This window comes from Panthera onca, chromosome B2 (genome assembly GCF_046562875.1).
Source record: "Panthera onca isolate mPanOnc1 chromosome B2, mPanOnc1 haplotype 2, whole genome shotgun sequence".
NCBI classification, from domain to species: domain Eukaryota; kingdom Metazoa; phylum Chordata; class Mammalia; order Carnivora; family Felidae; genus Panthera; species Panthera onca.
In genome coordinates this window covers 104,342,355-104,486,533 of record NC_138343.1, presented here as the reverse complement: position 1 = coordinate 104,486,533, position 144,179 = coordinate 104,342,355, and the positions used below count along the sequence as shown (strand labels likewise).

The 144,179-nt window shown below is 39.8% G+C and overlaps 3 protein-coding genes, 3 long non-coding RNA genes and 1 pseudogene across 12 annotated transcripts; 5 read left to right on the top strand and 2 right to left on the bottom strand.

Moving 5' to 3' along the window:
* The first annotated feature begins 14,036 nt into the window (after positions 1-14,036).
* LOC132667547 (uncharacterized) lies at positions 14,037-37,052 on the top strand. Of its 3 annotated transcripts, XR_013555737.2 has the most exons (5): positions 23,798-24,299; positions 27,151-27,406; positions 27,863-27,947; positions 29,190-29,376; positions 32,862-37,052. It is a non-coding gene; the product is annotated as an uncharacterized LOC132667547 (long non-coding RNA). The 3 variants fall into 3 exon arrangements; XR_013555738.2 differs by lacking the exons at positions 23,798-24,299; positions 27,151-27,406 and adding an exon at positions 14,037-15,024; XR_013555736.2 differs by lacking the exon at positions 27,151-27,406.
* Positions 19,334-23,786, bottom strand: CALHM6 (calcium homeostasis modulator family member 6). The gene is made up of 2 exons (XM_060616461.3): positions 23,040-23,786; positions 19,334-22,409 (listed from the first exon to the last, which is right to left on the bottom strand). The coding sequence occupies exons 1-2, from the start codon at positions 23,568-23,570 to the stop codon at positions 21,987-21,989; spliced, it is 954 nt and encodes a 317-aa protein (XP_060472444.3). The 5' UTR covers positions 23,571-23,786; the 3' UTR covers positions 19,334-21,986.
* Positions 37,053-37,696: 644 nt separating the features above from the next.
* On the top strand, positions 37,697-39,165 carry LOC132668004 (DNA repair nuclease/redox regulator APEX1 pseudogene; annotated as a pseudogene).
* Positions 39,166-50,651: 11,486 nt separating this feature from the next.
* Positions 50,652-131,811, bottom strand: DSE (dermatan sulfate epimerase). Of its 5 annotated transcripts, none has more exons than XM_060616457.3 (6): positions 131,698-131,811; positions 103,011-103,479; positions 63,002-63,255; positions 58,258-58,497; positions 55,676-55,883; positions 50,652-53,327 (listed from the first exon to the last, which is right to left on the bottom strand). In XM_060616457.3, the coding sequence occupies exons 2-6, from the start codon at positions 103,424-103,426 to the stop codon at positions 51,575-51,577; spliced, it is 2,871 nt and encodes a 956-aa protein (XP_060472440.2). In that variant the 5' UTR covers positions 103,427-103,479; positions 131,698-131,811; the 3' UTR covers positions 50,652-51,574. The 5 variants fall into 5 exon arrangements, with proteins under 5 accessions (XP_060472440.2, XP_060472441.2, XP_060472439.2 ...); XM_060616458.3 differs by lacking the exon at positions 131,698-131,811 and adding an exon at positions 131,349-131,438; XM_060616456.3 differs by lacking the exon at positions 131,698-131,811 and adding an exon at positions 130,459-130,645.
* LOC132667542 (uncharacterized) lies at positions 90,038-91,882 on the top strand. The gene is made up of 2 exons (XR_009605223.3): positions 90,038-90,393; positions 91,730-91,882. It is a non-coding gene; the product is annotated as an uncharacterized LOC132667542 (long non-coding RNA).
* Positions 130,464-143,478, top strand: LOC132668003 (uncharacterized). Its single transcript, XM_060617220.2, has 4 exons — positions 130,464-131,307; positions 141,556-141,696; positions 142,463-142,522; positions 142,861-143,478. The coding sequence occupies exon 1, from the start codon at positions 130,779-130,781 to the stop codon at positions 131,229-131,231; it is 453 nt and encodes a 150-aa protein (XP_060473203.2). The 5' UTR covers positions 130,464-130,778; the 3' UTR covers positions 131,232-131,307; positions 141,556-141,696; positions 142,463-142,522; positions 142,861-143,478.
* LOC144616412 (uncharacterized) lies at positions 130,599-133,904 on the top strand. Its single transcript, XR_013555735.1, has 3 exons — positions 130,599-130,669; positions 131,867-131,944; positions 132,724-133,904. It is a non-coding gene; the product is annotated as an uncharacterized LOC144616412 (long non-coding RNA).
* Positions 143,479-144,179: the final 701 nt, after the last annotated feature.

Sequence of the window (144,179 nt, the reverse complement as noted above, 5' to 3'; positions counted from 1 at the left end):
TCCTGTCTCTCCTGGGAGGCTGAGGGACCACAAGGAGGCAGCTTAGAAAAGAAGCTAATAAGCTTTGAATATTTTGAGTTTGAGGTGCCTTTGAAGCATCCAAACAACATCAGATGTTCAGAAGAGAGGCCTGAACTGAAGACAGGCTGTGGAGTCATCAGTACACGGATAATAGTAGAAGCAGTGGATGTGGATGGCAACATCTGGGGAGAGCATGGACCTCAGGAAATATAAGGAACAAAGAATCTGTAGAAATACCACCATTCAAGAGGCCCCAGGGAACGAAGAGCACAGGTGAGACCGAACTTTCCATTCACAGACGGAGATGGAAGAAACTGGTTACGTGAAAGCTAAGAGTCTCAAGGAGAGCAGAGTGGGCAGAGACATTAGATGCCACAGAAAAGCCAAGAAAGGCCAGAAAAGGGACATTGGGTTTGATTAGGAGAATGTCTCTGCCTCAGAGCAATTTCAGGGCAAGATGGAGGCAGCAGATTTGTTGTAGTGGATTGAGGAGTCAGCAGGAGGTGAGTCACCATGTGATTATTCCAAGATGGTTCTTGGAATTTGACTGTGAATGGAAAGAAACAAAAAATACTTGGTGTAAAGTTGGGTGGCTGTTGCTCTTTTATTTTTCTTTTTTTAAGAATGCAGGCATTTGAAGCTATAGGAGACAGGAAATGACTGAGGAAGCAAGGCTCTGAGGAGGTAGAAGGGGTTGGGATCCAGATCAAAACAGTCCGACTCTGAACTGCACAAAAACTACCCTATCCCCTGAGAAGAGAGTAACGAAAGCGAGAGGGCTCATGGTTGGGGATGGGATTGGACACGTTAGGGGAAGACCTTGACAGAGCTCATGAACTGTGGCCTCAAACTTCCCTGTGAAGCAAGATTCAGAGTGTTGGTGGAGGTGGAGGTGGAGGTGGAGGGAAGCCAGATGAGAGTACCTTCTGCTCTAAGCCATGGCCCATCCTCTCCCATTCACACCCAGAAATAGAAAATAGCCCAGCCTTCGGGTTGAATGATCATACACATGCCAGGGGAGAAAATACAGATCACCTTGATCTCTGTGCTCTAGTGAACAATTCTCTACCCTCCCACCAACACAAGGGGGATAACATCCTGAGTGGAGGCACTTACCTGAGACTCCACCTGGATCATAAACAGGATTTCCTATGTCTCGGGAGGAAAGAGAGACATTTGGTTCCAGGCCTTTTAGAGAGCTCTATCATGCAGCCAATAGATGTGTGTCCACAAAGTTGCCTCAGCTACTCCAGCATTCGGCAACACAGAAATGACCTTTTAGGAAAGCCACAGAAAGCCCCAAAACCAGACTACCAAGACTTGTAAGGTGATTTTCCCAAAGATGTAAAAGAAATGACATTGTTTCCCTTTGGAAAAGATTTTCCAAGGGTTCGTAGAGAATCTTGTGAAAAGCTAACATAAATGGCACTGTTGGGAGGAAAAACACCCCAGGGAAAGAAGCACAAAAACTGAACCTAATAAGTAAAAGTGTCCACTGACATAATTTTTATTGCTGCAGAGACACTTAAAACCGACAGGAAGAAGAAAATGCCCTCCCCCACCGTCAGCAGTTCCTGAAAACTGTAACCTGTGACTATTCTGTGGCTGCCTAAGGAATTTCAGATGGTCAGGAAAACCTCCAGGTCTAAACAATACACTTTTCAACCCCCTTTCTTTTAAGCTTTCTGAACACCTGCTGGGTTGAGTCCCTCATGAGGATGTCAAATCTAAATGAATGAATGGGGGGGGGGGGGGTGGGAGGGGAAGGAACTGCAAAACTAGTTACTTGAGTTTAGACAGATCAAGAGGCAATTCTTTGCCAAGAATTCAACCACTCCAGGCCCAGTAGTTGATTAAGATGGTGTTTCTGTGCATGGATTGGGCCAGCTGTCTCTTGGCAAGGATTTGTACTCTAATCTAAAGTTAAATATAGTTGAACATAGTTGAACTACAATAATATGTCTGGTGGCTCCTTCCAAGGAAAGAAGTATTTGCAGTAGATTTGGCTTGGAAGCAGGGAGAAATCCATGCAACAACTCAGAAAGTTCTTTTCAGTTCTGGGATAGTGGACTTCATAGAAAAAGCTATAAAGATAAAAGTTTAGGACCAAACATGGTCTTGGAGATATCTAAAGTATCCTACTTTTTACATTCATAAGTTTACTGAGACCTGAAAGGTTGATAATGTCATGAAAAAGACCCCAGGGAAGGGCAAATTGAATACATAAATACTAGCATATGGAATTGCTTATTCTGATACAGACACAGGCATGTTCTAGTTCCCACTACCTCATCAGGGACCTTATTCTTATCACTTATCCACCTTCACCCTCCACTTGGCTCCTCCTCATAAGCCTAAAAATATATTCAAGACTCTCCCATCCTAGGAAAAACATTCTCTTAACACTGCTTCCCTTCTTCTACTGGCAAACTTTGAGAAAGCATGATGTAGCGGGAAAATGTTCTATGGCCTGAATGTTTGCCTCCCTCTAAATTTCATATGTTAAAGACCTAATCCCCAGTGTGATGGTATTTGGAGGTGGGACCTTTGGGATGTGACTGGGGTTAGATTAGGTCTTGAGAGTAGGGCCCTCATGATGGGGTTAGTGCTCTTAGAAAAAGAGAAAGACACCCAAGATCTCTTTCCTCCCCTTCCATGTGAGGATATAACAAGGCAGCCATCAACAAACCAAAGAGAGGGTCCTCGCCAGACACGGGATTTGCTGGCATCTTGATCTTGAATATCCCAGCCTCCAGAACTGTGAGAAATAAATGTTTGTTGTTATTTAAGCCACCAAGTCTGTGGAATTTTGTTCCAGCAGCCCTAATTGTCTAAGAAAGAGAGCCAGTTTTGAAAGCATATAATTCTATGTTGAAATGCTTGCCAGTGCTTACCTAAATCTCTCGATTCTGACTCTTCTATTGTGTTTCAGCTGACTATTGATCATAAGTCTCTTTCATTCCTCTCTAGCTCCTCTTCTTTCCCCAAATTCTGATAGATGCAGGCTCTGTGGTTTGCACTTCTCTTGAGGCCGATGTTTCCCCTGTGTTGAACAGTCTGACACAGAAAATGTCACCTCTCTACCCTTTCACCAATCTGCTCCTATTCCCTACTCTACTTATATGTCCCAGAAGCATATATTTGGTGTGTTCAAAAAGCCAGCTCATTATTTCCTCTCACTCCCTGTAAAACCTCTTTTTCCTCCAACATTCCTAAATCCTAGTTAATGGTCCCATTGTTAAAACTAAAAGCCTCCTGTTAATTTCTGACTCCTCCCTCCCTTTTACTTCTCACATTGAATCTGTCACCAAATTCCTATAATCCTACATCCTAAACTCCTCTTGATCTTTCTTTTGCCCTCAGTCCAGGGCCTCATCTGTTCTCCTTAAGTTGCTTCCTGATGTGATTTTTAATTTCTATTTCACTCTCCACTCTGGAATCAAGTGATCTCTATAATATACAATACAGCCACACTGCAAACTTCTCAGTTTTCCTGTTGGCAAGATAGAGCTTCTAGTACGTACTATACTCCTTACCCATCCAGTGAAGTCCAACTCAATCTCTCCTACTTGGTGAAGACTATCCTAAGTGACCCATCTCCCCACCCCACCACTGGACCAAATGAGTTGCCCACTAATTTCTGGTCTCTTTAGTACCTTTTACATGTCTCTACACTATACGCTGAGTATTTGCCTACATGTCTTTCTTCCCAACTAGCCTGTGAGTTCTTCTTTGGCAAAGAGCACATCTTTTTTACCTTTGTATTCCCAGCACCTGGCACAGTTCCTGACAATCAATACTTCTTAATATTTTTTGAGTGGCAAATATAGAGTGAATGAGTGAATGAATGAATGAATGAAATGGTAATTTATAGGTCTTATTGGCCCATTTTGGAAGATTGTTCTCCATTTTATTTTCATGTGACCTTCTGTTGCTAACGTCAAGCTTTTAGGGGAAAGTTCTCTGAAATACTGTATAAAACACAAGGAATGCATCTGTGATACAGACTCCTTTGACCCTGAGGATACCTAGGGTGCCTTGACTCATCAAGCTAGGAACTGTGGACTCTGCTTTGCTCAAGAAGGTGAGATTAGGCTGGAGACCATAACGTCACTGCACCTTTGCTCTGCCCCTTAATTTTCTGGTGTAACCAGAGTCTCCATGACAAAAGGGTAAATAAATGTTGGTTATTCTACTTGTCCTTTGGCTCCCTCCAGGGCTCATTGTCCTCAAGGCATATGCTCTAAAATTAAAAACCATACGGGCTATAATAGAATGAATGTGCACACATTATCCAAAGAGATTTTATTCACCCTCATAGGTAAATTGAAATAATCTTAAAAGAGGCACAGTAAAAGTGCTCGTTGTATTACCAAGTCGTGCTAAATAATACCTCCACCTGTTCTCTATATATCTCTTGAATCAAGTTCGCTTCCCTATACACTGCCACTGCCTTTGCTTTCATCCTTATCACCACAGCAGTGATTTTCTCATCCTGCAATCCCTGGAAACCAACCACTATTTTCTTCATTATGTTATGTGTGAGAGTAGTATTGTAGTTATTCAGGATATTATCATCTCTTGACAGATATATGGTAAAAATTTTTGGAAAAAGATGACATATTTGTGTTTTTCTTTAATTCACAAAAGCATTAATCAAATGGCAAAATATTAATTGTAGATGTCTGCACAGGCTATTCATTTGTAATAACTAAAAAATAAAAACAATCAAATGTCTACCTGTAGAGGGCTGATTGAATGAACTATTTCCACATAAGGGAGTACTATACTACCATAAAAAAGAAATGAGTAATATCTTATTTATTGTATGGCATGATGACTTCTAGAATATATTGTCAAGTAATAAAAAGGAAAGTAGAAAAAAGTGTACATATATATTTTTTTAATAGGCTAAATCAAAAACATTTTTTAAAAGGGTACCACCGAGAGAGAAGAGTATGAAAACAATAAGGATAAAAGCTAGATTTCTCAAAATATACTTTTTGGGGTGATTTAGTTTTGTTACCATGTAATCACTTTACATAATAATTAAACATTTGAAATTAAAAGCAGTTCTTAACAAATGAAAGCAAAATTAAATAAATGAATGTAACTACATATCGAATTAGTGGCATAGAGAGAACTAATTCAGGCGACTTTAAACACAGTAATTTGATTGTACAACCTTAAAGGATATACCTTAAGGACAAAAAGGAGCAGAAAAACAATAAAAATAAAAATCCTAAACTTCTCTCAGAAATCAAATTGTCTATGGCAGTGTTGGTGTCGTTATTTTGAGTCTTTTGGGTACGTATTGTGGTATAAAGAAATGGAGAGGCACCTGGGTGGCTCAGTCGGTTAAGCATCCAACTCTTGATTTTGGCTCAGGTCATGACCTCACAGTTCGTGAGTTCGAGCCACACATCAGGCTCTGAGCTAACAGCACAGACCTGCTTAGGATTCTCTCTCTTTCCCTCTCTCTGCCCCTTCCCCACTCATGTGTGCTCTCTCTCTCTAAAAACAAAAACAAACAAAAAAACTTAAAAGAAATGTAGTAACAGTGTGGTTATTAGGACTTGGGGTTTTGGAAATGAGGAAAAAGAGACAAAAGGTCAGTTAGATAGAGTTAAATTTAATTTTTAAAAAGCCCTGTAGTCCAGAATTTGAATAGAAAACTATCAGTATATTTTTATTTAAAAAAATCCAGATATGATACCAAAAACACAGGCAATAAAAAATAATAAATTGTAGTACATCAAAATTAAAAACTATGTGCATCAAAGGACACAACAGGGGTACCTGGGTGGCTCAGTTGGTTAAGCGTCCGACTCTTGATTTCAGCTCAGGTCGTGATCTCACAGTTCGTGAGTTCAAGCCCCAACTCGGGCTCTGTGCTAACAGTGTGGAGCCTGCCTGGGATTCTTTCTCTCCCTCTCTCTCTGCTCCCAACCCCCCCCCCCCCCAAATGAATATATAAACTTTAAAAATATGTATTTAAAAAGGACACAACAGAATGAAAAGGCACCCTATAGAATAGTACAAAATATTTGCAAATAATATATCTGATAAGGGGTTAACATCCAGAATATATGAAGAACTCCTACAGTTCAACACCAAAAAATAAACAACTCAATGAAAAAAGGAGGCAAATAACTTGAACATTTTTCCACAAAGGATATACAAATGGCCACATGAAAAGATGCTCAACATCAAACCATTAGGGAAATGCAAATTAAAACTGCAATGAGATAACCACCTCACACTCATTAGGATGGCTATTACAAAACAAAAACAAAAACAAAAACAAAAAAGCAAAAAACAAAACAAAACAGAAAATAACAAGTATGTTGAAGAGTCAAGAAATTAGAATCCTTGTGCACGCACTGTTAGTGGGACTATGAAATGGTGCAGCCCCATGGAAAACAGTGTGGTGATTCTTCAAAAAGTTAAAAATTGAACTAAAAATATGATTTAGCAACTCCATTTCTGGGTTCACACCCAAAAGAATCAAAAGCAGGACTTCAAAAAGATATATCTGTACATCCATGTTCACAGCAGCATTCCTCACAATAACCAAAAAGTAGAAACAGCCTAAGTGTTCATCAAAGGATAAATGAATAAACAAAATGTGACATATACTTATAATGGAATATTATTCAGCCTTAAAAAGGAAGGAAATTCTGACAGAAGCTACAACATGGATGAACCTTCCATGAGGTACCTGGGGTAGTCAAATGCATAGAAACAGAAAATAGAATGGCAGTTGCCAGGGGCTGGGGAAAGGGGGTTTGGGGAGTCATTGTTTAATGAGTATGGAGTTTTGGTTCTGCAAGATGCTGAAAGTTCTGGAGATGGATGGTGGTGATGGTTACACAACATTGTGAAATACTTAGTACTACTAAGTACACTTAGTAATGGTTAAGACAGTAATTTTAACCACAATTAAAATTTTTCTAAGCAACGAATCAAATGACTAAAATAAAGAACTGATATTTTATTTTTTAATGTTTATTTATTTATGTTGAGAGAGAGAAAGAGAGAGAGAGAGAGGGAGAGAGTGAGCATGGGGGAGGGAAAGAGAGAGAGAGGGAGAGAATGCCAAGCAGGCTCTGCACCACCAGCACAGAGCCTGATGAGGGACTTGAACTCATGAACCATGAGATCATGACCTGAGCCAAAATCAAGAGCCAGACACTCAACTGACTGAGCCACCCAGGTGCCCTGAGAATTTATATTTTAAAAAGACATTTAAGGGGCACACCAATTTTATAGTACATGAACCTTATTTGAATCCCAATTCAAACAAGTAATACTTTTATGAGGCAAGTAGGAACTTAAATACTGACTGGATACTTGATGATATTAAGAAATTATTGTTGTTTTTTAAGTGTGATAATGATATTGAGGACTTTGCTTTTTGGAGTCGTTTTTGTTTTAATTGAGACTTTGGTTTTATAGAGCAGTTTTAGGTTCACAGCAAAATTGGGGGAGAAGGTACAGAACTTTTCCCTTTATCCCTTGCCCCTACACATGCACAGCTTTCCCCATTACCAACATTCTCCACCAGAGCGGTATATGTTACAACTCACAAAGCTATACTGACACATCATAATCACACGGAGTCTGTAGTTCACATAATGGTTCACTCTTGGTGGTGTACCTTCTGTGGATGTTTTACGTATTCTTTTCTAAAATATATACTTTACAGAAGGAATTGTATGACATTTGGGATGTGTCTCAACATAATCTGGGAATGGAGGGAAGTGTGTTGGAGAGTAGATAAGATTGGTAATGAGTTGATAATTGTTGAAACTGACTTAGAGGTACAAGAGGCTTCCTTATGTTATTTTCTCTACTTATGTTTATTCTTGAAATTTCCCATAATTAACACTTTCTTAAAATGTTTACAGTTCTGAAATCTATGTTTATAGTGGTTCATTACACAGAGAAACACATTTCTCTGTGTTTATATAATTTATATAATTTTCATAATATCTACTTTAAAAATCCTTCACCAGAATGATCCATCTATATCCAGTGGTATCACCAATTTCCTTACTACCTCTCCATTGTCTACAGGGCTAAGTGTAAGTTCCCTATGATGACAAATGAAGCCCTCGGTGAGCGGCCCTCTGCTTTGCTGTCCAGCCTGCATTCAGGGCAATGCGAAAGTAATTCGGTTCCTAAATACACAATGCTGTTTGTGCCTCTGTGCCTTTTCACATGGTCTTCCTTGTTCCTGGAATGTTCTTCCCTGCTTGTACACCTGACAAACAATTCATCTTCCAAAAACCTCTTCAGGGCTCATGTTCTCTAAAACCTTCCTTTATCATCTCTCACAACTCTTTAGTCAGTTTATATCTTGCTTTATTCCATAAATATCCGATGCAGCTCCCAGAAAAATTATCACTCTACTATTTCTCGGACATGTATAAACATTAATAATCTTCACACAAATTTCATTGCATTATAGTTATTTGATTATCGGGTTGCCCCCCTCACTAGACTATGATATTCTAATGGATGCTTGATAAATATTTATTAAATCAAACTGGCTCCTGCTTCAAAAACTTTTGGGTGACATTGCAAAGAGAAGGCAAGGCTAAAATGAACAAAACCTATTCAATAATTAGAATATTGCTTTTCATACTCTACATCAATAGAGAAAACAAAATAGTCACAAGAACTGATTAAATAGGTAACAAAAGATCTTGTTTCATCTCAGAACACAAAAAAAATTCTTCGCAAAGAGCAAATCACTAAGAGTCCAGTCATATTTTTAATGATTATTTAAGTGATTATTTTTAATCACTTCAGAAAACACGGAAAAATCTTAAGCAGAAGTTAATAAGTAGATATTCCTCTCTGTAGATGTGAGAACCTTATTTGGAGGACACCTGAAAGAGAATTTGGCACTCCAAAAGATGTAAAGCACCAATAGTAACATTGGTAACATTTGCAGATTCTCACCATACATTTTAATGATTATTTTAGTAATTCTCCTGTTTCTCTTTTCTTGTTAAGTTTTACTTTTTAAAAATGTATTCACACAAACAATTTAAAGAGCCAGATAAGAATATAAATCATTTCCTACCACCCCTTGACCTTCACCAGTGCTGCTTTCCACCATTTCCTGCTTCATATCAGCACCTCCTTTCTACTCTTGTCAACCGGTTCTTCTGGAATCTACTTCATTTTTGTCCATAATATGCTTATATAAGCACTTTCTTGATTTTTCAGTTTGAGGCACCATTTTTTTAAATTTCCACATAGGAACACAAGGCTTTCTCACACCCAGCCTTCATCCTAACCACACACATATACAAACTTCCTGACCCTCTTCCCTCTTATTATGTGGAATTGGACTTAGACCAGTATTCTGAGGTTCCACTACCATGACTGTGTAAACACTATAGACCACTGGACCATGTAGCATACCAAGACTAGATTTCCCTGGAGTTAACAATAGAATCATTTTCACATTTTCTGAGCTTTCTCTATTCTTATCACTAATCTTCAAACTCTTCTCCCATTTGAATATATCTTCTCTCAATATTATTCAGTACATTAACTTTTCTATCAATGTATCTTCTTAAAGAAGTCTCAAGCCTTCGATGTTGTCTCCCTACTTAGCTGTTGCAGTGGGGAAAAAAAGCTGACTCAAAATTTAAACTGAGATTTTAATATTGCTGAGAACTGCACACAGGAAGGAAGGAGAGGTTCTCCCTAGCCAGTGGCTGGGCATATTCAAATTCCATTTCCTTAACCCATCAAAGTTATAGCTCTTTTTACTCATGAGTACATTCTAAAACGCTCTTGAAAAATTGCCTCATGGCCAGCAGCAGAAGAGGAGCCTATGATGCTCAGGTGGAGAAAATGAGATGTAATGTCACTTAGGAACATTAGGGAGGGTGGACCTTAGAGTAGTCGAGTTACCAAATTTCAGTAGGCTATGTATTAGTTACTTTTTGCTGTGTAACCAATATCCTCAAAACTCAGCGACTTGTGACAATTTATTATCTCACAGTCTCTGTGGGCCATGAATTCAGGAACAGCTCGGCTGGGTGGTTCTGGTTCAGGGTTTCCCTCAAGGCTGCAATCGGGACATCACTGAAGTCTGCAGCCGTATGAAGACTTGAGGATTTTACTCTAAGACAGTCCACACCCGTGGCTGTGGGCAGGAGGTTTTAGTTTCTCCCCACAGGGGCCTCTCCAGGGGCTGCTTCATCATCCTCACAGCCTGGCAGTGAATTCCATCAAAAGGGCAGTCCAGGAGAGAGTGAGAGAAAGGAGGCTGCAACACCTTTTACGGTCCATTCTCTGAAGGCACATATCATCCTTTCCACTTTTTTTCTATTCTTCAGAAGTGAGTCAGTAAGTCCAGCATACAACCAAAGGAGAGAATTCATCTCTACCTCTTGATGGTAGGCATGTCACAGAATCTGGGGATCCATTGTAAAGCCACCACACATTATTTGAAAGAGGTTGCAGTGATTTTTTTTTTTTTTAGCGAAATATTAAAAACTCATAATTTTGTCAAAAATTTGACTTTCTTCCTGTCTAACCCTTGACTAACCCACCCGGGGCTAATCTTGTTATGGAGGGCTGAATTGCCATCATATTTTTTTTTTTTTGTCTATTTATTTATTTTGAGGCAGGGGGAGGGACAGAGAGGGAGAGAGAGAATCCCACGCAGGCTCCGTGTGGTCAGCACAGAGCCCAATCTCACAAGGCATAGCACAATCTCACAAGGACACCTGAACCCAGTGTTCCAAAATTGCACCATGATGCACTTCATTGTGGGTCTGTATCCTTCCACTGTACTGATCACTCGATGGAACTCTTCAATCTGGAAATCCGTGTCCTTTCATCTGGGGAAAACATATCGAGTTATTTCTTTGGTGATATCTTATTCTATCCTACCTCTTTCTCCTGTTTCTCCTAGAATCTTATTAGTAGGATGACAGATATCTTAGACTAGTTTTCTAATTTTTTTCTTACTTTTCTCTCTTGTCCATCTCTTTATCTCCATCCATACTTCCTGTGAGATTTCCTCCAAGTCTATCTTCCAATCCTTCTACTGAATTTTTAATTTCTGCTGTCATGTTAATCTCCAAGAACTCTTTTGTTCTCCAGTTGTTTTCTTAATACCATTCTATTCTCATTTCATATATGTAATGTCTCCTCTTATATCTCTAAAATCATTATGGTAAGGTTTTTTTTAAGTTTTCTAAAAAATATAATTTCTGCTTCTTCTAAGTAGCCTTTTTCTTTGTTTTGACTTCTGTCTTTCATACTTTTTTCAAATCTCTGCAGATCCTTGGTTAGCCTCTCAAATTGGATAAAATATGAACTTTGGTAGAGTTTGGAGGTTATGGACTACAACATAGGATAATAACTGGGGAGGGGGCACTTAAATGTGAATCTTAAAATGTGTTGTTTTATTGAAATGTCTTTTCTTGGGCAGTAAGATTTGCTAGATATAGATCCTCTGACCTACTGCCCAGAGAATAAAGGCCTGAATGCCAGTATTCTGGAAACCAGGTTAGGTAAGAAGGCTAGGGGGAAAAAAAATTCGGTATGTACATTTTAGCTTAATTCCCATTTGCTCAATATACTGACTCTGCCTTCAACTAGCCTAGTGTTCCCCAGTTCAGAAATCTCTTCTAGGGGCATCTGGGTAGCTCAGTTGGTTGAGCATCTGAATCTTGATTTCAACTCTCCTGGTTTGTGGGTTTGAGCCCTGTATCAGGCTCTGGGCCGGCAACAGAGCCTACTTCAGATCCTCTGTCTCCCTCTTTCTCTGGCTCTCCCCAGCTCAAACTTTCTCTCTCCCAAAAGTAAATAAACATTTTCTTAAATAAATAAATAAACATAGAAATTAATAGAAAAAAATCTGCTCAAAAAACTGTATCTAGAGATTGAAATTGCCATCTTTCTCTAGGTTACAGAGAAGCAGTTGTCCAGCCACTTGGAATGGGGACAGAGATCTGAGGGACCAATTCTTAAAGAAGCTTTCAACCAATGCTGTTTTTTGCCCCCACCACCAGAGGTGACTGGTGCTGCTAATTCCTGAGCTTTTTTTTTTTTTTTTTTTGACAAATTCCATGGTAAAAATCATTTCATTTCTTTTTTTTTTTTTATTTTTAAAAAATGTTTATTTTCAAGAGAGAGACAGAGCGCAATCATGGGAGGGGCAGAGAGAAAGGGAGACAGAATCTGAAGCAGACTCCAGACTCTGGGCTGTTAACACAGAGCCCAATGCGGGGCTTGAACTCATGAACTGTGAGATCATGACCTGAGCCGAAGTCAGACACTTAACCAACTGAGCCACCCAGGCACCCCAAAATCATTTCATTTCTTATCTTTCTCAAGTTCTGGCTTGGGATTTAGATTTTTCAGGTCCATTAGGAAAATTGCCATTTACCATCTGCTTTCTAACTTCTAAAAATTGTGTTACTTTCTTCTCTCCTGTTCCCTATTTGCTTTCTGATGTAAAAAAAGATCTCTATACTTTTGTTTTATTGTGGTGGAACACGTACTTTCAAACCAACAATTTTAACCAGAAGTACCTCTTTCAGTTGTCTTTCACTGCCAACAATCATCTTTACCAAGCACTGATTTTAATAAGTGTAAATTGTTCAACCTCAAGTTGGAGTGAGAACATAGAGGACCTGTAATAAAGGCTTAGATTTTAGGAAAATAAAAAACTTTGATAGAAGAGGTTCCTTGTGTACCTGCAGGGAGAGATAGGCAGTTTCTAGCTGGGATAGATGTGATCATGAGGCTGGAAAATTGTGGAATTCTGTTGGTATTAACAGTGGCAAACAGATTTAAAGTTAAAGAATGTGAACTCATTTAATGTTAGTCTTCTTAGGGGCACCTGGGTGACTCAGTTGGTTAAGCATCCGACTTCAGCTCAGGTCATGATCTCAAGGTTTGTGAATTTGAGCCCCACATTGGACTTTGTGCTGACAGCTCAGAGCCTAAAGCCTGCTTCTGATTCTGTGTCTCCCTCTCTGTCTGCCCCTCTCCCACTCACACTCTGTCTATCTCTCTCACTCTCTCTCAAAAGTAAACAAACATAAAAAAATAAAAAATAAATAAAGTTAGTCTTCTTGGATTGCATATGAACTGAATAGGAACAATCATCTCATCAAGAAATCTTGAGCAGAGCTGGGACCTGAGAAAGGATTTAAGATTATTTTGATTTTTGAGAGGAAAAACATCTGGTTTTGATTTTATGCACTGCCCTCTCTCCAAGCGTTTTTAAGTACCTTTAAAGATGCCTAGACAGATGACGATCTTGTCTCTGTGAAATAAAGCGTCATTTAATGAATCCAGAATGTATCCATCTACTTGTTTGGCCACTGAAATAAGTTGCCCTACAGCTTGACCATGTCTCAGACTTGAGTTTATTCAAGCTGCTATTTTTGGATAGACCATGTGATTTAAGAATACTATGAAGTAAGCCAAACAACAGTTGATTTTCCATCTGCCTCTCATTATCTAAGGTAATGTTTCCCAAACTGTGTTCTGTAGAACATCAGAAACCCAAATTGTTGATGCATACTCCTTGGAAAAAAATAAACAAACAAACAAACTTTTGTCTATTAAGTTTTGTTTCTTTACTATATGTAAGTAAAATATTAAATATATTTATACAATTATTTTTCTTACTCTATAATCAGCCTTTAAGAAATGCAGTGCCAGAGTGCCTGGGTGCCTCAGTCAGTTAAGCTTCCAACTCTTGATTTCAGCTCAGGTTATGATCTCATGGTTCCTGAGATCAACCCCACGTCAGGCTCTGCCCTGACAGCGTGGAGCTTGCTTGGGATTCTCTCTCTCTCTCAATGTCTCTTTGCTCCTCCCCTGCTCATTCTCTCTCTCTCTCTCTCTCTCTCCATATATATATATATATATATATATATATATATATATACATTAAAAAATAAAATGTTTTATCTCAATAAATTTTAAAAATATTTGGTCTTTCTCAGTTGTTTTTATCAGTTGTGTTGCTGTATTGTGACATTTGTAAGACAATCGGTTTTTTTTTTAAGTCTTCATAAGGCATAAAATTCATGCTGAGGAGAGAAAACACAGTTCATATGACACAAAGAGGTATGTGACCACGTGCTACAGTGAGTTTCAGAGGTGAAGTCATTAAGAGTTCAGGGAAAGAAGTTATGTGGACGGATGTCATCGGGGAATGTTTTGAATAGAAAGCGTGATTTGAAAGAGGGCTTGAGGGCGCCTGGTGGCTCAGTTGGTTAAGCGTCTGACTCTTGGTTTCAGCTCAGGTCATGATCTCATGGTTTGTGAGTCTGAGCTCCATGTCAGGTTCTGGACTGCCAGTGCGGAGCCTGCTTGGGATTCTCTCTCTCTCCCTTTCTCTGCCCCTACTCTGAACTCTCTCCCCCCCTCCCAAAATAAATAAACCTAAAAAAAAAAAAAAAGAAAGGGGGCTTGAAAGACAGAAAATTATGTGCACGTTCCTACATGTCTCACTAGTATGCCAAGAATGCAAGGCTATGATTGCTTTTTACCCAGGCCATTTCTCAGAGTGTGTTTGCAGCAAGCAACATTGAGAGGTGAAATAGTTTCCCTCTTGGACAAAGAGCAGGCTTGATTACTATTTGTTATACGATGGTGGTACCTCAAGCTCTGTGTTCTCTCAAGTAACATAATCCACTCAGTGTGATGGAATTTGGAGGTGATTAGGTCATAAGGGCAGAGAACTCATTAATGGGATTAGTGCCCTTATATAAGAGACTCCAGAGAGCTCCCTTGTGCCCTCTACCATGTGAGAAGACCCCTATCTATGAAACAGGAAATGGGCACCCACCCGACACGGAATTTGATGATATCTTAATCTTGGACTTCCCAGCCTCCAGAACTGTGAGAAATAAGTTTCTATTGCTCATAAGCCACCCAGTCTACAGTACTTTGTCTCCAGTGACTAAGCTGTTAATCATGGTATTATGAAGACTCCCACACACAGTAGGTATCCTCAATATATGTTTGGATGTTTCTTGAATGACTGAAAATGAATATATTAAGAAGATGATGGTGACCATGAGGGGATTGGTTAATGAGGCCCAAAACTTGACAAGGAGAATTACTTTAAAGTGATTTGCAGAGTTTTAAAAGCAATTTGTAATTATACAATTTATTTTGAGTATATAAGCTCATTTATCCCTATTAATAATCTTATCAAACCAAGTTTTCTTAAATTAATATTCTCCTAGCAAAAAGAAACAAAAAAAAAACTATCAAAAACGTACTAAAGGCACCATAAAAGAACTCATGTACATACTCACACACACACACATACACATATACTTTTCACCTGACTTTAATTCCACAGTAACATATGCTATTAAGTCTTGGGCATCATTTTTCTAATTCCAGGGCATCTATAGTCTTTTTTTTAAATGTTTTTTAACGTTTTTATTTATTTTTGAGACAGAGACAGAGCATGAGCAGGGGAGGGGCAGAGAGAGAGGGAGACACAGAATCTGAAGCAGGCTCCAGGCTTTGAGCTGTCAGCCCAGAGCCGGATGCGGGGCTCGACGCGGGGCTCGACGCGGGGCTCGACGCGGGGCTCGACGCGGGGCTCGACGCGGGGCTCGACGCGGGGCTCGACGCGGGGCTCGACGCGGGGCTCGAACTCATGGACTGTGAGATCCTGACCTGAGCCAAAGTCAGACGCTTAACCAACTGAGCCACCCAGGCGCCCCCAGGCCATCTATAGTCTAAAAGGGAGTATCACTTCCTCTTTTTGGAATCAGCATGTTCTTGCCTTCCATTGATTACCCCGGTGTATCCAATGGTCTTGCTCAGTAATCAGTTGATTTAGGCTTTGTAGGGAATGTGTGAGGTGGTTATTCAGTTCATTTAGGGTAAAACCCAAAGCCCTTATTATGGCCCAAATGCTTTTTATGATCTACTGGCTAACTTCTCACCCCTTCCAGTCTCTGCCCAAAGGTGACTTCTCAGTGAGGACAACAACTCTCTAAATTCCAGCATTTCTAATGCCTCTTAGAGTGTTCTCCTTTTTCTTCTTTTCCTCACGGTATTCTTCTCTTCCTTACCTTCAATTATTTGCTTATTTATTATCGTTACTGTTTGTTATCTCTCTCTCCCCTTAGAATGTAAGCCTCACAAAGTCAGGGTCTTTGCTGTTGGTTCATTGATGTATCCCAAGTACCTAGTACATGCTGGAAGCAAAGCAGGCACTAAATAAATATTTGTTAGTCTAAATGAGTGAATAATAATGAAATCATGGAAATCAATAGGAAATATTTGCCCAAATCAATCAATATTTGGGCAAATCAATCAATCAATATTGGGCAAATCAATCAATATTTGCCCAAATATTAAAAAATGGGCAAAAGGCTTAAATAGGCATTTCATAAAAGAGGATATCCAAATGACTAGTAAACCTAGGAAAAGATGCCGAAAACCTTTAATGGTTAGGGAGATGACAATTAAACACACAATGAGAAATACCATTACATACTCACTAGAGTGACAAACAATAAATAATTGGAAATACCAAGTGTGGCAGAGGTGAGAAGCAGTGGGAACCCTCATAGTAGCGTACATTGGTATAACGCTTATGGCAAACATTTGATATTATCTAGCAAACTGGAATATATACATGACCTCATGCTTTCATCTATTCTAGGAACACACCTTGAAGCAACACTTGCACATACCTACCAGAATTCAAATACAGGAACGGTCACTCCAGCATTGCTCACAAGCGCCGGAAATTGGGAGCAAACCAAATGTCCATCAGCAGTTAAATGGATAACCAGATTGTGGTATATTCAGGTAGTAGAATACTATCCAGCAATCAAGACAAATAAGTTGTTCCAGGCATACTATGGATGAATCTATCAAATAAAAGCAAAAAAGATGATAAAACAATTCGTAGAGAACCAATTAGAAAGTGATTTCATTCATACAAAGTTCCAAAACAGACAAAAATAAACATTAATAATTTAGGAACGCGCACATAGGTGGTAAAACTATAAATAAAAATAAGGTAATGAGGGCGCCAGGGTGGCTTAGTTAAGCATCTGACTTCAGTTCAGGTAATGATCTCACAGTTCATGAATTCAAGTCCCACATCGGGCTCTCTGCCATCAGCACAGAGCTTGCTTCAGGTCCTCTGTCCCCCTCTCTCTCTGCCCCTCCTCTGCTTGTTCTCTTTTCTCTCTCAAAACTAAATAAACTTAAAAAAAAAAAAAAGTAAGGGAATGATCTCCCCCTGCGCCCCCGACCGCCTGCCTCCCACATTTAGGCAGAGAGAGTTCACCCTGTGAAGTGACACTCGGGCAGGTGTTTTCTGTGTTGCTGGAGATGTCCTCTCTCTTTCCCCTCTGTGGCGGTTACGTAGATGTTTACTGTGTAATTATTTTTTTAAATGTACACAAATGTTTCATATACTCTTCTCTATGTTTGATAACACACAATTTTTAAAATGACAATAAATTGCCCAATTTTATAGAGATTTCTTTCATTCAGAAGTTTTTCATGTTTTATTCCTTGTGGCAAAGGATCTTGATAGACAATACCCCTTTTTTGATACAGGTCTCTTTCTTTCGATAAGAATATAATATAATCACTTCCACAGCCCTTATATTGCAATTCACAGGAGATATTTCGTAAGGCGGCAATGAGGAGGAAGGGACAAAATAAGATCAACTACAGGCTTAGCTTTCAGGGCAGACCCAGTTTTGGACACATGGTAAGCACCCAATGGAAGCTTGCTGCTGACTAAATAGGCAGTGGCGGCTGGGGCTGACTCAGACAGGGAGTATTTCTCAATCTTTGTTTTAGGAAGAATTCTTTACAATAGGCCACCTGGTAGGTAAGATGTTGTGAAACTTAGGGTTCCCAGATGTTTTCCAGCCAGAGACATTTGTGGGGACACTGTGTAGACATCTGTCTACAAATGTAGACAGTTGTATATAATTCTGTTTGCAGATGCTCCCTCAGGACTTGCTTCTTTAGTTTGTAGAGCATTGATATTTTGATCTATGGCTTTGGATGGAGCAAAGAGATCATGCCTAATCTTATGAGGCTCTGTAAACTGTATCGTCTTGCCTAACTCAATGCAGTGTGGAGTCATCTCTTAGAACAATATGGTTGTTTTGCAGCAAATATTATTAGCAGATGCTGTGTCTGAATCTCTTCTAAGCTGAAGCCTTTAGGGCAGCATAAAGCCAGGGTGATCATAAAGAATCAGTTGGTGAGCCAGCAAATAAATACAGTTGACCCGTGGACAACACAAATATGAACTGCACAGCTCCACTTGTACACAGATTTTTTCAATACAGTATAATACAGTAAATGTATTTTCTCTTCCTTATGATTTTCTCACTTTATGATTTTCTTTAGATACAGTAAATAATACATATAACATATAAAATGTGTGTTAATCAACTGTTTATGTTATCATGAATGCTTCCAGTCAACACTAGGCTATTCGTACTTAAGTTTTAGGGGAGTCAAGGGTTATACATGGATTTTCGACTGTACGAGGGTCAGCACTTTGAAGCCCCAATTGTTCAAGGATCAACTGTATACACCCAGTGGAGAAATGCTTCGTAAGCCCATGATGTGGCCTGTTTGTGGCTGGACTCCAAGGAGTAGTGTGTCCTACCAAATAGTGGTGACCATGTTCCCACCATGAAATAACTTCTGTGTCCTGATTCCCTATGTTTATTCAAAGTGGTCTCAGGTATCAAGAGTTGCCAAGTTCCTGGATGAGATGAAAAATAGTAGGGGTCACTAAGGACATCTGCATCTTTTCTGCTCACAAGGGCACATGGGCTAAAAAGGGACAAAACTGGCCCAGTAATAAGGACAACAGGTGGCCACTCTGAACCATACTATCCAGACAGGCTCAGTCCACTAACTTTAGTTCTGCCTGCCATTGACTGTATGACCTTGGTCTAGTAATGTAACAACTCCAACCTTCAATTCCTCACTTGTACGTGTGAGTGATGTGTTTTGTGGGTACCCTACAACGTTGTAAAAATGAACTGAACAGAAAGATATAAAGCTTCCTGTTGACTGCAAAGCCCTACACCATTGTAAGGGTTCTTTTTAATCTTTTCTAACTACACAGTTAACATTTATTATTCATTACAAAAAACATCCAAAGATCAAAAACACATGAGGTTTTTGTTTGTTTGTTCTGGAGCGGGTTGTTTTTTTGTTTTTGTTTTTGTTTTTTGGTTTTATGTGGGTTTTTTTGTTTTTTTGTTTTTGTTTTTGTTTTGAGAGAGAGAGAGAGAGAGAGCGGGGGAGAGGGGCATAGAAAGAGAGAGAAAGAGAGAGAAAGAGAGAGAGAGAGAGAGAGAGAGATCCCAAGTAGGCTCCACACTCAGCATGGAGCCCAATGGGGGCTCAATCCATGACCCTGGAATCATGACTTAAGCCAAAATCAAGAATCAGACGCTCAACTGACTGAGCCACCCAGGTGCCCCCAAAACACATAAGACTTAAAGAAAAACTCCTCTGCCTTATTATTAGTCTTTTGCTTATCTTTATATACTTTATGAATGCATGTGTTTATATATATGTAGGTGTATTTTTTTTAACAAAAAAGGAAGCGTAACTCTTTTCTAATTCTAAAAATTCTAATTGGCGGACTTTTTTATGAGAGAAACTGTTATATAGAGACATGGAACAATGATATTTAATGTGAAAAAGTTGCAGAACCACATTTATAATACGATAATATTTGTGTAGACACAGAGCCTATGGCTTCCTCTGGTAAAACTATATTGCAAAGGAATGAGGTAAGAGTACGTTTTACTTCACATAGTTCTCTATTGTTATCATTTTTTTCTTAAGCATACATACTTGAACAATTAATAAAGACTGTGCAAGAGGAAGTAAACAAAATGGAGACAATATACTATAAGATGTAAGTGCCCATGTTAGACCAGAGGGGGGGGAAAGCACTGAAAGAGAAGAATATACAAAAGAAATGGGAAGATGAAATAAAGGAAGCAAAAATAAAGTAAGGATGATACGATTTTCAAAATTATTCATTAGGGAATAGAAAATAAAACTGATCATGTAGTTTCTGCCACTAACCTTCTTATAATATAGACTCACTAACAGGATATTCAGTTCTGCTGACAAGTTCTTTTAAACGATCCTGTGCAACAAAGGGCAAATAGAGCCCAAGACAGAGATCTGTTCAGAGAGGAAGAAGGGCTAAATAGGCCCAGTGCTCAATTCCTTTACAGTTTAAAGTTTTCATATTTTATTTTTTTTTAATGCACAAAACAGCCATAAATTTGGGAGATGTGCAGGAATGACAAGCTAATGTCCCCTGATATTGTCAAGCACCCGACTCTTGATTTCAGCTCAGGTCATGATCTCACAGTTCATGAGTTCGAGCCCCGTATTGTGCAGAGCCTGCTTGGGATCCCCTCTTTCTCCCTCTCTCTCTGCCCTTTCCCCCCACCTCTCTTTCTTTCTCTCTCTCTCTCTCAAAAAGAAATAAACTTAAAAAAAATAATTTTGTGGGGTGCCTGGGTGGCTCAGTCAGTTAAGCGTCCGACTTCGGCTCAGGTCGTGATGTTACCGCTTGTGGGTTTGAGCCCCGCGTCGGGCTCTGTGCCGATGGCTCAGAGCCTGGAGCCTGCTTCGGATTCTGTGTCTCCCCCTTTCTCTCTGCCCCTCCCCCGCTCACACGCTCTCTGTCTCTCAAAAAATAAATAAACATTAAAAAATAAATAATTTTGTCTACAGATACTGTGGCTTTCAATAAATGTTTCCCTTCTCTCCATTAACAAATCCTGTCATGTCTATGTTCAAAATTTACCTTGACTCTATCCACTTTTGCTATCTTCATCACCATCAACCCCCTTCAAATTCACTCCTACCTATTTTCACTGCAGTGGCCTCCTGACGAATCTTTCTGTTTCCGTGTTGGCTCTGTCTCTTCCCCCATGCCATTCCTTTTTCCACAAGAAAATCAGAACAGTCTTCCTAAAATGCTCATGGGATGAAAACCAAAACCCTTCGCATGAAATCGAGGACCCGCACCAGCTGTCCCTTGCTCCTTTTTTCCAGTCACCTCTAACTAAGGCTTTCAGCTGCGCTCGGATCTTTCTCACCTTAGTCTTTGCCATGCTGTTCCGCAAACTGAAATGCTCTTCCGTTCCTCAGGTTTCAGTTTCTCACAGAGTTCCCAGCCCCCTCCTGTACTCTAAATCAGGCCACAATTGGTATTTCTATATTTACTTGCATGCTATGGGTTTCATCTGACTTCCCTACACTGTCAAAACTGTATAATGACTATACAGGGGCTCAGAACATGATCCTTTCTACTTTTGTGCATATTTGAAATTTACCAAAATAAAGTTTTAAAATCTGCCCTCTGACCCTACAAACTCAAACCAACCGTTAGGCTTGCAATTATCGTTTTCCATATTTTGTATTTTTAAAAAATTGACTTTCCTGTTCATGATAATTTTTTGTTTGTTTAGTACCCACATTAGAGCCGTCAGAGGCGGTATTTTAAAGTTTGAAACGATGTATTATCTTCAAGAAAGTGAATTTGAAACTAACATCAGATAACCTAACAGAAAGGTCAAAAGTTCAATCATTCTTCCGCTGTTTCTGCTACTGTCTCTGCTACTAAAGTCTTTTATTTGACAGCATTCTTATTCAGTAAAAAGGACCCTAAACCAGGGGTGTAAAACTTTTGATCTAGTTCCAGTTTGCCCCTTGGACAAAGTCATTTGACTTTGCTTCCTTTTTCATAACTAATATAATAAATAGGTAAAGTTCTCAATTTTTTATTTGATTTAAAATTGTTTCCACAATTTGAAAAATCGGGAAAAAAAGTCACAAAAATACCAAAGTTTATTTTTTAAAAACGAAGCGATAACTCAAAAGAACTTTCCTCATCTCCATTAATAAGGTCATAAGTCAGCAGTAGTGTGCATACCAGGTGTATCCACAAAGCCAAGAATGGGAATCACTGTATCTCCTTCTTTAGATTTGATGCTCTCACTCTTCTCTGTTCTATGAACATACTTGTGCAACATGCTATAGTACTGCTCCTTTGGATTGAAAGTATATAGTGATGAAATTTGCTGCCAGTCTCTAATGCTTGGGGTATTGTACTCCTTCGGATGTGAGCACTCAAAGAAACATTTAACATTCTCTTTGGCCAATTCTGTCGCATGCTCTGTGGCTTGACTCTTAAGGATCTGCTGCTCCTGTTCCAAATAGATTTTCCAAAATTTCAGCTGCAGAAAACTAACTGGAGATAGGCATCGGATGATAGATGTAAAAATCAAAAGGAAGATGATAACAACTGCGATTAGGATCCAGCCCAGCACCTGAGGAAAACACAACAAAACAGCAACTTAGTGACATTTTTTCATAACAAAATTTTAAATCCTTACATAAAGGTTGAACTACTCACAGTTATGCTGATGAACAAGCAACCGTTTTAGGTCTTAGTCTCTTAAGAAAAAGAAGAGACAACCTCCCAAACGCCTCAACCACTTCACAGGTCATTTTCCAAGTCCCGTCGAGGGCCCAGGGAAAAGCCTACTTACTCGTCACTCGGCTAGAATTCAACACGTGGAATTTCGGCAAATCCAATGAAACAAGCATTCATTTTCAAGAGTCTCCGGGCTTTATATGCCCAGAAGCAGTGTGGGGCGGGGGCTTTAGAGCCAGGGAGGCCCATTTTATTGTAACAATTCTGCCTTCTTCTGGCCGGACAAACAACTTGATCTGGACTTGGTGTACTGGCTAAAAAGAGAGTAAGTAAGGTAGGACGGGAGCTGAACGGCCAGGCGCGGTATCCGGCACAGAGCAGGTGCCTTCCCTCCTTTTCGTTCGTTTTACTGAAATTGTCGCCGTTCCAGCTTGTCGCCCGGGGTCCCGTGTCTGGGGCGAGGGCACCGGCCCAGCCGGCCCCGCTCCCATCCTCCCAACAGCGTCCAGCGCCCGCGCCTGACCTGAGACTGGGCCTTGAGCTCCTTGAGGAGGTCCTGCGCGTCGGGCGCCGGGGCCTGGTGGCAGGGCGCCAGCGGCAGCTGGGCCTCGCAGGCGGCGTCGCGGCCCCGGCACAGCAGCCGCGCCAGTGGGGCGCTCCCGCTGGCCGCGCACTCGTAGAAGGCGCCCCCGAGCAGCGCCACGGCCACCCAGGTGAGCGGCGCGACGGCGGCGGTGGCGCTGAGCTGCACGCACACCAGGGCGGCCCGCAGCCGCGGCCCGCAGCCCCCGGGGCGGGCGCCGCGCGCGCAGCAGCCGGTCAGCAGGCGCCAGGTGCGCGCGCTCAGCACGTAGCCCAGCAGGAAGAGCGCCAGCGCGGGCACCAGCAAGAAGACCAGGCCGTACGGCAGGTTCCAGGCGGCGCTGCAGGGGCACTGGAACACCGCGACGGAGAACAGGCGCTCCCCGCCCGCCGTCAGGAGCGTCACCAGGCCGTAGCCCAGCGCGCGGGGATGCTGCAGGTGCAAGTTTAGCACCGCCTGAAACTTATCCATGGGCCTCGTGCCGTGGACGGGGCGCCCTGGCCGGGCCCGGATGCTTCTGCCTCTTCACCGCCCTGCACTTTTCACTGCCCTGCGCTTGCAGTGGTTTGGGTGGACTGAGGTCTAGGGCTTCCCACTCTGCGAAGCAGCAGCTTCCGGACAGGGGGAAAGGTCCTCTCCAGGCTCCGTCAGCTTTCGCTTTCTTATTTCAGGCAGAGCAGCTGTGGCCAACACACACCCTTGACGTCCGCAGGACCCCTGGTGACTTCTCTCTCGCAGTTCAGGAACCTGACTGAGGATAGACCCCATTCCATTGTTACCTTTGTTTCCCCCCAACTTATAAGAAACTAGGGGGCTTTCCTTGGCATCCTGATTCAATGCAGCTACCCAAATGAAAAGAATACACTTTATTTGGGCAGACAGGAAAACACTCCACCTTCCCTTATTGCAGCCACCCTACTTAGTTCCTAAGCCAACTCCAACTCAGATCAAATGATTACGAAAAAACCTGGTCATTTACAGGAAACATTACTCAAGGACAAATTTTCTAGTTTCTCTTTCATAAGCGAAATCACCACAAAGCCCAGCTCAAGTTCGAGTACCTCCGTGATCTTCTGTTCCCCTCCTGTTCTCCTTCTGGACAGAATCACCAGCATAATTCACACGGACTTCTCCTCTCATCTCCCACAGGTCGTTAGACTGGATATATTGTATTGACTTCTGCCTCCATTATTCCCCCAGGTATGTGCTAGCATTGGCAGTACTTTGACAAATGTCCAATTTTTGCTCAGTGACCACCAAGTTGATCAGAAGTGGGTGGTGAGGCAGCAGAGACATGGTTATTCAAAAAACACGGATTGAACCCCCAAAATTCCAACTGCTGCCACATCCAACTAACATGTTTCCTCCACCTTTCTCAAAAAGCAGCATTGCTCTGACTCAAACTGTCACCATTTCGGTGAAATTGAGCCATTTTGGTGTGTGGCTCCAGAGTGAGGTGAGAGGTGCTTGAAAGAACATAGGCTTTGGGTCGGGTGCATCGTGTCTGTGCGTGTATTTAATAAGTGCGCCCCTCTGAGACTCTGCATCCCCATTTGTAAAAGCAGAATAGTCCTCACCTTTCAAGATTGTTGAGACAAGTAAATTGAGTAGCATATGTAAAACACCTTTATATATAAGGTGTGCACATTAAATGAATTTTTTTAAATTTTTTTAATGTTTATTTATTTTTGAGAGAGAGAGAGAGATAAAGCATGAGTGGGGGGAGGGTCAGGGAGAGAGGGAGACACAGAATCCGAAGCAGGCTCCAGGCTCTGAGCTGTCAGCACAGAGCCCATCGCGGGGCTCGAACTCACGAACCGTGAGATCATGACCTGAGCTGAAGTTGGACGCTTAACCTACTGAGCCACCCAGGCGCCCCGAATGAATGTTTAATGTGAGGGATTGCCTCTTATATCGCAACGCTGGGAAGAGACAACAAATAACTGTGTTGTACATGATTTAAGAATGCGTATTAATGCTCAGTTTTAGACCAAGGATTGTATTCAGTGAGTTGATGATCTTCTCTTGCCTTAGGAGAATTGGTGTGCCCTTTGAGGTCCACCTCACTACAAGGAGGGTATTTGGTTATGGAGTCTGGGTGGACAGGTCATAGTGAACTGGTTACTGTCAGCACCCATCCACCAGGTTTGCCTTATTCACCTGGGAAGAGTAAGTAGGCTAAGGAACCATGTGGACTGTTAGAGAACAGAAAAGAAATGTATTATTCTTTTCTTAGTCCAGCGTGCCTTCTTAGCAACCTCCCAGTACCAGTGCCTGGCCCCAAATCACCATTCCCTAGCATTTTGATGAAAAGCTGTTCTCTCTGTGTGAGTCTTAAGAAGCTACCCCCCGATCACAGTCTAAACTGTCATGCAGGACAGTTGGGGACCATTTCTCTGAGATTAAACCAGGCACTGCTGGGCTCCCTGTAAACTTGCAGCTAAAGTCCGTATTTGAGGCACATCACTTCTTCTATGACTATCATCTCTTTATTCCTACATCTCAAAAATTTTTTTTTTCTCTCCCGTTGTCCTTCAGGTGATTCTTCCCTTTTTCTGCTAGACTCTTCTTCACTCCCACCACATGTCTCCTAAAGACGTTGCCTTCCCCCTCCTCGCTTTCCATATATCACCATGAACAAATTCTTTTATATCCACCTTTATGCAGATGGCTTTATCCAAATCTCCCTTAACTGTAACCAAACTAAAATGTGCCCCCTCTGTCCTCTTGAGTGAGGTTTATTCTCCCACATTTCTCAAAACAAGGAGGAGGGTTGGCTGGCATTCTCCCATTACAATGTCCAAACCCAGGCTTTTCTGTCATCTTCTAATACTTTATTCTCCACCGAGAGTCAAGCTATTCAGCACAACTTCCTCCCCCCACTTCACTCCTGCCACCCGTGCTCATTCCCTGCATTTATCAAGACTTTCGCATCTGGTGACAGCCTTCCTCGTCTCCCTAGCTCCTGTTATTTAGTCAAGGATTTGGTTTCATATCTTTTTAGTTATGGAAACTTTCATTTTGCCAGTACCCTATCCGTCTAATTTGTTTATTAACAGTTTATTTGTTCATTTGTTCATTCAGTCGCTCATCTAAAATGTGTAATAAGCCCCCATGATATGATAGGAACTTATAAAAGTGCCTGGTATTATTGGGTACCACAAGGAATAACACAAATAGATACCCTCCTTTCATTGAGCTTATATTAGTGAGGAGATAGATAGAGGAGGCAAGTCTCAAGGGTATGCAAATAATTAAAATGGAATCATGTAGTAGAGAGTCTCCTGAAAAAGCCTTTGTAACGGGAGGACATTTAAGGGTCCATCTGAATGACCAAGGCTCTGGGGTTCAAGGGATCTTGGCATTCTGTGGTTGGAAAGAAAGCCAGAGTGATGGGACATTAAAGGTGAAAAGGAAGTTGGCACATTTTGAGGGCAGAGGTGCAGGTGAATGGTTGTTTACGGGCTTTATAGACCAGAGTATGTGGTTGAGAACCCTGCCCCTGAAACTCATTACAGACTGAGCTGCTTCCTGACCGATTATCCTATCAGCTTGTGTCTCCAAACACTACCTCCTGGGGTTGCCACCACCGTACTCCCCAACTCTGCACTTATTACAGGTTACCGTAATTGTGAGTCTGGGTTCTGCCTGCCAGTCTGAATTTTCTCCCAGAACCAGCAGATGAGTCTAGTACCCTGATATCTATCCCTGCCATCTCTGGAGCAGCGGGTGGTTCTAGTTCTGAGTCTATTGAAGATGGTTCAGCCCTTTATACCCAGTTCCGTTTGGAGAAAATATTGCTGAGAAGTTCAGTGTTTAGTGGAAATAGAGTAACATCCTAATGGTGTGGAGAGGATTCAAGAATTTTCTCTTGAGAGTAGACTAAATAATATTTGAAAGACCTTTACACTTTGGAAAATCTGTAATTTAACACCAATTTACTTTAGCTTTTAAAAAAATGCATGAGAGATTCTCATGGTAAGCATGTTGGAAAACCAATGGTTATGGGGTTTGTTTTGTCTTGTTTTAACTGTCATACTTTCTTTCTCAGCACTTTCATTACCACTGTCAGGAATGGGTTTCAGAAACCACAAAAAATTTCATGGAAGAGACAGGAAAAGAAACTCCTGAAAGAATTTCACACTGAATGGAAAAGTCCCTTCTAGTTGTCTTCGAGTGAGCTAGTTCACAAACATTATTCTCTGTAGTCTTCCTGAGAACTCAGACTACTGGTGTGACCCTGCTTGGAATATGACTGCTGGATTCTAGCAATGTGTTGATCCTGGCCCCAAGACCCGCCCACGAAAGTAAAGTCAAATCAAAATTTGTCTATATTTTAAGTATCTACCATGTACAAGACAAAACTTTAGATGCCAAAAATAACAAGTAAATTTAGAAAAATCTGACAATCTTAGAGACTACCTTTCTGTGCGCCGTAATTTATGGATTTATTATTTATGTTATGTATTTGAAAATCTTAACCTGATATTATCTGAAGATTTTTGAATGTTTATAAAAGTTCTTCCAGTGGAAGTTTAAAGCAGAAGGAGGGAAAGATCATACCCTTCCCCAGACACAGGATGTCGTTTGTTAAATGGCAATCCCATGACGTTTCAAGTAACCTTTTTACAGATTCTCTTTTTCTTAGCATGAATTTTCTAAACCTGTTACAAAATTTTAAATATTCACAAAATTTTAAATATTCACTGATTCACACACTAAGAATACTTTTTTTTTTTTTTTTTTTTTTTTTTTTACAAAAGATGATTATTTTAACCCTGAGGACCTAGATGTGGCCAGTCTTTGTTGGGACCACTGTTGTCATCGTCATCGTCACCATCTAACACCGTAAGTCTATTAAAAGTTCTAGTTTTCCCGCCGTGGTTCTTAGAACCTATGTCTATTAAGGATTTTGGTAAATTAAATTATGTTTTTCCTTTGACTCAAATTATTTCACAGGTGATTTTAATGTGTGCTAGAGTTTCATTGTCAATGGCCACTTACTTACACTTTGCTTCATCCCAAGCCTCAGTTCCCCTGCCATGCCGATTTGGTTTACCAGTTTGCAAACTATGATCAAAGGTTTGGATTTCCAAAGATAATAATGGTGAATCGCAAATAAGATTAAAGGACAAGAATAAAGAAGAAAAGTAATTTAATAGGAGGAAACTTGAGTTTCTTCAAATTATAAATAACATTATCGCAAAGTCTCAAAAAAATTTACGTTAACGGAGAACTTAAAAAGTGTTGTGGAAGGTCTTTCCTAAAAGAATATATCACATGAGGGGCACCTGGCTGGCTCAATTGGTAGAGCATGCTACTCTTGATCTGAGGGTCATGAGTTTAAGCCCCACATTGGGTATAGAGATTACTTAAAAATAATAAGATAGATAAGATAAAAAATAAGTCACATGAAATATGCCACATACTGAAAACACTCACATGTATGCAAATGGAATACCAAGTAAGTGCACATGATTGAGGTAGATCTGTATGTGCTAGTATGGTGAAAAGGCAGAGTTGACATGTTAATTGGGAAAGGTAAACCAAAATTCTGCCTGTCATACATTTGTGTAAAAAAAGGAAAGAAAAAGAAAATGTATATATGTCCCTTTCAGATGTGTACGCTATTCTGCAAGATTAAAAAAATACTGTCAAGGGATGCCTTGATGCCTCAGTTAGTTAAGCATCTGACTGGGGCTCAGGTCATGATCTCACGGTTCGTGGGTTTGAGCCTCACATGGGGCTCTGGGCGATCAGCACAGAGCTCGCTTCAGACCCTCTGTCCCCCTCTCTCTCTGCCCCTCCCCACATCTCTCTCTCTCTCTCAAAAATAAATAAACATTAAAAAAATACTGTCAAATGTTTACCTCTGAGAAGTAATGGAGAGGGTTGGGAATGAATGCAGGGAGAGAGATTGGTTGGATATCTTTCTTCACTGTTTGCCTTTTTTAAAACATGCATATGTTTCTTCTACAATTAAAAAACACTAACATGAAATGTCTTGATCTAATGGAGAATCTCTGAGGAACAAGTCTGGAAAGAGGCTTTTTCACAGGCTCTTCTTTGTCCTTCCTTCTCTGTATACAGGGCTTTTATCAAGGGTTGCTCCCTGAGCCTGGATGCCAATCATTCACCTCTCCTTGGCAAAAGTAATAAATCATAGCGAGAAACTGACTGCTTTTGAAGAATATAGAAGATAAAGAAACTGAGTGTTTGAGAACTGGAAGGTGGCAAAAAGCAGCAGGAGGCGAAGAGGAAAAAATCAAGTGGAAAGGTTGGGATTGGGTGACATTTGTCCAAATTCTGAGGGAAACAAGATGGAAAGACCCATCTGTCTCCTTCAGAGAGGGCTTCAGCTCTACTCTGTAGAGTCTCCTATGTATCCATTACTGTCACAGAAACAAGGCAGAGAGGAAAGCCAGGTGGTAAAGAAAGGAGGTGGGTGAGAGTTTAGATTGTGGAGCTTTTGAAGGGCAATAGGGAGTTCAGCTTCCAGCAGTTTAGAAACCACTATTGCTTCTTTTAAATGTTGATCCAGACAAGTTTTTCCTGGGTTTCCAGGAGCTACCTGTTTTGCTCTAGCTTCCTTAAAAACCATGTATGTACGGGGGAGAATCCAGAAAACGAATAGTGTTTGGTGAGTTAAGATATTGTTTAATGGAGGCTGGGGACTGCTCCTAACTGAGCAACAGATTTAAGGAAAGAGAAGTGATTCCTAGTAAAAAGAATTCCAATTTATCCCAGGATCTCTTTCCTGGGGGGCTATTATCAAGTTGCAAGAACAGTAAGAAAAGAAATACCATTAAAGCACTACTCTCTTTCCATGGAAGGAGGAGGAAGTTGGGGCAGATATTAGAAAGCAATCTGGGAATTCATTACTGAATTGAAATGGCTTCTCATCTGTACACACTGACAGATAATCTTCAGGGATACTAGAAAACCAGGTTGGAGGGACACCACTGTCTTCTAGATGGAGTCTTGGCTTCTTCCCAGGAACCCCACACTCTCCTTGCTCCAGCTCTGGGAGCTGCATACTCTGCTCCTTTAGGAAGCAACTCTCTCCTCTTTAGGTATTGCTTTTCAACGTTTTTTTTTTTTTTTTTTTTTTTTTTTATTTTTGGGACAGAGAGAGACAGAGCATGAACGGGGGAGGGGCAGAGAGAGAGGGAGACACAGAATCGGAAACAGGCTCCAGGCTCCGAGCCATCAGCCCAGAGCCTGATGCGGGGCTCGAACTCACGGACCGCGAGATCGTGACCTGGCTGAAGTCGGACGCTTAACCGACTGCTCCACCCAGGCGCCCCTAGGTATTGCTTTTCAATGATGAACATATAGATCATCTTCTCTGTGTCTACATTCTTCTACTAGGCAGCATTTGCATCTTGGGAAATTTGGGTAATACCATAATATCCTGTCTCCAAGACATTTTCTGTTCCTTCGTCCTGTTCATTATAGACAGTGATGTGATCAGAATATGTCCCCCAAAATTCATACATTGAAACCCTAACCCCCAAAAGTGATGGTATTAGTAAGTAGGGCCATTCTGAGGTGTTTAAGTCATGAGAGTTTTTAAGAGTAGGATTAGTGCTCTTATAAAAGAGGCTCCAGAAAGATCCCTAGCTCCTGGGGGGTGGGGATCTCCCAATAGCTATTAAATACTTCAGTGAATTCTTGTGGTTCACTTTACTGTACGGGGACAAGTACATGTAATCTTTCCATTTGCCAGAAGGAAAGGAATGATCATTAGTTCTACTATAGGCTACTCTTTTGTTTCACTCCTCTTCCCACTCCAGAACTCACTAACCTTCTTTCCACCCCTTCTAACCACCCCCCCCCCCCCACCGCCACAATAAAAACACAAAGAACAAAAAAGCAGAAGTCCAAACATGGAGCTCACAGTCCAGAGTTTGGGTAGTGCATGGTAGTCTCTACATTAGGTCTTCATGTGGCCCCTCTTGGGCTACAGACCCATGAACTCACAGTAATAGATTAATCTGTCCCTCCACAGACAATGTAGAGTGGAGGAACAGGGCCAAAACGAGAAATACTCCATTCTGAAAGGGAAAAATGGAAGCCAGAAGCAGGCACTGATTGACCTCTTATGTTTCTGGGCAAATACCAGAAAGGCCTCTACCCGAAACAAGGCTGTTGAAAAATGTTCCTTGAATCTCGACTCTACCCTCTGGAGAGTCTTCTTATGTTACTGTCCTTGGCCACATACTCAATGAGTATATGCTCTTCTGGGAACAGACTAGTGTTCTTAGTTCATGTGCTACTTGTACAATGTTGGAAGACCACAAGTCCAGTTGGGTTTATGATTCCTTTGACTGTAAATGTCTCCCCAAATTATTTAGTAAGCTTCTTGTCTCTGATTTCAGTAAAATATGCTTGCCAATACTGTTACAGTTCTTTTCAAAACATAGTTCTCAGATATACTATATGCTTTTGCTTTCTTGCCCCATTCTCTCTCTTCTTCCCTCTGCCCCCACTAATTTGTACATACCTGTCTTTATCTCTTGCCAGTACAGGTACTCTGAGTAAACATGAGACTATAGTTTTCTGTGGGAAAGCTACACCTTTATTTTGATCTTTCTGTGGCTCTTTGCCAATTGAATACCTTAATTTTATCTTTGCGCCAAAGTTCTGAACTTATTGAGAGGTATTGCCAATAGGTGTAGAAGCCACACTTAATTTGGCCTTTCCATGAGTTTATTTTAATGGACTTGGTCTTCCAAGGCTTCCCCAAATTCTCTCTTTGAGTTTGGCGTCTAAAACCTGTCAGGTTTTCCGGTTTTGCAAGTCCTCATTTTTCTGAAATATTTCTATTCCTTGTTATTTCTTCTTACAAATCAACCAGTTCTTTCTTAAGGTCATAAAGTCTTGCCAAAATGTAGCCAGCAGCAATCAACACACACTAGAAACATTGTTTTCTAATTTTTTCTCCTAGAGCCACATTTTCTTTAGCTATATATATATATATATATATATATATATATATATATATAATCTTTCCAAATTAATGCAGAAGTTCATTTTATCAGCAACCAAATAAGAACTGTGGCCTCACTAGCCTCCATTATCAGCTTCTATGCTGTTCACCACTGGCTTGCTAAACTAACACCACCAATTTTAGGAAGGGAAGTGAAACTTTTTCAAGCAATCTAACAATAAGACATAGAAAAAGTTATTTCCTTTTGGTTGTTGTCTACAGCTGAAGTAAAAAAGAAAAATGCCTCCCTTATTTCATCCTCTTCTGTTTGGGTTTGGGAAGACAGGGGAACAATGGGGCAGATAGTGAGGACGATGACAAATGATTTTTATCATGGAAGTGCCCCACGTCAGATACCAATATTTGGTCCAAACTGGTCATAAGGCTCCACCAAACTGCAAGGGAAAGGGGGAGTATGGTCCTCTCCTGTGCCTTAAAGGTGAACAGAACTGCACAAACATGAATGCGTGAGGTCTACCGTGTGTTACACGATCAGTTTTTCTAAATTCCCCCATCCACCCCTGAATCTTATTACATATGACAGTTTTATCATCTTTTATTTGCTGCTTACGATTTTTTCCATCTCCCCAACTGGATTATAGGTTTCGTGACGGCGAGATCTAACTCCTCTTTGGTTACACAAGTCTTAGCACAGTACCCAGGACATTATAGGTGTTCAATAAATATCTGTGGGTATAAGGAGTGAATCAATGGATGAATGAATGAATGAATGGGAAGCAGACTTGGATTTTTCTCTTCTCTTACTGCAGACTCAGCACCATGTATACTTTGCTCAGCTCGGAACTTGAACCCTTCTACAGAGATCACGTCTGTCTGAGCCTCTTGAATTGCCAACCTTGTGATAAACAATAGGTAAACGTATCCAGGGAGAAACAGGGCAACATCAAGGAGACAACAGGGCCATAGGACAGGTTCCAGGTACAGCTGAAGGGCCATCTGGACACCCACTCCCACCCACTTTTGTCAGAGTCACCAAGCACAGTGGGGGGTCGGGGTGGAGCCACAGGCGCTGACAGAGTAGTGACTCCCCCACAACTTCCTCCTTCCTGCCCAGCTCAGCCTGTTTACTCAGCAGACTTGTCTGGTGTAAAGCTCTCATCTTCCCCACAACCGGCCCCATTTCTCCACCACCTTCCCATACCACACATAGCTGTATTTCTTAAGGGAGAGATTTTTCTTTTTACGTTAGCTGTAGACAGCAACCAAAGGTAAATAACAATTTGTCTATATTTTATTATTTGATTCCTTAAAGAGGTTTCACTTCCTTTCTTGGGAGCAATAAGCCAAGCATGAATAGGTTTTGTGGACACTAAGTCTCAAGTTTGACTGTGACTCCACTTTGGCACTCTACCTGACCTTCTCCGGTAGTGCCGGGCACCTGACTTACCTTATTAAGTTAATTAAAGTTTGGCTACTAATGACACTCTTCTGGTTCTCCTCCTAACTTGGTGGCTGTCCATCTAAGTGTCCTTCCCAGGCTCCTCCTCCAATCATTAATATTGGTAGTCACTAGAATTCAATCCTTTCCACATACACTTCCCGAATAATCTCCTTTTGGTGCACCACTAGCTAGATGTGTGACCTGGGGCAAGTTATTGGCCTCTGTGTGCCTCAGTTCTTTCATCTGTGAAATGAAAATAATAGTATTATGTGCCTCCTTGGGTTGTTGTGAAGATTACATGGGTTGATATAAGTAACATTCTTGTTTTGAATTTTACTAAGTTTTTAATTTTAATTCCAGTGTAGTTAACATACAGTGTTCTATTAGTTTCAGTTGTATGACACAGTAATTTAGTAATTCTATACACTACTCAATACTTATCGTGATAAGGGTACTCTTAATCCTCATCACCTATTTCACTCATCTCCCCACCCACCTCCCATCTGGTAACCATCTGTTTGTTCCCTATAGTTAAGGGTCTGTTTCTTGGGGTACCTGGGTGGCTCAGTTGATTAAGTGTCTCACTCTTGGTTTTAGCTCAGGTCATGATCTCATGACTCGTGAATTCAAGTCCCACATTGGGCTCTGCGCTGACAGCACAGAGCCTGCTTGGGATTCTCTGTCTCCCTCTCTCCCTGCCCCTCCTACCCCCCTCACAGTCTCTCTCTGTCTCAAAAATAAATAAACATTTTTTAAAAACTAAGTCTGTTTCTCGGTTTGTCTCTCTCCCTTTTTCCTTTGTTCATTTGTTTTGTTTCTTAAATTTCATGAGTGAAATCATAGGGTATTTGTCTTTCTCTGACTGACTTATTTCTCTTAGTATAATACTCTTTAACTCCATCCATGTCATTGCAAATGGCAAGATTTCATTCTTTTTTTATGGCTGAATAATATATATTCTATTGTATATAAATATATCACCTCTTCTTTATCCATTCATCTATCAGTGGACACTCGGGCCACTTCCATAATTTGGTTATGGTAAATAATGCTGCAGTAAACATAGGGGTGTATGTATCCTTTCAAATTAGGTTTTCATATTCTTTGGGTAAATACTTAGTAGCGTGATTACTGGATCACAGTGTAGTCCTATTTTTAAATTTTTGAGGAAACTCCATACTGCTTTCCACAGTGGCTGTACCAGTTTGCATTCCCACCAATGTGCACAAGGGTTTCTTTTTCTCCACATCCTCACCAACACTTGTTGTTTCTTGAGATACATGTAACGTTCTCAGACTAGTGCCAGCCACATGGTAAATGCTCAGAACGTGCTGTCAATTACTTGTTACTCTCTTTTCCCATGGCTTTGACAACCAACTGTATGTTACCATTGCCAAATCCCCATCTCCAGTCCTCCCCTTTCCTAAGTTCTCTATGGGTATTTCTGATTTCCTATAGCAGACATTTTTGCTTATGTCCAGCAATCATCTCAAACCCAAAATAGAACTCATTTTCCCCCAAAACTTACTTTTCCTCCAGAATTCTGATGTCACTTAAGGATACCAGTCTTTCAAGCTGGAAAACTGAGGGTCACCTGTAAGTGCCACTCCACTTCCTGTGCAGCTCGGTGCTGCCCCAGGACCGTCCCTCATATTGGACCTCTTCTCCACCCTCACTGAAAGTGGACAAGGCCCTTATTCCCTCACTCCACTCTAGCTGATGCCACACGGTCCTATCAGACAGAGTTAGCTTCCTGAAAGAAATCTGATTTAGGCTGGAGAAACTGTTGTGCACATGTGAAAAGTACAAAGTACAAAAGCTCATAGCACTATTGTTTGTATTAGGAAAAAACTGGTTTAAAAAAAGTCAATAAGTATCCAACAGCGTCACACAGGAGAAATTGCAAAATATTCGAACAGGAGAATGCTATACAGCAGTGTAAATAAATAAACGCTGACACAGCGACAACCAACAAGGATGCATGTTAAAAACATTATGTTGTTGGGCTGTCTGGGTGGCTCAGTCAGTCAGTTAAACATCTGAGTTCAGTTCAGGTCATGATCTCGCAGATCGTGAGTTCAAGCCCCATGTCTGCCTCTGTGCTGACAGCTCAGAGCCTGGAGATTGCTTCAGGTTCTGTGTCTCCCTCTCTCTCTCTCTGCCCCTCCTCCCCCCTCTCAAGAAGTAAATATTAACAAAAAATATTTTTAAAAAAACATTATGTTGAGCAAGAAAAATCAAACACAAAGAAAAATTTAAGTATGACTCCATTTATAAAAAGTTCACAAACAGTTAAAATAAAATTTTATTTTCTGAGGATGTTTATAAAAGTCATGAAACAGTAAAGAAAAAGAAAGTGTTGAGGAAGAATCACAGACACAATGATTACTGTCTTTGGGGCTTGAACGGGATTATGACTGGGATAGAAAGAAGGGGGAGTGTTCACAAAGTTATATTTCTATACCAGGGTGAGGGGCACAGAAGTATTTGCTTTATAACTATGCTTTATACAGTATATTTGTTTTACTAGTTTTCTGACTGTGGCTTATGTTTTCTTAACTTATCAGGCAGAAAAAGAAAGAAATACAGTCACATTATTTTCTGGTTGAATATCCTCAATATTCCCATTGTCAAGAGGACAAGTTCTGTATTCCCAGCTATATGGAATCTCTTCCCAGTCCTGTTCCAGACACCTCTGTCCCCTCCATCCCTTGCACCCCAGTTTCCCACAGCGCTGCCCCCTACATTACCTGTACTGACTTATCACAGTGTTCCTCAGTTGTGTCTTTTCATTAGCTCTGCTTGCTACTTGGAATGCCGTTTCTCTGTTCTTCACCTGGCAAACAACTCTCCTCCTTTAATACTTCGTCCAATGTCATGTTTTCATTGAGGCTATCCTTAAGACCCCCAAGTGGAGCTAGTGGTTCTGTTTCCTTGCTCCACACTATTAAATAAATAAATAAGTCTGCAACAGTCCTTACGGTGCCTACTGCAGCAATCCTTTCCAGAATTCTGTCTCCCCTACTAATCTGGGAGCTCCCAGAGGGCCAGGGCCTCTTCGTATTCATCACTGTGTCACTGAGCAAAGTCAGTCATTGCCTGTCCAGCGCTCTTCTCACTCCTGAGGGAGCTCTCACCACATATTAGCTGCCTCTCTTACTTGGTTGTCTCCATTGATCATACAATTTTTGTGAGAATTGAAGTGAGATAGTGGAAAGAACCCAGCACAGTACTTAGGTCATTTTGGTTTTACAGTTAGATTTTATAAGATTTTTTTTAGCAGTGGTGACTCAGAAATGTGCTAGAGGGCGCTAGTTCACTGCCATAATAGGCTCTTAGGCTCTATGGGGTGTTAACGTTTGACTTGATCATCTAACAGAGAATCAAAGACAGTTTAGTAAACAAATTATCAGCTATCTTTATTCAGGGAAATAAATGAATACAGTTCAAAAATTTAAGTCTGCAACTTGCTTGAAATTATTTGGGGGAAGAACAATCCAACAGCTGGATTGATGGCATCATAAACTTGTTTTCATCCCTGTTTTGTTTATTCTCCCCAACCAAGGGATGGTCTGACTTACAGTTGGAAATGTCAAAGCAGGCAATGTTGGTTTTGGTGACGCCTTCACCTGCACCAAAGTGAAGAAATGCCAAGCAAGGTGACTCCTTAACTGTGAAATGAAAGGATTGGGCTAGATCATCTGCAGAGTCCCTTTCAACTCTAACATTTTGTAATCCACAATTCTGGTTCTGGAAGGAAACAGGCATAATCTCCAGAAATTACAAACATTCAACCAAAAAGTGCCAAAATTCAATCAAAAGTGAAAAAACAAATAATTCTTTAAGTCTTCCAAAACAGGAAGATAAAACAAAACAAAACAAAAAACAGTTTCATTCTTTCCTTCCATTGAATGCTGGAGTTTAAAAAGCAATGTGAGTAACAAGTGATTGGCTGTCTCAAAGATGTATTGATTGTGAAGTATTTTCTAGCTTCTTTTATATCTCCACACCTGTTAATAATTATTTCAGACAAATATTTGTCTTTAAGAGAGGGAGATGAGGTAGACTTCTTTTATATAAAGTATTAGCCAGCCAATATAAGCCAGCATTATAGTTTTACAATGACTTCATTCATTTCAAACAACCTGAAAAACCCACAAACATTTATGAGTAAGAGCAAAATCCAGATAACAATATTAAGGGATGAATATGAAGAAATCAGTAAATAATGTGTTTTTATGTTTATGAAGCATTGCTACTTCATAAGAATCAAAGTGACTCACAGTTTGGGTGTTAAGATGAGACCAGAAACAAAAAGCAGAAGTCTGATTCTGCACTGATGATATATCTGATGCCCTGTGTAAGCTGTGCTGCAGAATCTTAAACTACGACAAATAGTTGTAATTTCTAGAATATGGGGTTGTCTTTTAGAGGACAAGCCAGGCTGGGATCCGAGAACGTAACGGGGTAAAAATACTGCTCTGGTGGGCAGCGAGGTGCAGGTTCAGAAGGGCATTCGTTACAGTGTTGCTGAAGCATGGGGAAAATCGAACTGTGGCAGAAGATGGGAAAGAGCCCAAGACTGAGCCAGAAGTCAAGAAGAGTAAGGCAGGAGCAAAGGAAAATGGAAAAAAGGCAGCAGGAGAGGGGGAGTGTATACGAGGACCCCCATCCCCACAGATGGGAAAACCTTGCCCAGTGGCAAATCGGACACGTTCAAGATCTGCACCTGGAATGTGGGTGGGCTTCAAGTCTGGATTAAGAAGAAAGGTTGAGACTGGGTAAAGGAAGAAGCCCCAGATATCCTGTGCCTCCACCAGACCAAATGTTCAGAGAACAAACTACCAGCTGAACTTCAAGAGCTGCCTGAGCTATCCCATCAGTACTGGTCAGCGGCGTGAGACAAGGAAGGTACGGTGGCGTGGTCCTGCCCTCCCACCAGTGCCCACTAAAAGTCTCCAAGGGCATCGGTGGAGGAGCATGATCAGGAAGGCTGAGTGACTGGCTGAATTGGACACCTCTGTGCTGGTAACAGCCTAGGTACCTAACCCAGGCAAGGTCTAATGCATCTGGAGTACCAGCCACGCAGGGGGGAAGCCTTTCACAACTTCCTGAAGGGCTTGGCTGCCCGTGAGCCCCTTGGGCTATGTGCGGCCTCACTGTGGCTCAGGAAGAAATGGACCTTTAAAACCCCAGGAGAAACAAAAAGAATGCTGGCTTCTCTCCACAAGAGCATCAAGACTTTGGGGGAATTGCTACAGGCCGTACCACTGACTGACAGTTGGGGGCACCTCTGGACCTACGTGATGAATGCCTACCAAAATGTTGGTTGGCAATCTTGATTACATTTTTTGTTGTGTCACTGTTACTTGCACTGTGTGACAGCACGTTCTGTTCCACAATCCTGGGCTGTGACCAGTGTCCCATCACCCTATACCTAGCACTTTGACACCTTCCCTAAATTAAGCCTGGGAAGTAAGTTCCCCAAGCTAGCCTTAAAACTTAACACCCATCCCCAACTTCTTTAAAAACTGCTCTCTGAAGAGGGGTGCCTGCGTGGCTCAGTCGGTTAAGCACCGGGCTCTTGATTTCCACTCAGGTCATGATCTAGTTTGTGAGTTTTAGCCCCGTGTGGGGCTCTGTGCTGACAGTGGGGAGCCTGCTTGGGATTCTCTCTCGTGCACATGCTCTCTCTCTCTCTCTCTAAATAAACTTAAAAAAAAAAACAACAAAAAACCTGCTCTCTGGAGAAACCTGCACTGTATTTCCCTTCTAAAAATGTGAATCCTTCAACCAGGCTCTTAGAGATACTCAGGTTTCCTTTAAACCCAAAATTTCTCTCTATTTTGGTGGGTTTTTTCTCCTTCTCCTTCTCTTTTTTCTCCTCCCCCTACTCCTCCTCCTTCTTCTTCTCCTCCTCCTCCTCCTTCCCCTCCTCTCCCTTCTCCTTCTCCTCCTTCTCCTCCTCCTCCTCCTTCTTCTACTTCTCCTTCTTCTTCTTTTTGCATTAAACAAAAGCTACTGATGACTTCCTCTGAATTGTCCACTTGAAAATAAAGAGCCATAGTTTAAAAAAATAAGTAAATAAAATACGGGGGTGTCTTTTAGTCTTTTTTTTTTTAATGTTTATTTATTTTTGAGAGAGAGCAAGCAGTGGAGGGACAGAGAGAGGGGGAGACAGAGGATCCAAAATGGGCTCTGCGCTGACAGCAGAGAGCCCGGTGCGGGGGCTCAAACTCTAGAACCTGTGAGATCATGACTTGAGCTGAAGTCACTTAACCTACTGAGCCATCCAGGTGCCCCAAGTCTATCTTATTTTTTAAAGTCTACTTTGACAAAAACAAAAACAAAAACAAACAAACAAAAAAAAACCCTTTTGTTGCTGTTTTCAGTTTCACAAGATTAAAGGTAGAAACTGCAGTGACACTTTAGTAGTTTTCACATAATTATGCTCATAACTCAATTAATAGTTTAAATTGTTACAATGAGGCATTTTGAACATTTCAAGTATTAGAAGCAAATATTAAAATATTGTTTTACCTTTTTGATTTATTTTGAGAGAGAGAGACAGAGAGAGAGGGAGAGAGAGAGAGAGAGAGAGAGAGAGAGAGAGAATGAATCCCAAGCAGGCTCCTCACTGTCAGCACAGAGCCCCATATGGGGCCTGAACTCACGAACCGCACAAGATCATGACCTGAGCCAAAATCAAGAGTTGCCATTTAAATGATGAGCCACCCAGGTGCCCCAAAACATTGTTGTATTTTGAGGTTCATAAAATAGTCCATAATGATTTCTGTGCATCTCTAGTCCCATTTCTTAACTTTGCTGAGCCTAGCTTCCTAATTTATAAGATGGGGCTATAGCTTATATCTTCCTTACATCCTTACCGAAGTGGTGTGCAGATGTCTGCAAAATTCCTGCTCTACAGGTCTCAGTAAGATGGCTATTATTATCACTGCTCGCCCATATGCTTTAACATAGTAATGGTGTAAACATGGAGAGGACAGTGTTTTCATGAATTGTGGGCTCTTTATATCCTATTTAAAAATTTTTTTTTCAAATGATTATTTATTTGAGAGAGAGCGAGAGAGAGAGCAGAGGAGGGGCAGAGAGGGAGACACAGAATCCAAAGCGGGCTCCAGGCTCTGAGCTGTCAGCACAGAGCCCGACATGGGGCTCAAAACCACGAACCGTGAGATCATGACCTGAGCCGAAGGCGGACACTGAACCGACTGAGCCACCCAGGCGCCCCTCTTTATATCTTATTTTAAAAACAAGACTTATTTTACAGAATTATCAAATGCCCTTTCATTCCCTATTTCTTCCCCTGGCATCCAAATTATTTTTTTAAATAAAAAAATGACCTCTCCTAAGCAGTAAATTCACAAAGGTCCTCTCATCATCTATAAGACTTTTAAAACATCCACTAAGCAACACAGAAACTCTATTTAGAAGTAGAGAAAACATGCAGTAACTTATATGAGCTCCTCCGCTTGCCAGTTTTCTCCAGGAAGTCCGATGTTCTCCTAGGTGCCCTGGCGTGACTCTCCACGCGTGTAGGTGTGGCTGCAAAGCCAGCTGAATAATCAACCCTCCTGGCCACACTGCCTGCCCACATCCCCTGCACCCACACCACATTGTCCTGTGTTCTCTAGGAAGTCAGCTGTGCTGGCGTCGCCTTGCTTGCTGCATTGCACAATGTCGTGAACTCAAAAGGCATTCTCCTGGGCAATTCCTGAAGCTTAGCAACACTCTGTTGATTACTGGTGGTTTACAACATCCCACACAAATGGTGTGTTATTTTAAGTCGTGCTTTGGCATCTGGGCTTTCTATCCCACTTGGGACCACCACATGTATTACAGCCATAGCGCAGCAGTTCACATCTGTCTTTCTCATGTGGCTTGTCCTGGAGATTGCATTTTAGAACCACCGCATAACCCAGAGATTTCAACGCTGAAACAGCTCTAGGATCTAGCTGGAGCATCTCTCAGGGCCAAAGTTCACCGCGATGTGGGAGGTTAGTGACATTAGCTCATTGTACCAGCTGGAGTTCTACATGTTAAGGTCTTCTGAGACTACGTTCCATTCATGTATTCCGTCAGTCAGTTCGTCAGATATTGTTTGAATACCATGGATGTGCCAGGCACTGTGTAAGAATCATGCATATACAATGAGCAGGAGGGGCACCTGGGTGGCTCAGCTGGTTGAACATCTGCTTCTTGATTTCAGCTCAGGTCATGATCCCAGGGTCGTGGGATTGAGCCCTGTGTTGGGCTCCCTGCTCAGCATGGGGCCCACTTGAGATTCTTTCTCTCTCTCCTTCTCTCTTTCCCTCTGCCCCTCTCCCCTGCCCCTCCTCTCTCTCTCTCTTTCAAAATAAAAAATAAATAAAAATTAAAAAATAAAAACCACAATGAGCAGGAGACCTAATCGCTGCCCTCAAGGTTTGTAGTATAGTGGGGAAGTCAGAGTAGTGATTTTCATGTTCTCTTTATGTCTTCTAAGTGTGAGGTACCCAAGGGCAATTTTCAGTAATAGTGATGTTTTCAGTTGTTATTTCAATTTATAGTTCAACTTTGATAAAAAGTTCTATGAATTCATCTTTCAAAATAATCACATTTTCCTTCCTTCAGTCCTTTTTGTATAAGGAACAGAGCTTTAAATATATACAGTGCTCCAAGAATTATCCTCAGAACTCGAATAAATGGCATGGATACGCTTTGTCACTAAAACAGATTCCTTAGAGAGTGGGGCGAGGGAACTAAGGAATCAAGATTATCTGCATAGGAAGGCAATAAATGAGAATTTCCTGTATTTTACCTGTGGTCTCTTACCCTGGACAAAATTAAAAAGTGGTAAACAACAAATGCTAAAAAGTGAAAAGGAGAAAAGACTGCTAGTATGTCCCCTTCACAGAGAAGGGTAATTCCAATATCCTGTTCTTACACTTTCTTTGAAAGGAAAAGAAGGTGCCTAAACCATTGGAAACTTTTTTTATTCAGAAAATAATTCCTAAATATATACTAAAATCACTTCTCCTTGTTTAATTTGGAAAGTGTGAGCTGACTGAAATGTTTTTAGAAGCTCTTGCCTTAAGAAAATCCACCTTGGGGCGCCTGGGTGGCTCAGTCAGTTAAGCAACCGACTTCGGCTCAGGTCATGATCTCGCAGTCCGTGAGTTCGAGCCCGGCGTCGGGCTCTGTGCTGACAGCTCAGAGCCTGGAGCCTGTTTCAGATTCTGTGTCTCCCTCTTTCTGACCCTCCCCCATTCATGCTCTGTCTCTCTCTGTCTCAAAAATAAATAAACGTTAAAAAAAAAAATCCACCTTAAACCAAAGCTTCAAAAGCCCACCCCCAATCATTCGTGTTTCCTTTGGGGCTCACCATTAAAGTCACATGATCCTTCCATGACAAAGTTGCCCTATAACTTCCAGAGACAGCAGGAGGAGGAAGGGGCACCTCTAGTTTTCCCATTTAGAAGGTATTTCAACTGCCTACATTAATCCAAATGCCCATACAATTGGTACTATTTAAAAAATTAAGGGGAGAAATTTAAAAATTAAGGGGAGAGAAGGGGCATCTCCTCTACCCCACTGTCTAATGTTTTTAAATTTTTTTAATGTTTATTTATTTTTGAAAGAGAGAGAGAGAGCAAGCAGGGGAGGGGCAGAGAGAGGGAGACACCGAATCCAAAGCAGGCTTCAGGCTCTGAGCTGTCAGCACAGAGCCCGACGCGGGGCTCGAACTCACAAGCTGTGAGATCATGACCTGAGCCAAGGTTGGAAGCTTAACCGGCTGAGCCACCCAGGCACCCATCACTGTCTAATTTTTTAGTCTTGTTTTCCACTACCCTCCATCGTACACCCTCTACCCCAGCCACATCAATCTATGTGGAGTCACTGAAACAGGCAGGCTGAAAATAGAGGTGGCAGGAAGACTTGGACAATTTCCGAAGCTTATTAAGGGACAGTCAAGAGGATCGGAGCAGAGGTGTGCCAGGCAACTGCGCTCTTCTACAGTAAATGGGACGCAGAGACACATACATCCTGAGGGCCCCTGGACTTATCATCTTTTGACCTATCCTTCCACAAAATATATATCCCTTTGGTCACATGTTTTGCCTGTGAGCTGGATCTTAAATATTCCCTCTCTAGACTTAAAGAGCAAATTATCTCCTACCTATGGAAGGACTGCAAAAAACTTCCTATCTCTTCCCTATTGGGTCCATCCCGTGTTGAAGCTAAAGCTGTCTTTCTAAAATGCAAATCTGTGAGGTGTCTGGGTGGCTCAGTCGGTTGAGTGTACAACTTCAGCTCAGGTCATGATCTCACAGTCCGTGGGTTCAAGCCCTGCATTGGGCTCTGTGCTGACAGTTCAGAGCCTACAGCCTGCTTCTGATTCTGTCTCCTTCTTTCTCTGCCCCTCTCCTGCCCATGCTCTGTCTCTTTCTGTCTCTCAAAAAATAATAAATAAATGCTCAAAAAATTTAATGAAAATAAAATGCAAATCTGTCTATTTAAAAAGAAAATCTTTCAATGGTTCTCCATTGCTTGCAGTGATTTCCAACTAGAGGGAAAACTTCCACTAGAGGGAACGGATGGGAAATGGGGCATATGAGCACCACTTCAAGGATTTTTCAAAACCTCACACACACACACATGCATGGATGTGTGCTATCATTACCTCCCTTCCTTCAAGTCCCCTTAGTCACCCTATCCACACATCCCACCTGGTGAAAATTACTGCCATGTTGGTTCAGTAATAGGCATTGTTTGTATCCCTCAGTTATGCTGAAGCATAAGAAAGGTTGAGGAGCCCTCACTGCAGAATGAAGTCCAAATTCCTTAACATGCCATACAAAGTCCTCTTTACTTCTTTATTTTTTCAAAGTCCACTTTAATATTCTCCCGGCTTTCCATTCCAGTCTCATCTTCAACCACTCCCCATTTCATGCCCTATGAGCCAACCACATCAATCTGGGTCAATTCTTGAAGAAGTCTTGGTTTTTCATACATCTGTTTATGCTATTCCACTTACCAAGAATGCGTTTCTCCCCTTATACAGCTAGGGATTTTCCATTTAACCTTCAAAAAGATATCAACAACTGAGGCGCCTGAGCGGCTTAGTCAGTTAGGCGTCTGACTCGTGATTTTGGCTCAGGTCGTGATCTCATGGTTCATGGGATCAAGCCCCACGTCTGGCTCTGTGCTGACAGCATGGAGCCGGCTTGGGATTCTCTCTCTCTCCCTCTCTCTCTGACCCTCCCCCACTCTCTCTCTCTCTCTCAAAATAAATAAACTTAAAAAAAAAAGGCACCAACAACTCTATCTACAGCCACAGCCTCTTCCTGGATTCTAGGACCATTTGGGTGTCTAGAAAATACACAAGCTCCTGGACTCACCTCTCCCTGGTTATTTCTCCTGCAGCTGGCCACATATCCCACTGACTTCTCCCCCTCAAAATCCAAGGCTTTGCTACAATCCATGAGGGAATGTATAATCAGATCTTGCTTCCCAATATTCTCCCCTTTCCCATTCTGCTCCAGCCACACTGGCCTCCTGTTCTTGAAACACATCAAACACATAGTGACCTCAGGGCCTTTGTAACTTCTGTGCCATCTGGAACACACTTCTCCTAGAAATCTTCCTTTCTTTCAAGTGTCTGCTCATATGTATCACACATGAAACCACTTTTTATAGAATAGTACTAGCTCACCATCACTTTACATCCCTTCCCATTATTCTCCATAATGCTTACCCTACTTGACATATTATATTTTTATTGTGGTTGTTACTTGCCTCTCCCACTCACCCACTCATATCAGAACATAAACTACCCAAGGACCAGGTTCTATTTTGTTGTTCTCTACCAAATTTCTAGCTCCTAAAACAGTACCTGGAACATAGTAGGTGCTCAGTAAAAGTGTGCTGTTGTCATTCTTACTTACCAACTCTCTTAAAAAGTGATATGGTGCTTCCAGTTAAACATACTGGGTTCAATATCAATTTATATCTGTTTCTTCCTGAGACTCCACTAAACTGACAGTAAAAGGATTTTAAAAATGAAAAGGAGAACGGGAGTGGGGACATCAATGGAGCCTACCCTGACCACCCTATTTAAAATTACACCCTTCCCTTCTCAGTCTCAATTACATCCTCCAGCACCTATCATCCTTTAATAGGCTATGTAATTCACTTATAAATTATGCTAATTTGTCAGACCTATCCCTAGAACATAAGCAACAAGAAGGCAGAATCTTTGTTTCACTAATGTAATATTCTAAGTAATAGAACAGTGCCTTGCACTAAGTGGGTTCTCAAAAAAATAAATAAAAAATAAAAAATAATATATATATATATATATATATATATATATATATATATATTTGTAGAATGAATGAATGAAAAATGGAATAAGACTGTGGAAGCTGAGAGAAGATGGATGGATGGTAACTAAAGAGGAGGCTGGAATCCAAGCAAGCAAGAGAATGAGGTTGTCAACAGAAATAAGCCAGTTTGCTCTGCAGCACTGCAAGGAGGCTCAGGAATTGGCAGGAGGCACCCCTGATTGGGGGGGTGGGGGGGAGAAATGCAGTTGGAAGTGGAAAATCCAACCACAGAGCAGGCAGAGGCACGCTTGGACTCCAGCGGAAGATGAGGCTTTGCCTCTCCAGAGAGACTGAGAAGAGGGATTCTGAATTAAAGACACAACACAGCTGAGAGTGGAGATGCTGAGCTTAATCAGAGAATAAGTGAGACTTCTAGCTCCCTTCCTCCATGACCTTGAGAACACAGGCAGTTAGGTTTATTAAGCGCTTCCTCCCCCCAGCATCCCTCCGCTCAGCATCCCTCCGCTGAAGTAACCAGGGAGGAGAGTGGAGACTTTGCTGAAAATTGCTCTGTCGAGGAGAAAACTCAGTAACATTTGGGAAGTCATGGAGCTACGCCATCACAATTTTGAGGAAAAGTTATTTCCAACCTACAGTAGTTGTTGGCCAAGTGATTGATCAAAAGGAGAGAATAAAAATTTTTTTCAGATATGCAAAGGGGCAAGATATTTACCACTCACGTGTTCTTCCTCAGAAATCTCAGGGAGGAGGGGCAACTGGGTGGCTCAGTCAGTTAAGCATCAACTTCAGCTCAGGTCATGATCTTGTGGTCCTTGGGTTCGAGCCCCACACCAGGCTCTGTGCTGACAGCTCAGAGCCTGGACCCTGCTTCTGATTCTGTGTCTCCCTCTCTCTCTGTCCCATCCCCACTTATGCTCTGGCTTTTGCTCTATCTCTCAATTCTCAAAAATGAATGTTAAAAAAAGATATTAATGAAGAAAAAGGAAGCATGAAGTTCAAGCAGCAGAAGATCTACACAGAAAAAGGCACACAGAATCCTCAGAATGATGGAGAAAAGAGATCTGAGCACAACTAACATGTAAGGAGGGCTGGTCCCAAGAACACAAAGGGCTATCCGATTACATAGAGGTGACTGAACATTGAGGGAGGAGAGTCCCACTCCTATTGGAAAAACTGGGAGATGAAATGAAATTGCTTGACAACTAAGCAAATGGAAAAAAGAAATAGTCATTAACCTTGGGGAAACCAAAGTTCTACATGGAAAGAAGCAAGATAGTGCTCTACATGGCTAACCCGCAGGTCCTACTTATCATGGTGGTAAGTATGGAAATGCTGAATGGTGACTTAACCAAAAATTATGATAGCTCTGTTAGAAGGTTGGGGGTGAATGAAACAAGTGTGAAGAGAGAGGAGATGGACAAGGGAGCTAAATCCTCTTCTTCACTGGTAAGAAGTTTTAGACCTTATCATAAACAAGGACATAACGGACACAACAGCTAAGACAATCAGAAATTAGTTACTTCTGGAAAGCATGAACCTAGAGTGAAAAACGAGTGGGCAGGATGTGTTTAAAATTACATGCCTTTTGAGGCACCTGGATGGCTCAGCTGATTAAGAGTCTGCCTTTTTTTTTTTTTTTAATTTTTAAAAAATGTTTATTTATTTAGGGAGAGAGAGAACACGTGTGGGGGAGGGGCAGAGACAGAAAGGAGAGATTCCCAAGCAGGCTCCTTACTGTCAGTGCAGAAGAGCCTGACACAGGGCTGGATCTCACGAACTGTAAGATCATGACTTGAGCTGAAATCAAGAGTCAGACGCTTAACCGATTGAGCCACCCAGGCTCCCCTAAGTGTCCAAGTCTTGATTTCAGCTCAGATCATGGTCTCATGATTCATGAGATCAAGCTCTGTGTTGGGCTCTACACTGACAGTTTGGAGCCTGCTTGGGATTCTTCCTCTCCATCTCTCCCTGCCCCTCCCCCTCTTGTGCTTTTCTGCACTCTCTCAAAATAAACATTTAAAAATAAATAAAAATGCAAGCCTCTTAGTACTATTTTACCTTTTTAATCATGTATGTTTATAACTTGGGGAAAAAATCTAAAACTGAAAAAGAAACCCCCAAAAACCTCTTTCCCCAAAAGAGAGGGAAACTATACAGCCCAGAAGAACAAGAAAGTCACAGTGCAACTTCGACCTTTGTTCTTCAAGTGGTGATGTGTCTGAACCTGTTAAAATAGAGGACCGAAAATTAACTATTTAGACTATGGAGTGGATTGCATGATTCCTTGCAGTCATTTCCTGAGAAATGTCAGCAGTTCATCTGTGTTACAGCATAAAGCAAATAGCTGAAACACTGCTGGGAAAGTATTTATCTTTGCCAGTAAGCTAAACAAGCTGCAGAAACTGACCTCTTCTCAATGTGATCCTAAAGACGGGAGAATCAAGCCAATGGACTTTGCCAACGGAAATGGAATGAGCGCAGGAATAAGCATGACAGGAAGTGAGAGAGAGGAAAGCCCCTTTGCTGAAGACTGTTTCCCCACCTGTAGAATTTGGAGGCACAATCAGATCATCTCAAGTCCCTTTTTTAGCACTGAAGTACAAGTGAGACCTTTGCATGCACCTCCCTAACCTCTTTCATTTCCTGAATTAACTAATTGTCTATGGCATAGATGACCATATGTCCTAGTGTTCCCAGAACAGTCTTGGTTTATATCTGTAGTTTGCTCTTCCTTTAACTCTCCAAAGTGCCTAGTTCAGATGATAAATTACATGGGCCTATTCCCCATCATCATATCCATTTTAATCTTGTTTATATTTCTAAGGAAAAACATGAATGTAGTTTTTAACTTACAAATACAACATTTCACAACTTGCTTTCTCTGAAAAATTTGGAGAAATCTCAAATTCCTTTGTGGGCAGTTTTGTAAACTATCAAGATTTTTTTTTTAACAGATTAAATCATAATGTAAATTTTTCTTTCAAAAAAGCATTCAGTGTGCATGATATTCTGTTAAAACTATCAAACTTAGGACATTTGCTACTTCTTTAAAATCATGACTAAATATTCGTGGAAGAATTAATTCAATATTCTAGGCAATACAATAAGTTTTAATCATTAAAACAGTTCCAGAACAAGGCCTGCCACCGACTTTATTAACAATTATAACAATGATCTCAAAAGAATGTTCTTAGTAGATACGTCTCATCCATCTTCATGGCTGTTTGTAAGCTAATCAGTTAACAACCAGGGAATATGCATGTCCCTTCCACTGCACAAAATGTGTATGCTATTAATTCCCAAACTTTTTTTAAGGTTAAGGCTAGAGTCCTGCCAATCCCCTGAAAAACAGCTTATATTATTCAGTGAACTTGAAATACTCCTTTCAGTGAGCAGCCCTGAAACAGATTCCATAATTGATTACTCTGTTACAAGGGAGATTTAACATTGCTTGGTTTTCTGGGACAAAGAGTTGCTTAGTTTTATTCAAATATGCACCATCCCTGATATAAAACATGTCTCACTATAAAGAGCTGTGATTTGTTTCAGCATTTTCTTTTTTACTTAACCACTTAAGACACTGCCTCTGGAAGTTTCTTTTAAGTGAAATATGAGGTCCAATTAGAAGGGGAAAAAAACCCAGTTAATGAATTTTGCTTCAAGGATGCATGATTACCATATTTTAAAAAATTGCTTAAAAAATGAGCTAATGTGTTAGACTGGGCCATGCTATGATGACTAATTCACTGTCTGCCCTAACCTAACGAAAACAAAAGGAGAGCTGAATCTGGCACTCACTTGTGCTTTTAATCGGTATTAGAAAGTATGCCTTGAGTTTTTGGATCTGAGATCAGGTTTGCTTGGTAGCCTCAAAGAGCAATTTTCCCTTTTTTTTTTCTTCCTAAATTTGCTTTTGATCATTTCAGACAATTCATCCTTTTGAATGAAAAACAGAAGAGAGGAATCTTGAATGAGGTTAAGTAAACGGAGAAACTGTCACATAAAGCAAGTTTAAATCCCAGTAACAGCATCCATGCAGGACAAACGGAAGCATTATTCTTTTGAAAACATTATTCTTTTAAACAGTGTGTAATGACATCCTCCCTAGAGACTTCTTCCATGAAAGAAGGAAAAATACTTCCTCAGAAGTCATTTTCTAATTCCAAGTGTAATGAGTGAAGCACAGTTAAAAGTTAAAACCTGGGTTTACTTTACGTAAGAAGGCTCAAAATTGAACCGCAAAAAAGGTGATTCTAAGAGTTTCTCCATTTCCTTGTTTTCTGTTACTTACTGATATGTCCATGAACAAAAGGGACAAGTAAAAAGACTGCCATTACTATTTTAAACCTACAAATCAGTGCATGCGTTCTTACTGTAAACTTTGAGCTAAGCATATTTTCTGTTTTCAAGGAGGAAATCTGCAAGACTCAACTATGTGGAACGTCAGATAATTTACTCTTAACTTCCCTGGAAGTAGATAATTTTCTTATGCTGAAATATAAACTGTGGAATATGTTTCAAGTACTCTGTGCTCCTGTTACCACCTGAGAACTTAACTAAAATAACTATAGCAAGTTTATGTTTTTAAGTTTGGTATTTAAGTATCAGAAGTTGGCTTTTGTTCCAAATGTTTAAAATAGGATTAGACAACAAAAAAGGTACGTAGCAGAGAAAGTACTTCTTTCAATTCAAACACTACTTTATAAGTTTAAGTGATGCATGGTCCAAATAAACAGCTCTCTTCAAAGATTTCAAAACTGTTGCACACACATTTAATGTAATCCAACAATGAAGAAAGACACTATAGATAAATCATAATTATGATGTTTATTTAGCAAAATAAACTTAAAGTTTTCTATTAAAAAAACATAAGAATCATATCCAAACTTTAGCTTCCCCCATCTTCTTTGGTATTGAAATCAATGTTCGGTGTATAAAATATTTTATTCTGAAGTTGAGTCACTGGGTCTATAACAGTTTTCCATATAAGGAAAATAGAAAATTAAATTGCCTGTAACTGTCTTATTTATTGAACAACCAATGGATGCATTATGTGTGTGCAGAGACCAACATCAAGGAAACATTCATTCACTGATGTGTTTTCTACAGAAAAACATATTTCAATTTTTTAATGATCATCTGTCATCATTTTATTATGCTGTCCGAATAGTAATCCGATATGCAGATCCTGCTGTCACTTCACTGATGAACTACCCTCCAAGGAAGTGAACACTGCCATCCCAGGACTTAGCAATACTTATTTTTCAACATGATTCCACCATTAAAATTTTTCTGAATTTCTCATTATTGTGGGCTTCCGCCTTTGCCATAAAATAGTATGTGGAAACTGCTAAACATCATTAAATTAATATTAATAAAACCCAACTCTATCTAAATCTTTTTATCTCAAGAAAAAATATTACTTAAAATCAGACTTGTTGTTTCTTCTAAGGGTAGTATTATATGCATTGCTAAATTAGCCAAGCCAGTTACTTCCAGAAACACCATGGGACAACCAAGCTACTCTTCTTCCTCTGATAAACCTTTGCCTTTCCAATTCCGATTTCTCCATATCCCTGCTTTCTTGTATGAAAAAATCTTCCCCTTAATTTGTTAAAATGAATCTGAGATAAAAAGTCCAGTAACAAACTAGGGCAATTTTTATTTTATTTTTTTTTTTTGCATAGACTCTTGTCACCACACAACGATCTGACAACGCATGGCTTTAGCGCTAACACTGTGACTGGGAACAGGACGAGTACAACCACAGTAAAATACAGCTGTCTATGAGAAGGACTGCGTAAAGGCATCTTTGGCCATGCAGGCTCTGGGCCCTCTGGAAATAAGTCAGCTGCATTGCCAACATGACAAAGAAAATAGCGATGTTCAGGATCAGGAATAGTTTGGTGTACGAAGCGGAAGGGGCTCTGCTGCGAGTTGTCATCATCCGCGTCTGTCCAAACCGGCCTTTCATCAAGCCCCCGTTTTTGTGTTTCTCATACGTTACATCTGCAAAATCTAAAAGGTCTTTCATCTCTTCATCTTCATCTATGGGCAGTTCTTTCTGTGCTAGAATCTGAGCTTTCTGTCGAATCTTTTTTTCATTGACCTCAATCTGTGCAAAAATATCAGGGACCGCGTCCACAAATTTGTAGCGTTTGCCTGCCCTTCGGTTTTTCTTTGACTTGCTCTGCTGCTGCTGCTGCTGCTGTGATATGGCAAAAATCCTATCAATGGCCTCCTCCGTCTGCCTCTTGTCTGAAAATCTCAGCAGGCGCTCAGCGGTCTTCCTAAAGCTAGCTGTGTTCCGGACTCGGGACAGGATCTGCTTCTCCAGCTGCTGGAACACTGGCTTAAAATGCTGCAGGTTCTGTTCCACAATAGCAGCGTAGTCCTTCACCTCGGGCACAGTGGTGCTCTTGCTGGCTGAACTCCGGTCGAACAGAATTTTCTGACGATCTGCAATGACCTGTGCAAAGGCAGACTGTCCCGTGGTCTCTCCTGTCCAAAGGTAAGTGGCGTAGGCATGCTGGCTGGTGGCTACGAACACATCCAGTTGCTGGGAGTCCCCGTGGATGCTGAAACTCTGAACATCTACAGACGGCCCTATAAAGAGGTAAGCGGTCCTGGTGATGGGACTCCGGAGGTGCATGGTGACATTCACGTAGTTTGTCCCGTTGTAGGGATAGCCCCGAGGGTATGTCACTGAAGCAAAGGTTGCTTTCTCACTGTAGCCGGTATCATCCATCCAGTACATTTTGTACAGACCATCCCGTTGCCTGATAAAAGCCCCGTGGACCCCATCTACCACTGTTTCCTCAAAGGGAACATCCACATTGTGGAAGAAGCTTGCAGCGGTCTCCAAGGGGCTGTCCTCTCCCAGGTGTATTTGGTCCACGAGGAGAAGGAGCTGTGGATGAAGGAGGATCAGATTCCTCTGCACGCTCCTCAGATTAAGCTGGGGGTTATAAGCTCCCACACCTTCCCCTCGGATGAAAACCACTCCATTTTTCTCCACTGCTGCAACCACTCTCCCCTGGCAGCTGGCGGCCAGGTCATGCTTGTATTTAGACCATTTTGATGAGCAGTCTTCCGTGACCTGACCCTCCCAGGGAGAAAAGCAGCTCTTTGACACAGCTGGGGAAAACATCAAAACATTGTTGAAGAAGGTGTACTTTGGCCCATAGAGAGCCTCAGTGATGAAAGGCACACCATTGGGAGCAAAAGTAAATGAGTTTTGATCAGGATGCTCGTGCCCGGCATTAAAATTTCTCCATCCTTTGATCCAATCTTTGTATTTGTTTCTGTGGACAATGTCATATATTGCACGGCCCCCCAGTTTTCCTGACTTGAAGGAAAGAAACGATCTATTGATTTCTGCAGGCAGGGCACTTCCGTAAGTCACAACACCCCAGTCTTCAAAATAATGCAACGTAGGGGTGCCAAAATCCGGAGGAGGAACAGATTTCAAGCTGGCATCATACCTGAAAGGATTCATTTTTAAACAATGAAATGGGTTTCTGGTGGAAGTTAAAATAACACATCAGGACTGTGATGCCACTTTGTGACGTGGCTCGAGGAAACAACACAACGCTCCCCAGAGGGCCGGCAGTGTATTCTGTATTCGGGACATTTCCGGAAACACCCGTGGATAAGCATGCACAGGGGAGCACCCTTGCTGAATGGGAGAGGAGTACTTCACACCGTGGGATCCTCGGGTTTGAGCCTGAAATGGCTGCTGCTGTTCATACTACAGGGACGTTCTTCACGTAACGATTTCAGAACCGCCATCCAAATGACCAGGGCTCACAGAATTAAGTTCCCATCTAAACAAGTCCAGGGGTGCCTATTCTAGAGAACCCCGTGTTAGGATCTAGACTCTAACAAGCCTCAAGTTGTTAGGAAGTACTGTTCTGTCATGGCTGATATTACTGAAAGTTTGGTAGAGTACTTTCACCCTCTAAAAAAATAGATTTAAATAGAATTGAATTTCACACACTAGATAAAATTTACTACCAATACCACACGTAAGAATGTAAGTGGATGACAGGCGCCTGGGTGGCGCAGCAGGTTAAGTATCTGACTCTGGATCTCAGCTCAGGTCATGATCTTGTGGTTCACGAGTTCGATCCCCACATCGGGCTCTGTGCTGATGGGGTGGAGCCTGCTTAGGATTCTGTCTTTCCTTCTCTCTGCCCCTCCTCCGCTTCTGTGTACTCTCTCTCAAAATAAATAAATAAACTTAAAAAAAAAAAAAAACGAATGCAAGTGGATGAAATTCAAGAAACTATTAATACCAGGAGATTTATAATTGTGGCTACTAGTGCCTACCTGGACCCACAGGTTTTGTTTTAATCTGCAGATGATGTCATGCATTTTGGACAATAAATGGCCTCTCGTTTTTTTATTTATGACAATGCTTATTGTCAAATTTATACAATAATTAACATTAAACTTTCACAGTGATTAAGAACACAGGTTTGTGGCTCAGAGAGGTCCCCAAAGTAATCATAAACAAGACTGTTTGCTTTTGATGATTTGAGATAACATTTCTGACAGGTCTGGATGATTTACTGCTCAAGGGAAGAAAGGCAGGCCTAGATTATTAGCTCTTAGATATTTTTCTCTGAAATGAATCAATCACCAATGGTAGAGTTAATCTTACTGGCGTTTGGTTTTGGCCGTTTTGTCTCTTGTTCTAGAATCTCAGGCCATCAGAAATTGTGTCTCTTTTTAGGTCTAGTTAATAATGTTGACTTAATTATTGTGATTTAAAAAATCCAGATACAAGGCAAACTGGTAATACTTCTCTGACTTTGGTCACTTTGCATATTCCTATAAATGGCAGAATTTGAACCAAGTGAGATTTAGCATTAATCTGACTCCTAGAGTCAGCTTTATAGGGCTCTCCTGGTCATATATTTAGGGTAAGTGAAATCACATCAAATTACTATTTTATCTGTGACAACAGTCTTTTAAAATGCTGGTTAAAGGATAACCAGTTTTAACTTTATTAATGTCTTTGTCCTCTCTTAATTTTTTAAATTAAAAAAAAAATAATGAAGAGAAGTAGAGCAAACCACAGAAGCTTATCTTGGAGTTGAAAACACATTTCAATAGCTCGAAAAGACATCAAGGATTAATGATTAACCAGTTCCCTGTAATTTTTATTTTAACTTATTGGATGCCAACAATATACTTGGCAGAACTTTAAACAGGAGGCCCTGGCTTCTCTTTCTGGGCTTAAAAGATTAAGGCAAAAAAAATTACATGGTTCTTTTATTATCAAAGTGAAACTGTCAAATACTGTCAAACACTTTTAAATAGTTTTGAAAATTTAGTAACAGCTTTGCTATTAGAAGATTATAATGCTCCATTTACTAAAACAAAACATTTTACTACCTTTATTTATTTATTTCTTTGGTGTGATTGTCGGAGTAAATCCCAGTCTAAATTTTGTACTTTTCTCTTTATATGATTTCAAAAATGATGGAAATCAAAACATGCACATCTATTAAATATGTGAGCCTAAGACATCTCCCAGTGTGAGAAAATCAAAAACCGCAAACAGTGATGAGATCTTACATGTAAGGAACTGTTTCTAAATGTTTCTAGCAGTGTCAAAGGCTGTGATATGAATTGAAGCTGCAAGGCGGGAGGGGGCATGGAGAAAGGGTTACAAAGTACTTTAGACAGTTGTTCTTTTTAATTGCAATAAACTAGCACCCTGTATCCCCAGGGCCCAATTCCCCCCTCCCGGCCCCCGTAGACAGCCCCACGTGTCATAGCACAATCCCCCCCCTCCCCGCCCCCCTAGACCCACGTGTCATACCAGAGAAATTCTGTGTGAAGAGTGCACCAACGCTGGCCTTTGGATGGTGTTCCTGGACCTTCCACCACACGGTTCCTCCTGATTTGGTCAGCCAGCCAGTTACCACTGCCATTACGCATGACAAATTTATCCAGGAACACTAATTGGCTTTCTGGACCATAAAACCAGTTGTAATTGGAGTCTGCAATAGCCACAGTTCTTTGAAACCCTGGGGTAAGAGGTTTGACAGAATTAAGATAAATGTAAAACTGCATACTCCCATGAAGATCTAAACAATGATTTTTCAATCCTGGTTGCAAATTAGAATCAATTCTGTATCCCGGATTAAAAAACCAAAAACACAATGTCCAGGCTTTACTCCAGCCCAGTTAATCAGAATCCCTCTGAAGCCCTTCCACAAATCCTGTGTACAAGTTTGTGTCTGTTATGTGGCAGCTTATTATTGGTAACAGAAGTGCCATAGTTCCTAATGCGTATGTATACGGCCCCCTTCCTCATTTTCCAAGTCCATGCTACGTGTAATTATATTTGCGTAGACACACAGGCTATCTATCCTCTGGTGCATGGTGAGCTCCAGAACCTGGAATGAACATCAGCCCTCCTACCAACTCAACCCACGTTCTATGCCAAGATAATGACAGAAGGTGCTTCAATCTTGCATCCAATAAAGTGGAAGTGATAAGGTTTAAGGGAGAAACTCCATTTCTATAGGAAGAAAACAATTCCCATAGAAGAGCCTGCTAATACATACTGCTGGAAGTTAGAAAATGCAAAGATCATACAGGAATAGGTCAGCAAAACAAAAGCAGGTAAGACTGGATATGATCCAGGTGTTCCTGAAGAATGGGAGGCAACTCTGAGCCAGACAGGAATAATCGGTACTAGAACAGACATTGTAGAGGGAACAAAAAGAGAAATGCTGTTGAGAACAGACTGACTTTTAACACACAATCCCTTCTAAAAAGATGCCATGACTGTATTTACATAATTTACAGCTAGTGTTTTCACTTCTACCAGCTTTGTAGATGCTACTGCAAATAAGTCTTATGATAAAATGTGACTTCTGAATCTTCTATTAATCTGTGAATTCCCTGCAAGCAGATGATATGCTTTATTTCTCTTTGAATCCCCTGCCTTGTACAATGCCTGGCATGTAGATGTTTAATAAAGATTTGCTGGATTAATTGGCACAAATACATTAATCTTTCTCTTAGAGGTATTTATACTGTCTTCCAGTTTAGGATGCAGTCAGGGACACAGCTCACAGCAGTGATGTGGCTGGCTGTTAGATCTCAGCTCAAATTACAAAGCAGTGAGACCTCTTCAAGATCCCTTGCTTTAGATGGCCTTTGTTTATCAAGATAAACTACAAAACAGACCTCTCCTCCATCTAAGAATATGCAGTGAAACAATAGGGTTCTGAATGTTAAGTCTCAACTAAACTTTAAGAATCTTAGGGTTCTTTTGCTCTGTAGTGTTTTCTAGATGACTAATCCAATAATGGAAGTACTATTCAGTTCATGTGTAAACAACCAGAGCAAAAGATTTAAAGACTGGATTATTTACTAGAGGTCTAGAATCACCATCTAAAAATTGCATTTCACTGGGGTAAAAAAAATCCCCATCCTGATGAAAATCTACATCCTAAACTTTTTCAAACATCTTAGTCTTGTTTAGAAATGAGAGTTATAAGGCTGTCCTAGAAATGAATGCGTTCTTGAATCAAATACATCTGTTTTTAGAGCCAGTTCTCTTAGAAGCCTAAGCTACATAGCAACACAGAATTTAGAAGTTTTATAGCAATTCATTTTTTTTTTACTTTTCAAATGTTTATTTATTTTTGAGTCACACAGAGAGAGAGAGAGACACAGCATGAGCAGGGGAAGGGCAGAAAGAGAGAGAGAGAGAGAGCGAGAGAGAGACAGAATGCAAAGCAGGCTCTAGGCTCTGAGCTGTCAGCACAGAGTCCAACGTGAGGCTCGAACTCACAGACCGTGAGATCATGACCTGAGCCGAAGTCAGACCTGACTGAGTCACCCAGGTGCCCTTACAGCAATTCATTTTTTTATTTTTTATGTAATTTTTTTCAATAAACTGTTTAAAGAAAACACCAAAGCTCCAGCAAATACATAGGTGTAATCTTTCATTTTGAATATATATATAGTTCGGAAATAAAAAACTAAAAACTAAAAAATGAAAGAGACTCAAGTTATGATCATTCGTCAAGGAAAATTACCATGTAATCATAAATGTTTATATTTTGTGAAGATTCATGAAAAGTAATTTGTATACGTACCCAAGTTTTACATCTACAAAAATAAAAGTACTATGGGGGCTATGAATTGTATCTGATCCATTATGCTCCAAGTTTTAGAGTATGTAAATCACAAATCCTCGCATTAATTCCCCGAATGTTCTGGTGATACATAACTCTTGAATTCTTTATTTTTTTGACAAAAAGTCTAACCTCAGTATGACTCAAACCTCACATTTCTTCTCCTCATCTAGCCCATTTTCATAATCAGAAACAAACATAATTGCTAATGCTTTCCCACTTTCCCACTTCTGATTCCTCACTGTACCTGGTAGGATAGTTCTATACATAAACGCAAAGTGTTGTTTCAGCCATGGGTGGCCAAAGTGGTTGATATCAAAGTGCCTCTGAACGAGAAACATATACTGGAAGAGGGATCGAGTGGTGTAGCTGCCATAGGCAACTCCTTCATAGAGGGAGCCATCCGTCACCTCTCGGAGCAGGACCAGAGACTTCTCCATGATGGTCAGAACTTGTTTGGTCCATAAGTATGCTTCTTGGAGATACCCTGAAGAATGAAAACACACGGATACAATCACTATGGCTCTAATAAAGCATAAACAAAATTTGGCAAAACGATAGCCAAATAAAACCCTCTGAGTCATCTGGCTAGTTTATATTACAAATGGCATTTTGCAAAACTCATTTATCAACATTACAAACAGCATTCTGCTAATCTAGGTTTGGGTCAGGTCCATGATGTGGGTTAAAAAGTTCTTGAATACAAGTCCCTTATTAAATGAAGATAAACCTTGAAATGAGTACTGCTGTTAAATAAACTGAAACCTCATCACATCTAAGATAACTTTATGTCTATATGTAAAGATCTTGTATATTGAGATTTAATTCAATTTTTCTAAATTAAAAAAAAATTTTTTATTTGTTTTTGAGAGAGACAGAGCGTGAGCAGGGGAGGGGCAGAGAGAGAGGGAGACACAGAGTCCGAAGCAGGCTCCAGGCCCTGAGCTGTCAGCACAGAGCCTGACGTGGGGCTCGAACTCACTAAGTGAGAGATCATGACCTGAGTCGAAGTCGGACATTCAACGGACTGAGCCCCTCGGACACTCCTTCAAGTTTTTTAAAAACTACTACTTGAAAATATTTTTGAAGCTTAATACTTCATACAACTTGCACCATTATTTTATAGGATTTTTAATAAGCTGCAAATACGATAAAGCCTAAGCAGATAGTCTTCAGTTTGTCCTGTCATTAAAGACAGTTTCTCATTCTTCATGTGCTTTTAGATTCCAGAGGATCTCAAAAGGCAGCACAGCGGGGTAGAGAGACCATTGGAGTGACAATCTAATGGTAAAAATAATCAACTTGGAGTTCTGAACCTACCTAAAATGAGGTCCAAAATTTGGTTCAAGCACTCAAGCTGTCACATTTTTCAATTTCTGCAACTGAAAATTAAAGGCCTACAAACTTTATAAAATTCTTTTGACTCAAAAATGCTAGTTTTCTATAATTCTTGCAAGGCTAGCATTTTGGTAACAGTAACAACTCACATTTCTAAAACATTTATAATCTCCACAGCACTGAACACAATCTTACTTAATCCTTTTAACAATTCAATTAGGCATTGTTACTCCAAAATTACAGAAAGCTTGCCTTGTGCAAGACCTCTGACACATGACTAAAAGTGAACAGGACTTTGATCTGAACCTAGGTCTTTAGATTTCAGGTTTGTTTTGTTTGCTTATATTTAAAACATAGAACCAGTGAGGATAAAATTAAGCTCATTGCCTCCTGATGTGGATGGAGTTTTGTGGCTTTACCCCCACAGACATGTGTGTGATCACCAGTGCCAAACACTGCCACAGCTTACTACATGTGCTGGGGGTGAGGGCTTCCAGGGGCCCCGGGACCACAGACCCCAGCCTAAATCCAAGGTCCCAGGCTATGCAGGACCGGGCTCCCATCTCATGAGGGCAGCACTGTTCTCAGGCTCAGCTTTGCAGAGGTGACTGTTAATTGTACATTGACACCTCCTATCCAGCTCTATACCTGACATGCCAGTCTTCTGGAGAGTTTTCAGTTTCCATTCTCTAATCATTAGGGTTTAAAATTCCAGGGGTGTCCGGGTGGCTCAGTCAGTTGAGCATCCAACTTCGGCTCAGGTCATGATCTCACAGTTCGAGGACTGCTGGAGCCCCACATCAGGGGCAAAACACGACAGCACGGAGCCTGCTTCGGATTCTCTGTCTCCCTCTCTCTCTGCCCCTCCCCTGCTTGCGTGGTCTCTCTCAAAAATAAATACACATTAAAAAAATAAAAATTCCAGTCATCATCTTTTTCTTCTCCATATCTACCATCTCCAAGTGATGCTTAAAATCAGGCCTGCTAACTGATATCGCATTACCTAGCTTTTCCTCATTTTTTCCTTACAACAACCTTGTTCAGGAGACATGAGGCAATGTCTACCTTTGTAAACTTCAAATCTGTCAATATGAGGCGCTGGGATTGTTATTGATGCTATGCTCTGTGTTTATCTACCATCCATATAGACCTTGCCTGGAATGTACTTCATTATTTTCATTATCCATACACCCTGTCAATCTTTCAAAGTGCTATGAACCTTCTCTAACCCACCTAAAGAAGACTGTTTTCCTGAATTCAAACTTAATACACTCAATTGATATTTAACCATAGCTTCATGGTACCTCTTATTTTATTCTCTGTTGCTATTATAACTATTGCATAATCATTTAAACATTTCACATCTATCTTCTTTGCAACTGATGTGTAAACTGCTTATGTGTGAGCTTGCGGTCCCTGTGCACCGAGTTCAAATTCTCCCACTTTTGAGATTTTATGTGAGTCTGCTGAGAACTACCGATACACTAAGCTACCTAGTCAGTATCTACGAGGCTGGTCTGGAGAACGCGGGATTGTTGAAACAGCCTGTGAGGCAGCCCCTAAAGGTAGTGGGTATGCCAACAAAGCCAGGACTGTAAGCCTGATTATTAACTGAGATGTGCAGGGCCAGAGATTTCACCTCTTCGTCTGTCCAATCATCTCATAAATGTGTACACTGCTGGGGCACCTGAAAGGCTCAGTCGGTTAAGCTTCCGACTTCGGCTCAAGTCACGATCTCACAGTTTGTGAGTTCAAGCCCCGCATCGGGCTCTCTACTATCAGCACAGAGCCCACTTCAGATCCTCTGTCCCCTTCTCCTCTGCCCCTCCCCAGCTGTCTCTCTCTCAAAAATAAACTTAAAAAAAAAAAAAAAAGCGTACACTGCCTATGTGGGGGTTCTGTAAGACTGTATCCCATAGTTCTGAGCAACCAGAACTGTAATCACAAAATAAATGCACAATGAAAACTCCTGCCAGGGGAGAACTACACATTTTGATCCAATCTGAACCAGTATTTTCGATGCCTGCATACTTTCTGGAACAATTTTATCTACCACAAAGAATGAAGAAGTAAGCTCTCTTCCTGCTACTAAAGAACTAAACATTTATATAAAGAAATAACACTATATTGGGCTAAAACCAAGGACCCGGGCTGAGACCTAGCTCATCTTGGGTTCCTTCCACCATTTCATGATGATGTCATTCCACAGGCATTGGGATTTATAAATACTTTGAAGGTTTGCATTTTAATCTTTCATTTTTTAATTAATTAATTAATTTATTTATTTATTTGCATTTTCATCTTTTAAATCTTGTTTGTTTTTGTAAGAGTAGGGGACAAAGGGAGCTAGGATGAAACTCTACCCTCTTAAAGCTTTCCTTAAATTATTATAAATTGAATCTCTATTCCAAGAGAGGCAACAAAATGTAATGGAAAGAGAGTAAACTTTGAGTTTGGCCAGAACTAGGTCCAAATCCCAGCTACCTTATATGGCTAGTGCGATAATTAAATAAAACAGGGAAAAGGATTAGCACGTGTCATATGCTTAGGTAATGTTAGTTTCTTTTCCTCTAAGACTAATTAAAAGTGATGGCTGGTTGGTAAGACAAGGGAGAAAGCTAGACTTGAGGAAATCTGATGTTGGATAATCTACAAAATGCATACTAAATCTCATGGGGAAGTAGTCAAGAGTTCTGTTAGATTTGCCTATTCCAAGTATATATTTAGTATCCTAATAATTCACTGTGATCTTAGGGCTGCTTTTCTTAAATACAGTCTTATTTAATCATTTGTAGACTTTCACAGGTGTTGTAATTAAGTCAGAATTATACAAGCAGAGAAAATATAATAGCAGCAATTACATAATACATTAATGCAAAGTAGCTATGTGATCCACAAAAGTCACTTCCAAATTTGAGCTAAATGATCTAGATTGGTTGTTTGCAGTCTTTAGAGAAAAAAAGTAGTGTTGTAATGATAGACATCTATTTGCAAAGAACAGTCATTTCAAATAATAAACCACCCACTTAGGTTTTAAAAAGATGAACATATGGGAAGGGAGAAAAATAAAAAGGGAGAGAGAGAAGGAAATCACAAGAGACTCTTAAAGACAGGGAACAAACTGAGGGTTGAAGGAGAGACGTATGTGGGAGACAGATAAGATGGGTGACGGGTATTATGGAAGACAGCACTGGGTGTTATGTTTAAGTGCTGAATCACTAGGTTCTACTCCTGAAACCAATATTATACTGCATGTTAACTAACTACAATTTAAATACAAATTTGAATGAATGAATGAATGAATGAATGAATGAATAAAACAAAAAACTCCATTTATCCAGGATGGCTGTCTTCACTGTCAAAATTCTCTGGGAAAATGAATTTTCACCACTGACGGTGTGCTGTAAGGATATGGTTTGGCACAATCAGAAGCCTTACTTAAATAACCTGCAGGCTAATATAACTAGCAGAAATGAGGAAAGAGATGTGTCTCAATTCTCTAAGGGATGTCCTAGGTATTACTTCATCTCATGAACTTAGTTGGGATCTGACCATGAACATATATACTAAGGCTAGATACAAAAATGCTCTGCTCTCAAGGCAACTGTGACTGATATTGGCTTGGGCATCCCCTCGATTGTGTCCACACGCACCTTGATTCATCAGAACTAGGCTTCCCGTGAGCAAGGCCATGCAGTTGGTGGGTTGGTGATTGTGGAGGTACTGAAATCCCCATCCTCTTCGGTATGAAGTTTCATACATATATCCCGAGACATTGGCAATCACTTCAAGAAACTTCTCCTGCTGTGTCTTACTCAAGTAGTTGTACAAGAAGTCATAGGCAGTGGCAAAACCAACCAGGGAGTGAGCAAGCGGGACTTCATCCCAAGGAGCGTCTTTCACCAGCCTGCAGAGGAAAATCAACCACGTGACTGAGTGCAAGGGTCTTATAGCGTTCATCCCACTTTTCGAGTATCTGTTTCTTAGAAGGAAAGGGCACCACTGAAGACACAATCCAAGAGGTTTAGTGCCTCACAATTAGCTTCCTTCCACCGTAGACACAAGCATAAGGTTCATCTCATGGGAAAATTACAGAACAAATGATTTTTTTTCTCTCAGATTTCTGGCAACATCAAGATGTTGAGAATTTTTACTTTTGACTTTTTACTTTCGACGAGAGGTAGAAGGATATGGTCAAAGAGATCTAAAGCATATAACATGTAGTGGCAGGGCAAAATTCTCAGGAGTACCCATTTCACCAATACTCACCCTCCCCTTTTTACCTGTGTAAGAGGTTCTCAGTTTTATTCTTAGGGCTTCCTTGCCAAACCAGTGGAACATGTACATCCCATCTTATTTCCCATAGGCAGGTCAAGGTGAAGGTATCATAGCCTATGAAATCTAGTTAAAGTGAGTGAAATGAACTGATTCTAACTCAGATTTCTACATCTTGTTCTTTCTCTTAAGATGAACTGCACTGCCTTTAGGTCCTTTGAGTAATAACTTCCAGAGAAATGTAAAAGCTGACCTGTGAAATATGAAACCGTCACTTTCTAGGAAGCCAACTTTCTGCTTAACTTGCTACATTATTCTGCAAGTGTTTTAATACTGTGTGGCCTGCATTACAGAGGAAGCTTTTTAAAAGGGATCTTTCACAATCACAATTCTACAGAACTATCCAGAAAGCCCAAACCATCTCAAGATGTATGTGACTAATCTCTAGGAGAAGGACACAAGTGAAGGAAGTGCTGTACGGTTGGAAGGTTGAAGAAAATTCTTGATTGGGGATTAAATGAAAGCTTAATATTTCTATGCCAGGAACCTCCTGACCTCTTGGCAATCTGGTGAAGCCTCAGCCTCTTAACGCTCTAAAATTCATAAGATAGATTACGTAGGGATATAAGGAAAACTATTACTTTGACATCTAACTATTAATACAGAGTTTTTAAAAATTGTGATCTCTGTGCTTCTTTATTACGGCACTAAAAACCAAGATTTAACAGTAGAGATAGGAACTACCATAATTTATAAGTCGTGACAAGCATAAGCAAGAGTGTCTATAATACCTATAATGGGACACGAAAATATCTCTCTGCAACAAAGTTACAAGTTCTCCCAATATTACTATAGCGGTTACCTATGTACATCATTTGGAAGAAATGCTAAATTTCAGTCAGAGTCCGTGAAAACTAAGATGCAGTATTTCTCCCATGCAAACCGCAGAGATCCCAGGACAAGGATACTTAAAAATGTTCTGAAAGGGGCACCTGAGCAGCTCCGTCAGCTGAGCGGCCAACTCTTGATTTCGGCTCAGGTCATGATCCCAAGATGATGGGTTCAAGCCTCACATCAGGCTCTGGGCTGACCATGGAGTCTGCTTAAGATTCTCTCTCTCTTCACACACACACAAATGTCCTGAGAGACCACTTCCTCTAGACTATAGCCTTCTTTTAGGAGTTTGTATGAAAGACATGATCTTAATGTTGCCTTCTATGGTCACCCTGCAGAATTCCAACTAACAGTATCTCATTTCCCTTTGTCACTTTTTCTGTCCTCTTTGCATTTGTGTATGTATATATGTATGTATGTGTGATTGCGTATGTACATGTACATGTATATGTATGTATACATATACATATGTACATGTATCCTCTACCAGGTGTTAAGTTCTACAAGTGCAGGGTTTTATTTTTGCCTCTGTTGTATTCACTATAGGATCCCTAACCCTACAACAGTGTCTGACACACCGCAGATACTCAGTAAACATTTTTGGAAAAAAAGGAAAAAAGAAGGAATAGGCCTATAAGACCAGGCCACACTGTTAACAGTGAATATGCAATCATCATGAAATCAGGCATCCGGAGAAATCTCTTGGCATTTGATAATTTCAGTGTTTAGTTAGCTGTGGTGATATAGCCTGGTGCTAAACTAACTAAGGTTGATGAGTTTTTTAATCGTTTGGTCACAGACAAAGCAACTAGCATGTACTGGTTGTAAACACACTATGAAGAGTATGAATGAACCCTCCACTTCCAGGGAAAACAACTCATCCTGCAAGCTCACTGTTAGGGAGTTAGGAACACAGTCTTCACTGACTCCTGGTGGTTGCTAAGCAAGCCAGGCAGAGAGTCCAGGCCATTTGTTTCCCAGCCCCTGTCTCTGCACCATGTCACGATGCATCTATAAACGACAGCATACGTACCTGGCCTTGGGAGAGCTGACATCAGTGAACCGCTACCATCGCCCCAATCCTGACACATCTGATTGACCAGGGAACTTATTTTCGTAGATCAAAGAACACTTATTATTATAATTCTCATCCTTCAGGAAGTATTATTATGCAATTTATGAAATTAGGCGAACTATGAAATCTCCAAGATGCCCCCATATACTTGCTTATTCCAGGCAGTTCCCAACTCAACAAAATGCTAGTATACTGACTTTGAAAAAAAGCTGATACCATCCGGCTCATCACTGTATCATTATGAAATCTGACCTGTAAGATTATATTTCTAAAAGGCTGTCTAAATACTTTACCAATACAATTTGACCCAGCCACAGATTCAAAGTGCAATGATGGGAGAGAGCATATTTTACTGTCATGGAAACCAAAGGAAATTTGCTTCTAGCACATGGATAGCAGCAAAGTAACTATCTGATTCAATGTGACTCTCACTACTGGTCAGTAAATCTACTGGAAAAGTTGGTTAAGTGGTGAATCATTAAAAAAAAAAAGATACAGGTATTAACTTATGAATTTTACTTCAGCTTAACATATCCGTATGTACATACATTCATTAATCTTTTGAAGGTGAGATAAAAGCCTTTTTTAAAAAAACTGTGAGTCTAAAGATTGGTTTCATTGTTCTTTCCTGCAAAGAACACACACAACACATCATCACAATTGCAAGCTTTAGTTTCTTTATAATATAGAAATTAAAGATATTAGTGAAGGAATGCAGAATCCTTCCAGATTTGCATATTTTTCCCTAACCTTTTACAAATCTCATCCACAGTAAATTATATGATAGCAATCTTTTACAGTAAGTCATTCCAAAGCATTTAAGTTAGTTTTAGAAACACTAAGTTTTTTCTTTTTGAACTCCTACTTACTCACATAATATTAAAATTGTATAACTACAAGTATTGATGGCATTGGCATAAAGTCATTTGAGAATACAACTGGTATTTGCAAAAACACTTCACTCTGCTGGTGGGAACAGAGATGAATGGACATAGCAGAGGACAGCTGACCAACCTTGACATTCAGCATTTTGTGAGAGTTGCTGCCAGATGACACAAGGAATGGAGGCTAATTTCACTGGCGAGTCAGTTAAGAGGAGGGTTTGAAAAATGTTTACTGTAGCCCTCTTGTTATAAACTATACCTTCTTCCCTTACGGGCCAATCTTAAAGTAAGGTCCATGGATCTCCAGGGCCTTAGAGACTCTTTGAGGGAATCCTCAAGTAAAAATTAGTTTCCTGATAATACAAATACGTTATATGCTGACATTTGCACTGATGGTGCCACAGCACTTACAGGTTAAAAACACTGGCACCTTAAGCAAGAGTCCAGCAGAGGTACCAAACTGCTCTAGCAATCCTTGCCTGATTCTGCATACTGTCATGAACTCTAAGCTACACACACAGACACACACACAAGCCAGTTTCAATTAAGAATATTCTTGATAAAGGGGGCACCTGGGTGGCTCAATCGGTTAAGAATATTCTTGATAAAGGGGGCACCTGGGTGGCTCAGTCAGTTAAGTGTTTGACTTAGGCTCAGGTCACGATCCCACAGTTTGCAAGTTTGAGCCCTGCTTTGGGCTCTGTGCTGACGGCTTGGAGCCTGCTTGGGATTCTCTGTCTCCCCCGCTTTCTGCCTCTCCCCTGCTTGTGCTCTCTCTCTCCCTCAAAAATAAATAAACATTAAAAAAAAATTTTAAAAAGAATATCCTTGATAAAGTGTGAAGATTATTAATTTTATCAAATCTCAAATCTTTGCGTATATCTCTTTTCCATATTCTGTGTGATGAAATGAAAACTATGTAAAAAGCACAGTGGACACCAAAGTGCAGTAACTATCACAATGAAAAGAAACTATGCATTAAGAGCTGAAGTAGCTCCTTTTTTTTTTTCCATGAAACATCATTTTTATGTGAGAAAATGACAAACTGACAAACTGCAATTATTTAGACTTAGGTATTTAAGTGGAAGTTTTCTTGAAGATGGAGAAGTCTGCCGGCTCAAAGAAAATTGAAAGCCTTTGCTGCCAATGACTAAATTTGAGCTTCCAAGAGAAAATAAGAATTTTAGAAAATGTGTATCTACTACCATGTGCTTAAGAGTTTACCAACACATAAAAGTTTTTCTGATGAGGTCAGTAATAACAAATGTGAATTATTTTTATACTGTGTAACTAAATACATCAACACTTGGAAGACTGGAATAACTCAGCAAGCAAACATTCAAAATACAAAAGGCAAGATATTATAAAACCATGCACAGATGAAAGATCTACCAATGGATTATTCTACTAATTAAAAGATGGGAGCTCATTAACATGGCTTCAGATCCCGTACTTTTATGAATCAGAGTCCATTTAAAACCAACTTTTATGCAACGACTACTTGTCAAGTTCTAGTATAGAATCAAAGAATATCCATAATTTTCTGAAAAGATTCTTAAAAACTCTGTCCTTTTCAAGCACATATTGATATGAAGCGGTTGTATTTTCTTCATATATAGAAACCAAAACACCACACTGCGACAGACTGAATACAGTAGGCGTGCAAAATCTGCAAGAATGAGCAACAAAGATCTCTTGTGCTAAATGCTTTGTTTTTAAAAAGTATAGTTATTTCTTCCTAAAAATATGTTAATGTTAATACAAAATGGACCTCTCACCCTAAAAAGAAAAAAAAATGAACCTTTAAAATGAATGCATACATGTTTTAAATATCTTTCAGCTTTAATTTTTAACATAGTAAATATCAATAGGTATAGTCTTCACAAAGCTCTTTGATGTTTTCATTAATTTTTAAGAGTGTAAAAGAGTTCTGACTCTAAAAAGTTTTTAAAAAGCTGCCTAGACCACTTTCAGAGATAAGTTTAAGAGAATTTATGTGAAACAGAAGGATATGAACACAAAAATGAACTATTAATGGCCTAGGTTGGGGGTATGGTGTTGGTGAGGAGAGGAATAGAGGTTATCAAGATGTGCTGCTTCCATGAATCAAGATGGCTACAAAAGGAAGAAAAGTGGCAAAAAAATCTTTCCAAAATGCAATAGCTTCATTGATCCAAATTTTTATAATAGTTTTATATGAACAGACTGCCTCCATTATCATAAACGCCTTTTGAACCATCTATTATGTACAGAGTACAGTGGGCATCCTTAGAAGTCATACTTAAAATTGGACAGTTTACTTGATAAAACGAGTAAAAAGAAGCTTAACAATAATATTGGCATCTATTTTTATTTGTATAGATTTATGATCAAATGACTGTATTTAAATTTTTTTCTTATAGCTCTAATAGATACATAGTCTTTCAAAATAACCATCTGTGAAAAGATTAACATTTAGTATTACAAGGTTTACAGAATACTTTTATGCTATTTCATTTACACAAACACTGTTAAGGTAAATGCTTGGAATAACAGAAGTTTGGTGTTTAAAATCTAAGAGGGGTCGGGGCGCCTGGGTGGCTCAGTCGGTTGAGCGTCCGACTTCGGCTCAGGTCACGATCTCGCGGTCCGTGAGTTCGAGCCCCGCATCGGGCTCTGGGCTGATGGCTCAGAGCCTGGAGCCTGCTTCCGATTCTGTGTCTCCCTCTCTCTCTGCCCCTCCCCCGTTCATGCTCTGTCTCTCTCTGTCTCAAAAATAAATAAACGTTAAAAAAAAAATTTTTAAATCTAAGAGGGGTCAAAAAATCACTGATATTTATTTAAATGAATTAATAGTATAGAAAAAATAAATACTAGAAACAATGGGACAACTCGTAACTCCCTTTACAATGTTATTATGGTTATTAGTCCTGTTTTCTAGCACATTTTACAGCCTAACAATTTTATGTCATACTTTTCCATATGTAACTATATCTTGAAGGTCATGATTTGATCCATGGTATAGGCAAATTTATACATTTTTATAAGCATGTTTAAATGAAGCTCTACTGCTTGTTTAGCTTTTACAAAAAGCAGAACTCAAAAACAATCCTTTTTCTCTGAGGTAACATTTAGTTTTATTAACCTATAAAATATTTAGTAAATTCATACAGAAGATTCATGTTAAAAAATCTGGCTTTAGGGGCTTTCGGGTGACTCAGTCGGTTAAGCATCCAACCTCGGCTCAGGTCACGATCTCACAGTTCACGAGTTCAAGCCCCATGTCAGGCTCTGTGCTGACCCCTCAGAGCCTGGAGCCTGCTTTAGATTCTTTGCCCCTCCCCCGCTCCTGCTCTGTCTGTCTGTCTCTCTCTCAAAAATAAACATTAAAAAAATGTTCTTTTTATGTTAACAAAATCTGGTTTTAGACACTTGATATTTATAGCAATATAAATTTAAGAAAAATGAAAGAAGCTTTAAAATAATTAGGAATTTAAATGTAGAACATAGCAATGAACACTTCAGAAATTATTCCCAAGGGTAAACTTTACAGGCTGGAGCAGTACCAACTTCACTTTTACCAGCTTCACGGCTGTTGTGTCTACTGTATATTAGCCACACCTCTGCCTACTGTGTGCCCTGGGTCACACCACCCAAATATGCCAAAATAAGGTCAATTCTACCTTAAGATGTAAATTGGTCTATTCACTCTAAAAGCACCCTCAAGACAGTAATCTGATAGAAAGTCATTCAATTTTCAATCAATTGCCTTTGTGTGCTTAGAAACAGCTTCCAATAAGTTAGGAGAGTCATGTAGTACCACTGTTTTTAAAACATGACTAATGGCAGCTGTGATTCATCTTTTTTCCTTCCGTAAGTTAAACATGAAAACTAACTATGAATGTTAAATGTCAGTAATACATTAAATATCGTAAGTTATTCCTATAAAATTAAGCCAAAGGAAGTGGATTTCTAAGCTGTGTGGCCTTGCCTGTGAAGCACATTGGGGCCTCGACAGTGACTTTCCAAGGAGAGCAGAATAAACCTGGAATTTAGAGAGACTTGATGTGGGGGCCTCTGAGTGGGTGGCCAGGTATCCAAGGGGCATATTCAGCTAAATTCTGGCCTGCCTTGGTGTCCATATTCTAAGTGTTTGATCAGGTGGCTAAGAGTGGCATTTGCATCATCAAGCAAAATTCACTATTTATAACTGGGAGGAAACAGAGATGTTGTACTTCATATTAAGCGCATAGCATGTGCCAAGCCCTTTATGTACTTTATTTCATCTAATCTTCAAAACTCACATTAGGTATTACATGTCCATTTTATAAGCTGTAAAAGTAGTATTTAGAGACAGGAAAATTACATGCTTAAGATCACACAGTTAAGTTAAATGGTGGAGCCAAGAATGGCATCCAAGATCATCTGAATCTAGAATCATTTTACTTCTTTGTGAGGAAAAGCACAGTGCTTTCAAAGAAAGTCACCAAGTTTGCAATAAGAACCCGGCCAGTAGAAAGTGCTAGCGTTAACACACCTACCAAGAGCCAGACAGAAGGGCACTTAGGCTGAAACACATTACAGGGTTCCAAGTCCTGCCATTTTCATGACACCAAGGCAGATACAAGGTAAGAAATGTAGGGAAAAAAGGCAGACATTGGAAGAGATACCATGATTCTGTGTCCATATGGTTGCTCAACACCCACCCAAGGAACATGAGATACCAATCATGAAGAATGCCTGAAGCAACTCTTTCTCTCTCCACAGACATCCACTGAGCCTGGGGCTCCCAATATTCTACTCTAGGTACGGTTGGTGAAGGGGATAGTGGGCCTGAACTTGCATGCTCAGAACCTTTAGCCCCTTAAGCAGGACAGGGCTACAATAAACAGAAATGGTCAGTGAGCTTCCTTTTTAACATCTACTTTATTCCCTACTTGGTAAAAAGTATTGCTGGAAGGAATATATATACATTAAGAGATCTTCAGGAAAAATATCTTATCACCCCTAAAAAATAAAAGACATTTTCTCCCACTATCTGTATTTCTATATTCATTAAATTACTAGATTCAGTACAGCAAAACATTACCACTTAATTTCATTTTAAAGATGAGAATTCAGTATCCCAAATTTTAAAATCTAAAATACAAAAATTTAGTTTAGGTTGGCTTCACTCAAGCAGAATATTGAGGAATCACTTATGTGAAAGCAGAAATTAAAGAGAATATTCTTTTTTACTTAAAAAAATATTCTAAATAATGTGTAGAGAAAATTAATTAATTTGAATGTCAAAATATACTAAGCTAAATGAGTAGTGTTGTTAAATGGGAAAAGGCACTGCTATGCCATTATTCCAATGTTTAGTTCACTGACACAAGTCTTAACCAAACATCCAAGTGTGCCATCCAAGCATAATCTATTTAAATAGAATCAAATAGCTTTTATGATTGTAATCCCTTTTAGCTGACCAGTGGGCTAGTGTCCAGCCTGGGCTAGTGTCCAGCCTGAAAAGATAAGGGGGAGAAACATGATAGGCAAGATGATTCGAATTTGATAACAAGACCTCTGTTTCATTGGAATGGCAGAGCTCAAAGGACCCTAGTCCTTACCTATCAAATTCTAATGAAAAACTATCAAAGAATCCATTATAATGGAAAAATTGGGAAACCTACAAAGACTAGGAGAGAATAACACAGACTTGCCTATATTGTTCACAAAGTTTATTCGAATGATTTTTGCACATTTAAAAAAGTATCTTTGTATTTTATAAGTAGAAACACACTTATATGTTACATACACATTTATACGTTAACAATGTAAAATATGTTTCAAAGGGTTCAGCAGGACAGCTTATTGCGTCATTGCTTCGGTCAATGACTATGCAAGCATACAATGATCATGTAAGAAACAATGCCTTAAAATTGTCAATTTGATTACAAAAATTAAGCATGCAAGAATAGCCAAGGAGGTCAATTAAAAGAACAATGATGGAGGGTAACTAGCTCTGCAGAGAAGAAAACATGCTCTAAAGCTTCACTAATCAAAACAGAGTGGTGCTGACATATGAACAGAAAGACACACAAATGAAGCAAAACAGAAATGTGGAAATTTGGCACATGATAAAGGTGGCATCAAAAATCAACAGGAAAAAGAAGTATCTTTAAACAAGTTTTTTGGAACAACTGGACTGTCATTTGAAAAAAGATAAAACTGAATCCAAACCTCATGGAATACAACAAAATAAACTCTAAATAAATTAGGCATCTAAATGTAAAATATGAAATCACAGTACTCTTAGAAGAAAAATGGATGAATTCCTTTGTGACCTAAGGAAGGAAAACCTTTCCAACCATGACTCAAAAACAGAAAGCACAGAAAAATAAAGTGATCGTTTTGGCCATATAAAACTTTAAAAAGAACTTTTGCATAGGGGAAAAAAATACCACAAGCAAAGTCAAACACAAATGACAAATTGGGAAAAAATACCTGCATCATATACCTTGAATACAACTACACTTATCCAAACATACAAAAAACTCTTAAAATTAAAAAAAAAAATCATGTCATTAGAAAAATGAACAGAAGACAAGACAGTTAACAAAAAAGAAAGGTAAATATATCTCCCCTCCCAAATTCTCATCTCATAATAAAAGAAATGTAAATGAAATCAACAATAAGGTAACATCCAGATTAGTAAAATATCAAACTATGACAAACACTCTAGTAAAAGCTGTAGAGAAATGAGGTCACTGTCAAAATGCTGTTAGAGGTGCAAAATAGTACAAATCCTATAGGATAAAGTTTAGCAATAATTTAACAAAATTATACAAACATTTTATCTTTTGACCTACTTCTATTACTTACAGAAATACAGCTCCACAAAGACAAAAGCACATATGTATAAGGTTGTTTTCTCAAGGATCGTATGTAATAGGATTCTGATATGGCACATTGTGAACTATGTAAATGTTTCAAATATTTCAAATTAAATATATGTCAAATAAATACTAAAGTGAAATGAATGTTTGGGATTTGATTCAAAACGAAATGAACAAACAGGGCAATATGTTCCCCAAAAGAATGAGATAAATCTCTAGGAAGCAATCTTAATGAAATACAGATGAATGCTTGCCTGATAGAGAGTTTAAAATAATAGTCATAAAGATGTTTACCAAAGTCAGGAGGGCAATGTATGAAATAAGTAAGCATTTCAACAAAAAGAAAATATTAAAAGTACCAAACGGAAATCACAGGGCTGAAAAATATAACAATGAAACTGAAAAATTTGATAGAAGGATTCATCACCAGACTAGCTCAAGTGGAAAAAAGGAACAGTAAACTTAGAGACAGGGTAGTGGAATTCATCCAGCCAGAGAAGAAAAAAAAGAAAAAAAGGAAAGATAGCTTAAGGGACTTAAAGGATACTATGAAGAGGACCAATAGAAACATTATAGGGGTATCAGAAAGAAAAAAGGGAGAAAGGGACAGAAGTTTATTCAAAGAAATAATGGCTAAATTGGGGGAGAAATGAACAGACATCCAGATACAGATAGCTCAAAGGGTTAAAAATGATGAATCTAAAGAGACCCACAAGATACATTTAAATTGTCAAAAATAAAAGATAAAGAAAGAATCATAAAGCAGCAATAGAAAAGTAAGTCGTTAACATACTTAGGAACCCCCCTAAGACTATGAGCAGATTTATCTGCAGAAACCTTTCAGGTCAGAAGGGAGTGGGATGACATAGTCAAAATGTTTTAATAATAATACTAACAACAACAACAACAACAACAACAAAGACCCTGCCAATCAAAAAATACTCTACCCAGCAAAGTCATCCTTCAGAAATGAAGAGATAAAGCTGACTAAAACAAAAGCTGAAGGAGCTCATCACCACTAACCAGCCTTACAGGAAGTATTAAAGGGAATTCTTCAAGTTGAAACGAATGGATGCTAATTACTAACACGAAGACATAGGAAAGTATAAAACTCACAGGTAAAATAAATGTACACCCAAATTCAGAATACTCTAATGTTGTAATGGTTGTGAGTAAATCACTTAGAACTTTAGTATGAATTTTAAAAGAACATAAAAAATAATTATATAATAATTTTTTAATAGATGCACAATATTTAAAAATGTAAATGGGGGTAAAGAAATGTAAATTTTGACATCAAAAACATAAAATGTGGTGGGGAAGAGTGTAAAAATGTAGAGCTTTTGAATGTGTTAAAAGTAAAGTTATCAGGGGTGCCTGGGTGGCTCAGTTAAGTGTCCTGACTTCAGCTCAGGTCATAATCTCACTGTTTCAAGTTTGAACCCACGTCAGGCTCTGTGCTGATGCCTCAAATGGTAACAAGAGACAAAGCAGGTCGATACATAATGATAAAGGAGTCAACTCACCAAGACGATATAACACTTACAAGTATGCACCTAACGTAGAAACACCTAAACGTATAAAGCAAATATTAACAGATCATTAGCAATACAGTAATCAGCAATGAACAGCAATACAGTAATAGTAGGAAATTTCAATACCCCACTTTCAACAATGAATAGATCATCCAGACCAAAAAAAAAAAATCAGTAAGGAAAATTGTACTTAAACTACACATTAGACCAGATGACTCCACATATGCATCTAGAAAACATTCCATCCAACAGTAACAGAATACACAGTCTTCTCAAGCCCATGTGGAACATTCTCCAGCATAGATCATATGTTAGGTCACAAAAGAACTCTTAATAAATTTAAGAAAATTGAAATCATAGTAAGCATCTTTTCTTTTTTTAAATGTTTATTTTTGAAAGAGAGAGAGACAGAGTGTGCATGGGGGAGGGGTGGAGGGAGAGGGAGACACAGAATCCGAAGTGGGCTTCAGGCTCTGAGCTGTTAGCACACAGCCCGACTCGGGGCTCGAACTCATGGACCACGAGATCATGACCTGAGCCCAAGTCAGATGCTTAAATGACTGAGCCACCCAGGAGCTGGACCAGTAAGCATCTTTTCCAACCACAATGGTATAAAACTGGAAATCAATTATAGATGGAAATTAAACAACATGCTCCTAAGTAACCAGTGAGTTAAAGATGAAAACAAAAGGAAAATAAAAAAACACCTTGAGACAAATAAAAATGGAAACAAAACATACCAAAACATATTGGATACAGCAAAAACTGTTCTAAGAGGGAAGTTCACAGAGGTGCCTAGGTGGCTCAGTTGGTTAAGTGGCCAACTCTTTATTTTGGCTCAGGTCATGATCTCATGGTTCATGAGTTTGAGCCCCACATCAGGCTCTACGCTGACAGTTGTGGGCCTGCTTGGGATTCCCTCTCTCCCTGTTTCTCTGTTCCTCCCCCACTTATGCTCTCTCTTACTCTCTCTTAAAATAAATAAACTTAAAACATTTTTTAAATAAAAATATAAGAGGGAAGTTCACAGCGATAAAAGCCTACACTAAGAAAAAAGAAAGCTCCCCAATAAACAAGCTAACTTTACATCTCAAGGAATTAGAAAAAGAACAAATTAAGTCCAAAATTAATGGACGGATGGAAATAATGAAGATGAGGCAGGAATAAATAAAACAATAAAAAGACCATAGAAAAGATCAATGAAACTAAGAGCCGTTTTTTTTTTTTGAAAAGATAAACAATATTGTCCAACCTTTAGACTAATAAAAAGCAAGGAAGACTCAAAATCAGAAATGATAGATGTTACAACTGATGACACAAAAATACCAAGGCTCATAAGAAATTACTATGAACAGGGTGCCTGGGTGACTCAGTTGGTTAAACGTCAGACTTTGGCACTGGTCACGATCTCAGGGGTTCATGAGTTTGAGTCCCGCATTGGGCTCTGTGCTATACTGACAACTCTAAGCCTGGAGCCTATTCCAGATTCTGTGTGTGTCTCTGTCTCTCTCTGCCCCTCCCCCACCTTTGTCTCTCAAAAATAAACATTAAAGAAATTTTTTTTTAAAGAAATCACTATGAACTATTATACACCAACAAATTAGATAACCTAAAGGAATAGACAGATTCCTAGAAATACACAACCTACCAAGACTGAACCATGAAGAAACAGAAAACCTGAACAGACCAACTAGTAGCAAGGAGATTTAATTAGTAATCAAAAAGCTCTCAGCAAAGAAAAGTCCAGGACTAGATAGTTTCACTGATGAATGCTTCCAAACATTTAAAGAATTGAAACCAATTCTGTTCCAATTCTTTCAAAAAAAAATAAAAGAGAATGGAATACTTCCAAACTCATTTTATGAGGTCAGCGTTAGCCTGATACTAAGGGAAGACAAGAACGTTGTAAAAAAAAGAAAATTATAGTCCAATATCCCTGATGAACATAGATTCAAAAATCCTCAACAAAATATTGGCAAATTGAATCCAATGGCACATTAAAAAGATCATCACCATGACCAAGCAGGATTTATTTTAGGGATGTAGGGATGGCTCAATATGTAAAAATCAATAAATGTGATATACCACATTTACTAAAATGAAGGTAAAAATCATATGACCACTTCAACAGATGAAGAAAAAGCATTTGACTAAATTCAGTATCTTTTTATCATAAAAGTTCAACAAACTGGGTATAAAAGGAACATACCTAAACATAATAAGAGCCATATATGACAAGCCCACAGCTAACATTACCCTCAACAGGGAAAAGTTACAAGCTTTTCCTCTAAGATCAGGTACAAAACAATGATGCCGATTCTCACCATTTTTATTCAATGTAATGTCAGAAGTACTAGCCAGAGCAGGGGTGCCTGGGTGGCTCAGTCAGTTAAGCATCCAACTTCGGCTCAGGTCATGATCTGAGTTGGTGGGTTGGAGCCCCACATTGGGCTCTGTGCTGACTGCGCAGAGCCTGGAGCCAGCTTTGGATCTGTGTTTCCCTCTCTCAGCCCCTTACCCACTCACACTTTGTGTGTGTGTCTTTCTCTCTCAAAAATAAATAAACATTAAAAAAAATTAAAAAAAAAAAAAAGAAGTACTAGCCAGAGCAATTAGGCAAACAAAAAAAAAAAAAAAAAAAGAAAAAAGAAAAAGAAGAAGAAAAAGAAAAAAAGAAAGAGCATCCAAATCAGAAGGAAGTAAAGCTGCCTCTATTTAAAGATGACATGATATTATATAAAGGACACTTTATAGGTATCTTTTAGGGATACTTAAAGATTCCACCAAAAAAACCCCAAAAAAACAAAAAACCAAAAAACAAAACAACCAAACAAATCTGTTAGAATAAGTGAATTCAATAAAGTTGCAAGATACAAAATCAATTCATAAAAATCAGCTGTGTTTCTGTACACTAACAACTATCAGAAAGAGAAATTAAGAAAAACATCTCATTTATAATAGCATCAAAAAATACTTAGGAATAAATTTAATCAGGTAAGTGATCTCAACACTGAAAATTATAAAACATTGATGAAAGAAATTAAAGAACATACAAATACATGGAGGACTATCCCATGCTCATGAATTGAAATAACTAATATTGTTTAAAATGTCCAAAACCACTCATAGGTTCAATGCAATCCCCATCAAAATTCCAAAGGCATTTTTCACAGAAATAGAAAAAAAAATCCTAAAATTCATAGGAAACCACAAAAGACTGAATAGACTAAGCAGTCTTGAGAAAGAACAACAAAGCTGGAGGCATCATCACACTTCCTGATTTCAAATAGTATTACAAAGCCACAGTAATCAGACAGTATTGTCCTGGCATAAAAACAGACATATAGACCAATGGAGAATAGAGAGCCCAGAAATAAACCCATGCGTATACAGCAAATTAGTTTCTGACAGAAGAGACAAGAAGATACAATAGGGAAAGAATAGGGTTGAGAAAAATGGATAGCTTCAATGGATGGTGTTGAGAAAACTGGATAGCTTCACGCAAAGGAACTATACTGAATCTCTGTCTTATACTGTACACAAAAATCAACTCAAAATGGATCAAACTTGAACATAAGAACTAACACCATAAAACTACTAGGAAAAAAACAGCAAAAATGCTCTCTGATACCGGTCTTAGTAAGGCTATTTTGGATTTGACACCAAAAGCACAAGCACATAGGACATCAAAACTAAACGCTTCAGAAAAAAAAAAAAAAAATAGCAAAGGAAACCATCAGCAAAATGAAAAGGCAACCTATGGGATTCAAGAAAATATTTGCAAAATACTTATCTGATAATGGGTTAATATCCAAGATATATAAGGAACTCACACAACTTAAAAAAATAATAATAATAACCCAATTAATAAATGGGCAGAGGAACTGAACAGACATTTTCCCAAACAATGTATAAAAACAGGCAACATGTAAATGAAAAGGTACTCAAATCATTAACCACCAGGAAAATGCAAATCAAAACCACCACGAGACATCACCTTACACCTATTACAATGGCTGTTATCAAAAAGACAAGAGAAAAACGGCTGGTGAGGATGTGGAGAAAAGGGAATTTTCCTACACTGCTGGTGGGAATGTAAACTGGTACAGACACATGGAAAATGGAATAGAGTTTCCTCAAAAAATTAAAAACAGAAATACCCTATGATCTACCAATCCCACTTCTGGGTAAATATGCGAAGGAAACTAAATCAATATCTTGAAGAGATATCTGTACTCCCATGTTTATTGCAGCATTATTCACAATACCCAAGGTATGGAAGCAACCCATGTCCATCAGCAGAGGAATGGATAAAAAAAATTTGACACACACACACACACACAAACACACACACACACTCTCACACACAAGAATATTATTTTCAGCCATAAAAAGAAATTTATCATCTGTGACAAGATGGATGAACCTGGAGGACATTAAGTGAAATAATTCGCACAGAGAAAGACAAATACTACATAGTATAACTTATATGTAAAATCTTAAAAAAAAAAAAAAAAGTCAAACTCACAGGAACAGGGTAGAATGATGGTTGCCAGGGTCTAGGGAGCAGGTGAAACAAGGAGAGACTAATAAACAGGTACAAATTTTCAGCTATAATATGAATAAGGTCTGAGGAATTAAAGTGTAACATAGTGACTATGGTTGACACAACTGTGTTGCATAATTGAAATTTGCTAAGAGCGTAGAACTCAAGTGTTCTCATTTTAAAAAAGGTAAATATGTGAGGTGATGGATGTGTTAATTAATTGGATGATGGGTATTTTTCCACAATATAGACACATATCAAATCATCATGTTGTACACCTTAAATACATTACAATTTTACTTTTCAATTATACCTCAATAAAGGTGAAAAAATTGAATATGAAATAAAGAATTTTAAGATAAATTAAAAGGTGACAGAATTTGTTACCAGCAAACTTGTGCTAAATGAAATGGTAAAAGATTTCCTTCAGGCTGATGGAAATGATAAATGAAAACCAGACTCTATTCAGAGGAATCAAGAATACCAAAAAGGATAACCATGGGGGCAAATATAAAAAGACATTTTTCTCTAATATTTATATTTATATATGTGTATGGATATTCATTCATTCTAAACTTTTAAGAAAGATGAGTGTCTCTTTGAAGAGAATATAAGTAACAATGTAATGTGAAGTCTGCAACAAATGTAGAAGCATAATATATTATAGGAGCAAAAAGGGGAGGGGAAATAAATAGAATTATACTGCTGTAATGTTTCTACATTTTTTTCTGATGTATAATTTGTATCTTGTAAATAATGTAATTCATAGCAAGCACTGGGGTAACTCAAAGTAGTATAGCTAAAAGCCAAAAGAAACAATAGAATGAAATACTAAAAAATGCCTTACATAAAAGAGGACAGGAGAGGAAAAACAGAGGAACAAAAACAGAAGGGATAAATAGAAAACAAATACCAAGTTAGTACACTTGAACCCAATCATCAATGATTACAGTATATGTAAACAGACAAATCCACCATGTAAAAAGATTGCCAGGCTGTATTTAAAAAAAGCAAAATGGAAACTTACAGATACAACAAACAGATTTTAAGCAAAGGATGAGAAAAGATAAACACTGAGAAAAAATGTGGGAATGGTTATATTAATGTCAATGTAGGCTTTGAGATAAGGAATATGACCAGAAATTTAAAAATATGTTTTATAATGAAAATGTGTTGATTCGCCATGAAAATATAACAATCCCACGTTTATGCACCCTATGAACTGGCCTTCAGAAATATATAAAGCAAAAACTGGCAAAACTAAAGAAAGAAAAAATAGATCTGCAATTGTGGTTGGAGATATTAATACTCTTCTCCTACAGATTGATAGAACAAGAAGGAAAAAACTAGTAAGGATATAAAAGATTTGAACAGCATTACCAACCAACTTAACTGACGTTTTTATTTTTTTTTATTATAAATAGGCTCCATGCCCAACATGGGGCTTGAAGTCAATACCCTGAGATTAAGAGTCACATGCTTACACTATCAACAATAGTTTAAGTATGGGAAGAGCCCAGATGTCCATTTACTGATGAACTGATAGACACACACACACACACACACACACACACACACACACACGTATGTATGTATACATACATACATACATACATACAATGGACTACTACTCGGCAATCAAAAAGAATGAAATCTTACCATTTGCAACAATGTGGATGAACTAGAGTATATTATGCTAAGCAAAATAAGTCAGTCAGAGAAGGACAAATATCATATGATTTCACTCATATGTAGAATTTAAGAAATAAAACAGGTGAACATAGGAGAAGGGAAGCAAAAATAAGACAAAATCAGAGGGAGACAAACCATAAGAGACTCTTTAATACAGAGAGTAAACTGAGGGTTGCTGGAGGTGAGGTGAGGAGGGGATGGGCTAAATGGGTGATGGACATTAAGGAGGGCACTTGTTGACATGAGCACTGGGTGTTATATGTAAGTGATGAATCACTAAATTCTCCTCCTGAAGTCATTATTACACTATATGTTAACTAACTTGGATTTAAATTAAAAAACTAAGAAACTTTTTAAAAATGAAAAAGAGTCACATACTCTACCAACCAAGCCAGCTAGGTGCTCCTTAATTGACTTTTATAAAACACTACATCCAACAACTGTAGAAAGCACACACATTCTTTTTTTTTACTTTAATGAAGTTTTTTCATTTTAATTCCAGTATAGTTAACTGCAGTGTTATATTAGTTTCAGGTGTATAATATAGTGATTCAACAATTCTATACATTATTCAATGGTCATCATAACTGTACTCTTAATCCCTATCAACTATTTCACCCATCCCCCTGACCTACCTCCCCTCTGGTAACCTTCAGTTTACTCTCTATAGTTAAAATCTGTTTCTTGGTTTTTCTCTCTCTCTTTTCTTCTTTGCACATTAGTTTCTTAAATGCCACATATGAGTGAAATCATATGGTATTTGTCCTTCTCTCACTGACTTATTTCACTAGCATTATACTCTTGAGCTCCATCCATGTTGTTGCAAATGACAAGACCCCACTTTTCTTATGGCTGAATAATATTCTATTTCATACACACGCGCACACACACACACACACACACACACACACACCCCACATCCTCCCCAACCGCTCATCCATCATCCATCAATGGACACTTGGGTTGCTTCCATAATTTGATTATTGTAAATATGCTGCAATAAACATCAGGGTGCATGAATTAGTGCTTTTGAACTTTGGGGTGCGATTACTAGGTCATAGGATAGTTTTACTTTTAACTTTTTGAGGAACTTCCATGCTGTTTTCCAGAGTGGCTGCACCAGTTTGCATTCCCACCAACAGTGCAGGACGGTTTCTTTTTTCTCCACATCTTCACCAACACTTGTTTTTTCTTGTATTTTTAATTTTAGTCATTCTGACAGATTGAGGTGGTATCTTATTGCTGTTTTGATTTGCATTTCCCTGATGATGAGTGATGCCTAGCATCCTGTCATGTGTCTGTTGGCTATCTGGATGTCTTGTTTGGAGAAATGTTCATATCTTCTACCCATTTTTTAATTGGATTATTTGGGGTGTTTTGGTGTTGAGTTGTGTAAGTCTGTTATATATTATGGATACTAACCCTTTATTGGATATGTCATTTGCAGTATCTTCTCCCATTCAGTAAATTGCCTTTCAGTTTTGTTGATTGTTTCCTTCAGCTGTGAAGAAGCTTTTTTATTTTGATGTGGTCCCAATTGTTTACTTTGACTTTTATTTCCCTGACCTCAGAAGACATATCTAGAAAACTGTTGCTACAGCCAATGTCAGAGAAATTACTGCCTGTGCTCTCTTTTAGGATTTTTATGGTTTCATGTCTCACATTTTAGGTCCATGACCCATTTTGAATTTATTTTTGTGTATGGTGAAAGAAAGTGGTCCAGTTTCATTCTTTCACATGTTGCTGTCCAGTTTTCCCAGCACCATTTGTTGAGAGACTGTCTTTTTCCCATTGGATATTCATTCCTCCTTTGTCAAAGATTAATGGACCATATAACTGTAGGTTTATTTCTGGGTTTTCTGTTTTGTTCTATTGATCTGTGTGTCTAAGATCTGTGTGCCAGTATCACACTGTTTTGATGACCACAGCTTTGTAACATAACTTGAAGCCCAGAATTGTGGATTTCAAGCTTTGCTTGAATGCCTCCAGCTTTACTTTTCTTTCTCAAGACTGTTGTGGCTATTCGGGGTCTTCTGTGGCTGCATATAAATTTTAGGACTGTGTATTCTAGTTCTGTGAAAAATGCTATTGGTATTTTGATAGGGATTGCGTTAAATGTGTTAGACTGCTTTGGGTAGTATAGACATTTTAACAATATTTGTTCTTCCAACCCATGAGCATGGAATGTCTCTCCATTTCTTTGTGTTGTCAATTTCTTTAATATTTTATAGTTTTCAGAGTGCAGACCTTTGACCTCTTTGGTTAAGTTTATTCCTAGGCATTTTATTACTTTTGGTGCAATTGTAAATGGGATTGTTTTCTTAATTTCTCTTTCTGCTGCTTCATTATTAGTGTATAGAAATGCAACAGATTTCTGAACACTGATTTTGTATCCTGTGACTTTACTGAATTTATTTATCAGTTCTTGTAGTATTTTGAGCATACACATTCTTTTAAGGGTACATGGAGTATTCACCAAAACCTACCTAATGCCGGGCTATAAAAACAAGTCTCAATCAATATCAAAGGACTGAAATCATTTTAAGTATGCTTCTGCAACAAAGGCAATAAGAAGATAGCTAAAAGTTGAATGTATATAAAAATCAACCCACTTATTTTTTTTTAATTTTTTTTAACATTTTTATTTATTTTTGAGAGAGAGAGAGCAACGAGCGGGGAAGGGACAGAGAGAGAGGGAGACACAGAATCCAAAGCAGGCTCTAGGCTCCAAGCTGTCAGCACAGAGCCCGACACGGAGCTCGAACCCACAAACCGTGAGATCATGACCTGAGCCGAAGTCGGACACTCAACCGACTGAGCCACCCAGGCGCCCCCAAATCAACTCACTTCTAAATAACTCATGGGTCAAAGAACAAATCACAGACAATTATAAATTAGTGCAAAAACAAATGATAATGAGAATAGAATGTATCTGAATTTGGGGGATGCAGCTAATGCAGTCCTTAGAATAAATTTTATGACACTATAAAGTTTATATTAGGAAACAAAAAGGTATAAAATCAATGATCTAAGCTTCCACATTAAGAAGCTAAAAAGGAATTAAATCCAACATTAATAGTAGTAAACAAATAATAAAGACAAAAATCTATGAAATACAAGAGACAAGTAGTAAGAGAAAATCAACCAAGGGAAAATTGACTCTAGAAATACAAATAATTGTTGAATACAGGAAATGAATATGTAAGTAGATATAACTACATAATTCCTTAACTTCTATGCATTTATGAAAGTTTTCAAATTAAGTTCAGAAAAAAACAAAAATTTATAAATGTTGGCTCTGACAGTGGCTCATCATTTATAATAATTGTGTTTATCTTTATATATTTTTCTTCTAAAATTCAATATGAATTTCATGACATACAAAATTAAAAATGTCATCTATTGCAAACATAACATGATACATAAAGCCTAAGTACTCTATGACCTAGATTAAAGATCTAAAGATTCTGACATCAAAGTTTCCAAAGGAAAGAGGTGGAACCAAATTGTTATCAACCTTATAGTACATGAAACTTCCTCCCCAACACAAACATAGAATGGATAATCAGCTGTTTAGAACTTGTGGTAGGCAGAACAATGGTCCCCTCAAAGATATCCACATCCTAACTCCCAGATGGTGTGATTAAATTAAGGGCTGTGGTGGCAGATTATCCTAGTTTATCAAGATGAACCAAATCCAATCACATGAGTCTTCAAAAACAAAGAACCTTTCCTGGCTGTGGTCATAGAGACATGTGACCAGAGAAAAAAATCAGAGAGATGCGATGTTGCTGGCTTAGAAGATGTAGGAAGGGAGCCAAGAGCAAAGGAATTTATGTGGCCTCTAGAAGCTAGATAAAGCTCATCCCAGAGCCTCCAAAAAGAAATGGAGTCCTACTAACACCTTAATTTTATCCATGTGAGACCCAAGTCAGAATCTAACCTTATATCTTGTCTTGTGTAAGATAAGTCTGTATTGTTTCAGTCACTATATTTGTGATTTGTTTCAACCACAACAGGAAACTAATATAAAACTCCACACATATGAATAGGCAGTCAATTCCTACCAGAGACTTAAGGAAATCCCATAATAGGAAAGAAGAGGCCCAGATTAACAAAATGATAAATGCAGCTAGAAAAAATTTTAAAACAAAAAGGAACTCTTGAAAATGAAAAGTAACAGAAAGACAAGCTTAATTAGAAAGGTTAAATGAAAGTTGAAGAAATATCAAGAAACAGAGATATGAGACAATGACATAGAAAACAGAAAAGAACACCAGAGGATTGGTCCTAGAGGTTGAATATCTCACCAAGAAGAGAAGCAAAAAAAAAAAAAAGAAAGAAAGAAAGAGAGAGAGAGAAAGAAAAACAAAGAGGAAGAAATCAAACGTATCAAGAAAATTTCCTAGAACTACAATGCAGGAGTTTCTAGACTGAAAGAGTCCGTCAGGTGCAACAGGACAGGGATGCAAAGAGAACCATTCCAAACCAACACCCAGAATTTCATAACAGTGGTGACAGAAAAGACCCAAAAAAGCCTCAGAGAGAAAAAAAAGTTTCGTTCAAACCATCAAGAATCAGAGTGACATCAGATATCTCAGCAGCACACTAAAAGTTCGAAGACAATGGAACAACACCTTCGAAACTCAGGGAGACAATTTCCAGAGTATAATTCCATACCCAGCCAAGTTACATTCAAGCTGGAGGACAGAATAAACACATGCAGATATGTGAGGCTTCAAAATCTACCTCTCGTGAACACTTTCTCTGGAAACCAATGGAGAATTGCTCCACTAAATGAGGATATATACCCCAAAAGAAGACAGCACAAGGAATCCAACACAAGATAGAAAAGGAGAACAAATCAACAGCTTTACAGCAGAGCCACATCATCACAAGTCAAAAGGCTCTGGCGGCTACTTCTTCAAGATCAATGGTTAAGAATACAGGCTTCTCCCACCTTTCCAAAGTCTGGATTATGCAACTTTACTTTTACGAAAGACCTACATTAGTACGCATTTTTTGCTAGCTGAAGGAAACTTCAAGATTTTCCCTTTGACAAAAAAAAGTGGAAAAGCGAAAATAGCGTTCAGCACTTGTCTTGTAGCAAGCCATTAGAGGCAGCACACGCCCCAAGCAGCAAGAGTGGCACCACCAGGATCCTTCCCTGGGAACCACACTTGGTATCTCAGCATCCACATGCCAAAACTTGAACTGTGTCTGTGAGCATCTTTGCTTTATTTGGATGTCTTTTGCACATCATTAGCAAGACGTGCCCTAAGTTATCAGAACAGCCTAAGACAGGTTATTTTTTGGGTCTGGGAACACTAAAAAATATTTCCATATAAATTAATGGAACTGGTTCTTTGCTTTATGCCATTCCAGCATAAAGAATTCAGAATTTCATAAAGAATTTCAGATCCTTTTCTACCTGAACATGAGGTTACTCCCATTTATTTATAAACGTTTTTTTAAATTATGTTTATTTATTTTGGGGGGGGGGGCAGAGAGAGAGAGGGAGACACAGAGTCCAAAGCAGGCTCCAGGCTCTGAGCTGTCAGCACAGAGCCCGACGTGGGGCTCAAACCCACAATCTGTGAGATATGTCCTGAGCCAAAGTCAGATACTTAACCGACTGAGCCACCCAGGCGCTCCTAGTCCCATTTATTTTAAAGAGCAATCCCCTAATATTCTGGCAACACAACATGCAAAAAAGTAAAGAATTATTTGCAATAGAAAGTTTAAAAAGTAAAGGACACCTTAACAATGGCAAAAACTGTATTCAAATTGCTAAATCTTGTTGCCCTAATGGTAGGAAAATATCAAAACCAAAATGAGGCAGACCTTAAGGTGTTAGGATACATGAAAAGATATTTAACTTTCTCTTATGATTTCCTCAGTAAGGTTAATATTTACTCCAAATTCCCATTTTTTAATGCTTTGTCAAAATTTTTCTATTTTACAGTATGCCTTTTTAAAGGTTTTATAACAGTAAATGAGCTGTGGCTGATTTTATTCTGGGCACCAATTGGAAACAACGTGTTGCAGAATTTATTCCACTTAGTGCTGGAAACCTGAAATGTAATCATTAATCACAGATTTGCACTCTTTCCTAATGAATAAAAGATCCTTCCTAATATATTTTAGGAACAAGTACTCTAAACACTCAAAATAAGGAATAAAGAGGCCACCTCACAGAGTGAAACAGTCCCCTCACTGGTGATATTTACAAAGAAGGATATTAAGAAAGGGTTCTCTGAAAAGGAATCATGTTTATCAGAATGTTAGGGAGAGTTTTCAAATCTTAAATCAGAAGCTATTAACAGATTATGAAGTAAATATAATGGGCTATGACCAACACATTTTAGTAGAATTTAATGAAATGGAACAGAATAGAAAACTGTAGAGTGCGAAGCATGACTTAAATGCAAGGGACAATTCGTGCAACTTTCACCTACATATTTACAAATGTAGAGTTAAAGGTACCTGTGTATTGAGTTGTGATGCCAACATTTTTTTCTTCCTATGCGTCACAATCAGAAAGGTTTGCAAAGGTCTCAGAGGATAAACTCCACACCAAACAAGCAGCTGGCCAGATGCATCCTGCAGGCAGAGAGGACCTGGGCCCAGGGCCTGCTTCAATGGGTGGAGCTTGGTTGAGACCCAGCCTGCCCAGAACACTTTCCAGCACAGGGCCAAGCCAACACTGGGAAATCCCATCGTGAGATCACCAGGAAGGAACCCAGAACACTAGACAAGTTCAGTCGGATTCAAAGTAGAGGGCAGAAGGTACCGTAGGATAAAGGCGGACAGAATACACCACACAGGCACAGGCAGTCAATTCAGGAATGAAAAATAATTTATCACTATGTTTTTCTGCATAGCAAAATGCTTTGTTTTTCCCCAAAGCAATTGTGTTTTGCTTTGAAGCCAATTACATTCAAGAGAGACAATGAAATAATGCCTATGAACAGCGGTCGGTACCAATGTTTATTTTATTTCATGTCCTCAAGACACAGTTTAAGTACTTCTTAAAAAGTAATCTGGCAGTAAAGTGGAAAAAGTCACTTTAAGATTTTTCTTTGTGAATCATAACAAATTTGGAAGATGTGCTAGCTTACATGTTGCCAGAAAACAAAATTAATGAATAAACTAAATTTCAATTGTGAGCCAAACTTGTAAACTATAGACAACATGCCATGAGCATTAAACACTCCCAAGTTTTAGATCTAGAGTTACATCATTTTGAAAATAAAAGTTGACCCCACCCCAAATGTTGAAAGCAACCACATCCTCTCCATCTTCTGTGACCAGTGACAGGCCATAGTAGAAAAGTAAGAGGAAAAGATTCAAACTGGATTCAGTAATACTTCAAAATCTCTCCCAGGTCAACAAACTCTCTAAGGAAGGTAAAATAGTAAACTCCATCTTTTTCAAAATTATGGCCACAAGTTTAGGGCAGGAAGATATTCAAGTTAATATAAAGTTTTCAGAATATCTCTGGATTTATTCTTTTGTTTTGTTTTTAGTTATTTTCATTTCTTTGTGTGTATTTATTATCTTTTTCCTCTCCCCAGATTTTTTCTTCTAAGAGTGAATTTCCTGTAAATGAATCAACAGAAACGAACTCAAAATTGCTCACTCAATTGTTATAAGCCCAGTGGTTATCCACACTTCCTCAAGAATCTTTTCTTTTTCTTTCTTTAACTTAAAAGAAAAAAATTTTTTAATGTTTATTTATTTTTGAGAGAAAGAAAGACAGAGTGTGAGCTGGGGAAGGAGCAGAGAGAGGGAGACACAGAATCTGAAGCAGGCTCCAGGCTCTGAGCTGTCCGCACAGAGCCTGACATGGGGCTCAAACCCATGAACCACGAGATCATGACCTGAGCCAAAATCAAACACTTAACCGACTGAGCCACCCAGGCGCCCCTCTTCCTTTAACTTTAGAACAAAGAGGCCAATCCTCTCCAATTGATGCTTTCCTCCTGCAGTGCCGCCTGTATGATGTTTCATTTTGGTTTCAGCTCCAAAAGAGCAACGTGAAGACACCCAAGTGGCTATAATTCTCCATTAGGGCCTTGCCTTTTCATTCTTCCAATTGTTATTCATTTATTTATTATGGTAGGCCTACTTTAATTACATCTGACCTTCTTTGAACTTTCCTTCTACATTTTTTCTATCATCAACAGAAACTGTATATTGTACTTGAAGCCCATTTTTCTCTTGGAAAAAATCTTTTTTTGTGGTGACATTTTTTTTAAGTCACAATACACTGACGATAAACAGGAAGTGGCTAAAAACATGCTTGAGAGGGGGCGCCTGGGTGGCTCAGTCGGTTGAGCGTCCGACTTCGGCTCAGGTCACGATCTCGCGGTCTGTGAGTTCGAGCCCCGCGTCGGGCTCTGGGCTGATGGCCCAGAGCCTGGAGCCTGCTTCCAATTCTGTGTCTCCCTCTCTCTCTGCCCCTCCCCCGTTCATGCTCTGTCTCTCTCTGTCTCAAAAATAAATAAACGTTAAAAAAAAAAAAATAAAAAAAAAAAAAAACATGCTTGAGAGTGGCAAACTCGACTTCTCCTCTTGGGCTCACAGGTGCTTCATACTCAGTATATCTAGAACCAACCTTTTATTGGCATTCTCTAACAGTTCCAAATGTTGCAATCTCACTGAAAGTTCTGGCCATTCTCTCAGCATCCCAGAAAGAAATTCCTCTGTCCTGTCTTCCCATACAGTTGTCAAGTCTTATACACTTGAATTCTTGAGATTTTCTGGAGCCCAGCATTGCTTTCCATTCTCAGAGCCCCTATTCCAGGCTCTCATCTGGATAAACACAAAAGGCCTAACTGGTCTTTCTGGTCTGACCTCTGCAAGCTAGTCTCCACATGTGGCCAGACTCTTCCTAAAACACATATCTGTCACATGGAGAAAACAGCAGCCCTTTTATGTCCCCTGATGAGAAAACAACCACCACCTACGCTTGTGTCACAGTGATCACAACAGTTGGCTCCAGCTCAGCACCCTGCCGTCAGTTTCAAGAAATACCCAGGGTGAAGGGACTCCTTGAGCATACAATCAGCAACATCCAGACTGCGGGAGGCTGCGTAGATCAAAGGGCCCAGGTTCTTCCACAGATAAATTGTAATAAAAGTAAAGAGATGGTGGAGAAACGGCACATAGAAAAAAGACGAAACCTTTAAAAAACGAGCAAGACTGAAGACTGAACTTGTACGTAGGGAGGCACAACTGAATGAAGTATAACAGAACACAAGGGCACGATGACTGAAGTCAGGGTAAGCTTTGTGGGGACAGCTATGACTTCTCAGCTGTGGAGGCAGGCACAGTGCTGCCTTCTCGGGATGGCAGGCAAAGTGCTATTTCTGGGTCTGTGCTGTGGTTACCAGGTAAATTTCCTTCAGTTAACTTATGAAACTACACACTTGTTCATATGGTATTCTCTTTTATTTTGCACTGAACAGGTTAAAACATGCACACACACAAATTGGACCATGTCACTGCCCTGTTAAAACCCTTCAATGGCCTCACAGTGCTTGTGAGGAAAAGTCCAAGCTCCTTCCTTCACATGGCAGAGGAGGCCTTGTAGCACCTGGCTTCCTACTCAAAGTCTCCACACATGCTAGTCTCCTCCCTACATGAAATTTTCAGTTCTTCAAAAGCATTGTGCTTTCTTATGTCATGGCCTCTGAACATCAGGGACTTCTGCTTGAAACAATCAAACACACTCTCTTTCCCTTTCACTTGGCTGATTCCTATTTGTCTGCCAGGCCCTAGTGCGAAAGTCTTCCCTGATGCTCTAATGTTGAGTGAAAGTACCTCTCTACCTACCCATTACACACTGTACTTTCCCAGTCACAGCATGTATCATCTGCATTCATATTTGTTCACTAGTGGCTATCTTCCATAGGTCAACAACAAGGCAAGATGTAGAACACGCCCTCAAATTTTCATATCGCCAATCCCTAGCACGATGCCTAGAACAGAATAAGTACACAGTACACATACAAAAAATGAATATGTACATATATTTATTATAAATGAAAATTACCTCTGTTGGCATCAACTTATAAGAAAACAAAATATAAGCAAAGTAATAAAGGTAACAACCTTATGCTAGGTAATCTTTCATTAACTCATTTAATGCTCTACTATGACGTATTATATTTATCATCAATTCATAGGTGAGGAAACTGAACCATGAGAGGCCAACTAACATGCTACAGGTCACAGAATCCATAAATGGGATTAGAACACAGGCAGTCGGGCTCCCAGCCCTTGCTCTAATTCCAATAAATTATCACCTCCCACTGCCTAATATCACTACCAAACATTTAGAAGACTGAAGCGGGTGGCTTTAATGGGAAAACAGAAACAAAAACAAAATGCCTACTGAGGTTACCTGATAGGGAACACCCATGAATATTACATACATATTAAGATGCCAGATGCCAAAATTTGAGGACCTGGGGAGAAGAGAATACCAGGTTCGGGAGCACTTCAAAGAGCAGGTAATCTGACTCTCCTAGTAAACTATCCACTGAGATGTCAAATCCTGACATACCTTCTACTGGCCTTCAACTGGGCCAAGGAACAATACCTCTGTGATTACAGGCTGATGACACGCAGGCCTGAGGAGCTAAAGTGAGGCAGACAAATATGAGCATCCACGGTGTACAAGGTACCAAATCTGATGCAAAGATGTATACAGATCCAGGACTTCAGCTCTTGGTAAGCTCAGACTCTCAATAAAAATTCATTCATTCATTCATTCATTCATTCCTTCAGTAGAATTTATTAGCATCTTGGTGACCATATTATAGCTCTCAGGACTCAAAAGTAAAACATGATGATGGTGCTACCCTCATTAAGCCTATGTGCCAGTAGGATAGGCAAACAAATAAAGCAAGAATTACTGCACAGACAAAACATCCTATAAGAAGTCTGCATGGCTCCCTTGGCATATCTGAATCAGTGGAGAAGGTATGGGTAGAAGCTACAGCCCAGGATGTTTCTGGAAAAACACTGTGAGTGGGCTGCATCTTGAAGATATATATTCCTGATCAGAGAACCAAGTAGTAAACAACCCACTTACCATTGCAAACCCACAAGTCACATGAAAAGTAATAACTGTGGGATTTGAGAAGGATAACGGGCTAGAGAAAATGTTATGGAGAAAGGAGTAATTAAACTGGATTTTGAAGTCTGGGTAGGGTTGGAGGGGAAGGAGGAAGGAAAGGAACAGATACATCTTTCTGTAGGCAGAAAGACCAACTCAGAGCTGGTTTGTAAACTTACTGCCAGTAGACCAAGGGCAGAGTTGAAAATGCCGGTCCCGTATGATCCAAGTGGACCACGGGGGAGATGCACATCAATGCCTGTCAGTGAAAAGCTTACAACACTAAAATCACAAAATTCTAGGAAAAATAAGACCAAAAATCTGTAAGCTCTGGACAGGGACATGTTTCATGATGACAATAGGCTGACCTTTTTTTTTTTTTGACACCTAAAGATATTTTTTCCTGAGAAGCTTACCCACATTCAACAATGACACAAACAACGATAGCAAAATGCAATCACAGAGTGGCAAGAGTGAACAACAGAATAAACGAGGGAGGAGAAAAATGGTGGAGGTAGAGACTAGCAGCGGCAGTGCAGAAGCCACAGGACAGGTGAAAATGTAAGACACTGAACTTACAGGAGGCCCAAGTATGTACAGTAATAAATACATACAAGATATCCACCAAGGGTATCTCTGAGCCTCTGTGCTGGTTAACCCAGGCAGAGGGCTTTGAAATGCATCTGTCCACATCATTGGCTGATATCAACAGAGACAAAGTGAGACAGATAAGGTAGACAGAAGAAACAGTGACGCCAGAAGACGTGAAAAAGTGAACGATCTTCTCTCTCCCATATTCCCTAACTCATCTGGGCATCGGTGTGCAACCATTTCACCCAAGACAAAAGCCAAGTACCATTTTTTAAAACGTCCCTTTCCTTCCCTTTTTAAATTTTAGTGTGTCTCAGAATCACATGGGGTTGGGGGTGGTTTGGCTGGCTCCAAGAGACGGTGATTCACGGAGTCTGTGTAGGGCCCAGGGATCTTTTTAAGAATACCTATATGTTACCTCATATCAGTCAGAATGGCTAGTGACAAAAAGACAAGAAATATTAAGTGTTGGTGAAGATATGGAGAAAAGAGAACCCTCATGCACTTTTGGTGAGAATGTAGTTTGCTACAGCCACTATGGTAACAGTATGGAGGTTCCTCAAAAAATGAAAAATAAAAATGCCATATGATCGAGTAATTCCACTTCTGGGTATTTACCCAAAGAAAACAAAAATACTTATTCAAAAAGATGTATGTACCTCATGTTTATTCCAGCATTATTTACAATAACCAAGATCGGGAAGCAACCTAAGCGTCCACTGATAGATAAATGGATAAAGAAGATGTGGTGTGTATAGAGACGGAATATTACTCAGCCATAAAAAGAATGAAATCTTGCCATTCTTGACAACATGGATGGATGTAGAGGCTATTATGCTAAGTGAAATAAATCAGACAAAAAAAGACACATGAATAAACAAACACACATACACAAAACAAAAACAGACTCATAAATACAGAGAACTGGTAGGTACCAGAGGGGAAGAATGTGGGGGGGATGGGCAAAATAGGTAAAGGGGATTAAGAGGTACAAACTTCTAGAAATAAAATAGTCACAGGGATAAAAAGTACAGCACAGGGAATATAGTCAATAATATTATAATAACTTCATATGGTGACAGATGGTAACTATACTCCTTGTGGTGAACATTTTATAACATATAGTTGTTGAGTTATTTGTTGTACAGCTAAAACTAATATAATATTGTATGTCAACTGTACTTCAATTAAAAAAAAACTTGGGGCACCCGAGTGGCTCAGTTGGTTAAGCAGCTGACTTCAGCTCAGGTCATGATCTCACAGTTTGTGGGTTCAGGCCCCCACATCAGGCTCTGTGCTGACAGCCTGGAGCCTGCTTCAGATTCTGTGTCTCCCTCTCTCTCTGCCACTCCCCTGGTTGCTCTGTCTCTCAAAAATAAATAAATGTTTAAAAAAAATACCCTAATCTGTTTGTATATTTGTTATAAATGAATTGGACCTGTAGTATGATTTTTTACAGATATGAAATAGACCATTGTTTAATTTTTCATTTTTTAAGTAGGCTCTGTGTCCAATGTGATGCCCAAACTCATGACCCTAAGATTAAGAGGAAATAAAGACAATTTTTAACTCCCCCTGCCCAAAAAAAGGACATCTATAGAATTCTGATGAAAGAACTACATGGTGAGAAAGTATCTTGTATCCAATCAATCCCTGTGCAGCTTCTCTGTCCTAAGTGTCTTTTAAAATCATTCCTTCTTCTCTCCACCCTCACGGTCCTTTTTTGTTTTTGTTTTTGTTTTTGTTTATTTATTTTGCAAGAGAGGGTGGGGAGAGAGAAAGAGAGAGAGAGAGAGAGAGAGAGAGAGAAAGAGAAAGAGAAAGAGGAAGAGGAAGAGGAAGAGGAAGAGGAAGAGGAAGAGAAAGAGAAAGAGAAAGAGAAAGAGAAAGAGAAAGAGAAAGAGAAAGAGAAAGAGAAAGGAGAGAGAATCCCAAGCAGGCTCTGTGCTGTTAGCACAGAGCCCAATGCAGGGCTCGATCTTGCGAGCTGTGATGTCATGACCTGAGCTGAAATCAAGAGCCAGATGCTTAATCAACTGAGCCACCCAGGTGCCCCTCACCATCCTCACTGTCTTAACTGTGGTCTTCATTTCCTTCCTGGACTAATATTATAAGCTTCTACCTATTTTCCCTCTTCCTGATACCTCCCCCCCAAGCCATCCCACACACAAAGCTAAACCACAGGCTTATGTGGGATAAGCAGTGATCTGGAGGCCCCTGACAATGTCTCCTCCTGCTGTCCCAATGCAGCATATTGACACTGGAAAGGAAAAGGAAAGATGGATGAGGCAGACTGTGTTAAGCATGGCTAAAACATGTTCCCTCAATGGATATGGCAGGAGAGGAAGAAATAAAAAGCCACTCTGAAGATGACTAAGGTAAAATCAACTATTCACTTATAAGAGACTCCACGGGCATACTCACGTCATTATTACTCTCTCTGAGTTAGAAATATCTGTACGGCGTTAGTAAGAACCTAATGTTGGCAAGACCCCCCCCCTCCTTTTTTTTAAAGATTTATTTATTGTTGAGAGAGCATGGGGTGGGGAGGGGCAGAAAGAGGGAGACAGAGGATCCAAAGCGGGCTCTGTACTGACAAGCTGACAGTAGAGAGCCTGACGTGGGGCTCGAACTCATGAACCGCGAGATCGTGACCTGAGCAGAAGTCGGACGCTCAACCGACTGAGCCACCCAGGTGCCTGAAGACCCTACATCTTAAGTAGTATTAAATTGATTGCTATTTTACCTAACAGAGAAAGCCAACTTTTAAAAAAAATGACTATGAAGCATCACTGGAACAGAATACAGACACATGAGCAGAGCTTGTCAATTAATGTTTTCCCTCCAGATAAGGGGCAAGAAATGCAAAAAATTCAAACATCATGCTTGGCAAGTTTTTCATATTAGAAAAATTTAAGCGTCCAGATTGTAAAGACCACATGGACCACTTGTGTTGCCCTGTTTGTATATATGGGGTGAGGAGCACTGACTTAGAGCTCTATCAAAAGATGAACAAGAATTCCTCTGGCCTTAAGCATGGCTCCCTCTGGGAACTCTAAAAGCCCATGTTACACTTAAAAAGGCAAAATGACACTAAAAGGGCAGGAGGGGTAGGAGAGAGAGTCACTCATCACCAATACGGACTCTGAGAGTCAAACAACAAGAAAACCAGAAAAATTGGGATTTCTGCTCACTTGTGTATGATCATAGCTGCTGTAGAACGTCTAAATTTGTTGTTAGAAAGAAGCGTTGTTAAAACTACTTTATCCTCACCAGCAGTTGAAATAATAGGTGGAGAACACTTTGCTTGTTGTGTATCGAACAATCATACCCCAAAGGAGATGCTCGGCTAACCCGCACACCCAACGTCACCTCTCAATTAGCCGCTCTTCACATGATTCCTCCCACCGTAGGTCACCTGACCTCAATCCTTACCCAATGTCTTCGTTTATTATTATACTGGCAACAACCCGCTTATTAAATAGCCTTCAAGAAGAGAATTCCCAGTGGCCAGGTTCCTAACATGTGTTCCTATACATTTTTAAGAATTTGATCATCGGGGAGCCTGGCTGGCTCAGTCAGGAAAGCATGCAACGCTTGGTCTCAGGGTCATGAGTTCAAGCCCCACAATGGGGGTAGAGTTTACTTAAAAAAATAAATAAATAAAATAAATGTAGGCTCTCTTTTATAAAACATCGATCATCAAAAGCCTCATAGTCATCAGTTTTAGCCTTCTATTTTCAAGGATCTGAAGTAGGGTAAAAGGGATCACTTCTTTTAGATCACAGAATGAGAAGAACAGAGAAAAAGAGTGGCAAATCGAGAAGGGAAAGGGTAAAAGGAAGGAGAAACAGGAATGACAAAAAGGCAGGAGAACTGGGGGCTGGGTTTTCTGAGAGCCCAACATTTGTTTCCCAGGAATCCAATGGTTTCCAGGTGCATTCTGGGCTAAGCCTCCCAGTCGTCACCACTGTAAAGTCAGGAGAGGAAAACCTGATCTTTTTACTCACAGTGCTGTGGCTGCGCGTGTTGGGACCCAGCTACACCCTCCCCCTTCCTTTGATTCCCAGCCTTACCGAACAACTTAGAAAAGTAAAAAGTCTGCAAAACAGCTGTAGGGAACTGCACTCGGAGCCAGCAGGCCACACGGAGAAAGACAGGCACACACTTCATTTTGGAATGTACAGGAATAAGACTGATTGGTTCATTTCCATATGCCAGAGGCTTTCCTTTCTTTTTTCTTTTTTCCTCTCCTTCATTTTATTATTTTATTTTATTTTATTTTGCAAATACACTCTCGGATATCACTGTCCAGAAGTTGCGATTCATAGGCAAGGATTTAGTACTCAGTCTGTTGCAAATCAAAGTACAATTACTTCTCTGTCCCAAAGTTCAACTTTCTTTGTTTCCCTCACCAGTTCTGATTTCCTGTAGCTGACTGGCTCCAATGCAAGAATGAAGTAATTTCTTTCCTCTGTGATTTATTTTCTGACGATAAGTAAGCAAAAATACTATAAAGAAAGGAAGAAAGCATGATTCACAATGAGTCCTTCTCAAAAACACAACTCCGGAGTGACAGAGCAGGTAAAACGGAGTAGTGTGTATCAAGAAACTTGAGAATCAAGCTGCATGTTCATATCTAAAGATAATAGACTTTTTAGTAAAGCTACAGGCCAGGTACATAATGCTAAAAGTTTTACGTGCATTATCTCATTTAATCTCGAGAACTATCTTGCACAGGAAGGCTCATCCACATTTTATAGATGAAGAAACTGAGGTTTCTACAGGGTAAAACACCTGCCAAAGGATGCATGGCGAATAAAATGGCAGGTTTTTAAACCTGTGGAAACCTCAGTTTCTTGCCAGCACTGTTTTGCCTCCAAAGACCACTATGCAAGGCCCGTTCCCCAGGGTGTACAATGCTTAGACAAAAAAGCCTGTTGCCTGGAAATGCACACAGGATCGCTATATGCTATCAACTAGAGCTGAACAACAAATCCTTTTTGTTACAATCTTATCTTAAATCTCTTTTAAATGCATCCATCTCTTCATGTTATTAAGTAAAATAGGATCAACTTAACTGCGCGTTTCTTAAGCAGTTAAGGATCTGTAGTGTTTTCCAATAATCACGAGTGAGTTTTTTTCTACTTCCTTTGTTTGTTTTTAGCTATAGATCCCTGCAAGAACTTCCTAAGGAGTGTAATGGTATCTACTGATCGCTAGCTTGAGTGAGATACACAATGTACAGGGAGCCTGCCCGATACATATACAAAATTCTACTGAAGGATTAAGCTAGACTAGGGGAAAAAAAAGTGGTCTGAGGCTGAACCATACGTCCCTGTATTTCAATGAACTTTACTTTGGAGATGCTTTATCCAGGGATGCTATGGTATATTCATTCACTGGACAGAAATCTACTTAATGCCATGCTACGAGCTGGATGATACATGCATGAGCCAAAGACACAACCCCGCCTTTAACATTAGTCTGGTCTGGCGTAAAAAACAGCACCATGCAAGCAACTCATCACACGTGCACTGTAAGGGTGTTCATGAGATCATTGGGAAGATTCTTCCCCAAAACCCCAGGAGACATTTCTGTCTGGCGCTTGGGTCAAAGGTAGTAGTTCTGTAAAATAACTGATCCGTTTTTGATATCATGGACACCCTACACTTCAGAACTAACGAAGCCTACTCTCTTTGCTGTCGTAAAACGCCAGGCCCACTTTGGCCCACCCATGGTCTGTGAGGGACAACATTTTACAACGGTCTCATTCTTAATTCAGCTGATATCCCCAACCTTTTTCTTTCCCTTTCTTTCTCAGCTACTTCTAATTTCAATCTTATATTTTGTATTTTGTTTCCTCAGTCTTGTGGGAGGAAAGGTATAGTAGAAATAAGTAAATGAAAATATACACATGAAAATTTTAGGAAAGTAGAGTAATATATGCTGACTCCCAAAACTCCAAAAATTGACTTTCTGGATATTTCTTTAAATCCTTACTAACAACTGCTTTTATTTTTTTCCTACCTTAAATTTTAAGCTTCTGGGAGGTGCGGGGGGTACTGATGGAGAATATTTATTTGAAGTCTAGCTGTGTTCTTTTTTTTTTTAAATGTTTATTTATTCATTTATTTTTGGGAGACAGAGACAGAGAACACAAGTGGGCAGAGAGAGAGAATACCAAGCAGACTCCATGCTGTCAGTGCAGAGTCCAGTATGGGGCTCAAATGTGGGGCTCGGACTCACAAACCGTGAGGTCCTGACCTCAGCTGAGATCCAGAGTCAGATGAGTAACCAGCTGAGCCACCCAGGCACCCCCTGGCTGTGTTCTTTTTAACTATGTAAGGTCTGAAGGCAGAAAGCAACCATTTATAAATGAGAATACCCCCACAGGCCAATTGACATACACAGAACTTGCTCTAGTGACTAGGTGACACTATATGAAAATTGAATTATACAAAAAATGAATTTACTTTAAGTGAATCAAAATGCATTTCTATTGTTACCAGCTCTAGATTTAGGGTATCAGGTCATTAAACTTTCTCCAAATGATTTCATATTAAGTTCTTTTTTTTTTTTTTTTTTGAGGTAGGGCGGGGCAGTGAAAGAAGGAGAGAATCTCAAATAGGATCCACGCTCAGTGCAGAGTCGGATGCAAGGCTCGATTCCACAATCATGAGATCATGACCTGAGCAAAATCAAGAGTTGGATGCTTAACCGACTGAGCCACCAGGCGTCCCAAGCTCTCATCAAGCTTTCATCTAATACAGAGCCAACTGCAGCCCAAATTCTAGCTCTCATTTGGAAGATGAGATCTACAGCTGAAAATGATTTGCCACTTTATATAGAGGTTAAAAATGACATCTTTTCAAATTTGCTTTTATTTTAAATTTTTTTTAAACATTTATTTATTTTTGAGAGACAGAGACAGAGCACGAGCAGGACAGGGGCAGGGAGAGAGGGAGACACAGAATCCGAAGCAGGCTCCAGGCTCTGAGCTGTAGCACAGAGTCTGATGCGGGGCTCAAACCCACAAACTATGAGATCATGACCTGAGCTGAAGTCAGACACTTAACCGACTGAGCCACCCAGGGGCCCCTAAATTTGATTTTTAGAACTAAGTTAAGAACAAGCTTAAATTACTCTGCTACTTTTACTACTATGAAGAAGTCAGAAGAACCAAGGAGAGTGTGAGAGAGAATGTGGCATCTCTGCAAAGGCACATACAGCACACAGACAGGACTCATCTTTCTGTGGAGCCCACGCATTGGGGTACTGGGAGACACACGCAAGTATGATGCTAAAAGAAGAAAGAAGTTTTGCACGCTCTTGGTTTTCAATCACTACCACCCTTGGGATCAATCTTTCAGACTCCCTTTGTACTTTATGGCATGCATTATATAAAATGGACACGTAACAGTTATATCAGTATAATTATATTAGTATTATATATTATATCAAATATATAATTATACATAATATTATATATCAGTATAATTAGATAGTATTTTCCTTTAACTTTTCTTTTACGATGGCTCCAAAGCCTTAAATAAGTGAATATAGAGATGTTACCTTTTAGCTCTTTACCTACAAAATACTCAACTGAAAAATAAACCACATTAAGAAACTTATATGCATGTACACCTCAGATGTACTTCTTCTTAATACCAGATAAAAGACACACCACCATTATGTTCCCCTAAGCCTTCTTCGCTGGCGTTACCTTCAGATTCTTATAGGCATAAGAAAAGGGCCCAGGGGAGCATCACTGAGCATTTTAATGGAACAAGGCCAAAAGGAAAACTTTGTGAATTAAACAGATGTTCTAGTTTAGAAAGTCACTTGAACAATGAGTAAAATCTCCAAATAAATTTCAAACACGGGGGCGCCTGGGTGGCTCAGTCAGTTAAGCGTCCAATCAGGTCATGATCTCACGGTTTGCGGGATCAAGCCCTTGTCAGTGTGTGAGCTGACAGTGCGGAGCCTGCTTGGGATTCTCTCTCTTCCTCTCTCTCTGCTCCTCCACTGCTTGTGCATACTCTCTGCCTCTCAAATTTAAATAAACATTAAACAAACAAACAAACAAGAAAGGGCACCTGGGTGGTTCAGTCAGTTAAGTGTCAGCTCTTGACTTCAGCTCAGGTCACGATCTCACGGTTTGTGGGTTCAAGCCCCACATCAGGCTCTGTGCTAACAGTGCAGAGCCAGCTTGGGATTTTCTCTCTCTTCCTCTTTTTCTACCCTTCCCCATCTTGTGTGCTTTCTCTCTCTCTCTCTCGCTCTCTCAAAATAAATAAACTTTTTTTAAAAAGAAAAGAAAAACAGCTTTATAGGCAACAGTTTTTTTTCCTAAATAAAGTATTTAATGGGTGCCATTTTTAACCAATGGCACAATGTCAAATGAGTAATTATAACATTTGATAATATAATCTCATAGTTTAAATATCAAATAAATTTCACACATATTTTGTTTTCTTTCTTGGTGTCAGGAATAGAGTGAAATCAGTTAATTAAAATCAAAATCAGAAACTACTCCATACATGGCTCAATTTTGAAACAAACCAAAAAGAAAGGTTGTTTTCAACCTAAAATATTATAAGCTTCAAAATGATTGATTATACGCACCTAACAACGAATCTTAAAAAGTCAGCTCTGATACGGATTTAACACCAGGTCTTCCGTAATGTTTTTCATTAAGAAATTCCAGAAAACCCTTCAAACTCTATAAGCAAACAGCATTCTTGATGATACTGGCAGAAATTTAGGAAGAATTAAATTTCATTACCATATTGACTGAATTCAGGAAGCTTGCAAATGACCATTTTTCACCCCTGTGATGTGTGGGATATAACTCATCACAGCATTATATGTATTCACTGATTTTTTTCTAAGCATTTAAAAATGAGCTGTCTATAGCCCTATAAAAATGTAGCAGCCTCTGTAATTTTAAAAGGATATTTCAGGGGCGCCTGGGTGGCGCAGTCGGTTAAGCGTCCGACTTCAGCCAGGTCACGATCTCGCGGTCCGTGAGTTCGAGCCCCGCGTCAGGCTCTGGGCTGATGGCTCGGAGCCTGGAGCCTGTTTCCGATTCTGTGCCTCCCTCTCTCTCTGCCCCTCCCCCGTTCATGCTCTGTCTCTCTCTGTCCCAAAAAAAATAAATACAAAACGTTGAAAAAAAAAATTAAAAAAAAAAAATAATAAAAAAAAAAAAAATAAAAGGATATTTCATATAATTTGTATTTTTTTGGTGCAATTATACCATGAATATGCATTAAAACACAGTTTAAGTATGCAAGTGATGAATCACAGGAATCTACCCCCAAAACCAAGAGCACATTGTATACACTGTATGTGAGCCAACCTCACAATAAATTATATTAAAAATAAATAAATAAAATAAAAATGTGGTAACAGCAAAAAAGAAAACAAAACAAAAAAAACACAAAAAAACAAAAAACACAGTTCAAGTAAGAATACCCACAGGATCCCTAATCAACTCATTGCCTATCTTTCTGACAGCAGGTAGACACATTCACTATAAACAAATAAAATAAATTTAAGCTAATCAACAAGGAAGTAGTAAGTTTGTTTTCAAATCTTGGAAATCTGAAGTAAATTATTATGTAATTAGAATTCTTCACATAATTACACAACACTGGTTTTCCTAATGTTGGTAGTTCTTGGATAAGTATAGTTTGGTAGTTATTGGATAAGATCTTGTTTATAAATTGCCAGTTAATCCTATCACATTCATTTTTAGCTCCTAATTGTCATAAAATGTAAAGAGATCTTAACTAGCTAAAATCTCTTGTTGGCAAAAGTCTTAACCACTTGGGGCTCAAGCAAAATCTGAAGCCAGATGACCATAATACATGCTTGTTAAACAGGGGGGAAAGAATTCTCAACAATCGAGATGATAGTATTTACTCAATTCAACAAATTATGTTTTCTTTGGCTAGGCTGTAGCTAAATATTTTCCTGCTAACTTTAAACATGAACGTCACTGGGTCTTCTGAAACTGTGGACCATTCATAAGCCGCTGACACCACAAATAACAAGCAACTCCTCCCCTCCACTCACATACACCTATGTGAAAATCTGGCCTCCGAAATCGCATCTGAGTGCATTCATTTCTTTAAATTACAGAGTTAATACAGTAAGAAGAAAAAGACAAAAATCTACCAACTAGGCTGAGCTGCCATCCTCTCCATGTAGTCTTTGGCCATGTCTCGAGCTTCAATGTTTTCAGGATACAGCACACAGAACATTGCCAAGGCGCCCAGGTTGTTGCCGTAAATTTCATTCCAGCGGGCGCTGTAGTCCTTGGGGTCCCAGGGAGGGAGGTACTCCAAGGGGCTGGACAGCATGGTGTGCACGGCCTCGGTAAGCCGGGCGGCAATGTGCTCATGGGAGCCCGCAGCCCTGAGCTGGAGCTCCGCCACCTCGTCCCTGGAGAAGAACAGCATCGGGTGGCTGTCGTAGTGGGCATTGGTGAAGGGAATCATGACTTCTGGGTTCTCGTCGGTGACGTAGGCTGACACAAAGCAAAACAAATATATGAAAAACACACTGGGAGCCCCCCGTGTGTGAGTCCTCATCGTGGCATCAGATCTCCAAGTCTCCAAGGCAGCCAAACCATCTTCGAAAGATCCTACATGAGGAAAAAGGAAGAAAAGGGTATGTCAACCAGGGGAACATGACCAATAGGAAACACAACCTTGCTTGTATTATGAGGTGTAAATATTTAAAAAATAAAGCTTATGAATTTAGATTTTTTAAAAGAATGCAACAAAAATCTGAACTAGGAAGAGACTTACTAAAACCTAATAATTTAGTCACGGGAATAAAAGGTACAATATAATAGGTAATACGGTCAATGATATTATGATAGCGTTGTATGGTGACAGATGGTAGCTACGTTTGTGGTGAGCACAGCATAATGTCCAAAACTGCCAAATCACTAAGTTGTTCACCTGAAACTAATGTAACACTGTGTCTCAACCATACTTAAATAAAAATAATCTAATTTTATTAATTAATCAATTAAACATGATACATCAGATATATATTCACTGAGGGAAACAGAACTTTGGACTTGGGGAAACCATGTAATATATTTGCTCAAGCAGGGAAGAAAAACTCTCCTTGGTATTTTTCTCATACTTTGTCATACAAAAAAAGTTTAGATTTTATGGTAGTTTTTAGACATTAATATGAAAACCACAGTAACCAAAAGCTGGTGGTGAAATGTTGTCTGGGAATCTGAATGGACATTAGGAAAGAAGAAAAATCCTGTCTTTCCTTCTTTCTTTTTTTAAGTAGGCCTCACCCCCAGTGTGGAGCCCAATGCAGGCCTTGAATTCACGACCCTGATATCAAGACTTGAGCTCGGATCAAGAGCCGGATGCTTAACCCACTGAGCCACCCAGGCATCCTAATCCTGTCTTTCTTCATATAGGCTCCTTTACTCTGGCCTCTCCCAGCTTCCTAACAATCTGCATTCTAAAGCAGGGATTAGGATCAATACATCTGTAAGAATGTGAGCAGACAAAATATTACGAGTAAGGCTATATTCTCTTTGTGTCAGCAGAAGGTGGGGACGGAGAAGACAAAGCAGGGTAAACCGTCAGCCAAGCCCTTGCAATCCCTGGGCTGACATCAGCCAAGTATGCAGTGAAAGACCAGACAAGGAGCTGCTGGGACTAGAAACTGACAGGCCTTCACTCAGAAAATAAAACCCCAGAATCAAAAGGCTGAAAGAACATGTGTGCATTTTCCCCTTATTATTTGACACCGCTGCCCACTTTTTTATTTTGCACATGGGATTTTGGTATGTCATCCAGTAAGTCAGACATTGAAACCAAGCTCATATTTTCTTAACCACTTAACTTTCTTAAAAACCCTTTTTTCAGTGGCACAGGTTAAAAGAACGTCTTTCAAATACAAGAACATTTAAAAAAAGAGAGAGAAAAGAAAAAAGAAAACCTCAGCCTAGTCTATGTCCTACATCTGGGATAAAGCAGGCATAAAATCCCCCAGAGGAAAGTCAGGGAATTCTTAAAATTCTTTAGAGGGGAAAGGTTATAGAAAGCAGACCAGAAAAAGACAGTTTTATGTAAATAATGAACAGTAGTTTTCAATTATTAAAGAGAGAAACTGATGGAGAAAAATCAACCTCCCCAGCTGAACACAAACTATTTTTCCAAGGAAAAACTGCCTCATCAAATTCACAAGAAAGAAAACTAAAGATTTAACACACATTGGAGATCAATCCACATTCTCAACTTGCTGTATCTCCAAGAAAAAGGCAATATGACATCACTTATGGACGCTGCCATTAATTCTAATATTCTTTATATTTCTGAATGTGTTTTAGACTATATGTATGAAATTCAATGGCAGCAATTTTGCAAAGCATTTTAGATGCATTTCAAGAGTAGAACTTGTGATGAATTAAAAAAAAATTGGTATAGCCATGCTAAATAAAATATATAAAATAGAAATAACTCTTGGAATCTACTCATATTATGTCTAGCACCCAAAGCTTCACGGCGGCTGGCTAGACTCTTCAAGGTCAGAGGCCTGGCCAAAAGAAATAGTCCTCTGTGGTTATGTCTGAGGAGGGGTGTGGTCTCTGGCAACACAGAGACATGGCTGGGTCTGAAGTCATGCTTAGTCCCCACTGCCCCCACCTCCACTCCGAGGCTTATTTTTTGCTCTTTTTCATTGAATATCCGTGCAAACAATTAAAACAAGAGCCTGCGTATGTTAAATCCCCCAAAGTCTAAGGCTGGATGCAGTTACCAATGCAATTAACACTGTGGAGGTTTTAGGCACCCAGTGTGAAGATGGATTAGGAGTTTTTCCTTTGATGCTTAATTGAAGATCTTCTCTCAACTACTCATTTTTGAATGTGTAGCTCACGTTCTAGGTGTTTGTGAGGTGCTGGATTTTGGAGGGATGGCTAAGAACCCACTGGGAGACTAGAATTTGTCTTAGATCCTACACCAACATTCCCTAAACGTAGCTACAGGCAGATTGGTTTTATTCTCTTCCTCCTCCTGTTATCCATACTATCCTCCTACCCAGGTCCAGAGTTACTGAGGTAGTGGGGCGCTCCAGAGGATCCCTTACAATGTAGGACTCACGATGTGATCCCAGGCACTTCTGCCACATTGCGTCCAGTTACGTAGGTCATGGCTAAGTGTATTTAAACAAGAAGAGTTGCTCCTGAAGCACAGAACCTCATTAAGATGTTGTTTTGGGAATGATGCCATCTCAACATGCCAACTGTTATTGAAAGTTCCCTAGTTATTGCTTCAAATTCACATGCGGGTATGAGGGCAGAAAGGCTGTGAGCTACCTACCACACATTTAAGACATTAATTCTTGTTGGAATACCATGTGGACCAATGCAGAACCCACAGAAATTCCACAGAACAATCACAAAGACTGCCTGAAAAGGACCACAGCGTTCATCGTGTCACAGACTATGTTGCCTTCTTATTACATTGCACTCAACCACCCAGCCTTCGCAGCTCTCCCGGTGATTAAGGCCTTTGTTGACCTATCCAAAGAGTTCATTTCTTCTGTATTTGGCACATCCTTGTATCACATGGAACTATTCTGGCGGTTTATATGCTGTGCCTCACAGAAGGTGGGACCATAGCTTCCTCTTTGTATCACAGGGCTTAACACTGTACTTGACGAGGAAAAGGCAGCTCCTGATGCTGGCTGAACTGAATTAACCCTTGGGCTTAGGACTGGCAGAGTAGATATCATCACTAAAAATGAGAAAGGAGAAACCTTATTCCCCCTTATTTGAAGCCAAAGCAAGTTTAGAATTTTTCAGAAAAAAATTCTGCTAGGAAACTTATAGAGGAAACAAACTATTTACAAGGCCTAGAAACTCCTGCAGCCTAAAAATAATTTTGAAAGAAAGATAAAAAAGAAAGAAATTAAACCTAATTAAAGCCTAACCCAAACTACTGAGGCTGATAACCTAAAAGGAGACGTCTACCATCTTAAGTCTGTCTAGAAAATTCCATTGAAAAGCCCCTATTTCTAGTCTTTGGGTTTCCTCTTTAAACTTCTACCTTCTGGGGGGCACTTGGGTGGCTCAGGTGGTTAAGCTCTGACCTTAGCTCACGTCGTGATCTCACAATTCGTGGGTTCGAGCCCCTCATCAGGCTCTGCATTGACAGCTTGGAGCCTGGAGCCTGCTTCAGATTCTGTGTCTCCTCACTCTCTCTGCCCCTTCCCCGACTTGTGTTCTCTGTCTCTCTTCTCTCTCTCTCTCAAAAATAAATACGTATTAAAAAAATTATTTTAATATATATATATTTAAACTTCTACCTTCAGCATTCTGTGTACCACTCTGTGAAGAGTTGGAATAACATGAAAGGAGCATTTCTGAAGATAATTTTAGGTAGACCACAGATGGACAGGTTTTATGCCAACTTATTTCAATGTATGTTAGGAAAAACTATAACTAGTACATCTAACCTGAAGTTTTAACAGCAGATATAAAATTCCTATTTACAACAAATTTAAGTTTAAAAGTTTATATTAAAAAAAAGTAAATAGATAAGGCAAAAATTGTTGAAGGTGATAGCTGAATGACTACTGGAAGATGTTGAAATGCTGAGTAAAACAATGGCCACTGAGTTTACCAGAATGGACAACTCGGGGGCATCTAGGGCGCTCAGTATGTTATGCATCCGACTTTGGCTCAGGTCATGATCTCACAGTTCCTGAATTCGAGCCCCGTGTTGGGCTGTGGGCTGACAGCTCAGAGCACACACACACACACACACACATGCACGCACGCACATGCACGCACGCACATGCACGCACGCACACACACACACACACACACACACACACACTCATTCACACACAGACACACGCTGGACAAGTCTATACTTTCAGAGGTCTGTGGATGATCTCTCAAGCCATTCTCCCCCCAGTTCAGTGTGTTGCAGACACAGCAGAGCACTGTCAACTCCCTTCAATCTTCAGGCTGCATTTGGCCCAGCTCAGAGCATAGCATTTTCAATACGGCAAAATCACGAGCAACCCTTAGCAGGTGCCGCTAATATTTCAGTTTACCCATAGTTCCAATTCTCAGGATAATTCTGAATGACTCTCCTGAGCCTCATTTCCCCTAAAAGTCTTTCTCTTCTCCTATAACACACTAACTTTCCTTATCCAGCTTTTCTTCCCATTCTTTTGTCTCACTCAACACAGCTCAGAAAGCAAAACATTCCTAAATTTTGACCTAATCAATGACTATAATATACTGTAGTCATTTAAGAATTAACCTGTCACTACCAGATAATTGAGACAGCAATTTAATCATCTCCACCCTGCTTATATCAGTAGCAGTCCAAAGTTTGACATTATGCTTAGGCCAAGCCAAATAACACAACAGGTGTCTAAGAAGATGCCTGAATTCTAATTATTTTAAGTAGGTCCTCACAAAGCAACAATAAGCCTAAAATTATTTTGCTTTAATCCTGGTTCCAACAATCCACTGCAACTGTTATGGTTACTGACACACAGAGAAATTTTGTGTAAAATGCTTTTCACACATTTGATCTTTTACTTTATGATAACTTAATATTACAAACAGTATTTAGAGTTGGTGTCTACTGATACTCTAACAGTATCTTACAGGCAAAACTAGAACCCAATCTCTTAAATGCTAAGCCAACATTCTTTTCTTTAATGAAATTTTTAACAATATTCAGTGACATTAAAAGTTCCATTTTTGCCATCCTTACACAAAGCAAGCACAGAAAGAATATGCTGAGAAGAAAAAGAACTAGAAACTAGACTAGTAACATCAAGTTTCAAAAATGAAGGTTTCCAAATGGTCTGGGACAGTTTATAAATGAAACACATGATGATACAAAAGGTCTTTCAATTTCCTTGGCTTCAGAAAATGTAGAAAGTATAAGGATTGAAGACTGGGATTACCCTGTAGAAAGTAAAACATGTCCCAAATTAAGATGGATTAAAAACACTCTTACATTATGATTAACACCGGGCCTGGAGCTGGGCAGACATGAGTATAAACCCCTGCTCTGCTGTCTGCTAGTTTTGATCAACTGACTCCTGCTCTCAAAGTCTCCATTCTCTCATCCATCAATGATCCCAACTTCACAGAGTGATTAAATATTATGTGATGCACTTCACATAGAACCTGACATGAAGGAAGGGCTCTATAAATAATTTTTCTAATGTTTATTTATTTTTGAGGGTGGGGAGAGAGACAAGGAGACATAATCTGAAACAGGCTCCAGGCTCTGAGCTGTCAGCACAGAGCCTGACACAGGTCTCGAACCCGGGAACTGAGATCATGACCTGAGCCGAAGTCAGACGCTTAACCGACTGAGCCACCAGGCACCCCAGAGCTCTATAAATATTTTTAATAAAAGGGAAGAAGTTTGGGGCATGCAAGGTTATATTAATCCATCCATAAAAGTTTTTTTGAAAGAAAAAGGAGCAAAAGAAGGAGAATCACAGATATTAACTGACTGAGCAAGGTCGAGCGCTTGTTAGAAACTTAGCTGAAACTCAAACACAATGCTCCCGACTCTTAACACATATTTCATTAGCTCGCTCAATACTCACTGGAAAAAAATGAATATAACCCTTGAGATTTTTAAGTACTGGGCAGGGGTTTGGCCCTCAAAGAAAAGAATAATGATTAAATAAATGATTACCTGAGTTTGACTGCCTCCCAAGGTCTGTAATTCTTGGTGTATAAAAGGTGACTGCTTCTTACTGTATTCTTTCAAAAGGGCCAGTATATAACAGGGACTAGAAAAGAAAATCTCTGGCTGGGGAGTGTTTCCTAGTAACAAATTTATATGACTGAAGGGATGCGTGAGTACTTGGGAGACATCTGTTGCCACTGCCTGAGTTGATAAGACCCTAACCTCAAGGGTCTGCTGTTGGCTCAGGCAATGTCATCAGTATTCCAGCTGATCATCCTGGGATGTGCTATCTGATGATAATAAAACTAAAACCCTTCTCTCCCAGGATATCAGTGCATTCATTCATAAGAAATACAACCATCAGTCAGATTGGGAGATATTTTCTGACTTCATCAGAAATGTACACAAGGAGTAAAATTATTAGATAATTGCTGGGGGAGAGGCCCTGGGATTGGGGTAACTCAACCAGTCAGGAGCATAATTTGCTTGAAAGGATGCTGTGTTGTCAGCATATATCACAGATGCCCTTGGGATATCATTAAGAACAAAAAGTTTTTAATTGAATCATTTAGGAAAGAAGAGCAAAATATACATGTCCCACAGCTCCTGCCACCAAGCCCATCAAGCTCAGCTCAAGAGTACTGGCTCCAGTTTGCTCAAGCCAATGGATGGGCCCAGCAGTCAGTTAGTTACAAGATTAGGACAAATACCTCCCACAGTAGAACTGGATGTGCCCATATCCATGAAGGGCTAAAGCAGTCCTGCTGACCAGACAACAGAACACTCTTCCTTGGAAAATGTATAGACACTGTAGAAGTCAGCAATTCTTTCTCGTGTGTTCTTCCACTGAAAACCAAGTTCCCTCATTTTTAGGCCTCTAATTGGGTTTTAGGCAACTCTGATGCCCTGAGAGCACTAACGTATTGTAACAGAGCCGCACATTTCCCTCTCTGATCTATTTTGGGATTTAACTCTCAGAGAAACCTATTTCCAAGTATTTGAGAAACAACTTGCTGTGGTCTCACACACACTACTCCACTGTTTCCATGGATTTTTTAACTAACGGAATGTACATATTTTTAAGGTTCTCCTTACTTGTCTATTTCAATTTTTATTAAATGTATAATTTGGATAATTTTTTGAAAAATAATTTTACCTCAATATCAAAATAAAACCTTATATGTCCTTCATAAATTTCTGTAGTGAAATAAATCTAACATTATTCTTACATACATCAAATCCTAAGAAAACATATGGTTTTGGTACTATACAATCATTCCCTAAAATTATACTCCCTGATGTGTAAAGCCTATAGACTCAGCCAAAAAAGAAAAATTTAAAAACCAAGGGCTCTTAATCAAATTGAAAGTTCCTTTTACTGAGGGCTTATTGTTTTCCTTATTTAGGATGAAATGAAATATATCTCCCCAAAAAGTCATTTCTAAACAAAAATCCACGATATGAAATTACAGCATATGGAACCCCTAAGAATTTACACGCACTACTGAGGGAGTAATTACAACCCTGAACCCACACAGCAAAACCACACCATGTATAATCATGGCACACATCACCTTCATGCTCAACACTGGAGGAACTTGAAGTTAGGTTTGTAAGTTAAGTGCAGCTCTGTGCAGTCCAACACTGTCCCCAGGAAAGTGTTTGTGAAGATAACACATTTCCTCACAATATAATCTGGACCTCACTTCTTTCTTAGGCCAACAATGATAACTATAACTTTCTTCTGTGAGAATGGTTAACCGAAATTATGTTTAAAATGAAGGCTCCAGATCCCATTCACCAGAGGGCTACTTGAGTAAGTAATTTAGTGGTTCTCAAACTGAAGGCATCATTTAGCAGTAGAGTTCTGTCTGCCTGGTGCACCTTACTACAAAACTAAGAACCATTAAGATCCAGCTTTCGGGGCACCTGGCTGGCTCAGTCGGTAGAGTACGTGACTCTCGATCTCAGAGTTGTGAGTTCAAGCCCCATCATGGGCATAGAGCTTACTTTAAAAAACAAATAAATGAAGGTATTACCTAAATAAGTAAGTGAATAAGTCAGATCCAGCTTTTGAGAGCATGGCTGTCTTACAGAAAATAGAAAGAAAGTAAAATCTGTACTTTCACGGAGGCAAAGTGAAAGCAGGGTAGAGGTGTGGTGGAGGATCTACAAATCACTTGGGAGAACACTAAAGTAGCTAATTTTGCTTACAAAGAGGAAATGAAATGGTTATACTTTTTTAAAAGTTGTACTTATTTAAGTAATCTCTGCATCCATTGTGGGGCTCAAACTCATGACCCTGAGACCAAGAGTTGCATGCTCCTCTGACTGAGCCAGCCAGGAGTCCCCAAACGGTTCTACTTTCTAAGCTATAAGTCAGTTGTAGTTTATCTAGCAGTCTAACAACTGGACATCTTCTAATTGGTACCTCTTCATTACAATTTTGATTTTCTTTAAAAAAAATTTTTTTTAACGTTCATTTAATTTTGAGAGAGAGAGAGAGAGAGAGAGAGAGAGAGAGAGAGAGTGCGCGAGCAGAAGAGGGGCAGAGAGAGAGGGAGACACAGAATCCGAAGCAGGCTCCAGGCTCTGAGCTGTCAGCACAGAGCCCAACGCAGGGCTTGAACTCATGAACCATGAGATCATGACCTGAGCCCAAGTTGGACACTTAACCAACTGAGCTACCCAGGCACCCCTTGATTGATTTTAATGATGGTATTGGAATGCCATGTCCTACAGTATTTTCAGAACTTTTTACTCTGATACTATTTTCAGAATAATATAATGCTGAGTATAATTAACTGTATTTCTTTTTGGTATTCCAAAACTTTTAAGAAGTAGTAACTTATGAACATGAAGTTTTCCAATGCACTTTTTTCCACAACTGGAATATCCATGTAGGGGCTGAGAATTACTTGTAAACATTAATTAACTCAGTTATGTATTGAGCAGCTATTAAATCAAAGAACCATCCTAGGCATGGGGTAAAAACTAAACAAGACGGGTGCCCAGGTGGCTCAGTTGGTTGAGTCACTGACTCTTGATTTGGGTTGGGGTCACGATTCCCGCGTTGTGGGATCAATCCCCACACCAGGCTCTGCACTGAGTGTGGAGTCTGCTTAACATTCTCTCTCTTTCAGGGCACCTACGTGGCTCAGTCGGTTGAGCTGTGAGTTCAAGCCCTGCATCAGGCTCACTGTTGTCAGTGCAGACCCCACTTCAGATCCTCTGTCCCCCTCTCTCACTGTCCCTCCCCTGCTTGTGCTCTCTCTCTCTCTCAAAAATAAATAAACATTAAAAAAAGATTCTCTCTCCCTCCTCTGCCCCTCTCCCCGCTGCTCACATACTCTCTCTTTCCAAAAAACACAAAAAACAAAAAACAAACCAAAAAAATGTAAACAAGAAAAACTATGCTCTTCACTTAATAACTATAGGATAAAAATCTAAGAAAATGATGTTTCTGAGTTGTGTTTTTTTAACTTCAGAGCTTATATTACTCTGACAATAAAGATGAATAGAATTCTCCCTTAGTCCAACATAATTTATTTAACTGATTATTGACTATACCTGGTCCAAAAAGAAAAAAAAAATCTTTTTTTTTTCCAAAATTTTTCTCAACAGTAAGTAATCAAAGCTTTCCTGGAAGGGTATGAAAAACCACCTATGGCCTTCCCAGCAATAGCTTTAACCATGAAAACACTCTTTTCTGGCATTACTAGCTAAAAATATAAAGCATAGAAAGGAAGATAAAGATACCGAAGCCCATGGCTGAATGCAACTGCTTATAGCTTCAAATAACAATTAAACTAAACCATAAATACTCATGAAAACTAAAATACAATTTTTCTTCTTGCCATAGATTGATGACGGTAGACTGGTGAGGTGGCTAAGAGGGGTATCAGAGTGGCCTTGGTTTACTGCTCTGTGACTCTGGACAAGTCAACTATAACTATCTAAAAACCTAGTCCCTTATTTCAAATGAAGATAAAAATAGTATTTGTGTCATATAACAGTTGGGAGATTAAATAACACCTATAAAGCATTTACCACTTTCTGGTAAGAGTTCCCCCAAAATACTTGTCCATCACCATTCACCTCAGAACATGATTAGTGGCTGAGCACCTGGGTGGCTCAGTCATTAAGCATTTGACTGGCTCAGATCATGATCTCACAGTTCGTGAGTTCAAGTCCCACATCGGGTGTGCTCGAGCCCTGCTTAGGGTAAGCTTGAGCTCCGTTTCAGGTGAGCCCCACTACTCTCTCTCTCCTCCTCCCTCTCTCTTTCTGCCCTCCTGGTATATTCTCTTTCTCTCTCTCTCTCAATCTGGCTTTCGCTCACTTGCACCTTCTCTCTCTCTCTCAAAAAAAAAAAAAAAAAAAAAAAAGGAAAGAACATGATTGGTGGCTGTGGGGACAAGTTGGAACCAGACTTCCAAGGTCTGAATGAATCCCAGCACCACCACAGCCCTAGCTATGCCCCTGTTTTCTCTTCTGTAAACTGGATAATACCTTCCTCATAGGGTTTCTGTGATCTTTAAGTAGCTGATTTACTTAAAACATTAAAAGGGTGTCTAGGATTTAGGAGGTGTTCTGTAAGTGCTAGCAGTCATCATCTTCTTATCGATGAGACTGCCAAGGTCAGTCCAACTGAGAGAGAGCAAGGGGGCCATGACAGCAGGAGGAAACGCTCACAGAACTAACACACGAAGAATGTTATTTTTAAAATAGGTACAATGCATTGTGTGTTCAGAATCTTGCAGAGTCATCAGGAGCCTAAAAATATCAAAATATTTTGACAAATATAAAGTATGTGAAGCCAAGAGGTTTCTCCTTCCTGCTCAACTGCACATTTACAATTTTTAGGCGACATATTCCAAGTAACTGAACACATCTGAGAAGAAAAGAAATCTTCAAATCTAACACAATTTCTTCATCAACCAATATTTATATAGAGAGATAAAGCTTACAGATATACCATAATGACACATGTGTTTACAGTCAGAAAAACACCCTAAACATAGAAACCCCAGTCTTGATGAAATTTAAAAGATGAAAAGAATCACTTCTTTTTTTTTTTTTTTTTTTAAATTTTTTTTTCAACGTTTTTTATTTATTTTTGGGACAGAGAGAGACAGAGCATGAACGGGGAAGGGGCAGAGAGAGAGGGAGACACAGAATCGGAAACAGGCTCCAGGCTCCGAGCCATCAGCCCAGAGCCCGACGCGGGGCTCGAACTCACGGACCGCGAGATCGTGACCTGGCTGAAGTCGGACGCTTAACCGACTGCGCCACCCAGGCGCCCCGAAAAGAATCACTTCTAAACCTAAATACAACTTCAAAAATCTGATGTTTGATTGAAATACATTTTCTACTTCCCTTAAACGGCAATATGCATTAACTTTCAGTTGATAATGTAATTCCTTGAATTTGTGGATAAAACTACCTTTAATTCTGTGACCAACGCTCCCCTTTGATTTTTAGGTATGTGACTTCCTTTCTTACCATTTGTGATGGTTAATTTTATATGTCAACTTGACTGGCCATTTCTGGATCGTCTGTGATGGGGTTTCCACAAAAGTTAGCATTTGAGTAGACCAAGTAAACGAGACTGTTCTCTTTGATGTGGCTGAGCCTCGGTCAATCCACTGAGGGTCTGAACCGAACAAAAAGGTAGAGGAAGGGAGAATTCATTCTCATTCGTGTGCACACTCGCTCTCCTGCTCTCTTGTCTGCCCGCCTGCCTGAGCTGGGCCATCAGCCTTCTCCTGTCCCTGGACTGGGGTTGCACAACCAGCCTTCCTCGGCTCCAGCTTGCAGACAGCAGTTCATGGAACTTCTCCAGAGTTGAATGAACCAATTCCTCTGCCTTGACATTAACTTCAGGGCTACCTTCTTCCTTTCCACCTCTTCCCTGATCTTAGTCAATACCACATTGTACCTGCAGGTTCATTCTTCTAGTAAACTTCTGTATCTGCAAACTTCTGTGGAATGAGTCATGACATCAATTATAGATTCTCAGGCTAAGTACCACAAAACACATTTAACCTCTCACGTGTAATCTACTTAGTTTCACTCATTTATGAATTTAGCTAAGACTGTATATTTTGGGTATGTCCTTATATCATTCTCCTCCAAGATCAGGTCCTAGAGGTTTACCCTCTAATGATAATGACTCTAAGAAACACTAATACCATGTTCAAAGCCCTACCACACTATGCAGGAATGGGTTAACTCAATAGGCCTGCTGCTCAAACCCTACAAAATTTCTAAGAAAGGCCTGTCTTCAGGATTGGCCCTTGTCTGGCTCATAGGAGATGAGCTCTGAGCCTTTGTAATATTTTGCCTGATAAAAAGCCTTTGTATACCTGAGGCCTCAGGCCATCTAGTACCAGCATGACCAGATGGTTTGTACTAACAATGTGACTTATGACAAACTCCTATCTTTGCTCTGAGGGGCTAGAGTCTGAAGAGCCGAAGTCAGTCAGTACCGAAGTCAGCCGGTACTGCACGTCTACATGACTGGACCCCAAGCTGGGGTGAGCTTCCCTGGCTGGCAACACTTTGCACCTGCTGTCCCATACTGTTGCCAGAGTACAACTCCACTGAGAGAGGACACCTGGAAGCCTGTGCCTGGTGTCTCCTGGACTTTGCCCCATGTACCATGTCCCTTTGCTGATTTTAATCTGTATCTTTGGCTTTGTTAAACCATATTCATGATTAAAACAGCTTCTTGTGAGTACTTTCTAGTGGATCACTGGGCCCAATGGTGGTCAGCGGGAAGCCCCCACCCAACCTTCTTTTTAGTCCTATCATCTAAATTCCCATTAGAATCATGAAAGTCTTGCCACACACTTTGCCCCATTAGAAAATGTGGTGATACTCTTCACCAAATCTTCTTTTTCACTCAACTTTTGCTGATTTTTTCTCCCCAGGAAAATGATTCTGTCTCTGTCCAAGGATGTTGCCGTTGAAGCACAGGACACAGCAGAATATACAGTGTTGTACTTACAGACCTCCTGAAAGCTTTAGGTAGTATCTAAAAAAAGAAATACACAGGGGCACCTGGGTGGCTCAGTCAGTTGAACATCGGACTTCGGTTCAGGTCATGATCTTGCGGTTCGTGAGTTCGAACCCTGCATCAGGCTCTGTGCTAATAGCTCAGAGCCTGGAGCCCGCTTTGGATTCTGTCTCCCACTCTCTCAGGCCCTACCCTGTTCACACTGTCTGTCTCTCTCTCTCCAAAATAAATATTTAAAAATATTAAAAAAAAAAAAAAACGAAATACACAGAAGTTAGGCAAAAAGCTTAAAAGAATTTCATGGGAAAGTAATTTGCTGGCATCAAACCCATAATTCCAGCATAATCAAAATTAAAATTTCATTTACTGGATACGTATATACATTCATGAATATGTCTACTGAGTATATACTGCAGAGTGATGTTTTTCTCGCTATATTTAAAGTTCTTTTTCATTCCTTACTTATATTCAAGCACTCTTCAATTTTTCCAACCTTCAAATACTCACCAATGACAAAATTTAATTTTTTCTTTTTACTGCCTTTCACATTCTCAACCATTTTTATATGTACTTTTTTTGATTCTCATTTTTGTCTCACAGATCATAGTTCTTTGGCACCAAAATCCCTGAGTACTTTCCAAATGTCCTCTCATGAATCATAATCAAAACTCAGAATACCACAGACTTGGTCTGTGAAACAATGATACATACATGTAATTAACCCAAAGATGCAGGCACTGTCTTCTCAGGACTTGCCCATCTCAGTTATTGGCAACCAATCCTGCCAGCAATTCAGGTCCAAACTCCCGCTCCTTCCCTTACCTACTCTGTCTCTATGTTTAAACCATCAGCCAATTTTGTTGACTCCATCCTCAAAATATACCTAGAATCCAGACACTTTCGCCACTGCCATAATGCCTAAGCCACACCATGTCTTGCCTGAATCACTGCAAAAGCTTCCAAACTAGTCTGCCTGACTTCACCCTTACCTCCCAATGGCCATTCTTAACACAGGAGCCAGAGCCATCCTTGTTCGATCACAATTCAGATTATGTCACTGCTCCATTTAAAACCCTCCAACGGCTTCCCCCATCATTCAGAGTAAGAACCAAAGTGCTTACAATTGCTCTCAAGATACAACATGGCCTGGCCCCATTGCCTCTCTGCCTTCACAACCTACAGCTCTTTCTCTCTTTCCCCATTCTAGCCATGTGGCATCCTTGCTCTTCTGGTACACATGGGACACGCTCCCTCCTCAGCATCTGTGTGCTTGTTCTTTCTGCTTAGAACGCTACCCCCAGATATCTACATGGCTTGCTCTCTCACCTCCTTTAAGTTTTTGTTCAATGTCACCTTCTCAGTGAGGTTCGCTGTGTTCATTTTATTTAAGTCAATCATCACCATCCCCTAACTCCCTTCCGGGTTTTATTTTTTCTTTATAGCACTAATAATCTTCTAATCTACCATATAATTTACTTATTTCTTTTATGTGCCTAGCTCCTCCCTCTAGAATTAAGCTCCAGGGGATCACTTTGCTTCCTGCTATATCCCTAACACCTAGAAGAGTGCCCAACTCTTAAGAAACATGCAAAGATCATTTACTGAATAGATTAACTAACGTGTCAAGATGTAAACCTTTAAAAACTGAGGGATAATTATGTATATAATCATATAACTATACAAACATAACTACATATAGAGAAGTGATAAAATTCTTTGTGTACCAAGACAAACCCTTTGGAGGTAAAATGTACTACAACCTTGACCCTTTCAAGGTTACGCAGGGCAATGATTACGGTTTACTGACAGCTGGCACCATAGCCGCTGCCTTCTCAACCCTCCCTTGAGCACAAAGCTCACACTATAAGTGAGAGGTACTGCTGTGCCCCTAAGTCTTGCCACGTCCTTGTTAAGGTGCCTGGCCCACCTCAGATCTCACTCCTCACCCAGAGGATCTCATTTGGTTTCCCAACAGTCCATGGATGGTTTGCATGGGTTTTTCTCAGAGCCTTTTTCTAAACGCCACCTCAAAACTTTCAGCCCATTTTACATGGGGTTAGACATTCCACCACTCTTCCCATCCACTCCTGCCCAGACCGGGCAGGCCTCTCCTTCCACTGGCTAGTTGTCTTGGTGCTAAGACTTTCACTGAGGTTGTTCTGTTTTGAAATTTAGAGTGATTCCCTTCATGTCCCTCCTTTTAACTATATTCCCAAAGATTATTATTATTATTATTTAATGGTTTGGTCTAAGGGCTTTATTAGTGCTATTTACAAATAAAAAAAATTTCCTGTACTGCTGACGTTTCTTTTATCTGGAGAATTTAAAAGAATAAAGATGCTTTCTAATGAATTATTATTTCTTGTACACTTATACCACTCCTGTTATTTTGTGCTAAATATCTTATTATGGTGAGTTTCTATAGATATATAAAGTGTTACTGCTAGGAAACAATCTTTAAGGAAAAGAAAAGCTTTACTAAACTGCTGGAGACTCTGATAACTGGGCAGAAAAGAATAAGCACTGGCCACTGATCCACAGGCCAAAAAAAAAAAGTGTTCTGCCAGAAATACCCCAAGTCAGAGCCTATAATATGGCCAGATATTTAATGTTTGTGTCTGTACGTCCAAGGTCATGCATGCTTAACTGGATATCTTGGTGAATATACAGTTGACTTGACTGTCTACATTTCATACTATCTTTAGCATCTGGGAATCTGGCCCCATTCTCCACATCTCCTAATCTACGCATATGCCTCTCATATCTGCCCTACCCATTTCACCCAATCTTGCTCACAGCCAGGTCCCACCTAGCTGTTTCTTTTGGTCAAACCTGATGGCATTCTCTTCGTTGTGCTGGATGCTGGAGAAAACTCCTTTTGTACTAATCTCATTTTGTAAACTTTCTTCTCAGGTCTAGTCCTAAATGAATGTGGAGGCTAGATGACCACTTGTCAGGCAATTTCTGAGTTAAATGAGGCAGGGGAGGGGGACCAGGTGTTCATTCTACCTCAATCCCAACTATAAACCTGAGGCATCAACTTCTATCTTACCTCTGCATATCTACCCACTCACTCATCTCCAGTCGACTCTTTAGTAAAATCCTTGCTGTTGATACTGTGGATTTTTGCCCCTTTCCAAAAGTATTCACTTCTTCCTTTATCACCTATACTTTGGGACAGTGATATATCTTTCAAATTTATAGGGAAGACTGAAATTATCCAGTGCAAGTATAATGTCCCTAAATTTATCTCTAATCCCCAAATGCAAAGAAGTCACAGAGACTGCCATGCTGAGAAGAAGAAAGAAATGCAAAAGATCCTTTCAGAAGACAGGGACATATTGATATCCCAAGGCTCTTTGTGACATGTGCATCACTGTGACTATTCAGGGAATGGTGCAGGTCTAAGGCAAAGAGGAGACAGAAGAGCCAATTAAAGCCTGTTGTTTCTCATATAGACCTACAGATTCTTCCCCTTTCCCACCATCCTTTTGGCACACCATGGTCACCGTATGGTAGACTCAAAAGATCTGACTTGGAATCTGTTATGAGTTGAACCATGTCTTCTAAACGTTCACTAAGTAAAAGTCCTAATCCCCAGTACCTCAGAATGTGACCTTATTTGGAAACAGGGTTGTTGCAGATACAATTAAGATAAGGTCATACTGGAGTAGAATGGGCTCCTAATGCAATATGACTGGTATTTTTAAAAAAATAGGAAATTTGGAGACAGAGAGACACACAGGGAGAATGCCACATGACGATGAAGGTAGAGATAGGAGTGAAGTATTGCCAAGTCTAGGAACACCAAAGATTGACAGGAACCACCAGAAGCTAGCAGAAAGCCGTGGAATAGAGAGGCTCTTCCATGGCCTTCGCAGGAACCAAACGGATCAACACCTTGATTCTGGACTTCTAGCCTCTAGAATTGTGAGACGATAAATTTCTGTTGTGAAAGCCACTCAGAAGCACTTTGTTACAGCAGCTCTACCAAACTAACATACAGTCCTAGCCCCACAATTCTCTCATCTCTAAAGTAGAGGTCGTATTTCTTATATCTGAACCAGAGGCTGCTATAAACAATAAATATATATAGCGCTTACCAAATGCCAGGAACCATGTTAAGTATTTCACATGGCTTAACTCATTTAATCTCACCACAGCCCATAATGTAGATACTAATATCATCCTCTTTTTACAGATGAGGAAACTGAGGCATAGGTGGTTGAGTACGTTACCCAAGGTCACATAGAAAGCGAAGGAGCTGAGAGAGAAACCCACAGTCTGACCATACTACCTACAAAACAAGCATCTTTGTAAACTACAAAATTCCTTATAAATTAAAGAATCACCATTATACCACTTTCCTACTCAAGAGCTTCTATTCCAACAACAAAACAAACAAATTTCTCATGCAAGAGCTTCCATAACCTAACACTTACCTACCTTCATTTTATCACTCATTTCTTCCCTATACAAATTCTCTCTTCACACTTACCTGCTTTTCCTTGAGTACAACTCACATTTTGTTCTTTATTCCCACTATCACTCTCTTTCATGGGGCTCCCCCTCTGTGCTGCTCCACACCCGACCTCTTTTCTTTTTCAAAGAACACAAGGTTCTTGATGAAGCCTTCCCTGGCAACTCCATCCATAAGTGGTCTCCCCTGTGGCCTCATACCTGCATTGTTCAATATTCTTTGAGAAATCAGAAATAATGCCAGCCAAGAAGATGCTTACACCATCTTAGAAGATGGCAAAAGAAATAAAATTTTTACACACACCACTAAAATAAAAAGGAGGATGTATGCAAGAGAATGACAAACTACTACTGAGATTTAGAGAAGTTAGCACATCTGGCTAGGGTGGAGAAAGAAGGATGTACTGAGAAGGGGGTACCTGAATTGGACCTAAAAAGGTGTCAATAAAAATGTCTATAGCTTTATATGTGTTTACTAATGTATGCATTTAGTACTAATTGGTCCTTTCCTATAGTGTCATGTAGCACTGACTACATGCAATACGACCTTCAAGAAGTACTTGTGGAAAACAATGAAAGAGTAGGTGCAGAATGAAGAAAGGAAAGAGAATGTTATAGGAGAAGTGAACTCCCACGCTTCTCCCATGTTCTCCCCAACCTTCTCCTTTCTCAGCCACTCCCTTTCTCTGCTGACTCCTCTTCCAGTGCTGTGGTTCAGCTGCCCTGTTTATGATGCTTTCTCCCTTCCCCTTTTTGGCATAAAGTCCCCTGAGGCCCAATTCATTCTCTGCTCCTAGATGCATATTCTCTGCCCGTGTAATCCTACAGCTCTCTCCTTCCTGCAATTCTACTGCATCCATTCGGCCCTTTCAGCACTTAGTTGTTCTCATAAAGTTTCATACTTGATTATCCTTCTCCAACCAGATTTTATAGCTCCCCAAGGCTGAAAACCCATGTCATATTTATTTTGTATGTTTCCCCTCTTTGCCTCCACACAGACGTCCCTTCAAACACAGAAGTACCTGGCAAATACTTGCTGAATGACTAAACCCTTTCAGTATTTCTATCGCTAAAGTATAATGCTCTTTCATCTAACTCTCCAGGTTCAAAAGTACACTGGAAGAAGTTATATATCAAAGCATTCATTCCCAAGTAACACAGACTTATCTCTTCTAAAACTTGTAATCACTGAACCAAACTTCAGTGGCTTCGCCAACAAAAAAAAAAGGTGTAGGCACACAAAGAAGGATCTGTTATATAACCACCCTGATGCTGCCAGCTCAATTCAGCTTCTTTAGGCACAGGATTTATCATTTTATGGCAATTTAGTAGTATAAATACTATACACATTGCTTCCCCAAGAAAGAGATACTGAGTGGACCAACTTAACCTGAAACTTGGAAGATGAAATCCAACAAGTAGAAGTGAAATTGAATTTGTAAAGTTCCCACGTTCCTACAGCAGATACTCAAAATACTATTAGTTAATTTGAATCTTATATGGAATAATTCTATACAAGTCACAGTAAGTCTAAAAATGTTAACGGTGCAAATCCTAGAACTCAAACATAGCACATGGTTATTAACATGTGATGAATCCAATCTGAACAATGCTGATTTTCTCAGAGGAAACAGAGGTGCTTAAAATTTCACACCAGTGTTTAAAAACATTTTTTAATGTTTATTTATTTTTGAGAGAGAGAGAGAGACAGACAGAGTGCCAGCGGGGGAGGGGCAGAGAGAGAGAGGGGAGACACAGATTCTGAAGCAGGCTCCAGGCTCTGAGCTGTCAGCACAGAACCGAACACGGGGCTCAAACTCAACCAACGTGAGATCATGACCTGAGGCGAAGTAGGACACTTAACTGACTAAGCCACCCAGGCACCCCTAATTTCACACTAATGTTTAAGAAAGGACAAATTGGGAGTATTGCATAAAAGCAACAGATTGATTCTTATTTTGCTCTCTACTTCTACTGGGTTTCTCAGTAGAATCAATAGGCTCTAACTTGTGGAAGACTTAAAAGTAAAGATTAAGGAGGGAGAGAAGAAATTAACCTTACCACCAAAGGGGCCAGCAAAAAGACACTTGCACCTAAGATAACTCTGCAGGTTTTTCAGTGCTTCCAAGAATCAGAGTTTTCTTTGAAAAGGGTCATGGTGAAAACATTTCAAAACTGCTTTAAAACCATGGGCTGTAAAAGTAAGTTGAAACACTTAATTCCAATTGCCTAAGACACTGACTTTGCTGGGCTTCACTTCTTGCCCAGTGACCCAATAATGGCTGAGAGTGCTTTTTCCAACACCTAACGTTGCATCCAAATGAACCTGCTTTTAAGATAATTACATCTTAAGTACTAATTTTAATATCGAGAAAAAACAGAACCACCGGCCTGACACCACAGAATCAATTCTCTTGGAGATTCTATCTTCCTAAAGAAAAATGAAGTTCACATTCTGTTTTTATAAATACCATTATTATTTTTAACCATAAATACTGTAATAAGAAGTCTGGTAAATGAGAAAAGTTTCCAGACTCTTTCTGACATAGGCAACCTCTGTATTTTGACCAAATAACTGATGAATGCCCCATATGTTCCTGTGGCCACTACTGACAGTCTAATTATACTATAAAAAATGGAGCAGAAAAACAGAAAAGATATTACTGAAAATCCCAAATGGAATACTAGAGTCTGATGCCAAAATCTTTTAAGGTTTTCTAGATTAAAAAAGAAGTGTGGGGAAAACTGACCTGTTTGGGGGAGAACAGATTAAGCAGAGAGAAGAGGAATTTTCAGATATTATAATGTGTACCTGAAAAAGGCTGCAGGACTCTTACACATGATCAACATTTAGCCAGTGAGCAAATACTTTGTTCTAACAAACAAAAATGCTAAGTAGAAACTATGAAGGCAACTTGTGTTTCAAACACAAAAACTGACCATTTCTTCTATATTCCTATACTTAAATCCTTTTTAATTCCTATGATTTTCATATCCAGATGAGCCAAACTCATAAATTTAGAACCTGAGAAGACAAAAGCTAATATCCCTCCAGGACAGCCTCACTTAAATCTTTCTAAACACAGAAAAACTCAAAGGCCTCCTTCAGAAAGCCATTCTAAAGGTTAAAACATTCAGAAAAACTTCCCTGTATTTAGCATAAATCCCTCTTGATGCTTGCTGTAAGTCGATTTCCTCTATTTTTTCTTCAGGGAAGATGGAAAACAGCTGTTCAACATTCCCTTTCAGGCTACTTTTTCCTTCCGGCCAGGCCCATTCCCCCCCAGGGAGAAGTGTAAACACTGCAGGTGATTCCAAAATGCAGCTGGCCCCCAGGCTGCATGGTTGGTGAGTCTGGCCCCTTTTGTACCTCCTGGAATGATATCATTAAACAGCAAAGGCCCCAAGAAAAGTTCTTCACTAGAATTTGTGGAATTCTAGAAATCCATTACTTACAGTCTATTCTCAGTAGACTCTAACAATAAAAGTGCTGTTCAAGAAGAAAGAATTACAGTCAGAACTGTGAAGAAGGTAAGCAGTATTGTCCCGCAGCCAGGCTGTCTTCACTACTGCTCTACCGGTTGTTTCAGGGTGCTGAGTGTACCTTGGCAGGGGACACTTTTAAAGTACTTGGTGATTTTTATCATGCAATTCTTGAGTTTCTTGCCACTGACGCAACTTTCTGGATGCAAGCTAACTTTAGCAATGCAATAACCCTTTCCATACTTCAATCTAAGGGAGTACCCTAATTTTTTAAAATTTAATTTAAGAAAGCTCCACATCCAACGTGGGGCTTGAACTCACAGCCCTCAGATCAGAAGTCACACTCTCTACCAACTGAGCCAGCCAGGCGCCTAAGGGAGTATCCTAAATCAAAGTGTCAATCCGTAGTCTGTTACTTTTGTAAATCAGTAATTCCTGCTAGATTCACAACATAATCTGGAGATTACTATGTTTTACACTAAAATTTATATAACCAACCTAATGTTTTTACCTCCCACTTCATGAATTGCTAACAAATACCCCCATTTTTCTTGCAATAGCCATTAGACTCCCAACAGTAAAGCCAGTATATGGCCTGTGTACTTCATCAATAAAAATATTATAGACCCACAAGCTTGGTAAGCCCATTTCCTTTACAAATTCCTTTTAAGAGTTATGAAATGCTGATTCAACTTTGTTGTGGTATAACATCTGCATGCATTAAGTGCCTTTTGCTTAGTAGCTAAGTTTGTTACACATGAGAAAAATGCAGAAGCATTGATTTAATCAACAAATACAAATTTACAACGCTAAGCCATCTGCGTATGCAATGAATATTTCAAATAGAAAGATTTCAATGACAGCAATTTAACTGATTGCGGACCTATTCAATTTCTATTAAAAGAGCAATGTGTACCATTTTAAACACACACAGGGAATCCTACTAGGTTTATCTTGCTACTTTTTTCACATTAACTGGGGGAAAGAGAGGCACTATTAATTCCTTAAATAATATGAAAAAACTTTGGTGGGGTTGGGGGGCACCTGGGTGGCTCAGTCTGATGTCTGCTCAGGTCATGATCTCACAGTTCATGGGTTTGAGCTCCACATCAGGCTCTCTGCTGTCAGCACGGAGCCTGCTTCAGATCCTCTGTCCCCTCCATCGCTCTCTGCCCCTCCCCTACTGGTTCTCTCTCTCTTTCTTTCTTTCAAAAGAAATAATAAACTTAAAAAAAAATTTTTTTGGCATGCAGACATATACGTTCAGTTGCAAACTCTCTCTGACCCTGTCTAGTACAAAGCAGATGGACACAAATAACCTACAGTGGATACGTCATGTATATGTTAATTAACTGTATATATGCCTTCTATTTTTTAAAAACAGGACCATACTTACCTGATGGTTATAACCATTCCCAAATATAAAATGTCAAACAAACTACACTTATTATCAGTATGTTTATAGTTCTACATATTACTGAAGAGGCAAATTCTGTTCTTTCAGGAATTGTTTACTAACATTTGATGACACCAAGTTCATGCTTACAGAATCTCTCAAAGGAGTTGAAACAACTAGAAGGAAATCCAGTGGTAATCTTAACACACATTAAAACTCACAGTGTTATTCTGAATTAAGAACTGAACAAACTATTTTATTCAAGAAATAAACAGATGGCTTCAACTCTCTTTTCTTCTCTTGCCAGATTAAAATCATTCCCTTTTCTCCTTTGTGATCTCCACCAGGCTCTGCGAACACTCTGCCTCCTGCAGGTTTATACTCTTCTGGGCGTCTGAAAGAGGATCTGGATTCCACACCCTCAACAGGCTGGAGCTTGCCTTGAGAGGCAGGAGCAAGCCAAGCCATGGGTAAAGCACCCAAAGACCTGAAGTCAGCTAATGAGGACTGAGCGGTGAGCCTAGGGCTCTGCAGGTATTCGAGAATTAGAAGAGAATTCCATTCCCACAATGGAATCCTTACAAAGCCCAGAGTGGAAGTGGAGGGAGCTGTAGGAAGGGGATCTGTAAAAAGCCAGTGTACAGAAGTCTGGAAAGCGCATAAGCATTTGACAGGAGCTGACAGTCCTTGGACAGTAGTGAGTAGTAAAGGAGATAATAAACTAGATCTGTAGGAAAATGAAATGTAAGAGTCTTTAATAACATGCACTTGGAGTCATAAAGGAGCAAAGCAGAATTAAATGCGCAACATAGTTTCCTCTCATATTTAAGGTAGACCACTAATTACTTGTAAAACGATTGACAAGTCTCTTACCCTCACAGTACTTCCATTTCCACACCCCTAAAATGAGGATAAGACACCTGCTCTATATCACTCCCCATTTCCACTACGCTAAAATATGAAAATATAAGATTTGAAAAAAATTTTAAAGTACTAAGCGATTTTTAAATGCAAGTATTAGTATAGCCATATGATCTATCAGGGAGTCTTCTGTTCCTTCAATTGTCTACACACATATGAATTTGTAAGCAAGAATTTATTAATCCTAATGGCCCCTCTTGACCTAATATATTCCACTAGTTTGAATCTTTTCTGTAACACTTCTCCACTGCGAGCTAACCAAACCAATCTTCTATACGAGACCAGAAGTTCCTAAACACTAAATTTAGATGGGCCAGAATATGGGACTGAGTTTATTCGGTAACAGATTTTCTTCAAAGAACAATTACTTCAATTAAATATATTATCCACTTAATGCAGAGTTTAATTTTTAAAAGGGAATTTCCTCTTAGAATTGGGCATTAGAGTTGGCAAGACTTTTTGAAATTCATCCATTTCCAATTATTGCTGTCACCAAATGGACGCATGGATCAGTGCCTCAGGAATCTGGGATTTTTAATCTCTATTTCCTATTCTGCCACTACTAACTCACCAAATGAATTGCATGGGGGAAATAATTTCTCTTTATGGTACTCTGGGCTTATACACTTGCCTAATTGCTGTGTTGGGCACTGATTCTAGGTTTAGAGAATTTTATTGTGTCATCCAAACATCTGCTGGTAATTTGGTGACCCCCAGTTAGGGGAAGATAATGTAATTCCAAGATGAGAAAACCCTAAGGCATCAGTAACAAGAACTGTTCTGTCCTCTGTTTGCACACACTCCTTCAGAAGGCTGATGCCCATCGAACCTCATCACGTGCCCTACCCAATGCTTCAGAATAGTAAAGGTCCAGCCCCTTTCAGTACATGAAATACCAATATCCACCATGATGATGTTCTTCACCTCCTCAGAGACCTGCCACAAACACATCCCAGGACAATAACAGTATTTCTCTGTTTCACTGGGGAGGAAGGGTTGAAAAAGAGTAAGAATACCAATTATATTTTAGACTCAAACATGCTAATGGTTAATACTTCATATATGCTGTAATGATGAAATGCTAGTCTTTTACTAGTTCTTTACCCCCTTTGAAAACATTGATTACTGATATACTGAAATGCAAATTTAAATATTTTATCCTTTATTCCTTTCCAATCATTGCTGTAATTGTAATACTGAATGGGAATAATGTAATATCATTCACACAACACAGTGTGATCCAAAGCAGTACAAATAAATACCAAAATAATCCACTAAAGAGTACATTAAGATATATATAAATATTTTATTATGTAATTGCAGAATGCATTTTCACCTATGATACAAAACACTTTTCCAGAAATTAAATAATCTTTAAAAAAAAAGCACAGCAGGGGAGGGTGCCTCGGTGGCTCAGTTAGCTGAGTGTCTGACTCTTGATTTTGGCTCAGGTCATGATCCCAGGGTCATGGGATCAAGACCCACATCAGGCTCAGTGCTGAATGTGGTGCCTGCTTGGGATTCTTCCTCTCCTTCACTCAAGGGCAAGCATACACACACACACTCTCTCTCTCTCTCTCTCTCTCTCTCATTCTCTAATTAAAATAAATAACAGACAAACAAAAACAAGTACTGGAGGAGGAAGGACATCTGTAAAGTTAAGAACTTCATGGATGACTACCATGTCCCCTCCAGGCAGCACTGCAAGATACCGAGTAGCCAGACCACAAATCTCATTGAAAACCTGTATTTGCTAATCTGTGGACTAATTTTATAAATACTAAAGTAGTTGCTCACATAAATGTTAGTCACTATAATGGTCCTGACCTCATGTGGCCAACCCAGCTGACTTCTCACCAGGTGTCTGCCCACACTAGGCCCCTAACCTCAGAGGGAGGAACATTAAACAGCTTTCACCCAGCAGAACCAGCAAAATCCTAATAATCCTCAGGGTGGCAAAGGCCTATACTGTGTTTGTTGCAAATTTCCCTTTCTGTCCAAATTCCTTTTTTTTTTTTTTTGGAGAACTCCCTTTTATTTGATGACTGTACTATCAATAGTTATTAATCTGAATGTAAAAATGTACTTTGCAGGCCACTGTTTTTATTTAATTAACCAAAAATTGATGAAACTGATACTGACATGAAATGCCCATCAATGGACAATGAAACTTCCCAAGCTCAAACTCTCAGATGCTTTTTATTTATGTTTTCTCCCTTCCCACGTTGGAAGCTTCAGGAGGATTAGGGCAGTTTCTTATACATCTCTGTATATCCCCTCAATTACCAGCAGTGTCTTGCACTTTTTGCTGTACTCACACAAAGGGGTCACTAGATGCTGGAGGCATTAAATTTCATCTTTTCTCCATTTATACTAAAACACATCTAACCTACACACTTCATAAAAGGACTTGTGCCTGTATGGTGAACTTGAAAGAAAAAAGTTAACACATGACAGACAAATGGTCAGATAATCCTGTATTTTATTCTTTCATGAGCATTACATTTTTGTGATCCCATTTTGGGAGTACTGTCTGAACATTCTACCAAATATTGCACATATAGCATTTCAGAGGTTATCACTTACTAAGACATTAAAAAAAAAAAAAAAATGAAGAGGACTCCCGAAAAATTAAATGCTGTCAAAATTCTAAGTGAGAACGTCCATTCTCAAATTTAATGTATCATTAACTAAGCCATGACTAACAACAACAAATTTAAGAACTTCATTACACGAAGATCCCTAGAAATTAAAAGTGTCACTTCCTGACCTAAGGAATTCCAGGTAAAGTAGGCTCACCTCCTGCTTTTAAGCAGTGGATTTGGTTTCAACCTTTAATGCCAGCCGGCCAGCCTAAGCGGAGGCTGCTGCCTCAAATGAGCGATGAAAACGAGAAAGTTCTCGGGTCACAAACTTAGCTCGGATTCCAGCCGCGACAGATCTCGAGCCCATGTGGCATTGCTTACAGAGCTTCCCAGCCTGTGAGTCAGGCGTCCCACCACCACCACCACCACCAGGAGCTGCCTGCGAGTGAGGTTTACCCACAATTTCTCCCGGTTCGGGGGAGCCAAGCGGCGCTGGAATCCAGCATCTGGGGGGGGGGGGGGCGGGGGGCGCTCGGGACAGGCTCCCCGGGCTTCCACAGCCGCACAGAGAGGCTACCCAGGCCGGGGTCCGCACACACGACAATCACCAACCCCTCCCCAACTAGCAGGGCACGCAGGGAAAGCAGGGCGCGAGGCTGTGCCACCCAGCTGGCCGAAGAAGCTGGAGCCCCGTGGGCTGGCTGGCCAATCGCGGCGCCGAGGCACCGAAAGCGATCTCGGGGTCCTCACCGTGCGCCGACTCTGCGCTGGGCGCTCAAGGGCTGGGAAGGGGCTAGGAGCTGCCCGGACGCGGGAAGCCCACGGCGCCGGCTCCACGCCTCGCGCGCCCTCCAGCAGCCCAGCCGCGCAGGGCCCGGGCGCGCAGCCCGAGCCGCTCCGCGCGGGGCAGGGGACGTGGCTTTCCGCCTCCCGCCGGCACCCTACGACCCGCCCGAGACCCCGGAAGAAAGATGAGCCGCGCGGGGCCCAGAACGGCGACCGCCGCCGCCCCTCCGCTTACCGCTCCCCGCCGCGGCTTCGTCCTCCCGGGCGTCGCCTCCCCAGCCTCGGCCCCGGCTCCGCGGCCCCCTCACACCACGGCGCCCGGGCCCCCCGGCGCCCTCTGAGCCGAGCCCTCAGCGCGCCCGCAGCGCCTCGGGTGCCGGTGGGCGCCGCGCCACGGGATGCGCCGCTTCAGCCTCGGGCGGCGCTACTGCGAGCCGAGCGGGCGGGTGGGTGAGGGGTGTGGGCGAAGGAGGAGGAGGAGGGCGGGACGCGGCGGGCGCTGAGGCTCGGCTAGAGGGAGGAAACCGCAACGTCACCAGAACCCGGGGAGGCGAGATGGGGAGGGGGAAACGGGGACCCCCTTCCCCGCCGGACCCCGACCTCCGGCCCGCCCTCCTTCTTCTCCGCTCCTCCTCTCCTGGGACTCGCGGCTCGGCGCTGAGTTCGGCCTTCCCCTCCACTGGGGCCCCAACTCCAGGCACCCCTGCCTTGCCGGGCCTCTTTGGCTCCAACTTGCTCTCGTTTCTAAGTGACCCACACGTTTCGGGTTCGACTCTGGAATCGCCCCGAACAGAAAGATACTTTTGGAGGCCCAGAGGGGAGGAGCTGATGCTTCCGTCCAGCCCGGGGAAGGAAATCGAGGAAAACGCGGAGAACCTTGCTTACCCGGGCTGTTGCCCACTCCCTCCCCTTCTCCACAACAGTTACTCCTCCTTTCCTCCAGCATTTGGTTTTACTCTCAGGAGTAAGGGAGGAAATCACCTACTTAGACGCAGTTCTCCCCTTTAACTGCACTAACGATCTTAAGATCACTAAAGCCGAAAGCACTGAACCCCGCAAACTGAACGGATTTTAATCATCAAAGGTAAAGGGGTCAGGGACAGAGCAGTTGTATGCAGTTTTTACCTTATCGCCCAGGCCCGCATGGCGGGGAGAGGGAGGGAGTAGGAAGGAGAGGACAGAGATCTCTTATCCAACAGTTTTTCAGGTGGAGGATTTATAACCTTAGTAGTAGTAGTCGTCGTCGTCGTCGTCGTCGTCGTCGTCGTCACAATCCCCCTTGGAGAAGTTTCCACTCTTTTCTTAAAGCAGCCACTGAGCGCAGCCTGGTCTAACCTGGCTCCAGGGAGGTGTTCTAAATGACCTAAGGCCTAACTTGCTTCCCTCCGTATTAGCGTGTAATCAAACCTACCAGAGCCAGGCTGTACAAAAGTGACAGATGTTTACCCATTCATTAGAATTGGAGATGTTTTACCTGAGAGCAGTGTCTTTTCTTCGTTCACTTCCAAGTGCTTTGTTTGAGCTCTAAAGGGCCACCTCCATTTCCCCTGTCCTCACAGGTTCTCAAGACCTTCAGAGAAGTTTCCACCAGGCCACATTAGGGAAAAAAAGTGGATGTCTCCTCTTATGCTTCTCTTTTTCAGAAAACGCATATGAAGAGAGATTACTTACCAATAGGTCAAGAGGAAGTGGTTTTATTAAATTTTTAAATGTTCACACAGGTAAACCACTGTTTTGCATAAACTTCCAAAAGGTTTAAAGGTGACCTGTGGGGCTGAGGAGAAAGGACTTTCTAATTTACATCTGGCTGTAATCTGGTTTAAATGCTTATCTTGCAGTTTCCTACCAGAGGATTTAGAAAACTGACTGCAGAGCTTCAGTTTCCTCATCTGTAATGTAGAGATACAATCTCTCCATTGAACCGTTATACCGAGGATACAATAAAAATAGCTAATATTTGAGAGTTACGACATGCCAGACACTGTGCTAAGGGATTTAAATGTATTAATTCAATTATTAGGATTAATTGTGAAAGTGCCTAGCTGTAAAAGGTAATCCAGAAGTTAATCTCCACTGATCTTCTCAAACTTGGGAGACACTTTAGAAAAAGCATCTGGTTTGATTTATTTAATTTCTCAACAAAGTAGTCATCTAGTTCAGTGTGTTTCCGACCTAGATCATTAAATTAGCAGAGGGGCTTTGATAAAAATACTTTTTTAATGAGGGCTCCATACCAAACCAATAAATCAGAATCTCTAGGGGTAGTATCTAAGCATAGGCATTTAAAAATCTCTTCCCAGGTAATCATAATGTGCAACCAGGATTTAGAACTCTTCAAAAGTGTCAGTACCCGTTGTCATTTGCTCCCCTCTTCACCCCCAGTTTTGCCTTCAATTGATTGGAATCTGTTTCTGGATAACATCTACTCTTGCAAAGCCTACCCCACACCCCCCACCCCATACAACAGGCCTCAAAGATCTGCCATTCTGGTGTTTTCCAGGAAGCATCTGGCACATCAGTTCCACAGAAGAGTGCTTCAGTGTGCCTGGGTACCTACCAACTCCATCAGCTCTTCCTCATCCTTTCTGAAAAGCTCTTGGAAGGCAGTTTTTTTGTCATCGTCCCTCTCAAAATGTGACCCCAACAATAAATGCAAGGTTTCATCCCAAATAACACAGAGTAAAAAAATGGTTAATGGCTTTGTTCTAATTACGGTATTTCCTCAAGTAAATCCTGTGGGCTCATATGGCAGCAGTATTACCCTGATGACTCCTATATTACAATCCACTAAAATTCTGAAGCAGTCGTCTTTTTCACAACTGCCCAGAAACACACCTCTCTGACCTATACTCATTATTGCTGGTGTTCATCACTTAACATGTGATTGATTCCATTAAGTTCGATTGTGCTAAGTCAGGCCTCTTCTTCTAGCTTGTTGACATGTTGAATATCACTGATGTAATTGAGTAATTCTACCTTCCAATTTTGTCTTCTGCAAATTCGGTCTGTGTGCCGTGTCATCATTCAAGTCCTCATTCCCAGGCACTTTCCACTGCCAACTGACACTGAATCAGCACGCTGTTGATGAATATTCTCATCAATGGAGAATCCATGTGTTAATTATATTTTCTTTTGTCGTCCCAGAGCAGCAGCTAACGTGCATGTGTGTGTGGTGTCTTTGTGGAAATTAGTAAAAGTTACCCACCCTTACCCAGGCCAACAGATTAGGAAAAAGCAATTTCCACCACCCAGATACAGCTTAAACAACAGATGTGTTTTGTCTATTAGATGTCCTTGCTCTACTGGTGTAGCAATATTGTCAAAAAAAGGAAACAACTACTTAGTGAATTCTTGTTAACTTCTGGATTTCTTCCTTTTCTAAGTGCCCAGATACCATTTAAGAATTGGTTTATTAATTTTGTTCAAGATCTGTAAAAAGCCCCTTGTCTTGGCTTCAGGAATCTCGCGGCTTCTTTTTTGAAAATTGGAACTCTACTTCTCCATCTCCAGTCCTTTACTGTTCATCTCTCTCTGTGCTGATTTGAGATGAAAGTGATTATTTACAAACTCTTGGCTGAGATGTAATTTTTGGAGACGAGAAGTTAAGCTTTATAGAACTAGGTTATTTCCTCACAGATTCTTCACCTAAGTTTTCAAGCTCTTCCAATGTTCATTTCACTCTTTCGGTTAAAGGATTATTTTTTTCATGATAAAGAAGAAAAAAGGAATGAGTTCTGTTTGTCATCTATCTCGAGTAGGTGCATTCCTTCTATGTTCTTTTTGTCTGAACAAAACAAAAAATATATATAAACAAAATAAACTATATATATTTTTCTCCTTAGTTTATTTTTGGCTCTAGCCTAATGGACCCCAATTTTATGGGGCTGTTAAAAGTACATGGTTTATGTTCTCTTGTTTAATTCATTAAACTGAAATTTGCCCTTTAGGTTTTACTAACCAGCCAGCTGGTCCGTGACTGTACAATTGCCTCAGTCCTTGAAATGCTTCTTTTTTTCCTCCCTGAGGCCAAATTAATCTATTTGTAAAACCGCCTTATCCTACACCTAAAAGATTCATCCTTGAGTCACTGAAAAGGTATGATCATTTTGGTTTGCTCCAGCCTGACTGCACTTGAGGTATACTTAGTAATAGTCTTCAGTTCCCCATTTCTGAGCATTCAGTCCTGGCCAAGACACCCACCAGATGTTTTCTCCAACCCCCCATACTCAGGCCTGCAGTCTCCCTGACTTGTCCAGTGCCAACCTGCCCCTCTCCATTACCTAGACTGTTCTCTTGCTACTGCTTCACCTCTAGATGACTCAAGCTTCCTGAACTTAGTTTTCATCAGTAAAACAAAACATTTACCTATGTTATTAATCATAACTGAGTGGCACCTTCTCCATCCTCAGTCACAATTTAAGGCTTTTATATATAATTCTTCTTCAGGTACGTATCTCCTGGCTTCACAATCTTCTAATAGATGAAGTATGCCAGCCACTTCCATATGTATCTCATTTTACCCTCACAGGCATTGATGTCAGCATTACTATGCCCATTTGAGTGGAAACAGGCTCAGAAAGTGGAAGTGAATTTCCCAAGCTATAAATGGCTCAGACCACATAGGATTAAGTTTTCTGGTGTCAAATACAGGCTCTTTCCACTAAATCCTTTGACCTGTACTAACTTCATATCTAAAACCCCACTTACGGTTTGAATGTCCTCAGGTGAAAGTTTTTCTCCATTCTCAACCGACTTTTGAAATAGATGATTTTTATATCACTGATTTGTTTTAAACCACCCACAGTGTCCCATACACCTACTAAGTTACAGCACTGTTCTCTGAAATTAAACAAATGATTATTGATACTTGCCACATGAATGACTGAAATTAAGTTTATTTTTTTGAGTCATGAAAAGAACCAAAAGTAGTTTAAGTATTTAATATTTTTCTTAAGCATGGCTTTTGAGAACTACCAAGAATGTTTAGAGTTTAGAAAGTTTAGAAAATGGATGTTTATTGAGGCTTGATTTAATTTGGTGATTCCTTATAGCAGGAGCTTGGACAGTATTTAACCTTCTTCTTTTTACCAAACTCTGGCTTCTTCTAGAAAAGTGCAGTTAAGGAAGAATTGCCTTAAGAAGGTTCTATTTATTTCTAAGTACTATTGTTGGAAATGTAGCCTGGGGAAGTAATACTTGATTTCAGTATTGGCTGAACTAGTTTAGTTGTTTTCAGATTGTTTCAAGTTTCTGCTGCCCAAGTACTAAAAAATAATAAAATACAATGAAACATTTAACAGCTAGGCTATTCAGGACTTTGTCTTCTGCCAATGAGATTAACTGTATTAAGCAAAGAAAATCTTGGCTGTTTTGCATTTATAGTATCTTTCAGATGATCTTTTGGGTAATAGGAATAATTGCCAGTTTGCTGATGTTAAACCTAAATATGTAATCCAACGACATTTTCTATACCTTTTTTCTAACCTAACTCCAAAGAACAGATTGTTTCCTCTAGTTCTAGTTTTTATCATTTTTATAAATAATGCCATTTTGGAGTGGCCATTTTTGCTCTTCGTGGCCACATGGAAAAATACTGGTGTTTTTAAAACATGCTAAAACAGCAAAATTTAAAAACCCAACTAAAGTCTAACAGAGAACCAGCATTTCTTAGAAGCACTAATCATCTATGCAAGAAAGAGGAACACTTGGAATAATCATATGTCAACCCTTTCATTTTCCAAAGAAACTGAGGTTAGCATAGGTGGTGATTGCCAGTTCCTGCTAATTACCGGTAGAGATGGGAAAAGAAGTCAGGCCTCCTGGTTCCTGGTTACGTGTTCTTTTTCCCACTTCTCTCTGCTGCATCATTGGCCAAGAAAATGTAACTAACTTCTCCTTTCGAGGTTCTTGTATTCTACATGAGCTGTGGCAATTTATTTAAAATTTTGAATTTGCATTCTTTCTATTAACAAAATGTGGATGCACAAGGAAAAATAAGCTTTATTTTTGGAGAAAATCAAATGTCTACTCAAATATAAATATAAATGGATGGCACCCTTTGTTTAAGCATTGTTAAACTAGATGCTGTATGTTACATTTCCCACTGACAAGTGGGTGAAATATGCTCATCACCACCTACTTAACAATTGCTATCTAACCAAGTTCCTGGCCTTGAGGTGAGATCCTCAATAAAGTTTAACCTCAGTAAAGTTTTACCTCAATAAAGTTTGAGTCATTTATCCTCATTACCTCACTATACCTGGAATTTTTAAGGCATTCAAAAGTTTTAACAAACTTTCATGTTTTTATTGCATGAATCAATTGTCTACATTTCCTGCTATTATACAAGAAGGATAATGCTAGATGGCAATGTTTCTATTCATAGTGGGCAGATTACCACTACAGTGTGAAGATCAGCCACATGTATGTACATCTATACACATATGTGTATACATAATGCACACACACACATTTTATGATCAGTCATTAAGCATGTGTCAACAAATAGCAACTATTATGGAACACAGAACACAGAATACAACATTCTTGGATTGTACTGCAACGAAAAAGCCACTTAAAGTGAATCTGCCTGAATTAAACAAATTAAAGTTGTTTGGGGGAAATGAATGGGTCAATGCTGGAAATGGAGAGTGTTGAGTTCTAGGACTAAATCTTTCACAATCCAGCATGTGACCCCAGAAGAAATTTTTTCTCCTCCTATAAATCTGGAAAATTCAGCAATAGCATACATGATAACTAGGGCAAACCGCTTAACCTCTTTGAGTCTCGGTGTCCTTAGCTGTAAGTTAAAGCAATTGGCCTTGATCAGTGGTTCTCAGTCCTGTTTATATATCAGAACCACCCAGGAAACATTAAAAAATAATAACGTCCTGCACTACCCTCAGACAAATTGAAACAGAATTCCTGAGGGATGTGGCTTAGGCTAGTAGTACTCAAAATGTGGTCTAAGGACCACCAGCATCAGCATTACTTGGTATATTAGTCAGTTTGGGCTGCCACAACAAAATGCCATAAACTGTGTGTCTTAAACAAGAGAAGTTTATTTCTCACAGTTTGTGGAGGCTAGAAAGTCCAAGATCAAGGTGCTGGCAAGTTCAGTTTCTGAGGGAGCTCTCTTTCGGTTTTCTCACATGTGTCCTCATGTGGCCTTTCCTTGGGGCATGCATGTATAGAAAGAGCTCTTTCTCTCTTCTTCTAAGGCCAATACTCCTATGGGATTATGACCCCACCTTTATGACCTCATATAAAGGTAATTTTCAAAGGTAATTCAGGTTAATTTATTTTTCTTTATATTTTTTTCTTTATTATTTATATTATATTACAGTATTGTAATCATTTTAATATGAATATTTTTGGGTTGGAATTAATTTTTGGAATTAATCATCTGAGTTTCCATTATTTCTTATGGGGAAATTCGCTTTGATATAAGTGCTTTAGATTACAAGCATGTTTCTGGAACAAGTTATGCACACAAACCAAGGTTTTACTGTATTTAGAAAATCTCAAAAAGGTCACTCAACCATATAAATAAAGGAACTATGAGTATTTCTTAGTATTAAAACTTATGTTCTGAGTTATATAATTTTAAATTCTCTTTTGATACGAGGACATAAATGGCTAAAACTGTAGATGCCACTTCCCTCACAAACTTATAATAATAGTTGTATACAAATGAAGTTTTAAAATATCTCAAATCACCAGAGGTATGACCAGTGAATTCAATTTTGTCAGCACAAAAGTTAGCACATAAAAGTAGAAAACACAACCCCTTGATATTTTTTCTTTTCTCTTCCAGGCACATGAAACAGTTAAAAACTCAACAGTTAAAAACTTCAAACTCATCAGAGAGAGACAAGTAACCAACGAATGAAAACTAAAAATCTCCATAATAGTCCTAGGGTTTAATAGGAGAGTTATTAAGAATAGTATTTGAGGGACACCTGGGTGGCTCAGTCAGTTAAGCATCTGACTTCAGCTCAGGTCATGATCTCACAGTTTGTGAGTTTAAGATTCGCATTGGGTTCCATGCTGACAGCTTAGAGCCTAGAGCCTGCTTCAGATTCTGTCTCTGTCTCTCTGCTCCTTCCCCACTCGTGCTCTCTCTCTCTCTCTCTCAAAAATAAATAAAGATTAAAAAAAATCTTTGAGTAGTTGGCTTAATTAGAATTCTGTTCTGATAAGGCTAAGGTGGGAACATTTCCTTTTTTTTTTAATGTTTATTTATTTTGAGAGAGAATACACATGGCGGGGGGCGGGGGGGGGGGGGGCACAGAGAGAGAATCCCAAGCAGAATCCACACTTTCACTAACCATGAGATCATGACCTGAGCCAAAATCAAGAGTCAGACACTTAACCCAGACACTTAACCGACTGAGCCACTCAGGAACCCTGATGGCAACATTTTCACACATATGAATATGTTAAATATCCATACTGGTGGTCACAAAGCAACTGGAGAGTTAACATCAAACTGATCCATCTACTCTGAAATCCATACTCTGTTGGAAGGGGGCTAATGGTGTCACCTCTGTTTACAAGTCCTTCAAACACTAGCTTTCAAAGATTTTCTGCATCTTTAAATAAGTAAACATTACCAGGGAAATTATAAGTAAAATGCTAGAGTACATGTCGAAATGTAACTCTTTCCAAATGCAGATACAGGATAATATTCCTTCTCTATAAGCAAGTTTTTTAAGTAAAACATAATTTGGTATCGAGTTGTTTGAAAACAATGCTGCCACATGAATTCTGCTTTTATTGGATGTTGCTAAGAATGAACATGGCCTCACAATTTAACCTAAGAGATCTTGCTTCACAAGTCAAAGATATCATTTTATGAGGAAAGCAAGCTATATTAACACTTAGAACCACAGACAAGCTGAGATTAACCAATGCTTAAGAGAACAGGAAATATTATGGAATTTTGATTTGTAATAATATTGCAAAACTACCAGCCGTTTCCACTTAACTACATGACCTGTTATATATACTGTATTGAAATGAAAGATCTGTATCACAGTTTCTATTTTGAGTGTGAAAGAATAGTACTAACTTTTACATGTCCCTGACCTATCAGATGTCATTCTCTGAAAGCTAAGAAGCTTCTGAATGCCACTAATATGAAAACAGTATTTACTACATATAGGAAACAAAACCTATGACTATAGTAGCCAAACTAAAATTATAAATAGGAAGATATATTTAAATTTGATCATGATGGCTTACAACTACTGAAATCCACAAACTGATAACAATGGTTATTTTTAAATTTTTTAACGTTTATTTTTAAGAAACAGAGAGACACAGAGCATGAGCATGGGAGGGGCAGAGAGAAGGCGAGACACAGAATCCGAAGCAGGCTCCAGGCTCTGAGCTGTCAGCACAGAGCCCGACTTGGGGCTCAAACTCACAAACTGTGAGATCATGACCTGAGCCGGAGTCGGCTGCTCAACCGACTGAGCCACCCAGGTGCCCCAACAATGGTTATTTTCAAATTGTATTTTACTACTAGGAAGCTGAGCAAAATATACTGTTCATATTCAGTGAGGAAATTGTTAAAATACCATTCTAAACATAAAATTTTGTTTTTATTGCAAGAAGCATCGTCAGAACTGTATGTATTTTCTTAGTTCAGAAATCCATAAGCAAGTCTTATTTGCCAGCTTTACCAGAAACTGAAGCGGAATATGCCTGTGTCTTTTCTTTTCCCAATAAGCAGAATAAATGTAATGAAGGATAAGTCAGAAAATGTAAGTAATTTTTGGCCTTCATATTTGTAGGTGATTTTTGTTGCTTTGATATTGAGATGGCAAATGATAGCTCAATTATTCTGGATCAACAATTTAAAAAGTACCATATTCTATATCCTGAGTGGGTGAGTGAAGTGTCAGAACTGTATAGGGAAGCAATATTTCTCATGATACCTTCTCTTTCTGCTTTTACATATTAGAAAGTTTTCACTTTAAATTTTTGTTAATGGTTTGGTAGTCCTGCTCAGAAGTATAAACAAGTCTCATTGGCTACTGATCTCCAAGCACATGCTTGAGGTATGATACATGAAAGACAGTATCGGCACAGGTGCCCAAACTTTTCTACAACATTTTTCATTTAATGCACCGTTGACAGTCTGTTCCCATCAAGGCAAGCCTTTTGAGGAGCTGACATTCTATTTGCCTCTTCTGCTGGATGGCATCGGTGGGGAGGAACATCAGCCAGGTTTGGCCCAGAGAACTTGGAGCCATCCAGGCAAAGGCCTCTGATAATTCATCAAAATGTCTAGAAGACTTATTAATACCTCCTCTTTGTATGTCTCTACCCATAGCTTTAAAAGGCAAAAAACCAATATAGGAGTTGTGGGAGGAAGAGATTGTGAAAGAAGGATGTCATCGCACCAGCAAACTTACAGGAAGTCTTCCCCTATTCAGTCTATCAAGAAATCCTAAGATTGTCTAATAATCTAAGGATTAGGATCCTTAGGATCTTAGGATTGTCTAAATCCTAAGTCTAATAATCTATTTCTGATAGTTCCCCTGAGGCGGATTTTCTTCATGATTTTTAAAAATTTATTTAATTATTTGGAGAGAGAGAGGGAGAGAGAGAGAGAGAGAGAGAGAGGGAATCCCAAGTGGGCTCCCTACTGTCAGCACAGACCCGGATGTAGGGCTCGAACTCACAAACTGGGAGATCATGACCTGAGCCAAAACCAAGAGTCAGACGCTTAATTGACAGAGCCACCCAAGCACTCTTCTTCAAGTTTTTTGTTTGTTTGTTTGTTTGTTTGTTTGTTTGTTTGTTTTGGAGAGTGTGAGCAGGAGAGGGACAGAGAGTGGGGGACAGAGGATCTGAAGTGGGCTCTGTGCTGACAGGCTGACAGCAGCAAGCCGGATGTGGGGCTCCAACTCCTGAACTGGGAGATCAAGACCTGAGTCAGAGTCTGGCACTCAACCAACCGAGCTACACAGGTGCCCCAAGCTTTTTTAAAGCTAAAAACTAATACAGATATACAGATGATAGACAGTAGATGATAGACAGATGATAAAGATATATACATAGATATGTATAAAACAAAGGTCTAGAAACCAACATTTATATTTTTTTATTTTAGTGTATTTCATTTAAAAACAGATTCTGGTTGACAAATAGATTTCAAGACCAACTAAATAGATTGCAACTTGTAGCTTAAAAACACTGCACTGGGCGTATCCTGTATGTGAAGAAAATATCTTTCATGTTTACTTTTAAAGTTTAAGGGTACAGGCCTCTAAGAAATATGAAACTGAAACAAAGTCTTCTGAATTCTTTCCAACTCTAGTAAATCTGGCCATTAAACACATAGGAAGATACCTTGATGCTTTACCCAAACAAGAAGACAAATTTGCTTAAAAACAAATACCGTGTGGCATTTAGAAGCCTACTCATACTGGCTGGAAGAGAAGGAAACAGTGGTAAATAGGTAAGGTTTAAAGGGCCTTTATCATTTTCCCAAGGGCCACATAGATCTAACAGGAAGATTATGTGTTTGTGAAGCACACCAATAAATTGTGCAAGAGTTAGAGCTGTAAGTCACCTGGGGTTCCCTACAGCCTAGAAATCATTCAATTCATCAAATGAGAAGTTCATCAAATGACAAGATCCACCTGGATGATCATGAGTCATCAGTTCTTGCCACTGGGAAAGATACTTCCAAAGACACCCCATCCCAGACTGTACCCCCATATTCCCTCACTACCTCGTCTCCGGTTTTTAGTAACTAAAGAAAAGCTCTTCCCCTTGACAAAGCTAGAGACTTAAAAACTCTTCTCACCTCCTCCATTTATAAATAATTGTATGGTAGTATGGTGATGATATTGTGATCTCTAAACATGTCATCTATTGATTATTATTTTCATTCTTTTCATTGAATAAATATGTTTATGGCCAGAAAGAATCAGCAGCAGTAAAAGACTCCTGTAAGCGATGAGAGAAAGAGGGTCATGATCAGAAAGTTTTGCTACATTCGATACAGACAGGACTTTGGAGTCAGGCAAGGAAGACTCTCCTGCCTTCTGCCAGAGGCAAGAATTCAACTAGACAGTAAAAGTACTGAAACTAGAAATTTTTTTGTGACCTAGGCCTGAGAAATCCTGAAACCAGATTTATTCACATATTCTTATTTATGTGGGGCATTTTAATTTATCAGTGACTTGGGTTGATTATTCTATAAATTCTATACTTGACAGCTAAGCTTAAATCTAAGGAATCCAGAAGGATATACATCAAAATGCAAAGACCTCCGCCAGGTATTTCTTTTCATCTTCACTCACTTTGACACACATAAATGGATTTTCATACATTTTGGACTCATACATACATGGATCTCAACAGACTTGGAATCATCCAGGGAAGTAGATCCCTGGAATGTACCATTGAGAACAGCAAATATTCCTATGGGGGTCGGGGAGGAGGATTCTAGAAATATTTTGGATGCTACCAATAATATTATTTTCTTAAAATTCTCAAATTTTTTATTAAAGGATGAGAGAAAAGGAAAAAATAGTTTTTGCCTTTTAGAAAAAGTCTTATACAAGCAAGTCTCTGCTGATGCCATGTAAAAAACAACTTGTTTTTATGTCTAAAGGGCAAGAGCCAGGGAGTGGCTCACCACCCATCAGCACTTGACCCTTCTGAAGAACGAACTAGCACCGGAGAAGGAAAGAGAAGAAACACTGTGTTGTGGATGCCAGAGAAAACCAGGATGTAATAGACATTGGGGGGAAAACATTATTAAGGAATTTCTAAAGTTCACACTTCTTAATTAGCTAGACAGTTTTTGTTTGTTTGTTAGTTTTTTGAGCCATACTTTGGAAAAATACCAAGACCTCACTAAAACCACAGTTCCGTGTAGAGTCAAAACTAGAAATTAATGTGAGATGGTGAAAAGAGGAGATAGTAACTTAAGGCCAAAATGTGACTCTTTAGTAATGAATTTTGGAAGCACTACCTATGCAGACAGGAGCCCATGAGCAGAGACTGCAATAGAGGCTATGGATGGTGAAACTTTCTATGCACCAGACTTACAGGAACCCTGAAACACTCAGTATAGCTACTGCAGCCAAACACAAGCAGCAGGGGAGAGAGAAGTTAGCACTGGACAGGGATCCAGGTATATGGGATTCAGGAACATCCTGGCTCTGCCATCAATTCAGGTGACCTAAATAAGTCACTTCAAAAAAAATAAATAAAATAAGTCACTTCACCCACCTGGGTGCCAGTATCCTCATTTATGAAACGAAAGGGTTGTATCATCTACAAGAGTCCTTGAACTTTAGAATTTTATGACTCAAAATTCCTGAGCCATGGGACAAATGACTTCCAGATCAGAACTATCCAGCAGAAATATAATGCAAGCCACATACGTAATTTTAAAAGTTTAGTAGCTACATTAAAATATGCAAAGTGGGGGGGGGGGTGGCTCAGTCAGTTAAGCGTCCAACCTGGGCTCACATCATGATCTCACACTTCATGGGTTTGAGCCCTGAGTCAGGCTCTGTGCCGACAGCTTGGAGCCTGGAGCCTGCTTTGGATTCTGTCTCACTCTCTCTCTGCCCCTCTCCCACTCGCACTCTATCTCTCTATATCAAAAATAAATAAACATTAAAAGAATTAAAATAAAAGGGGAGGGGTGCCTGGCTGGTTCAGTCAGTAAAGTATGAGACTCCTCATCTTGGGATTGTAAATTTGACCCCACATTGGGTGTAGAGATTACTTAAAGTAAAATCTTAATAAAAAAAATCACAACACTTTTGTGATGTCGTCTATGTACAATAAATAAATAAATGGGAACAGGTGAAATAAGATTTTATAAAATTTTTGCACGACCCAGTATGTTCAAAATATTGTATGTCAACATGTCTTTGGGAGAGCCTGGGTGGTTCAGTCATTAGGCATCCAATTCTT

Excerpts from the sequence above, each read along its gene's own strand:
- CALHM6 (XM_060616461.3), bottom strand. The coding sequence starts at position 23,570 with ATGGATAAGTTTCAGGCGGTGCTAAACTTGCACCTGCAGCATCCCCGC. Across the intron at positions 22,410-23,039 it reads AGCTCAAGGCCCAGTCTCAG|GTGCTGGGCTGGATCCTAAT; the intron begins GTCAGGCGCGGG and ends TGTTTTCCTCAG.
- DSE (XM_060616457.3), bottom strand. The coding sequence starts at position 103,426 with ATGAGGACTCACACACGGGGGGCTCCCAGTGTGTTTTTCATATATTTG. Across the intron at positions 63,256-103,010 it reads ATGGCAGCTCAGCCTAGTTG|GCTGGTGAAAGACGCTCCTT; the intron begins GTAGATTTTTGT and ends TTTCCTCTGCAG. Across the intron at positions 55,884-58,257 it reads GTATAGAACTATCCTACCAG|GGTTTCAAAGAACTGTGGCT; the intron begins GTACAGTGAGGA and ends CTCTTACCCCAG.
- LOC132668003 (XM_060617220.2), top strand. The coding sequence starts at position 130,779 with ATGGGGAGGGGGAAACGGGGACCCCCTTCCCCGCCGGACCCCGACCTC.